Source organism: Hevea brasiliensis, unplaced genomic scaffold, assembly GCF_030052815.1.
Source record: "Hevea brasiliensis isolate MT/VB/25A 57/8 unplaced genomic scaffold, ASM3005281v1 Scaf180, whole genome shotgun sequence".
NCBI lineage: Eukaryota > Viridiplantae > Streptophyta > Magnoliopsida > Malpighiales > Euphorbiaceae > Hevea > Hevea brasiliensis.
The window spans coordinates 1-140,367 of record NW_026614674.1 but is presented as its reverse complement, the minus strand read 5'-3'; the positions used below and the strand labels follow the sequence as shown (position 1 = coordinate 140,367).

Genomic DNA, 140,367 nt, shown 5'->3' with positions numbered 1-140,367 from the left:
GTAAACAACTATCCCTAGCCCAATCATAAAGCCCATAACTATAGTCCAAGTTCAAGAAATCAAACGGACAGAATCTTGCCATAAATTGGACTAACGGAGAGTATTAACTCACTCGCCCTGTAAACACAAAAATAACTCAACTTGGAGAGCTCAGCTCACCCTTACAATCCTTAAAATAATAAATAATCAAATGGGAGCTTGGCTCCCTCATCCAAAGTGAATACTCATCTCATTCATTCCAACATATCTATATAATAGGTTTACAATATCAAAACAAATAGATTATTACAATCCCAACAAGATTAGAACACTACTAGCACATGCGGAGTTCTATATTATAAATCAAGGAAATAAAATACAATAAGCTGTTATTGTGCAAACCTACGAGAAAGGAAGCAGGTTATTCACAAAAAGAGTTCACCTGTCACCTGAGGAAAAATGGTTAAACAGGAGTAAGTATTCGATTTATAGAGTAAGTTATTGATTTTAAATATAATTTCTATAACTATTTAGAATTAATGTATTATCTGGATATGAAATGCAGCATAGTCACAAGTATCAAACAATTCAAGTAATATTAACACAAAAGATAATTTGGAGCACGTGCACACCCTTGTGTCTCAATAACGTATATACATATGGGAACTGATCCCCTATACAGCTATCTTAATTCCAATACCTGCCAGTGAGATTAACTCGAGTTAGACTTTCTCTTAATAATTTAAGTGCAGGGATCAGCGAGATCAACTCAAAGCCATACTCACCCTGACTTGTCTACATATAAGGATCGAGTCCCAGCGAGTTAAGCTCCAACCGCGACTACCCGTTCTACCCATATCCATGAACACACCACATGCATGCCTACACATGCACACAGCTCCAAATTATCTTAAGGTGACATTCACAATAATTTCATCAAATAAAATGCAGTACAAGACGTGCCTAGTAGTTAACTACATACATATATTTATAAGTGAATGCATGAGCATGCCTTGAATATATAATAATATTGAAATTATAAATAAAATCAATATTTACTTACAATATATCAGATATCACTGCGACGACTAGGAGGAAGAAGAATGTTGATTCTGATCATCTAAACAATTATATTAATGAATTTATTAGTGTTAACACAAAATAAGAGTTTAAAAAGTCAAAGACGTCCTAATTTATACTGAAAATCCGGCAGAATTTCTTCTATACCTAGGACCTACCTAACCTGCAAAGCCATTCAAACAATACTTATAAAACTAAAGGCCTTAAGCCTACTTTCCAACAATATCACATAACCCCTCCCGAGCCTATCAATCTAGACAATTCTCAAGTAACTACACAACTTAATTATAAGGCTTAAAACTAACATTTTTCAAAAATCATGCAAACCAACTTCAAAAATTCTATAAACTTGCCCCGCAGTTCTTAACGATGCTATTAAACTATTGTAAAAGGAATTATAATTTTCTGGCTGCTTATGAATATTTTATGAATTTTTATCCTAAGCCCAGCATTAGGTAAATAAGGCAATTTAGAGTTCAGAGATACCTACGCCAATTCTGACACCGGGAATGGGTTTCGGAATATCTGAAAATGGTGGAAAGTACTGCAATATTGACCTACTTCGAAAGTGGGTCCGGCTGACTCATTATGCCTTACGAAAAATGTTGTACCGGTTGCTAGTGGCATTTCTGCAAAACGAGAATACTTACGCGAAGTCTACAATACCAAGAGTTAGAATATAATTTTTATTTAATTAAATAGACTTGTTAAAGACCCAAAAAAATACTGCAAAGCTTGTGGGATCCACTAGAATTTTGATGTTAGAAAAATTTGAAATTTATGTCATTACGAAGTTCTAGCCCAGTGGAGTGTGCTGGTAATCTCGAAATTTCTATGGGGTTCACGGTTTGGGAGAAATTTAGCCCAAAAATCGAAATAGGTTAAAACTTTTCTGGTTTAGTTCGCACAAACTGCTTGATAAAAATTGGCATTCTAAGTGTCTATGAAAAGCTCTCGAAGAGTATAACACGAAGGGAATTGGATCTGGTCCGATCGGTGGCCAAATTGGCCGGTATCAGGCTGGGAAGATGAAGTATCGTATGGCTTGAAGGGAGGACTTTGGGGCTGTTTTTCAGCCAACTGGAGGGATGGCCAGTGCCAGGGAAGATGGTCGGGGGAGCATCGGCGTGTGGGAAGCAAGTGGAGGTGGCCGGCTGGTGGTGGGGAAAGGAGGAGAGAGAGGAAAAAGGGAGAGAAAGAGAGGAGGGTGACACACACAAGAGGGGAAAAGGGAAAGAAAAAAGGGACTTGTCTGATTCGACCAATTCGATTAAATCCAGTTCGATTTAAAGTACCCGAGAATTAATTTTTACTATGCTCTGAGACCCAAAATGAGACCCAAAAATTTCAAAAAAAATTATAGAAAACTCAGAAAAATTTGTGGAGTTTAAATATATTTTTAAATTTGTCACGTAGTCTTTATATTAATTTTTAAAAAATTGATAAAATTAATTACCTTGAAAAATGAAAATCCAATTTTGAAAACCCAAAAAATTTAAATTAATTACCATAATATTTAATATATTAAAATATTACAATTTTATATATAAAATAATTATTTAAAAATTTGGGATTTTTACATTGTAGACCCAAATAGTATATGCTAGGGTTTGCTAAATGGGTTGGGCCTATTGTAATGGTTTTATGTTGTAGGATAGATTTAACTTATTATTCTTGGCCTTAGGCCTTATTGTTCTAGCTCTAAAACTTCTTTTGTATTTGGGCTTTAGTCCCTCCTTATTTAATGAATCGCTATCTTTTAGTAATATAAATAAAAAATAAAAATAATAATAATACATTTTTATGTTTATTATCTTTTGAATTTTTTTAAACTTTTGATTTGGAATTAAAAAAATCGAATATAAAAATTTTACATTTATTAACTTTCTATTAAAAAAAAAAGAAAGAAAACTCTCAAACAATTTAAAATTAATTTCACACATTCCATTCATGTACCCTTCCATTATTTTCATCAACTTTCCTTTCTATCCTTTTAAAACTTTCATGGAATGCCTGAATTCCTATATATGCGGAGGCTTTTTTCATGGTTATCATGCAAATATCACTTCCAATTACTAAAATTTTTCTCCTTTAGGAGTAATGCCACTAAAATCTCCAAGCAAGGCTACTAATCCTTTTGGAGAAGAGACAGGGCCTGATGCAGGTTATTTCAATTGTGCCTAACCCAATTCCAAGAACAAAATTGCAATAATCTACCAATACTTGGCAAATTAACTTGTCCCTTGCGCCTCTTTTTCCGTCTCATTATCATGAGGCAAGCTCTTTGTATGAATAGCTTACTAAATGCAGACCATATTCAGCTCAGTAAGCTACACAAGGAAAAGATCACGACCTTCTAAAATGGCCATTTCAAGCAGAATTGCTCTAATCTTTGTTGCTACATTGGTATTCCATTTCTGCCATTGGAGGCAAGAAAGCTGTCAGTGATGGAGAAGGATTTAAATGTCTTTCCCGGTGAAAGTGAAGACCTTTCTATGACTACAGATCTAGTCTTGGAGTCAGTTGCAAGTAATGGAATTGGCCATGTTCCTGCTTTACAGTCATCAATATTTCTTTCCTCAATAGGGGTAAAAAAGTGCTTATCAACTTTGACTCTGGATGACAAAAAATATTGAAAGCCATTTGACCGCCCTGAATAAAATGCTATAAAATTATCCAGAATTAATAAAATTTTTAACTAAGTAATTGAAGAAATGCCCATAGGGTGGAAATTATCACTAGAACTCATCCTTTTATTTGCAAATATTTGTCAATATCAAAAGGAAAAAAAAGGTGCAAAAATATTGTCCCATAACTTCACATAGCATCTCTACCAAAACTTTGGCTGAGTAATAAAAATGGAGTAGGTTCCATTCAGGGTGCCAAATTGTTCCAAACAGCTAGTAAGGCATCACAAATGTTTTTCATGTTCATGATTTTGGGCATCTTACAGATTTTTCCTCCTATTTTTGTTTGGCTCACATTTTAGTTTAACCCCGATAAAGACTTGATGCTGTGTACTCCCTTTATCTCCTTAATTAATCTCTCTCAAAGAATGCCATGTCTTTACTGCAGGAAAAATATAAAGCTTTTCATACTGGATTGCCAGTAACTGTTGCTGAAACACTTCTTCGTACAGATCCTCAGACTGAATTACCTTTATGGCTAGTACATATGTTCAAGGTAATTTCTGTAGTAATAAATGGGATATCTAAATGTTTTTAACTTTCTATCATTAAGCTGCTTTTAGTTTCATTATAAATTTTATATATATTGAGGGAACGACAAATATATCAACTGATATTTTCCAAATATAGAATTGAATATCTAGCTCTTCAAATTCTGTTCAATTTAATCCTCCTGTTAAAATAATATTTTCTATTTCAGCATCTTCGTTTTTCGTTGGAATTTCTTTGTAGGTTCTGTGTCTTTAAATAAACAACCTTTTAATCTCGCTTTAGATGAAATAAAGAAATAATGGGGATTAAAATATTATTTCATTTGAAAGTGAGGGATTAAAAAGCCAGATATTAATGAAAGGACTAAAGTTTAGTGGATTTGAAAAGTCATGAACCATATTATTCATTTTGGTAAAAGGTAGGCCCAAGTGTATATTTTTCCAAATGTGTACACTTTGTATATACAATCTATTAAGAGCTTACATAGGGCTATGTTCCTGAAATATTTAAATGTAACACCCCTATTTGTGTAGCCTGGTATATTTTTACTGTTCCAGTGATCGGTGTCAGTCCGGACAATTAAGGAGATTATAATCACATCTAAGACACCTAGATAAGCCCTGAATATAAATAATTAATAATTACGAGATAGTTAAGTATAAATAAGAAAAATAGAACACGTTAAATGAGCCAAGAGTCACAGCGATGGGTGACCTTCCCGAGAAGTGACTGCGAGGTCCTTAGGACTATTGCGACGCCAGAAAATGTGACGCCGCTGTTCTTAGGACTATTGCGAACACAGTGAAAAAGAGAAAATCACAAAAAAGAATTGTTAAGCAGGTCAAATAATTAGGTCAGAGATTCGGAAGAAATATGGAATAACTTGCAAACCGGATTGAACCAGCGAAGGCAATTTGATCAATTCACCCCTAGAGCTGACTTCTGACCTAACTGTCTAATAAAATCGGAGAAATGAAAATTTCGGGATCCGAAATTAAATTAAAAAACTAATAAAAAAAATGAAAATAGAAAAAGAGAAAAGAAAAGTTATTACATCACCATGATGAGCTCATATGTGACATCATAAATAATTTGAATTTTTCTACATAAATTGACCAAGTCAAAAGCATATGAAAGACATAAAATACATTAAAATTAAAATAGAAAAAACACTCATTCTTCTCCAAATTTTCGGCAGCCACCACTCCCATAACCCACCATTTGCTCAACCTCCATTAACAAGCTTTTAAAGCTTGAGTCACTTGATTTTATCCCATAAATTACAACCCTAAACCCTAAAAAGCTTCCAATCTACACTAGACAAGGTGATTAAGCAAGAAAGAAAGAAGAAAAGAGGAGAAGAAGTGAAGAATTGGAATTCAAGTGGAGGTATATAATTTAACTTGAAAATTTTAGCTTATTTGTTGTGTTTATGGCTTAATTAACCAAGAAAGTTACTTAAAATGAAAAGAAAACAATTATTGGGGGAGGAATTGGGATTTCGGCCAGCCTAAGTGAGGTTAGGAATTGAGTGATTTTGATGAAATTGAATGGCTAATTGAGGTAAATTAGTTGTAGGGACAATATATGTACACTTTAATTTCATTGAATTACATAAATGAGTAATTAGGGTTCTTGGCATCTTGGAAAATTGGAAAAAATTTGTGGAATTGGTCAATTGATGCCATTGACCTTACTTGAGTTAAGAAATGGTCAATTGTGACCATTTGTGGTGTGTGTGAATTGCTAGAACCAAGTTACAATTCGAATTGGTTAGTGATTAGATTATGGCAGCTTGATCTAAGTCCCTTTCAGGGACCAAAACTGAAAATTTATCAACCTAATTGGTGTGAGGGAATGAAACTAGACACATAATGGATCATTTTTCATTTAGGAAGTATGCCCAGAAAATAACCATAGCCTAGTGAACAATTAGGTCAAACTCAGGTGTAGTGCATTGCCACTGTACTAAAATGACCAACTGTTCATTTGGCCATAACTGGAGCTATATAGATCCAAATGGCCTAATTTTTATGGCATTGGAAAGGTATGACATAGCACTACAACTTTCATGAAGAACACCAACTCAAATTCTGCCCATAACCCAGTCATTTTGTCACCTAAATTTAGTGATTCAAAACTGCCAGAACCAAATTAGGTGCCCAGAAATTCTAGGTTAGACCAATCCGGCCAGTTATGCTCAAATAGCCATAACTTGGGCTAAAAAACTCCAGATATAGTGATTCAAAAAGGAAATTAAAGTTAAGACAATAAGAAATAAGTTTTATGAAGACCACTTTGTCAAATTCTAACAGTAATATGACCAATGGAACAGTGCAAAACAGGACACTAAATCTGAAATTTTGAAATTTCACCTAAGAGACTTAAAATTTGAGGAAACAACCAAAGCCAACAAATTAGGTAACCAAAATGTGGTATGTGGGTGAAATTGAAATTCCCATACCTATTAAGCATGAGAAAGTCAACAATTTGACTTGAATAGTATCGTGAATAGTAACCCTAAAAGGCAAAATTTTAATAACATTAATTTAAGCATATTAGGACTCAAAATAAGTAATTGTGAAATTTTTTAGTAGATTTATTATAAATTATGATACTGAAACACTATAAAATTGTGTGTTCTAGTTGAAAAGAATACCGAAAAAGAATCTGAGACATCGAGTCAAGGCCTAGAGGTGACTCACACAAGGTTTGTGCACAACATAAAATTTGTCTTTAAATTTCTTTTGCAATTGTATAAAATGAATTGTGATTTATTTTCATTGCAACTTTGTGATTGAAATGAACAAATTGTGTTGACCTAAATTATTGTAAAATTTAATTGTATGTGTTTGATTTGGCAATAAATGTTTAGTAAATTACTAAGATAGTTTTAAAACCACAGTGTTATGACCATATATTTGAATGCCTCACTAGCATGACTAGTGGGAGGAATTAGTTTTGAATTTTGATTCCCTCTCTGGTTGAAGTGTTGAGGTGTGTGCCAGTAGAGGAAGAAAATGAATGGGTACCCATAGATTGAGCTAGCTAGCCTTAAGATTCCTCATAAGCCTTTGGCTATTGAGATGAACATTGTACTGATGGCAATATATAACTGTGTGTTTTTATGAAATTGTTTTGAGACTTTCGAAATGATACTGTTTTGACTAAAATTATAAATTGTCTTTTGTATCTACTTTTCATTTTCACCACCATATTTGAATAAATGTGATTTGAATTATGCATAAAATATTATTTTAGTATGTTGTACACCACTGAGTCATAGTACTCAGCGATGGCTGTTTATTGTTGTCACAGATAGAGAGACTAGTAGAGCAGCAGAGTGAGCTGCTGAGGATCTCGGAGCTACATCCTTGAGATTTTATCGGGTATAATTTTATACCCTGATTGTAATATTTATTTTGGTGTATATAACTGTATGTACATGTATAAACTGGTCTTGAGCAGTTGTATAGATTTTGTAATAATATTATTTTGGATTTTCTGATGTAATTTTTGGGTTGATGAATGTAAATGAATTTTTCTTTAATGCAATGTATATGAATTTAATTATTACTAATTTTGGAAATAATTGAATTGACATTTTGAGTTGTGAAATATTGATTTGAATTATGGAGTTGGGAGAATTGTGTTGAGTTGAATTTGGTGGTTGATTTTGGTTGAAATGATATATTTGGAAGTGTTTTCTACATGTAAAATTTTTTGTTTTTCTCAAATACAGCCGGCACTTTGCCGAAATTTTTTCAAAATTTGCAGAAAAATAAAAATTGACAAAAATTTTAACTAATCTTAAAATTTTAAGTAAATGTTTTTAATACCTACTATAAAAGCTCACCACTTTCAAAAAGTAAGAAAATTGTTTTAAAATCTCCTGTAGTGTATTTAATGGGTTATCGGTAGACAAAGTCGGTAATTCATTAGGTATACTACGGGATCATGTTATACCTTACAAAGGGGTAAGGTGTGACATTCAATGTCAAACTTGCTATCAGTATGATTGTATTTCTCTGCATTTATAGGCTTGATTACAGAATTTTCACTGTTTAAGCCTGAATTTTGTGATTTTATTTGAGTTGTTTTTAGAAAAGATTTTGATAATTTCTTAAATGATATTAATATATTTTTTTCTTGGGGAATGTTATGAAACTTTTTTTTTTCAGTTAATAGAATTAAGTTAAGGTGTCATTCAAGGTCCTTGTTGATCTTGATCAATAGTTCATCAAAAAGTGAATAATAGTCCTAATGACTTGTTGCCAAAAAGTGGCCTAAAAGATACTTTTTCCTGAATGGAGTTTCATGTGTTGAAGTAGAGAATTTCATTCTCACTTGTACTCTCATTGTGAAGTGGCTGAGGATGTTTGGAATTGTCATCTGATATACAAGGAGAGTTGACATGTCTTAATATGGAAAGGTTTTGGTGGGAGAAAAGCCCCCACCACCACCCCGCGCAGGGCGGGTGCGCGGGGTGGTGGTGGGTGGTTCATATTGTGTTTGTTTTGGCACTATCCATCTTTTTACCCTATATTTCCTCTGTAAACTAGCCAATATTTTCTTTCTTAGAAAATGTAAAGCAGCTAACGTCTTAATTCTTTGAAAACACATATTAATCCACCCTGCTGGCTATGTACATCACCAATCTTCTGCAGAGACCATCGGAGCTGATACTTCGAAAAAGGCCATTTGCAGCATGGTTCCCATACTCGACAATAGAGCGTCTTTGGTGCCAACTTGATGAATTGATCAATTTGGGCCACATGTTGGATCAATGTGATAAGCTTAAAGAGCTATTGCATGGAGCTTTGCTAAACCATCTGAAGCTTGTATGTAATATTTTGGTTAAAACAAGTCCTTGAGGTTTTCCCATAATACATATTAAATTATGCATGTAATAGTAATTTTCTTTCATTAACGTAACAATTGGCTTTTTGCAAAATTTTATTGTTCAGTTTGCAATTTGTAAATATTTTTTAAAATATCTATAACTATCCAGATCATATTTGGCTAATATTAATTGCTAAAATAGAGATATCAATGTTGTCATTGCAATAAAAATTACACAGAATGGTAATTTTTTAAAAATATTTTCTTGATTTGTAAGGGCGGGCAAACCTCAAGGACTAAAATATAGTTTACCCTATTATTTCTCTATTAGCAGCTTTCCATTTTTTTTAACCAAACTGTCCACCTCTTCTATGCATTGTTCTCACCTAAAGGTGGACTACAATGATGCAATTTTTTTCTGCTGCCTGTTAAGAAATGTTGTGGAAACCATAAAAATTAATGGTTGTCATGTGTTTTTCTCAGCTAAAGGTGGACTCGGATGATGCATTATCTTCTGTTGCCTGTTGAAAAAATGTTGTGGCAACCTTCAAAATCAACAATGAAGCTGGTGAAACTAGGGATTAATCTGGATACTTAACAGCTGATGATTCACTTTTGTTAAGTGTATAGCTTAGCATCGGTTTGCTTTCGTTACATGGCAATTTTTACGGGAGTAAAGCTGCAATTCCGATGTTAAATATCCATACATATACATATAGCTGAGCGCCGATCATTGAAAAAAGAGTAAAAATGGAGGGACACTCACTGATCAAAGGAAAGAAGAAATATTTTTACCCATGTTCTGTAAAGTTGTGGCAAACGTCTGCCAATTGTGCGGGCCTGAAAATGACAAGCAGAAACATTTTTGCTTGCTACTGGCTCGAGTATAATAGAGGGAGAGTTGGTAGGGATAAGTGTACGGAGTATAGACCATTCAAGCAGTGTACTTGATCTCTTAAAATGTTGAACCCTAGGTTATCTCTTATCCCCGCCACTTGTATGTTACATTGTGAAATCTATGTTTTTGTATGCTTTACTGAATCTATATAGTTATTAATTTTAATTATTTGGGTTTAATGTAACTGGATCTTGATTCCCATTTACTGGGGAATTATGCACAAATGCTTTCCTCCATTTTGCTTTTATTACTTGGTGATATTTTTGACGAGGCTTTCTATTTAGATAAAATCTGAGATCCAAAGTATTGGTCTTTAATTGTTTTTCTTTCTGCTTAAATAAATTCTCTAACTGCAGATAGGAACTAGGTGATCTGTGAAGTGATTTTGTTAAAACCAGGTTACTATCCTCCATAGCTTTTGACCGCAGGCCAAATCCTATTGACCAATATTGTTAGTTGATAAGTTAGAAGGCGGCTTTGTCTGTTTTGGATTGTTACTATGTGCATATCAGCAATCAGACTAAACAAGAAAATCTCAGTTGTACTGAAACAAGACAATCATACAACAACAAAATGTCCTACTTTCTTAGATTACATATCAACCCATGTCTTAATTAATTATTTAATCCTAATCCCATATGTTTATTGGGTTCAACTTTGACAAAATAGAAACCCCAAATAAAAAATAAATAAAGAAAACTCTTTAAACAAATATGTTTGCCGGCTGAATTTATTTATTCCTCCTTTATTAGATACTAGAAGAAAATAGAAAATCAAAGAGCCTGATTTTGGATCTTAGAATTGAGTCTTTGAATACAATTTCAATGTGTCACAAATTAATGGGATTACCATTAAAACAAATTTTTTGAAGGAAGAAAATCACAATTTATACAGAAAACACCAAGTTGGTTATTTTTGCAGATGAACAAGATGGCAGAAATGATATGAGAGCTGGTTTGGTTTCCTTGAAAAGTCCAGTGATGTTAAGGATTTTAGAACACCAATACAAGCAAACTTTTGCCTAAAACTCTTATCACATAATCACATCTTAAGCCGAGAAACATAGCTAGCCTGTAAGTGAAAGACTTGCTCTCTGGGGGCAGAAGCCCTGCAATGAAGCCAAGTCCCACATTAGTATTGAATGGTTTGTGCTTTGTTTCCACTTCCATGCTTCTGTTTTGTTCAAGATAATTATTTAGCAGCAAAAATTTTCTATGCATAACAAACAAAAATATGTTTAGTTTGATCCTCTTGTTAGCATAATTACAGCAATTAACATGATTATAGGATATTTGTGTAGCATAATTACAATAATTGGCATGATTATAAGAGATTTGTATAGCATAATTACAGCAATTATTATTCTTATCTAAATTAGCTCATATTCTCATGTATAAATAGATGTAATATCTCTATAAATAAGACACAGATAAATATACAATCCTTTCCTTCATTACTTGTATTCTTTCTTCTAATATGGTATCAGAGCCGTAAAGCTTTTATTTCTAGTTTATGGGGTCTCTCTTCTCTCTCTACAACCTGTTCTGGTTCATTCTTTCATTCCTGTTATTATACTAATTTTTTTTTCTCTCATCTTGTTATCAATGGATAAATCTGATATTTCAAAACCCATTGCAACAGTTCTGACTGGTTCCGACTATAATATTTGGGTTCAAGGAATGAAAAGTTTTTTAATAGGTCGCAAGCTTTGGCGTATTGTTACCGAAGACATCACTACGCCGACAAGAGAGAACGATGAAACTGATACAAAATTTGTTGACCGTCTTGAGGATTGGGATAGTAAAAATCACCAGATCATCACCTGGTTTCGCAATACCTTTGTAACACCCTCACTGTAGCAATTCCGCACATTCTACTGTTCCGGTGATCGGTGTCGGTCTGAACAGCTAGAACGCCTAGAAAAATATTTAGACTAGAGTGAGGAGTCATAAATAACTCAAATAAGTATAATAAAAATTAAGAAAAAAATTTTAGAAATAAAATACAACCAAGTTAAATGAGCCGGTGCTCTCGCAATGAGTGACTGTATGGGGAAGTATCGATAAAGACAGTTACCGACCCCAGACCCGGGAGAAAATTCATGAAATAATTATTGGGGCTCCAAAGAAGAGTCATTGAGGTTTCCATGGCATTATAATGCCAAGAAAAGACTTTTGAAAATTTTTCAATCGGTACAGACAATTTTAGTCTGTTAAGCCAAACAGAGGGCATTTTGGTCATTTCATCTTCAGAGATGATTTTTGGCCAACTTGTCCAGTTAAGTAAATAATTATTATGATCTAAAATATGAATAAATATTGCTAAAAATTGAATTAAAAATGAGTAGAAAAGAAAAATGAAGAAAATTGAAATTTTAACATCACATGATGTCATTTAAAAAGCTCCACCCAATCACTATTTGACAAGCAAATTAAAAGGGATAAAAATAACATAAAAATGAGATAAAAATGAAACAATTCCAGCAGCCTTCTTCTTCCTAGTCCCGCACCAAAGAAAAAAAAGAAAGAGAGAAGAGAGAAACCTCCATTGGAGCACACTTCAAGCTTGTGTTCTACCCCCAAAACCACCTCAAAACCCTAGCTTTCCTTCACAAAAACTTCTCCTCACACTTAGAGCAAGACTTGGATAGTAAAAAGGAAGAGAAAAATTGGAGTTTTCAAGCCTTGGGAATTGGCTAAGTCAAGGTTAGTGCTACTTCTTCCATAAATCCATGAGTTTACCTTGTGTAGATTATGAATTGAGTGTTAGTTTTGGAAGAAAGAAAATAAATTATGCAAGTATGAAAAACCTTCAATTTTGGCAGCCTAGGGTACTTTAGATTTTCAATGATTCAAGTGAATTATAGTTGTGAATTGATGCAATTGAACATGAAATTGATGATTAGAACATTTGATAGCATGATGTTTGAGTAAATTGGAATTTTGGAGTTAGGGTTTGAAGCAAACCTAGGGTTTGCTTATATGTTGGTGAATGGAAGTTCCAATGGTCAATTAGTGACCATTTGGCTGTGTATGATGAGAAAATGAAGTGAATTATGGCTTTGGAATTGAGGTTAGGCATATTGCCCTTGGTGACCTGCAGGACAGGGTGTGAGTCTAGCAGGTTTGGGCAGCTATAAATGGAGTTGTATAAGTTCAATTGGTGCAAGGCCAATTGGACATGAAACTAGACACGTAATGGCACAAATTTGGTAAAGAAACCTGCCCAAAAAACCAAATCAAGTTGACCTAAAAATTGTCCTAATCCGGGTGACCAACATGCTGTCCTTGGAAAATGACCAAATGAACAGTATTTGTTCAAATGGTCATAACTCAGTGTAGAAAAGTTCAATTGATCTGAAATTTTACCATCAGAAAGCTGAGACATAGCCCTAAAACTTTCATGAAGAATACAAATCCAAATTCTGACCATAACCAAGTCAAATTGCCAACCAAACTTAGGTCACCAAATCTGACAGAACCAAATTGCCCAGAAATTCTGGGTATAGGTTAATCTGGCCAATTATGGTAAAATGACTATAACTTGAGCTACAAAACTCCAAATTGAGTGATTCAAAAAAATAAATATAACTAGACACAATAAGGAATAACTTTTATGAAGATAATTTTGTCAAATTCCTATTGTACAATTAACCAATGGAATAGTAAACTTAGTGCTTGAAATCTAAAAATTGTGAATAACTAACACTAAGCTTTGAAATGGTATTGGCAACTAATACCAACAACTTTAGAATGCAAAATGTGGTATCTTGGTGAACTTAGGTTCAATAAATTTATTATGTATCAAAAAGTCAATAATTTGAGTGAATAGTAATATAAATAGTAATACAAAGACACAAAGTGTAAGAACTAAATTGGTAGAAGAAATTAAGGTATGAAATTTGGAATCCATGAAATATTCATGGATTACATGGAATAGAAATAGTAATTTACCTAAATGACTTAATAAACATTTAAGTTATGTGAATATATAATTAAGATTTGTATTCCCATTACTAGTAGATCTAATAAAACATGAGTGATACCACTTGAATATGAAATGAAATTAACCTAAATGGATTGTTGAGACTCATACTCCTAACACCAATAGAGTTCATAATATATTAGCAATACAACTTGAAGTATGGAATGTACTTTACATGAATAGATTGGTATAAATGAGTATGTGAATTATAAGAATTGAATGTGAGATGAATATGATGAGCATGAATTATTTTTTTATTGTAAAATATTATTGAAAATTTCAAGCAGGTCAATAGTGAAATACGTCAACTGATAATAAAATAGGGGAAACTCCGCTGGTTTCTCTATAGAAAAATAATTGATATTAAAATATAATGAGATCAAATTATTAAAGGAATAAAGTAAGATAAGATAGGGTGCTCCGGCACCGAATATAGCACTCCTTGCTCGGCTACACTATAATCGGGTAAGGGGTGTTACATTTATTGGTATTAGAGCGTGGTTTAGGCGTTTCTAGACCTAGATAAACTGCAGATCATGCATTGCATTCATAAGAGTCGAGGTGACACTATTGCAGATCTGTATTTCCCATTTATTTTAGGTTAAGGTATGGAATAAGAGAGTAAAGAGACAATGAGATAGCGAATGGAGATGAGAAGGAGACTGTATTTAAGATGAAAAATGATGAGTACAGAACTGTTTGAGGATAGGATTGAGACTAAGGAGAAAGTGAAGTATGATAACACGGAAAGGTGTAGAAGTAAGAAGGTAGCAGTTCATCGATTGCTTATGTCAGGTAAATTTTGAGGACGAAATTTTTGTTAGAGGGGAAAAATTGTAACACCCTCACTGTAGCAATTCCGCACATTCTATTGTTCCTGTGACCGGTATCAGTCTGGACAGCTAGAACGCCTGAAAAAATATTTAGACTAGAGTGATGAGTCATAAATAACTCAAATAAGTGTGAGAAAAATTAAGAAAAAATTTTAGAAATAAAATACAACCAAGTTAAATGAGCCGGTGTCCTAGCGATGGGTGACCGTACGGGGAAGTATCGGTAAAGACAGTTACGGTCCCCAGACCTGGGGAAAAATTCATGAAATAATTATTGGGGCTCCAGAGAAGAGTCATTGAGGTTTCTATGGCATTATAATGCCAAGAAAAGGCTTTGGAAAATTTTTCAATCGGTACAGACAATTTTAGTCTGTTAAGCCAAACGGAGGGCATTTTGGTCATTTCGTCTTCAGAGATGATTTTTGGCCAACTTGTCCAGTTAAGTAAATAATTATTATGATCTAAAATATGAATAAATATTGCTAAAAATTGAATTGAAAATGAGTAGAAAAGAAAAGAAAAGAAAAGAAAAATGAAGAAAATTGAAATTTTGACATCACATGATGTCATTTAAAAAGCTCCACCTAATCACTATTTGACAAGCAAATTAAAAGAGATAAAAATAACATAAAAATGAGATAAAAATGAAACAATTCCAGTAGCCTTCTTCTTCCTAGTCTCGCACTAAAGAAAAAAAAGAAAGAGAGAAGAGAGAAATCTCCATTGGAGCACACTTCAAGCTTGTGTTCTACCCCTAAAACTACCTCAAAACCTTAGCTTCCCTTCACAAAAACTTCTCCTCACACCTAGAGCAAGACTTGGACAGCAAAAAGGAAGAGAAAAATTGGAGTTTTCAACCATTGGGAATTGGCTAAGTCAAGGTTAGTGCTACTTCTTCCATAAATCCATGAGTTTACCTTATGTAGATTATGAATTGAGTGTTAGTTTTGGAAGAAAGAAAATAAATTATGTAAGTATGAAAAACCTTCAATTTTGGCAGCCTAGGGTACTTTAGACTTTCAATGATTCAAGTGAATTATAGTTGTGAATTGATGCAATTGAACATGAAATTGATGATTAGAACATTTGATAGCATGATGTTTGAGTAAACTGGAATTTTGGAGTTAGGGTTTGAAGCAAACCTAGGGTTTGCTTATGTGTTAGTGAATGGAAGTTCCAATGGTCAATTAGTGACTATTTGGCTGTGTATGATGAGGCAATGAAGTGAATTATGGCTTTGGAATTGAGGTTAGGCATGCTACCCTTGGTGACCTATAGGACTGGGTGTGAGTCTAGCATGTTTGGGCAGCTATAAATGGAGTTGTATAGGTTCAGTTGGTGCAAGGCCAATTGGATATGAAACTAGACACATAATAGCATAAATTTGGTGAAGAAACCCTGCCCAGAAAACCAAACTAAGTTGACCTAAAAATTACCCTAATTCGGATAACTAACATGCTGTCCCTGGAAAATGACCAAATGAATAGTATTTGTTCAAATGATCATAACTCAATGTAGAAAAGTTCAATTGATCTAAAATTTTACCAGTAAAAAGCTGAGACATAGCCCTAAAACTTTCATGAAGAACACAAATCCAAATTCTGACCATAACCTAGTCAAATTACCAATCAAACTTAGATCACCAAATCTGGCAGAACCAAATTTCCCAAAAATTTTGGGTATAGGTCAATCCGGCCAGTTATGGTAAAATGATCATAACTTGAGCTACAAAACTCTAAATGGAGTGATTTAAAAAAATAAATATAACTAGACACAATAAGAAACAACTTTTATGAAGACAATTTTATCAAATTCCTACTGTACAATTAACCAATGGAATAGTAAACTTAATGCTTGAAATCTGAAAATTGTGAATAACTAACATTAAGCTTTGAAATAATATTGGCAACCAATACCTTCAACTTTAGAATGCAAAATATGGTATCTTGGTGAACTTAGGTTCAATAAATTTATTATGTATCAAAAACTCAACAATTTGAGTGAATAGTAATATAAATAGTAATACAAAGACACAAAGTGTAAGAACTAAATTGGTAGAAGAAATTAAGGTATAAAATTTGGAATCCATGAAATGTTCATGGATTACTTGGAATAGAAATAGTAATTTACCTAAATGACTTAATAAATATTTAAGTTATGTGAATATATAATTAAGATTTGTATTTCCATTACTAATAGGTCTAATAAAACATGAGTGATACCACTTGAATATGAAATGAAATTAACCTAAATGGATTGTTGAGACTTATACTCCCAACACCAATAGAGTTCATAATATATTAGTAATACAACTTGAAGTATGGAATGTACTTTACATGAATAGATTGTTGAATGAATAAATGTGATAAAAGTGTCATTTGGGATTTAGGTTTCCATCAAGAGAGAAAGGAAGGATGTTTTGAATGTGAATTGTGATCAACATGAATGATGTAAGGAATGTATGAATATTATGATGAATGTATAAATTATGGAATTTGTCATGAAATGATGAAGTCATAAAACACAATATATTAATATTTAATGATATTATGTGCTCTTGTATTGCCTAGACATGTGTGTCAGATTGGATAGATTGGCATGCCAATAGGGTATTGTTTAGCAGTACTGCGAAAGGCTTTATTCCTGTATTCATGGCTTTATGCCCGTATTCATGGCTTTATGCCCGCATTCATGGCTTTATGCCAGCACTCATGGCTTAATGCCCGATTATGTATTATCATGGCTTTTTAGCCATACTGACTGCATATGTGGTTGACGTTCTGCGTCCCATGGTATGACGGCTCGAGGCACCGCGGTGTCCAGTGCTAACGACCCACTATCCAGTTTAGTCAGTCTGTCGTAGGTTACTTGGGCAGTCTAATTTATTAAAATAAGTTATGAATATTAGCAATTAAAAATGCTAGAAATTAAATAAATGAGAAGAAGTTCTAAAATAAATTAAATTAACTTCAAAAATTTGTTCCTTAGAATGATTTGAAGTAAATTAAACTAGTTTTAAAAATTTTAAATATTACGAAATGATTGTAAATAACTTAGAAAGTATCAAGGAAGTGATAAAAAGACTAATAGAAGAATTATAACTTAAATAACATTACAAATGTGACTTTCATAAGAATATAAGTATAAGCATAAATTTTAAATTTATTTGTACATTATATAAATGATTATTGTAAACTTATGAAAGAAGTGATTTTAGAGAGCAACATAAATAACGAAATATATATTGTATGAAAAATTTCATATGAACTCAGTAAAATTCTTGAGTATAGAAAATATGCTCAAATTATTTTTATTTGTATATATTATTTCTTGTTATATTATTGCATCACTAAGCAGCAATGCTTAGCGCGATGGATTTGTTTCCTAGCGCAGGTACTGAAGTTAAAGCCCAGCGAATACTAAACAGAGATTTTAGAGTCTGATCTGCAGAGTGTACAAGGTTGTCACCTCCTCAGCAATGCATGTAGATAGGTCCCATATAGATCATATTATGTATTTTGTACATTATAATTAGTTATTATTTGTAATGTAAACTATGAATTGTATGTTGAAATATAGATTATGAAACTGTAATTAATTTGTAGATCATGTAAATTATGAAATTATGTAATTATTTTGTAAATTATGTAAATTAAGGAAATTTGAAAATTTTGCTTATGTAATTTAATAATGTTTACATATGAATTGAATATGAATAGATTGGCACAAATGAGTATGTGAATTATAAGAATTGAATGTGAGATGAATATGATGAGCATGAATGATATTTTTATTATAAAATATTATTGAAAATTTCAAGCAGGTGAATAGTGAAATACGTCAATATATAATAAAATAGGGTAAACTCCGTTAGTTTCTCCGTAGAAAAATAATTGATATTAAAATATAACGAGATCAAATTATTAAAGGAATAAAATAAGATAAGATAGGGTGCTCCGGCACCAAATGTAGCACTCCTTGCTCGACTACACTGTAGTCGGGTGAGGGGTGTTACAACCTTTGTCTCGTCCATCCACATCCAATTTGCTAATTATGACTCTGCAAAAGAAATCTGGGATTTTTTGGCTAATCGATATCAAACCACTGGACTTGCCCACTATTATCAGTTGTGGACTACTCTTCATAATCTAGAACAAGAAGCAGGTCAATCTGTGAATGATTTTCTTGCCCAGGTCCAACCCATTTGGAATCAAATATCTCAGGCCAAAATCAGTGAAGATCATCTTCATCTCATTCAAGTTCTAATGGCTCTTCGATCAGAATATGAGGCCGTTCGAGCATCCCTACTACATCGAAATCCACTCCCATCATTGGATACTGCTATTCAAGAGATTATTTTTGAAGAGACTCATCTCAGTTTGGATAAAACTCCTCAATTTGAAACTGCTCTTGCAACTACTCGATCCTCCCATCAGAAATCTAGCAATCAACTCTGTAAGAATTGTAATTAAATTGGTCATGCTTTTGCATATTGTCCTACTATAGAATGCAGATATTGTCATTGTTATGGTCATATTCTTGAACATTGTCCCACATGCCCTTCAAGACCAAAAGGAGGGCATTCTAAATTCAAGAATGTCTCAAAACCTGGATCTTCCTTTATCACTGCTATTGCTGCTACTGAGGGTTCTACTGCCAACCTGGATCTTCCTTTGTCACTGCTATTGCTGCTACTGAGGGTTCTACTGCCATCACCATGGGTGGTCTTGAGGCACTATTCAAACAGGTTATCTCTTTTAATTCTCTTGCTGCCATGTCTGCCACTCCGGGTAATTTTTATTGGCTTTTTGACTCTGCATGTTGTAATCATATGACCACTAATCTTAAATTCTTGTCTTCTGCAAAACCTGTATCTTCCTTACCACCAATCCATACTGCAAATGGTACTAAAATGAACATCACACATACTGGTCATGTGTCTACCTCAAATCTTCATTTCCCTGACACCTATTATATCCCTAATTTGGCACTCAATCTTATTTCTGTTGGTCAGTTGTATGAAAAATGACTAAATGTTATTTTTTCTCCCTATGGTGTCTAGGTATAGGATCCACAAACGAGATAGATTCTTGGGGAGGGTCGCAGAGTGGGTCGATTATTTGAGCTTGCATCTTTACATCTTCCTCAGAGATTTGTGTCTGCAGCTACAATCCCTAATTCCTCCATTCACCAATGGCATCTTCGTCTTGGTCATGCTTCTGCCAGTAAAATTCAACCTTTAATTTCTCGTAGATTAGTAGGATCTACTAAGTTTGAGTCATTTAATTGTTTAAATTGTCAGCTTGCAAAACAACCTGCATTATCTTTTTCTCATAATAATACTACTACTTTAGACACTCCTTTGGTTTAATTTATTCTGACATTTGGGGTCTTTCTCCTATTTCTTCAATAAATGGTTTTCGTTATTTTGTGATATTTATTGATGATTATTCTCGGTTTACTTGGATATATTTTTTGAAACATCGATCTGAGTTATCACAAATTTACATCATATTTGCAAAAATGATTAAAACACAGTTCTCTTATGACATTAAAATTCTCCGAACAGACAATGTCATGGAATATCGGGATTCTTCTTTACTTCAGTTTCTTAGTCAACAAGGCACCGTTGTTCAACGTTCTTGTCCTCACACCTCTCAATAGAATGGGTGAGCTGAACGCAAGCATCGCCTTATTCTTGATTCTGTACGTACTCTTCTTCTTTCTGCCTCATGTCCAAAAAAATTTTGGGGAGAAGTAGCTCTTCATGCTGTTTATATTATTAACCGTCTTCCTACCTTGGTTCTTTATAATTTATCTCCTTTTGAAAAGTTGTTTGGACAACCTCCTGACTATTCCATCCTTAAACCTTTTGGATGTGTTTCTTTTGTTCTTTTACAACCTCATGAACATACCAAATTAGAACCCCATGCTCGTCTATGTTTTTTTTCTTGGTTATGGCATTGAACACAAAGGGTATTGTTGTTGGGATCCTGTTTCTAATAATTTACGTATCTCTTGTCATGTTACCTTTTGGGACAATACTATGTTCTCTTCTCTTTCTAAATTTCATCACTCTGTTAATACTGACTCTCTATTTTTCACTGACTCCTCCAAAGAGCTGTTTCCAAGTCCTGATCTAGGTGATTCTGATGTGCTCAATATTAGCCCAACTACACCTGCCCCTGTTGAATCTGCACCAGTTGTTGATCCAGTACCTGTGCCTGCATCTCCTCCTAGCACTACTCTTCGTTGTTCTACCCGTGTAAGAGAAACTCCTCATTATCTTTCTGATTTTCACTGTTACTCTACTATTGCAACCCTTCATGAGCCTCGTTCTTATCGTGAGGCAAGTACTGACCCTCTTTGGCAGCAAGCTATGACTGACAAACTTCAGGCTTTAGGGAAAACTCATACTTGGGATTTAGTTGATCTTCCACCAAACAAGACCCCTATTGGTTGCAAATGGATTTACAAAATCAAGACCCGTTCTGATGGAACTATTGAACTTTACAAAGCTCGCTTAGTAGCCAAAGGGTACACTCAAGAGTATGGTATCGACTATGAAGAAACTTTTGCTCCAGTGGCCCGATTAACATCTATTTGCAGTCTCTTAGCTATTACTGCAGTTCATAAATGGAAACTTTTCCAGATGGGTGTCATTAATGCTTTTCTTCATGGTGATTTAACAGAAGAGGTTTATATGCATCCTCCTCCTGGTTATCATTCTCCTCATAAGGTTTGCAAACTTCAGCGAGCCTTATATGGATTAAAACAAGCTCCCAGGGCCTAGTTTGCCAAATTTAGTTTCACTCTTGCTCAACTTGGTTTTCTCTCTAGTCCACATGATTCTGCATTATTCACTCATAGAACTGATAGTGGTATTATTCTTCTGTTGCTTTATGTTGATGATATGATAATAATAGGAGATGATTCATCTAGTATTTCAGAGTTACAACATTATCTCAATCAGCATTTTGAAATGAAAGACCTGGGTTCTCTCAACTATTTTTTGGGTTTTGAAGTTTCTCAAAATTCTGATGGCTATTATCTATCTCAAGCCAAGTATGCATCCGACTTACTTTCTCGAGCAGGCATCACTGATAGCAAAACAGTATCAACCCCATTGGAGCTTAATTGTAAACTTACACCTCTTGATGGCACTCCTCTTGATGATCCTACTTTATATCGACAGCTTGTCGGGAGTCTTGTTTATCTCACAGTTACTCGACCTGATATTTCATATGCTGTTCATCTGGTCAGCCAGTTTATGTCTGCTCCTCGCTCAACTCATTTCTCTGCAGTACTTCGAATCCTTCGTTATATCAAAGGCACTCTTTTTCATGGTTTGCACTTTTCCGCTACCTCCTCCCTAGTATTATCTGGCTACTCTGATGCTGATTGGGCTGGTGATCTGACAGATCGTCGCTCTACAACTGGTTATTGTTTCTTCTTGGGTAATTCTCTTATCTCTTGGCATATCAAAAAGCAAACTGTTGATGCACGTTCTAGCACAGTATCTGAATATCGTGCTCTTGCTGATGCTACATCTGAATTACTTTGGTTACGGTGGTTATTAACTGATTTGGGTGTCACTCATTCTTCTGCCACAATGCTTCATTCCGATAATAGAAGTGTCATACAGATTTCTCATAATGATGTATTTCATGAGCGTACCAAACACATCGAAATTGATTGCCATTTTGTACGTCATCATGTTGCTCATGGCACTATATGTTTGATTCCTGTCTCCTCTGTCAGCCAAACCGCTGATATACTCACCAAAACGCATCCTCTCGCTCGCTTTCAGGATCTCTTAAGCAAACTCAAGTTAGCACCTGTGCTACTACCTTGAGTTTGAGGGGGGTGTTAGCATAATTACAGCAATTAGCATGATTATAGGAGATTTGTGTAGCATAATTACAGCAATTAGCATGATTATAAGAGATTTATGTAGCATAATTACAGCAATTATTATTCTTGTCTAAAATAACTCATATTCTCATGAATAAATAGATGTAATATCTCTGTAAATAAGACACAGATAAATACACAATCATTTCCTTCATTACTTGTATTCTTTCTTCTAACACCTCTATGCCTTGTCGACTTGCATTTGTCTTGTTTAGCAAAAATTCGTCATTTTAATATAATTTTTTTTTTTAAGGTAGAGATCGAGAGTCCAACACTATATGAAAATCATATAATACTGAATCAAATGTACAAGAATTTACTTTCAAAATAAATAAAAAAAAATAAAACCTTAGAAATCAATTAAAATATTCACTGAAAATATTCTATTTAAAATAAATAAAAAATTTTTCCTTTAAATATGCTTTAATATAAATATTATTAACAACAAGAGATGATGTGAAACAAAATTAAATTTAAAATTAGAAGAATATTTGAAATTATAGAAAGAATTTATAATCAATATATTACATCATCAACTTTACAATTTTTTATAAAATTCTTTATTTTTGAGTCAACAGAAATATAAAATTCTTACTGGCAACATGGCCTTCTATAAACTCTATATAAATCCACCAATTAATTAACTAGTGGTATACAATACAAGACCTCATTACCTCTCAAGCCTCAACAATACCCAAAGTAGCTAATGGCAAACATAAGAAGTTTTTTGGTTGTGCTCTTCCTCTTTGTTTTGATCTTCCAAGCTCCATCATCTTCAGAAGCCAGCCACAGAAAGTTCATGGGCAACGACATCAAGAGATCATTGAAGAGTTCTTTGGTCACTAGTGTCCCTCCTAACCCTACACTACCTTCTTCTCTTGGTGATTACAAAAGCCACAATATCAATGAAAAGCATCTGCACTCTCATCAACTTGTCAAATTGGATCGCATTTTAGAGTCTGTACCAAGTCCTGGAGCTGGCCACTACATTTTTGTCTTAATTTTTCCTTAGTTGCAAAATGACTCCTCCTATTGGATTCATTAATTTAGCGGGCGTTTAGGTATACATTAAAATATATATAAGACACTTTGTTTACATTTACGAATTTTCATTAATCCTTAATATTTATTTATATACACCTTACAGCAGTACCCCCAATGATATCTATGTTTAGTGTGCCTCTTAATTATTATTATTATTATTATTATTATTGTTGTTGTTGTTGTTTTAAATAAGGTCTCTGTTCTTTTATATTCACGAGGTAAACTAAACAATACATCTACATGAATACAATACACCATTAATTAATTATGTACACTATTAAATAAGTAACTTTTAACATATATACTATTAAACTTACAGGTAATGAGCACAAATGTCATTGAATGAGACTGAAGTTATTCCAAATTATTACTTATGCCATTGAATGAGGAAATTAAAGCCTACATATGTTCAAAAAGAACTATGTAATTATTAATTAACCCTAGGAATAATGGGTTTCAATTGTTAAATAGAGCAAACTTCCTGACTTAATAAATTACAATATAATGATTATTTGCTAATCCTACCATGCCTAAACGATCTCTATGTAGATTGCCTATATTTTTAAAAATAAAAACCATTTTCTTGAGTCTAATTTGAAAAATTTATTTACTCCAAATTTTATTGGTGAATATTCAAATTTCAGATCAGACCATAATATTCATATTTAGTTTCTTTGTGAATCTTTATGATAAAATATTTTTAATTGAATAAAAAAATAGATTTAGTATAATGCATAAAAAATAATCTCAATATAGGGAATTCAATTGACTAGCAAGGCGGCCTTGTGCATGTGGCGTCATGAGGCAATGTTAAACAGCTACTCCACTTCACATCACTCATTGTATTAGCTTTATAAACAGTAATGCCACTCTACACTTATTTTGATTTCATCCATGAATTCAATTAATTGAATTTATGCAATCCAATTAAAGCGACTATTAATTTATTTTAATTTAAAATGTCTAATTGATAAGTACATAATTTATTAATTTTACTCCCATCATATTTAGTGTTTTTAGTGTGTTTTTTTGTTTAATTCAGTTGGTTAATTATATTTATCATTTAGGCATATATTTAGATAGTTGTTGGAATAATTGTGTTAAATGGAGAAATTTTCAGCATTTGACATTTGCTGTATTTTTCAGGTGTTTCTAAAGTTATGGGTCTCCAAATTGAGTGTTGTTTAATCCATTGAAAAGCTAAGATAGACCACTACAAATGATAAAGATGGACCATAGCCCAAATCAGTCTCCAAGGTTAACAAAATGAGCTATGGATCTATTGCAAAAACCCAAACTTGATGTGTCACGACCAGTTTCAGTATTTATTTTGTATATGGAGTTCCAGAGGTCGAAATGAAGCAAGCCTAAGCCCAATTGAACCTTAAGAGCCACCTCTACAACTTCTATGAAGGGCTGAAAGCAAGATAAGGTCATTTTAATTGTAAAAAACGGCAATGAAATCGTCACTATGGGCTGGACCATCTGTCTAAATTAGTCCAGGTTTTTGGACCATAACTTGGGTTGTAGACCTTAGATTTGGGCAAATGAGTACCCGTTAGAAAGCTAAGAAATAGGGCTACAACTTTCCTGAAGAGGGCAGAGACAGATTCGGAGAGGGCAGGGACAGATTCGGAAAGGAAGTCACTGAAAATCAGTCTTGATTTCAGAGACGTGAATGCAGGCTGAAAATCTGTCTTTTGAATTTTAAAACTTTTCCTAGTTTGGTTCCTATCTTTGGGATTAGGTTTTTTATTATAAATATGTCTTTGGATAGCAACTAAAACAACCATTCAGCAGCCTCTCGACCTCAAGAACACCTTCATTCTCTATTCTCTTTTTTTAGATTTCTTCTTTATTTTTCCTTTATTTTTCTGTAAGCCATGAACATGAGTGGCTAAGTTTTTAATTCAGTTCAAGGGATTCAAGTTCTTATGTGTGATTTGTGAGATCAGGTTCTTAATTTAATTTATGTCTTTTTGAATATCTATTGTTTTCTGATTTAATTGTTTTTTATCTATTGAATAATTTGCTAAAAAGGCCTATTAGTTAATTATTTGCTTTGATCAATTACTAGTTCATCTTCATAATCCGTAATTGTTGTGTAAGATTGAATATGAGTAGCAATTAGATTTTATTAATTATGATCCCAGTTTTCCCTAATAACCTAAGGAAATAATAGGGTGAATTAAATAATTTATGCTTTATAAATTGTTGTTCAGCTTAACTACTTCCTATTTTTAAAGCAGTTATTAATTTGATGAGGATTGCTTAATATCAACTCAGTTAATAATTAGAGTCAATAAGAGTGCTGGGATCGAATTGATGAGTATAGGGAAGTTAGGGGTTTACCTCGCTGTTTGGTAAATCTACGTTAAGTATTCAATAAGAGATGATTGTATTTCTTTTGTCTATGATCGAATCAATGCATTGGAATAAAAATTACCTTGTACTGAAGTTTGTTTAATTTGAGAGTTGCTTATTTAATTTTATATCTTAATTTCTGATTTCTTCTTTGGACTGCGAATTATCCCCCCCCCCAACCTTTGTTTCTTTCTTTTTTAATTACATAAGTGCACGAAATTTTAGTAATTTAGTCTCTAGGGTTCAACCTGGATTTACCACTTGCTGCAGAAAATATTTTATAACTGGTAATTTCAATTAATTTAAATTTTGGTGGATTCGACAACCATCACTAATAAATTTAAAATTTGATTTATTAATTATATTTGTATTTATTCAATCTATAATTATCTCATTTAAATTTAAATTGATCTGATAAAATAATCTTTTAATTTAAATATTAAAATAATAAAAAAATTATCTATTATTTTGACTTGAAAGTATCCTACGATGTCCAAATTACTCAAAATTAGAAATAATCTGAACCTACTTAACGCAACCCATTTGCCACCCACAGTTGGGAGAGAAACTAAGAAGAGTGAGGCGCCAGCCGCCCGCTAGTCCTTTAAATGCATGAACATGTACCAGATTCCTGCACGGAGATCTTCCACAGCTTCAGGAAGTAGGACTTCACGTAATTGGCTAGCACCTTAATTGGTTCATATATACCTAACCCAAATTCTAAAGCACATGACAAAAGTAGCTCTTAGTACTCTTGCCCAACTTCTTCACTCTCTCTGATCTCTTTCCAATCTCCTCATATATATATGTGTGTGTGTGTGTGTGTGTATGGAAGCACAATAACTCATCTGTCTCAGGATTAATTCTATATTTTCTTGATATATCACTCAGGATTCTGGATGGCTCGTCTAAGCGCAGTGGCACTTGTTCTTCTCCTTCTTCTTGTGTGTTTATGCAACGGTTTGGAGGCGAGAAAGCTCTCATGCATGGAGGAGAAGGAGAGCTTGATTTTGAACGTACTTACTGCGCCACCTTCCTCTCCTAGTGGTGGAGGTAATTATGAAGCGAGCTGCAATAAGAAGAAGAAGATGTTTGCCATGCATCTTGCTAGGGTTGAGAGATTTCCGGCGGAGTCGTCGCATCCAAGCCCTGGAGAGGGACATCTTGAACATGATGAAAAATTTTAGTTTTAGATGTTCTCATTCCTATATTGTCCTACACTTTGAAGGCATTGGAATACTTGCATGTATCCAATCTCATGTATACATTATGCTTCATTTATGTCCTGTCCAATATGCACGCGTCTATGGAATAATAAGTGTCTAAATTAGTTGCTTCATGAATGATAATGTATTGCTTTCTTTCATCATTAGAATTTGTTTCATCATTAGAATAAAGACATTGTATAAATAAAAATCATTATATATTGGAGGCAATTTAAATAATTGAATGAGATAAATTTAGATAAAAATCATGATTTTTAAAAGTAAATAGGGGGTAGTTAATCCACTGTTCCCATGTTGGATCCCCCATTCATATAGAGAAATTGGAATAAATATTCACACTTGAATAAGATAAGTTAAAAGATTTTCAGAAAAAATTTTGATTTAGGCACACTTCTCAATCTAATTTTTCCCCATGGAAACGAATGACAGTTTTTACGTAAGATTTCTAAGGTAGTGGAGTGGGTTCGAATTTGTTGCTGCCACAAAGTCAATTAAGAAGTTGGTCAAGTAAGTTTCAAGATTCATAAAACTAAGTACAAGAACAATTAATCTGAATGGGTTAGTTCAGTTCACGAAATGAATTTGCTCCTGACTAGTTCATTGACGAAGATTCAAATCTTGAAGCTGAGTAGAGAATGATATTGATATAGCTCCTCAAAATATATATAATTAATCCAATAACTCGGGTTTTTAGATAGCCCATGAGTTTAATGATATTTAATAGTTCAACAATGAAATTTTGTTCAATTGGTTCAACCACTGTAAGATCCACTCAATAAAAGGAAAGAATCTTGATTAAAGATAAGAAATCTTGGTAGGATTAACAAATATAGCAATGCCTATAATTATACACTTTAAATAGAAATATAATCCTATAATTATGTTAGCTAGTAATATTTGTATAATTATATAGTTGACTTATCATAATCAATCATTGTTTATATACTATATAAAGAGATCAGATTATCTATGGAGGTTTGTTCTTTCTCTCTAATCAATCTAATACAATATTCTCTACTACTAGCTCTAACTTGAGTGTCGGAGGGTCTTCACCAAGTACATACCTAATGGACCTCTGAACCATTTATTTTCTGTTTTGCAACTCCATACCACAAGAAATTTCTATGGACTACAATAGTAGTGCCATATGTGGAAAACGACGCAAGAAGCTGTGTCTCTCCCTTATATTTTTTATATCCTAAACTCAAAATAGGAGAATGAATCAAGTGAGATGATGGCTTGTGGTTTGCAACAACCCAGCAAAAAATTTTTTTATCATATTCAAGAAATTTTTAAATTTACTTAGGTACGATCTAAAAAATTTATTTACAATTATATGAATTTTGTTTTAAATTTGCCAAAGGACTATATATCCTATTAAATGATCAATCAATGACATTCTTTTTGTAGTAAGTACAAATACTTTATTATTACGTCACTCTTTTTTCTTTGTATTACTACCTATATATAACCCATATTCTTTGGGCAATGATTTTATATTTTATTTTACAAAGATTTCATATAAGGAAAAAAAAATACATTTTCAATTGCTCTAGAGTATTTTTAATAGTTTTATAATTGATGGGAGATCATTGTGAAGTTACAGAACTTTTAAATTATTTGAACTTATAAAAAATCTTATTTGATAATTTTTGTTTATTTCACAAAATTATCAATTTTTCTATGGTAAGGAAATAGTCTCAATTTATGCTAATAGCTATAAAACAGCCACATTTAATAATTAGTTGCTTGAACTACTGGTGATGTAAGCCTTAGTCCATTTAATAAAAGAGCCACATTCAAAATCAGCCAATGAATATAATGGGTTACTTGAGTAGTTGCTTGAACTACTGGTGATGTGACCCTTAGTCCATTGTTATGACCTACCTTGTCTAGTACTTATACGGTGTGTGTATATATATATATATATATATATATATATATATATTCCTACCTAGCTTGGAAAAGCGTTATTGTTCAACAGTAATGCCACTAAGAATTCCCAAGCAAAGCCACCAATCCTTCTGGAGAGCCTAGTCTCAAGAACTGTGAAACATAATGCAGCAGGCGCCAGCTGCCAGGAGGACAATGTATATATATATATATATATATATATATATATATATATATATATATATATATATATTCCTACCTAGCTTGGAAAAGCGTTATTGTTCGACAGTAATGCCACTAAGAATTCCCAAGCAAAGCCACCAATCCTTCTGGAGAGCCTAGTCTCAAGAACTGTGAAACATAATGCAGCAGGCGCCAGCTGCCAGGAGGACAATGGCTGGTGAACAGCTTCTTTCATATCTGCCTAAACCAAATTACGCAAATCACTTGCTACAAGCTACAAATATGTTTGCTCTAGAATAATTCACAGTTTCAAAATGTACTCTGGCCAATTAACTTGTCCCTTACGCATCTCTTTCCCTCTCTTTATGATCAGGCAAGCTCCATATATATATATACGCATCTCTTTCCCTCTCTTTATGATCAGGCAAGCTCCATATATATATATGGGCTGCTAGCTACCAGACCACAATCAGCCAGATAAGTTACATACAATCCAAAGCTCACTAGCTTCCCAAGCTTAAAGATTATTTTTCTTTCTTTCAGGATTTTAAATGGCCCGTTTAAGCATCTCTGTGAATATTACTTCTTGCATAACCGCGCCATTTAATTTATCCTTGGATGCAATAGGAAGATCTTAGAAATGAAGAAAGATTTAAGCATCCTTTCTAGTGAGAGAAGATTAATAATAATATCTTATATGAAGTTCACAACTCTCGTACATATATGATCATGTCCAAGATAAAAGTGACCATTATTTATCAATTGACTAATAGTGAAACAGTTAGAAGTCTGTTTCACAATATAGAATTTCTTGAATTTAAACTCTAGCACTCCTCAATTATTCAATGAATTTCAAATATATGAAAAGAAAAAATGAGTGTCTTTAGAATCCTAGAATCAACCCCCTAGTGCAGGAAAAGAATTCTTGGGTGAATTGACCTTCTATTGGAACTTGTAATATGAGTACGAGACAAAATTCGACATCGGTTGAGCAATTATTTGGTGTAATTATACTTTAAATTAATTATATACCCAATAAGATTGATATATCAGTTAAATATTTCTTTAATTATCTTTTACATTTAGTTATTTAATAATCACTTAATAAAAAAAAATTTATCTAAATTCAATCAATCATGAATTCAAGATAACATATAAAACCTATGTATTTAATAAATATATCTTATTTTTTAAAAAAATTAAAAAAAAAATTATGATAGGTTGAGAGTGCAACTATAAAGGAGAAAAAGAAAAAGAATAAAAAGATTTAGAATGAATGAAAAATCGCCAGGGGCTCAAGTTGCACACGTGAAGGGTACAATCAATTTGACGGTCAATATGAAAACCTTATCACGTAAAACAGGTCGTCCTTCTACTTTCATCTTGGGGCACCATCATTTGATCAAAACCTTCATCTTGAGGTTCAGAATCCAGTTCACGCAGAATTGAATTGATTGACATTCTTCAACTCAAAATAAAAAATGACATTCTGCTTAATTTTTTTTTTCACCAACATTCATTGGCATGCGAAACAAAAGTCACAATTTAAACCATTTTAATATCAGTAAACATTATTTATCTTGCATAGAGTGATAATAAGGCCATAAACAGAAACAAAAATCTCACATATAGAATAACCATACCACTTTTGCAGAACTTCTTGCTAATTTAAATGCCTTCTAAATCATAAAATTCCAATGTTTCAAGCTCAGAAATTGAACTTGTTTGACAAAACAAAATATTGTATGTTAACGTCATGAAATTAGGCAAAACAATTTGCTATCAGCATCATTTTGATTTCTTTCCTTGTTTCCTCTCGATCACTTCATCAATTACATTATACCCTTGCCCATGTAAACTTCAGGAGGTTTGCAACTACGAACCGAAGCAGCAAACTGGTGCACCCTTTGCTTGTCAATTCCAGTGCAACAAACTACATTGTTCTTGAAGCAGAAAACATTAACAGCGGGAGGAACTGTGAGTTCAACCTCGTGACCGTATCCCAATTTGAGAAATAAGAGGCGTCCTTCAGCCCGCCACCACAATAGGGAATTCAATTGACTAGCAAGGCAGCCTTGTGCATGTGGCGTCATGAGCCAATGTTAAACAGCTACTCCACTTCACATCACTCTTTGTACTAGCTTTATAAACAGTACTGCCACTCTACACTTGTTTTGATTTCATCCGTGAATTCAATTAATTGAATTTATGCAATCCAATTAAAGCGACAATTAATTTATTTTAATTTAAAATGTCTAATAAATTTAAAAATTGATTAATTAATTATATTTGTATTTATTCAATCTATAATTATCTCATTTAAATTGATCTGATCAAATAATATTTTCATTTAAATATTAAAATAATAAAAGAAATTATCTATTATTTTGACTTGAAAGTATCCTACGATGTCCAAATTACTCAAAATTAGAAATAATCTGAGCCTACTTAACCCAACCCATTTGCCACCCACAGTTGGGAGAGAAACTAAGAAGAGTGGGGCGCCCGCTAGTCCTTTAAATGCATGAACATGTATCAGATTCCTGCATGGAGATCTTCCACAGCTTCAGGAAGTAGGACTTCACGCAATTGGCTTGCACCTTAATTAGTTCATATATACCTAACCCAAATTCTAAAAGCACATGACAAAAGTAGCTCATAGTACACTTGCCCAACTTCTTCACTCTCTCTGATCTCTTTCCAATCTCCTCACATATATATATGTGTGTGTGCATATGGAAGCACAATAACACATCTGTCTCAGGATTAATTCTATATTTTCTTGATATATCTCTCAGGATTCTGGATGGCTCGTCTGGCACTTGTTCTTTTCCTTCTTCTTGTGTGTTTATGCAACGGTTTGGAGGCCAGAAAGCTCTCATGCATAGAGGAGAAGGAGAGCTTGATTTTGAACGTACTTAATGCACCACCTTCCTCTCCTAGTGGTGGAGGTAATTATGAAGTGAGCTGCAATAAGAAGAAGATGTTTGCCATGCAACTTGCTAGGAGTGAGAGATTTCCGGCGGAGTCGTCGCATCCAAGCCCTGGAGAGGGACATCCTGAACATGATGAAAAATTTTAGTTTTAGATGGCATTAGCATGCATATTTTGTTCTCATTCCTATATTGTCCTATACTTTGAAGGCATTGGAATAATTGCATGTATCCAATCTCATGTATACATTATGTCCTGTCCAATAGGCAAGCGTCTATGGAATAATAAGTGACTAAATTAGTTGCTTCATGGCTAATAATGCATGGCTTTCTTTATCATTAGAACCTTTTTCCTTGAAAATTAACCAGGTTTTCTTCTTCTATATATATATATATATATATATATATATATATATGTGTGTGTGTGTGTGTGTGTGTGTGTGTGTGTGTCATTTAGAAAAAGGATCTAAATAAAAATAATTATAGAAAAAGGATATAAATAAAAATAATTATATATTGGAGGCAATTTAAATAATTGAATGAAATAAATTTAGATAAAAGTCATGATTTTTAAAAGTAAATTGGGGGTAGTTAATCCACTGTTCCCATGTTGGATCCCCCCATTTATAGAGAGAAATCGGAATAAATATTCATACTTGAATAAGAAAAGTTAAAAGATTTTCAGCAAAAAATTTGATTTAGGCACACTTCTCAATCTAACTTTCCCCATGGAAAGGAATGACAGTTTTATGTAACATTTTAAAGGTAGTGGAGTGGGTTCAAATTTGTTGCTGCCGCAAATTAGTGATGGAAATGTGATTTGTTATATCGGTTAATAAGTTAGTGATTTTGTCAATTAAGAAGTTGGTCAAGTAAGTTTCAAGATTCATAAAACTAAATACAAGAATAATTAATCTGAAGGGGTTAGTTTAGTTCATAAAATAAATTTGCTCCTGACCAGTTCATTGATGAAGATTTAAATCTGAGGCTGAGTAAAGAATGATACGGTTTCTTCATTTATTAATTTTGGCATGAATAGTTGGGAAGGTTAATTAACTATGTACAATATGCAGAAGTTAAGTTAACATGGCATATAATTTTATCACAATTGCAAAAGAAATAATACAATAATATTATAAAAAAAATTAGAAAAAAGGAAGAAGAAAAAGAAAGAGATAGGTAGAAGATTATTATTGGGTCTTCCTCTTATTCTTTTTTCCATTATAATGCCTTAGAAGCAACGTTTTCAAAATCAGCCAATGAATGAGGAAAAGCCATAACTGTATAATAGGTTATTTGAGTAGTTGCTTGAACTACTGGTGATGTAACCCTTAGTCCATTGTTATGACCTACCTTGTCTAGTACTTATACGGTGTATATATATATATATATATATATATATATATATATATATATATATATATATTCCTACCTAGCTTGGAAAAGCGTTATTGTTCAACAGTAATGCCACTAAGAATTCCCAAGCAAAGCCACCAATCCTTCTGGAGAGCCTAGTCTCAAGAACTCTGAAACATAATGCAGCAGGCACTAGCTGCCAGGAGGACAATGGCTGGTGAGCAGCTTCTTTCATATCTGCCTAAACCAAATTCTGCAAATCACTTGCTCCAAATATGTTTGCTCTAGAATAATTCAGAGTTTCAAAATGTACTCTGGCCAATTAACTTGTCCCTTACGGATCTCTTTCCCTCTATGATCACGCAAGCTCTATACATACATATGGGCTGCTAGCTACCAGACCACGACCTGGCTAATTATTAAATATGTTAGAGCACTAAAAAATAGTATTCTCTCTCATAAAAAAATTGATCATCAAAAATAAATCTCACATGATTGTGAAAAATGGTGCATATAAATCAAGTACACCTAATAATTTCTCGACACAACTGTGAGAAATGGTGTCAAAGTACACATGAGTTTTTTTTGCCAATAATAAAACACACGTACAGGTACAAAGCACACGTTAGTTAAATATTTCTTTAATTGTCTTCTACATTAGTTATTTAATAACCACTTTATAAAAAAAATAAAAAGTGATAGTTCGAGAGTGTGACTATAAGGGAAAAAAAGAAAATGAATAAAAAGATTTAGAATGAACGAAAAATTGACAGGGGTTCAAGTTGCATACGTGAAGGGTACAATCAATTTAATGGTCAATATGAAAACCTTGTCACGCAAAGCAGGTCATCCTTCTATTTTCATCTTGGGGCACCAACATTTGATCAAAACCTTCACCTTGAGGTTCAGAAAGAAGTTCATGCAGAATTGAATTGATGGACATTCTTCAACTCAAAATAAAAAATGACATTCTACTTAATTTTTTTTTTCACAAACATTCATTGGCAGGCGAAACAAAGGTCACAATTTAAACCATTTTTATAGCTGTAAACATTATTTATCTTGCATATAGTGATAATAAGACCATGAACAGAAACAAAAATCTCACATATAGAATAACCATACCACTTTTGCAGAACTTCTTGCTAATTTAAATGCCTTCTAAATCATAAAATTCCAATGTTTCAAGCTCAGAAATTGAACTTGTTTGACAAAAAAAAAAACATTGTTAACGTCATGAAATTAGGCAAAACCATTTGCTATCAGTATCATGCAGAATTGCTCCCCATCATTTGATTTCTTTCCTTGTTTCCTCTTGATCACTTCATCAATGTACATTATACCCTTGCCCTTGTAAACTTCAGGAAGTTTGCAACTACGAACAGAAGCAGCAAACTGGTGCACGCTTTGCTTGTCAATTCCAGTGCAACAAACTACATTGTTCTTGAAGCAGAAAACACGAACAGCGGGAGGAACTGTGAGTTCAACCTCATGACTGTATCCCAATTAGAGAAATAAGAGGCGTCCTTCTGCTTCAGCTCTTGCTTTGTATCCAACACCCACTATCTTAAGAAACCGAAAAAATTTGGATTCCATTATGGTAACAGCAAATTGATCACCTTAGCTCTCCTGAAATATAACAAGCGGTATGTGTTCGTAGCAGTATTGACATGCAAATAAAACCTTGATGAATGGGGAAACTACCCTCGGAAACAGCTAATCTTCTTTCTATTGGAAAGTTTCCATTTTTATTGTACATTTTAAGTTGGGATTGCCACTAGCCACATAAGATTAAACAAATAAACTATAACTTTTATAGAGAAGTCAACAATCGTTATCTCATTCCATCACTATCACTTCCATCACTACCACCAATACCGGTCCCCTACCCACAAAATCTCATCCAAATTTGCTTATACTAAAATTAACATATACACATGTAGCAAAACTTCAATCAGCAAATGAAACCGAAATTGGAATACAAGTATATTGCAAAAAGCCTAACTTCATTAACTTTAATAATCTAATTAGACCAAAATTCAAGATACAGTGCAAGCTAGAAATTATCATAATAACAGATACAATAAAGCTTCAAATCCCCTTTTTTATTAATTTTTCAACCCAGCATTGTTTTTACAATCTTCCATTAGCCTCCGTTTAGGAGGAGGTAGAGTAAAGTAAGGTTTTATAAAATGAAGGTTTTTAAAGTAAGATTTTTTATGGTTTTCAAAGATTCATAATTTTTTAGTGTTTGGGAAAAAATTAAGGTTTTTACAAGTATTTGAAGGTTTTAAAGAGAAAACCTCTTTGACCAACCAATTTGATGAGTTGGAAAATGAAGGTTTTTGAAAATTTTTAAAAATCTCCAAAAGCCATACTTTAAAAAGTCTTCTATCATTCCAAACAAAAGTTTAAGGTTTTTAAACCTTGAAAAACCTTTAATTACTATAAAAAAACTCCTTCCCAAACAAAGGGTTAATTTCAACCCAAAAAAAAATTCTTCCTTGTTTAGAATGAAGTGACAAAAAAAAAAGCTAAAATTTGAAGAAATACTTCAAGTTTCAGGAACTTCGATTTTCCGATTTCGCTTGAAGCAATTTCTTGTAAAACCGATGCTAGGGGAAGTCAATGGTATTCTGTTGAAGCGTGGAATGGCATTCGCATGTTAGATCGTCGTTGGAGGCAACCGGACTGCGTTACTAGACAGTAATTTTACAGCACGTTTCTCTCCGCCAAAGGTGGTTCCCTGTTTGGTATTAAATTTCAGAATTTGAAACTGTTTTTTTGAATAAAAGTATTATTAGATATTGTTATGAAAAACAGTTTAGAAAAAATTATTTTAGTATTTTTATTATTAAAATTGATCAACTTTAATTTTTAATTATTTTTTAACACTCTCTAACTAATATATTTAAAAAAAATAATTTTCTAAATAACAATTTCAACAACAATTGTCAAATGTCAAATAGGTCCAAAAGCTATGGAAATCTGTGACTAAAATTGACCGGAATCCATTTGGTCAAATAGGTTTGTAAAATGGGTGGGGCTAGTTCTCGGGCTCTAATTTTAACAACCGATAAAATTTTGACTCTTGGGCTCGGCGGGCTCTCTTTTGTTCTCTTTTTTTTTTTCTAATTTTGATTTCTATTTTGTTTCTTTTTTTTCCTTTTTTCTTCAGCATTTTTCTTTTATGAAAAAAAATATCAACTATTGAAATTAAAATAAATCCTTGAAATCAAAACTTTAATATATGGTTCAGAAAATCTAAATCTTTGTGTTTTTTTTTTTTAATTTTGTTCAATCATTTTAATTTTAGACATATTATCTTGATTTTTAAATTTAATTGCAATTGTATTCAATTGGTCAAAATTTAAAAATTTGAATAATTTATTATGAATTTAAATAAGACATGATTTGATTGTAATATAACGGGGAATTACAAGTTACGGATAATTTTATATTCAAATTAGTGATGAAAATGTTATCTTTCGTATGTTTTTCAATTTTATTCAAAATTTTTTTATTTGAATAATTTATCCATTATTATAAAATTACTTAATTTTACTTATGATCAAAATTGAAAATTATAAAAAATATACTATATTTTATTAAAATATCATTTTAAACAATTTTTTTTTCTTCTTTCTCGCTCCGAACCCCTGATCCTCACCCTCACACCACAATTACCACCACAATCATTTCTCTGTGTGAATGTGAACCTGAAGATGGCTTTGCAGAGCCAAACCTTAAAGAGAACCTACAAGCCAAACCCAAGTTTTTTCACTACCAAATCTTGAATGAGTTATTTAATAAGTTTTAAGATCCATAAAAAAAAAATACGAGAAAGCCCTAACTATAAGAAGGTAAAGATTCAATTAGTTGATTAAACATTTAGTGAAGCCATGTAAGCCTTAGTCAAATATGGACTAATTCCACTTTTAGGAAAATAATTTGGCCCAAACTTATGCATTGCATGGAGTAGTTCGTGAGAGTTGAATGGTGAAATATGACTCTCTCTCCTCTAAGTTTTTAGAAAGAGAAAATTCTCTCATTATGGGTATGGTTTTTCTGATTGAAAGGAGTTTCTACTTTTGTCTCCATGGTTCTCCCTTCCCCTTTTTGGGTGAGAGAGGGGCTTCCTTTCCGAGTTGGTCGTGAGTTTTACCTTACCTACTGTCGGTTGGATGCATAAAGTTTTTGGACCTTTTATTTGTTGATTGTTGCATGGAGAGTAGTGCTGAGAAAGTTAGCCTTCAATGTGAGGATGAAGCTACTTTCCTACAATGGTTTTTTGCATAGCATGAGAGTGAGATTTCTGTCTATGGGTCGAATATGGGGGTAAAACATGAACGGAACACCAAAATCAAGGTTATTATCACTCCATATCCTTCACCAATGTGGTTTGCCAATCTTGTTTAACCACCTCTCTAGTCTACTTTGTGGGTTTCATGGCGTAGCTCTCCTATTGTGTGGTTGTTTTTCAAATGTTTGCATTGCGACTTCCTTCAATTGGTTTGAGAATGGCTCCCTCGATGTTGCATGCCTCTAATCTAGGTATTTTGGGACTTGAAAAAAATGGACGACACTACTTGTTTTGGTTATTGTGTTGGTGCTAGGCTGTCACGACCCAAATTCTAGGTCGAACCGATACTAGGACTTAAGTCAGCATAAGGCTCCCAAAGTCCATAGTAAGCTTAACTATCCCTAGCCCAACTATAAGGCCCATAACTGTAATCCAAATTTAAGAAATCAAACGAACAGAGTCTGGCCAAAAATTGGACTACCCAACGGAGAGTATTAACTCACTCAATCTGTAAACACAAAAATAACTCAACTTGGGGAGCTCAGCTCACCCTCGCAATCCTTAAAATAATAAACAATCAAATAAGAGCTTGGCTTCCTTATCCAAAGTGAAAACTCATCTCATACATTTCAACATATCCATATAATAGATTTACAATATCAAAAAAAAAAAAGATTATTACAATCCCAACAAGATTAGAACACTACTAGCACATGCAGAGTTCTAGATTATAAATCAAGGAAATAAAATACAATAAGCTATTGTTGTGTAAACCTGCGATAAATGAAACAAGTTATTCACAAAAAGAGTTCACCTATCACCTGAGGAAAAATGGTTAAACAGGAGTGAGCGTTCGACTCATAGAGTAAGATATTTATTTTAAATACAATTTTTAGTATTACCTGGATATGAAATGCAACATAGTCACATAGTATCAAACAATTCAAGCAATATTTGCACAAAAGATAATTTGAAGCACGCGCACACCCATGTGTCTCAACAACGTATATACATATGAGAGCCGATTACTTATACAGCTCTCTTAATTCCAATACTTGCCAGTGAGATCAACTCGAGCCGAACTTTCTCTTAATAATCCAAGTGCGAGGGTCAGTGAGATTAACTCAAAGCCATACTTACCCTGACTTATCTACATATAAGGATCCAATCCCAACGAGTTAAGCTCCAGCCGCGACTACCCGTCCTACCCATATCCATAAACACACCACACGTATGCCGACACATACACACAGCTCCAAATTATCTTAAGGCGACATTCATAATAGTTTCATTAAATAAAAATGTAATACAAGGTGTGCCTAGTGTTTAACTACATACATATATTTATAAGTGAATGCATGAGCATGCCTTGAATATATAATAATATTGAAATTATAAATAAAATCAATATATACTCACAATATATCAGATATCACTACGACGGCTGGGAGGAAGAAGAAAGTTGATTCTGACCACCTAAATAATTATATTAATGAATTTATTAGTATTAACACAAAATAAGAGTTTAAAGAGTCAAAGACGTCCTAATTTATGCCGAAAATCTGACAGAGTTTCTCTTGTACCTAGGACCTACCCAACTTGCAAAGCCATTCAAACAATACTTCTAAAACCAAAGGCCTCAGGCCTTCATTCCAACAATATCACATAACCTCTTCCGAGCCCACCAATCTAGACAATTCTCAAGTAACTACATAATTTAACTATAAGGCTTAAAACTAATATTTTTCAAAAATTATGCAAACCAACTTCAAAATTTCTATAAACATGCCCCGCAGTCCTTAACGATGCTATTAAACTATTGTAAAAGGAATTATACTTTTCTAACTACCTACGAATATCTTATGAATTTTTATTCTAAGCCTGGCATTAGGTAAATAGGGCAATTTAGAATTCGGAGTTACCTACGCCAATTTTGACACCGAGAATAAGTTTGGGGTATCTAAAAATGGTGAGAAGCACTTGATGCATACATTTTGCATAATCATTTAGGTTTAATTTCATAGCTATTTTATTTGATTATTAGTCACTTTTAGCTAATTTCATTAGTTATTTAGTTAGTTTTCCATAATTGTCAATTTTGGATTAATTTGTAATTTTTACTTTGTTTTGTAGGAAAAATGGTGTTTTTGAAGGACTGAAGAGAATTTTGCCATTGAGGAGTGTCTTCTACAGCCAAAGATGTCAAAAACAAGTTTTCAAGCTGAAATATGCATTGACCAAATTGTGCATAACTTACCGCATAAGCTATGCAGATCTGCATAAGGAGAAAGATCATCGTTCCCGAACCAAATTAAATGTGCATAAGGAGACAAAGATAGCTTATGCACATTCTCGCCTCCCTTATGCACCTTCACGGAATTGTGCATAACCTATGCACCAAGTCATGCGCTTCGCATAAGTGACTCGTAACCAGTAAAATCGCATAAGGGATCGCATAACTTATGCAGTCCACTTATGCAGTCCCATAAAGAGTTCATTAATGAGCTGGCAGAAGATTCCCTCAATCAATTCCTCCTAGAACATACTATTTTAGGGCTCCATGTCAGAAAAATGCTATAAATAGTCCCATTTTCTCATTTTAGAAGGGGGAGACAAGGAGCAGAAAAAGAAAGGAGAAGAGAGGCAGAATTTGAGGAGTCACTTTCACCTTCCACACCATTCTCAACCAAGATTTGCAGATTTCTTTCTTCCCTTACATTTTTCTACATTTCTAGTGTTTAATTTCTTACTTCTTAGCTTAGATTAAAGCTTTATTTCCATTTAAACTCATCATATCTTGTAAGCATTATGGATAGTGAGTAGTTTACTTTTGATTCTGGAGTAAGGGTTGTAATATTTGAGATATTTTGTGGATTTTGATTGGGTAATCCATATTTTGTGGTCCTAATGAGTTTTATTCATTTCTTGTATGCTTAATGACATGCTTAGTGTAGGATCCCATTAAGTGATGTTCTTAATCCATGGTTGAAGCACCGAAAGGAGAAGATCTTGTGATAGATAATCAAGAAATTGGACTTAATTAACTTAGACCTAGAAATAGGCTAAGGATTAAGAGGATTCACAGATTAATTAAAGAACTTAAAGGGTCTTAATTAATTCTAACTCCACGAAAGTAGGATTAGTTTGATTAAGGCACTCTTTGTCTCACTCGAAAGGGAATTCAAAGGATTTAAGAATTAATCTCCTTAAAACCCATAAGTTTCATAGGATTGGACAACCAATTTAAAATCCCAAAATAGCTCGAATATGAAATCCCGAACTCCGGAATCACCTTTTTTACCATTGTTAATTTCTAATCGAATTTAATCATTTGTCATTTTGAATATTGCCATATTTGAACTTGCTTATTTTAATTTGATGCAATTTTAGTTTAATTAATACATTGTTGAATAGAATGTTAATTTTGCACATTTAGATTGCATACTCCATTACCCATTAATTCATTATTTTAATTTCATAGATACTTCGATTTAGTCAACTTTTATATCGAAAATTCAATCATTAACACAACTCCTCGTGGGATCGATATTTTTCTATACTACTTGTACGACCCGTGCACTTGCGGTAGGGACGCATCAAGTTTTTGGCGCCGTTGCCGGGGAGTTGTTTGTTTAAGATTGAATTCTTGATTATTTTAGTTTTATTTTCTTTGTTATCTTTTCATTTTGTGTTTGTTTGTTCTTTTTCAGGTACTTTTAATCTTTTATGAGAAGAGCTAAAAGCACAAGTGACACATCCTTATTGTTCAATCCTGAAATTGAGAAATTTTGTAAGGCCAACAAGAAAGAAACCAGAAAAAGAAAAGAAGCCTTGAGAGAAACTGAATTAGAAGCAGACATGGCTGATGAGAGGATTAGAATTGGTGTTGGTAATGCTGGAAATGATCGAAACAACGAAAATGCAGCCCAAGGTGAAGAAATTGTTAATGCTAATCTGCCTAGGGGAAGTATGATGGATCATGCTTTTCCACGTTTTGATGACTTGAGAGAGAGCATAGCAAGACCAAGGATTGATGCAAATAGCTACAAGATGGATTTTGGAGTTCTTTAAATGATTCAAAATTCTCAATTTGGAGGACATCCTTCTGAAAATCCACACACACATCTGAAGAAGTTTGCTATGATCTGTGACATGCAAAAACAACCTGGAGTGTCTGATGATGCAGCAAGATTGAAGCTATTCCCATTCTCTTTGAAAGATAGAGCATTGGATTGGCTTGATTCTTTACCTCACAACTCCATTACAAATTGGGAGCAGCTCACTGATGCATTTCTTGCACAATATTTTCCACCTGGAAAAACTCAAGAGTTGAGGAATCAAAGGACAGCTTTCAGACCAAGAGAAGATGAAACTCTATATGAGTCATGGATGAGATGGAAGGAATTAGAGAGATTATGCCCACATCATGCCATTCCAAAATGGATGATAAATCAGAATTTCTACACAAATGTCACTCCTGCAATCAGAGGAATTATTGATGCTCAAACAGGAGGAGAATTTATTATAAAGCATGAAGATGAAGCTTATGAGCTATTGGAGAAAATTGCAAAGAATACTCATCTTTGAAGTAGTCCAAGAGGACCAGCTCCAACTCAAAAGAGGCAAGCTGCTGGAATGTATGATCTTGATCCATTCAACATGATTAATGCAAAGTTTGATGCACTTACAAATGTCCTTGCTAAGAAGATGGAAGATCTGAGTATGTTGGTTAGTTCAACATCATCAGCTGGAAGTTCACAACAAGTGGCTTATGCAGAGGAAACTACCAGCTGTGGAGTAGAATATGGAGAACAAGCAGCATATGTTGGTAATTATGGAAACAAACAAATGGGGAATTCTTATTCTCAAACTTACAATCCAAATTGGAGGAATCATCCCAACTTTTCATGGGGAAATCAGCAAAATCAAGTTCAAAATCAGAATTTTCAACCACATCAGCAACAAGGAGTTCCATATCAGCAAAATAGGCAACCACTGCCTAATTTTCAGCAGAAAAATATGAACCCTCCACCAAAACAGCAAGAACGAAATTCCACCACTGAAGCTTTATTGCAACAGATACTTGCTAACCAAAATAAGCATGATGAGGAGATGAGAGAGGTGAAAGCAAGGCTGGAACAGATGCAAACACACAACAGAATGCTGGAAAACCAGATTGCACAACAAGCATCCTCCTCAAGTGCTAAGTCTTTTGGAAAGCTTCCAAGTCAACCAGAAAATCCAAGAGAGCAGTGTCAAGCTATTACTTTAAGAAGTGGAAAAGTTATAAATGATGAGAAGAGTGAAAACAGTGAGAAGAGAGAAAATGAGAAAAATACTGATGAGAGTGAAAAACAAGAGAGTGCAGAAAATTGTAAAGAGAAAATTGAAGAGAAGGAAGAGAAATATATACCTCCTGAACCCTACAAGCCACAGCTTCCCTTTCCACAAAGATTTCACAAAGCCAAGCTTGATAGGCAATTTGGGAAGTTCTTAGAGGTTTTGAAGAAACTTTACATAAATGTGCCTTTTGTTGATGCTCTTTCACAAATGCCCTCTTATGCAAAATTCTTGAAAGAAATTCTCTCAAACAAGAGGAAACTTGAAGATGATGAAACTGTAGCTTTGACAGAAGAATGTAGTGCTATCCTCCAAAGGAAACTTCCTCCAAAGCTCAAGGATCCAGGGAGTTTTTCAATTCCATGCCACATTGGAGAGTCTTGTTCTACAAAAGCTTTATGTGATTTAGGGGCTAGTGTTAGCCTTATGCCCCTTTCCATTTATGAGAAGCTCAACATGGGAGATCTTAAACCAACCCACATTTCTCTTCAGTTAGCTGACAGGTCAATTAAGTATCCTGAAGGGATTTTGGAAAATGTGCCTCTGAAGGTTGGGAAATTCTACATACCTGTTGACTTTGTCATCTTGGACATGGAGGAAGATTTTAATATCCCAATCATCTTGGGAAGGCCTTTCCTGGCTACAGCAGGAGCATTGATTGATGTTAAGGGAGAAAAATTGACTCTTAGGGTTGGTGAAGAGCAATTGGTTTTCAATATTAATAACACTATGAAAAAGCATCATTCTGAAGCTGATACTTGCTTGAGAGTTGATATCATTGATGAGCTGGTTGAAGAACACTTCAGAAAGAAATATCCAGAAGATCCACTTGAAAATTGTTTGGTTCATGGAGGAGGCATAGACTATGACAACCCTCTTGTAGCTGCATATGCTCAACACTTAGAGGGAAGTCCACCATTCACTTCTGCTCCAGTTTTTCAACTCACACAAAAGGAAAAAGTTGAATTTAAGCAACCATCATTCAAGGAAGAAGATGCACCTAAGGTAGAACTTAAGCAACTTCCTTCTCAGCTCAGGTATGAATTTCTTGGCACTAATAACACTTATCCAGTAATTGTAAATGCAAATTTGAGTACCTTAGAGGCTGATAAGTTGTTACGAGTGTTGAGACAATTTAGGAAAGTCTTAGGATACACCATAGATGACATTAAGGGAATAAGCCCACACTTTTGCATGCATAGAATCATTTTGGAAGAAAATTGTAACCCATCTATTGAACATCAGAGGAGGTTGAACCCAAATATGAAAGAAGTTGTCAAAAAGGAAATTTTGAAGTTGCTTGATGCAGGGATCATATATCCTATCTCAGACAGTACTTGGGTGAGCCCAGTACATGTTGTTCCAAAAAAGGGTGGAATGACAGTTGTCAAAAATGAAAATAATGAATTAATTCCCACTAGAACGGTGACTAGTTGGCGAATGTGCATAGATTACAGAAAATTAAATGTTGCCACTAGAAAAGATCATTTTCCACTTCCCTTCATTGATCAGATGTTGGAAAGACTAGCTAGGCATTCTTACTTTTGCTATTTAGATGGATATTCAGGTTTTTTTCAAATCCCTATCCATCCAAATGATCAAGAGAAAACCACTTTTACTTGTCCATATGGAACCTTTGCTTATAGAAGGATGCCATTTGGGTTATGTAATGCACCAGCCACTTTTCAAAGGTGCATGATGGCAATCTTCTCAGATTTCATTGAAGACATAATGGAGGTTTTTATGGACGATTTCTCTGTTTATGGATCTTCATTTGATATATGCTTGGCTAACCTTTCTAAAATTTTGCAGCGATGTGCAGATACTGACCTTGTGTTAAACTGGGAAAAGTGTCATTTCATGGTTCAGGAAGGGATAATGCTTGGACATTTGGTGTCTAACAGAGGAATAGAGGTTGATAAAGCCAAGGTTGAAGTGATAGAGAAGATGGCTCCTCCTACCAATGTCAAAGGAATTCGAAGTTTCCTAGGACACGCCGGGTTCTACAGACGCTTTATCAAGGATTTTTCTAAAATAGCTAAACCTTTGTCTAATTTGTTAAGTAATGATACACCATTTATATTTGACCAAGAGTGTTTGGATGCCTTTTGCAGGTTGAAGCAAGCTCTTATCACTGCACCAATCATACAACCACCTGATTGGAGCCTACCTTTTGAAATTATGTGTGATGCTAGCAACTATGCAATTGGGGCTGTTCTTGGTCAAAGAAAGGACAAAAGGCTTATGCTATTTATTATGCTAGTAGAACACCTGGATGAGGCTCAAACAAATTATGCAACAACCGAAAGGAATTTTTAGCAATTGTCTTTGCATTGGAAAAGTTCAGACCTTACATTATTGACTCAAAGGTGGTTATATTTTCAGATCATGCAGCCATCAGGTATTTGCTCCGTAAAAAGGAGGCCAAACCTAGGCTCATTAGGTGGATTCTGATGCTACAAGAGTTTGATTTGGAGATTAGAGATAAGAAAGGAGCTGAAAATGTAGTTGCTGATAATCTTAGTAGGTTGAAATTGGATGGTGAAGAATTGGATGAAATCCCTATTGATGAGTTTTTCTTGGATGAACAACTTTTCTCTCTTGTTGCTAAACTACCTTGGTATGCAGACTTTGTGAATTATCTATCTTGTGGAGTTTTACCTCTAGGAATGACATGGCAACAAAAGAAAAAGTTTTTGCATGAAGTAAAATTTTATAGATGGGATGATCCTTTACTCTTTAGGAGATGTTGTGATGGTCTAATTAGAAGATGTATTCCTGAAGAGGAGGTTCAGAGTATTTTGCATCATTGCCATGCTTCTGATTATGGAGGTCATTTTGGCATCTCTAAGACAGCTAGTAAAATTTTGCAAGCTGGTTTCTTTTGGCCAAATCTTTTTAAGGATGTGAGGAAATTTGTGTTGAATTGTGATAACTGTCAAAGGAGTGACAATTTGTCAAAAAGAGATCAAATGCCCCTAAATAATATTCTTGAAGTGGAATTATTTGATGTTTGGGGAATAGATTTTATGGGGCCATTCCCTCCTTCATATGGTAATAGATACATCTTAGTTGGGGTTGACTATGTGTCAAAGTGGGTGGAAGCTATTGCAACTCCAACTAATGATGCTAGAGTGGTAGTGAAATTTTTGAAGAAATTTGTCTTGAGCAGATTTGGAGCTCCTAGGGCTATAATTAGTGATGGGGGTTCCCATTTTTGTAATAAGCAATTTGAGAGCTTAATGAGGAAGTATGGTGTAGTGCACAAGATAGCTACCCCATACCATCCTCAAACTTCAGACAAGTTGAAATTTCTAACAGAGAGCTCAAGCATATTTTGGAGAAAACAAAGGAACAATTCTCGGAAAGATTGGTCTATCAAACTAGATGATGCTTTATGGGCATATAGGACTGCCTACAAAACCCCTATAGGAACTACTCCCTTTAGGTTGGTGTATGGTAAGTCTTGTCATTTACCTGTGGAGCTAGAACATAGAGCATATTGGGCCATTCAGACCTTGAATTTTGATCTTAAGCAAGCTGGTGAAAAAAGGTTGTTACAACTTAATGAGCTTGAGGAATTGAGGATGGATGCTTATGAAAGTGCCCGTATTTACAAAGAAAGAACTAAAGTTTGGCATGATAAGCATCTGAGAAAAAAAGAATTCAAAGAAGGTGATTTAGTTTTGTTGTTCAACTCAAGATTGAAATTGTTCCCTGGAAAACTCAAGTCAAGGTGGACTGGTCCATATAGAATTTCTAAGGTTTTCCCTTATGGAGCAATTGAAATTTGGAGTGAAAAATCTGGGAATTTTAAGGTCAATGGGCATAGATTGAAACATTACATAACTGGAGACCCAATAATATGAGCAAGCTGTTACAAGCTCTCCAATCCCTCACCTCTTTTCAGTGAAATTCATGAAAAGTCCAGCTAAGGACTATAAAATAGCCCTCTTGGGAGGCATCCCAAGTCCTTTTATTTTGCTTTTGCTAATTTACTTTCATTTTCATTGATTTTGTTTTATCTTAAATCTCCCCAAATGCAATTTTTGACATTATTAAATCTTGTCCCTTGTAGATGTAATTCAATGACGAAAGGCTGGTGAACTGTTGGGGAAGTAATTCTTAACTTGAAAAATTTTGTCCTTCAAAAGAACTGATAAGTTTTTGCTGCATAATCTGTGCAGGAGCTGCAATCTAGTTCATGCAGAGGAAAAATGAAATCTACAGCAAAAAGGGTGTCTGCAGCAAATGGCTTGTGTTTTGGTGAGGTTGGGTGTGTAACTTTTTAATACTTGTGCTTATAATGTTAATATGGTGGTAAGTGAGTCATTTTTGCAGTTTTGAGCTTCTTTTGGTTATAGGATACAAGGTAGAAATGCTGCATTTTCTTGGCAAAACTTGGAAAGTTCATTTCTCATTTGTGGTTAGATGCAACTTCATGCAAATTTTATGGAGTTTTATGTGCTAAATGTTGATTTGCAGAATTTGTCTTAAAATGGCATAGTTCTCAAAGGTCTTTTATGTATGATCCATTTTTACATGCTTGTGTGATGCCTTTTTGATATACTTTGTATATATTGATGTGTTTTTGGTGAAACTTCTCATGGTTTATGCTTCATGGAATTATATTTCCTCATTCTAGGGTATTTTTCACACTTGCAATCCATGTTCTATTGCATTCTTGATCTTGCTAACTTGTGCATAAGCAACTGCATAGCTTATGCAATCCTGCATAACCACAATTCTTGCCATTTTCCACCTTTATTGCAAGTGCATAAGGAGAGTGCATAGCTTATGCACTTCTGCATAACCTCATTTTGTCAAATTTCATATCTGTCAAAACTTGCATAAGGTGAGTGCATGACTTATGCACATTTGCACAACTTCAAATTCTGCATTTTCTCTCTCTGCCGAAGTCTGCATAAGCAGAGTGCATAACCTATGCACTTCTGCATAACCAAAAACTCTGAATTTCCAATTCTGCCGAGGGGTGCATAAGCAGAGTGCATAACCTATGCACTTCTGCATGACCAGAAACCCAGAAAAATCAAACTTGCCGAGGGGTGCATAAGGAAGGTGCATAAGTTATGCACTTCCGCATAACCAAGAACTCCAAAAATTCAAACTTGCCGAGGGGTGCATAAGCAGAGTGCATAACCTATGCACTTCTGCATGACCAGAAACCCAGAAAAACCAAAGTTGCCGAGACCTGCATAAGCAGAGTGCATAACTTATGCACAACTGCATGACCTCATTCTCTGAAACTCAAAACCCACCGAAGAGTGCATAAGCAGAGTGCATGACTTATGCACATCTGCATGACCACCAACCCAAAATTCCAAAAATTGCCGAACAGTGCATGAGCAGAGTGCATAACCTATGCACTTCTGCATGACCCGATTTTCTGAACAACCACTTCTGCCGAGAGATGCATAAGGGGAGTGCATAACTTATGCACTCCCGCATGACTTCGCTCCTCAAAATTTCAAGGGTCACCGAAACTTGCATAAGGAAGCTGCATGACCTATGCACAACTGCATGACCACCAACCCAAGATTTCAATACCTGCCGAAACATGCATAAGGACAGTGCATGACTTATGCACTTGTGCATAAGCCATTTCTCTGAAGTTTAAATCATTCTGAAACATGTATAAAAGAGTGCACAGGTTATGCATAAATCATTTTCCCCTTATGCAGTCTCTTACAAACCCGATTCAAATTCATTTTCGGCAAACAAAAATCCCCACCTCCACTTCCCGCCTCTTCACCCCACGACCGTCCTTCAACCTCCATTCCTTCCGGCATTCTCACCGTCTCTATCCCGTCTTCTCCACTAGCACTTTCATCACGTAAACCCTAAATTTCCCCCTACATTTTCATTTCCTCCTTATCTCTTCCATCTTCTCCATCGGCAATGGAGTCCCCTCCCCATTCCCGTCCACCTTCTCTTCTCGAAATCTCTCCATTATCATCGATACCCCCTAATCCCAATTCTCCTCCACAAGCGACACCCCCACCACCTCCCCCAACCACATACAAACGCAAAATCCGGTCCAAATCTGTGCGACCCATGTCCTCTGCTCCTCCTCTGTCCAAACGCAAAGACCCACCCACCCCATTGTCGGAACCGCCTCCCAAAAAGCCAAAAGCTCCAGCCTCTACACCCTCTTCCAGCAAAAAGACAATTTCGACAACCTCATTTATATCAAAGCTACCCTGGCCTCTCCCTAATACGATTCAAAAAGCAGCTTTTAAGCGCCTTAAGGATAGGAAGGTACAACCCACTAGGTATATATCTGCTGATGCTTTACAATCTCTTGGTTTATTTGACAATGTAGTTGCATATCTTGATGGCATGGGTTGGACTGAATTTGTGCATAAGCAAGAGATAGTTTATCCAATTCTAGTTTTGGAGTTTATTTCTTCATTCTCTGCTACCCTCAACTTGCATGATGTAGACCATAAACCAATTATGAAATTTAGATGCTTGGGGCAAAATAGAGAACTGTCATTGGACCAATTTCATAGCATTTTTGGTTTTGCTATTGATGGGTTATTTAGAGTACCACATACTGGAGTAGAGGTAGCCAACAAGGGCATTTGGAATGCTGCCCAATTTTGGAGAATCATAACAAACCAACCTCAAACTTTCTCTGCTGGAAGATCAAAAACATCCCAAATACTTGACCCTGCACTTAGGTTTATTCATAGGCTGATGGCTAGCACCATATTGGGCAAAGGGACTAGTTCTCCGTGGGAAAATCAACTATTTATGTTATGGTGTGCATTTCACAAAGTTAAGGTATCTCTGGTTATTTCTTTTGTGAACATGTGCTGCATATTGCCACCAAATCCATAGGTGACATTGTTTTGGGTGGGCTCATCACTGTCATAGCCAAGCATTTTGGTTTTAATCCTGCAGAGCACTCAATACCAGCACTTGAGGACACTTCATATTTTGATATCGCACACTTAACCAAAACAGTGGTTCAATTTGTCATGTTTTGATACATCGCCCACCCCGCAGTAAACCGAGCCTATTGCACAACCGTAAACCCAACCTTTCACATCAGTCCCACAAAGACCCTACTACACCTACCCCACCCTCATCCCGCCAGACATTCCAGCTACCTCTGCCAATTTCATACCTCCCATACTGAACCTTCCTCATCCACAAGACCTCCTACATTCAACACTAAAGCCTTATTCACCTATCTTGAAAGGCAAAGTGATGATATATTCTTTGTGGATAGGAAGCTTGACATCGGTCTTGATACACTCAAGGATCGCCATGATCAACTATTTGACCTTGTCATGGAAACCAGTGGACAAACAGAAAGAATCAAGGAGATGGTGAAGCAACTCATGATCTTTTGGGCATGCCACCCCACCTCCATCACCTCCTCCAAAGACTATCTTTTCGACAAATTTCTACAGCAGCCACTCACTTAGCAACATCCTTGGACAAGGGCAAGACAATAGAACTAGATTAGTGTTTGTTTTACTTGTGTTCCTAATTGTTGGACTTTTACATTGTTAATTTGTTCAAACATTTATAGTTTGTTTTGTATTATGTTTGTTAGTTCTGAATTAGTTTGTTTTAAATTGCTTTTTCTTGAAGTTTTATCGGATAGCTATTACATTAGTCTTCTTTGATTTTTATTGCACTTATTGCCCTTTTGTACATATTTGCCCATACTCTGTCTATATTTCAATACTTTTACTGCTGGTTGTACATTTCCCCTTGCCAATTCCCATGCAGCAGCTTTTGTATACACTGCACAGCTATGAATTTCCTCATGCAGAACTTTTGCATAGCCTGTGCAACTCTTTCTGCTACTTCAGAATCGCAGGTTGTATTCCCCTTATGCCACTGTCCTGCATAGCCTATGCAACATATATTGCCTCTTATGCAGCACCGCATGGCTTATGCACCTTACCTATGCACATGTTCTGGACAGCTCTTAACTCTGCACAACCTGTGCAGCTTCTTATGCATCCCTTTATCTTGAATTCTCATACCAGGTAACTCTTTCTTTTTGCTCTTAATTTTTACAATTCCTGGTCAATATTATTTGCTTTGAGTTTTGGTTATCTGCTGCTTGAGACATTGAGGACAATGTCAAATTTTGAGTTTGGGGGTGCACATTTTGATTTTTAGCTTCATTTTTCACATTTTGAGTATAGGAACATCTCATCCCATTTCATTTACATATATTGTAAATATTTTACATACATTTCCACACATACATATACATAACACATTTACACACACATTATACATCACTTAGAAATTGTACACATTGCATACAAATAGACTCCCTCCATTTAGTTAATGCATTACTCATTTTAGGAATGATGCATCATGCATTAAAATCTTTTGCCAAATCCCTTGAGTATTAAAAATGTGCCTATGAGAGTGATTTGACTTACCTTTAGTTGGGTTTGTGGATTGAAAGTTTCCTAAAAGGTGCAAAGTTTTAAAGTGTTATCCCTTGCCTATATCTTCTTAGCCAAAAAGCCACCCAACTAGTCATTTGGAGATGGAAGTGTTTAGAGGGAGTTATTGAATATAAGGTAGTCAAATGATGTCTCACCAATCCTAGAACAAATTTTCTAAACCTTTCAAGGCGAAATACCAGCTTATACTTGAAAAGAGAAATTATTAGGCATTCTTTGATTTAAACCCTCTCATTTTAAACCTTTGGCCTTTTTCCTAATTAAAATTGACCTTTGAAAACCCCTTTGAGCATTTTTATCCCTAATTTTTCTTGAAATCCTTATTACTACCTAGCTAATGAACCAAACACTCCAACCCTTTTCATGAGAATAATATTGAATGTTAGGTACACTTTCTAAAAAAATAATAAAAAAAATATACAATAAAAGGGAGAAGAAATGCTTGTCATCTTGTAAAAAGTGCTAGTATATGTGCTTTTCACTATTGCCATTCAAAATGAAAGAAATCCACCCAAAGTATTAAAAGAAATGAGTTTGGGGGTGGCAAATTCTAGGGACAAGCATCAAAAGAAAATGCAAAATACAAGTCTAAAGTATCAAAATGTCCCTCCATTTTATGTGTCTTGTAAAATATGCTAGCACTTGACAATCCTCATTGTGTATTTCTTTCTCCTATATTAAAAAAAAAAAGAGAAAAAGATTTAATAAAGTGTACCTTATGTTGTCAAAATTGAAAATATTCTCATGCTTTGAACCCTTTTTACCCATTTTTCTTCTTAGCCTCATTTTAAACCCCATGGCCTCATTACATCCCTAAAAAGACCTTTGATCTCTTGATAGTACTTGCTACATTAGTGGAGATAGGAGTAGGGAATTTGCCTATGGGATTGGAAAACTATTCATCTATTCATTCAATTCTATCATTCCATGTTGAGATACTTTGGTTATCAATTGTCCTAGAATTCTTTTTGAGCATGACTATCTCTTTTGATTTGTTGGTTTGGGGATTTTGAATGATAATTGACTTGATGGCTAAGCGGTGAAAGCTTGGATAAGCATTAGATTCTTTGCATTTTGAAGGATGGGTATATGGATTGCTGGTATGGCTGAAGGTGTGTTAAGTTACTTTAATAGGTGATTTTCATAGTTCTTTGGATAAGGCACCCCTAAAAATTTTTTGCATTTCATTTTAAAGTTTGCTTAAGGACAAGCAAAAGCTTGAGTTTGGGGGTATTTGATGCATACATTTTGCATAATCATTTAGGTTTAATTTCATAGCTATTTTATTTGATTATTAGTCACTTTTAGCTAATTTCATTAGTTATTTAGTTAGTTTTCCATAATTGTCAATTTTGGATTAATTTGTAATTTTTACTTTGTTTTGTAGGAAAAATGGTGTTTTTGAAGGACTGAAGAGAATTTTGCCATTGAGGAGTGTCTTCTAGCCAAAGATGTCAAAACAAGTTTTCAAGCTGAAATATGCATTGACCAAATTGTGCATAACTTGTCGCATAAGCTATGCAGATCTGCATAAGGAGAAAGATCATCGTTCTGAGAACCAATTAAATGTGCATAAGGAGACAAAGATAGCTTATGCACATTCTCGCCTCCCTTATGCACCTTCACGGAATTGTGCATAACCTATGCACCAAGTCATGCGCCGCATAAGTGACTCAGAAATCGCGCATAAGGACTGCATAACTTATGCGATCCACTTATGCAAATCCCATAAAGAGTTCATTAATGAGTCGTGTAAGATTCCTCAATCAATTCCTCCTAGAACATACTATTTTAGCGATCCATTTCATAAAAATGCTACAAATAGTCCCATTTTCTCATTTTAGAAGGGGGAGACAAGGAGCAGAAAAGGAAAGGAGAAGAGAGGCAGAATTTGAGGAGTCACTTTCACCTTCCACACCATTCTCAACCAAGATTTGCAGATTTCTTTCTTCCCTTACATTTTTCTACATTTCTAGTGTTTAATTTCTTACTTCTTAGCTTAGATTAAAGCTTTATTTCCATTTAAACTCATCATATCTTGTAAGCATTATGGATAGTGAGTAGTTTACTTTTGATTCTGGAGTAAGGGTTGTAATATTTGAGATATTTTGTGGATTTTGATTGGGTAATCCATATTTTGTGGTCCTAATGAGTTTTATTCATTTCTTGTATGCTTAATGACATGCTTAGTGTAGGATCCCATTAAGTGATGTTCTTAATCCATGGTTGAAGCACCGAAAGGAGAAGATCTTGTGATAGATAATCAAGAAATTGGACTTAATTAACTTAGACCTAGAAATAGGCTAAGAATTAAGAGGATTCATGATTAATTAAAGAACTTAAAGGGTCTTAATTAATTCTAACTCCACGAAAGTAGGATTAGTTTGATTAAGGCACTCTTTGTCTCACTCGAAAGGGAATTCAAAGGATTTAAGAATTAATCTCCTTAAAACCCATAAGTTTCATAGGATTGGACAACCAATTTAAAATCCCAAAATAGCTCGAATATGAAATCCCGAACTCCGGAATCACCTTTTTTACCATTGTTAATTTCTAATCGAATTTAATCATTTGTCATTTTGAATATTGCCATATTTGAACTTGCTTATTTTAATTTGATGCAATTTTAGTTTAATTAATACATTGTTGAATAGAATGTTAATTTTGCACATTTAGATTGCATACTCCATTACCCATTAATTCATTATTTTAATTTCATAGATACTTCGATTTAGTCAACTTTTATATCGAAAATTCAATCATTAACACAACTCCTCGTGGGATCGATATATTTCTATACTACTTGTACGACCCGTGCACTTGCGGTAGGGACGCATCAGCACTGTAATATTAACCCACTTCGAAAGTGGGCTCAGCAGCTCGACTGTCTGCCCTGAAAATGTTGTACTGGTCACTTATGGAATTTCCATAAAATGAGAATACCTACGTGAAATCTACAATACCAAAAGTTAGAATATAATTTTTATTTAATTAAACAGACTCGTTAAAGACTCGAAAAAACACTGCAAAACTCGTGGGATCCACCAGAATTTTGATGTTAGAAAAATTTGAAATTTATGTCGTTGCGAAGCTCTCACTGAGTGGAGCGTGTTGGTGATCTCAGAATTTTCGTGGGGTTCATGATTTAGGAGAAATCTAGCCCAAAAGTCGAAATTAGCAAAAACTTTTCGGGTTTGATTCGCACAAACTGCCCAATGAAAATTGGCGTTCTAAGTGTCTATGAAAAGCTCTCAAAGAGTAGAACACAAAAGGGACTGGATCTGGTCCAATTGGTGGCCAGATCGACTGGTATCAGGCCGAAAAGATGAAGTGTAGCGTGGCTTGAAGGAAGGACTTTGGGGCAGTTTTTCAGCTAGCTAGAGGGACAACTAGAGGCAGGGAAGGTGGCAGGGGGAGCGTCGACGTGTGGGGAGCAAGGGGAGGTGGCTGGTCGACAGTGGGGAAAGGAGGAGAGAGAGGGAAAAGGGAGAGAAGGAGAGGAGGGTGACTCTCACAGGAGGGGAAAAGGGAAAGAAAAAAGGAACCGATCTGATTCGACCAATTTGATTCAGTCCAGTTCGATTTAAGGTACTCAAAATTTAATTTTTACTCTGTTCTGCTACTCAAAACGAGGCCCGAAAATTTCAAAAAAAATTACAGAAAACTCAAAAAAATTTGTGGAGTCTAAATATATTTTTAAATTTATCACATGATCTTTAAATTAATTTTTAAAAAATTGATAAATTAATTGCCTCAAAAAATGAAAATCCAATTTTGAAAACCCAAAAAATTTAAATTAATTACTATAATATTTAATACATTAAAATATTACAATTTTACATATAAAATAATTATTTAAAAATTCAGGGGCGTTACATTGTAGGCCCAAATAGTATGTGTTAGGGTTTGCTAAATGGGTTGGACCTATTGTAATGGTTTTATGCTATAGGATAGATTTAACTTATTGTTCTTGGCCCTAGGCCTTATTGTTCTAACTCTAAAACTTTTTTGTATTTGAGCTTTAATCCCTCTTGTCCAATGAATCACTATCTTTTAGCAATATAAATAAATAAATAAATAATAATAATAATAATACATTTTTATATTTATTATTTTTTGAATTTTTTTAAACTTTTGATTTGGAATTAAAAAAATCGAATATAAAAATTTTACATTTATTAACTTTCTATTAAAAAAAAAAAAAAGAAAAACCCTCAAACAATTTACAATTAATTTCACACATTGCATTCATGTACCCTTCCATTATTTCATCAACTTTCCTTTCTATCCTTTTAAAACTTTTATGGAATGCCTGAATTCCTATATATGGGGAGGCTTTTTTCATGGTTATCATGCAAATATCACTTCCAATTACTAAAACTTTTCTCCTTTACGAGTAATGCCACTAAAATCTCCAAGCAAGGCTACTAATCCTTTAGGAGAAGAGACAGGGCCTGGTGCAGGTTATTTCAATTGTGACTAACCCAATTCCAAGAACATAATTGCAATAATCTACCAATTCTTGGAAAATTAACTTGTCCCTTGCGCCTCTTTTTCCGTCTCCTTATCATGAGGCAAGCTCTGTGTACAAATAGCTTACCAAATGCAGACCATATTCAGCTCAGTAAGCTATACAAGGAAAAGCTCACCACCTTCTAAAATGGCCATTTCAAGCAGAATTGCTCTAATCTTTGCTGCTACATTGGTATTCCATTTCTGCCATTGGAGGCAATAAAGCTGTCAGTGATGGAGAAGGATTTAAATGTCTTTCCTGGTGAAAGTGAAGACCTTTCTATGACTGCAGATCTAGTCTTGCAGTCAGTTGCAAGTACTGGAATTGGCCATGTTCCTGCTTTACAGTCATCGGTATTTCTTTCCTCAATTGGGGTAAAAAAGTGCTTATCAACTTTGACTCTGGATGACAAAAAATATTGAAAGCCATTTGAACGCCCTGAATAAAATGCTATAAAATTATCCAGAATTAATAAAATTTATAACTAATTAATTGAAGAAATACCCATAGGGTGGAAATTATCAGCAGAACTCATACTTTTATTTGCAAATATTTGTCAATATCAAAAGGAAAAAAAAGGTGCAAAAATATTGTCCCATAACTTCACATAGCATCTCTACAGAAACTTTGGTTGAGTAATAAAAATGGAGTAGGTTCCATTCAGTGTACCAAATTGTTCCAAACAGCTAGTAAGGCATCACAAATGTTTTTCATGTTCATGATTTTGGGCATCTTACAGATTTTTTCCTCCTATTTTTGTTTGGTTCACATTTTAGTTTAACCCCGAAAAACACTTGATGCTGTGTACTCCCTTTATCTCCTTAATTAATCTCTCTCAAAGAATACCATGTCAGGAAAAATATAAAGCTTTTCATACTGGATTGCCAGTAACTGTTGCTGAAACACTTCGTCGTACAGATCCTCAGACCGAATTACCTTTATGGCTAGTACTTATGTTCACGGTAATTTCTGTAGTAATAAACGGGATATCTAAATGTTTTTAACTTTCTATCATTAAGCTGCTTTTAGTTTCATTATAAATTTTATATATATTGAGGGAACTACAAATATATCAACTGATATTTTGCAAATATAGAATTGAATATCTAGCTTTTCAAATTCTGTTCAATTTAATCATTCTGTTAAAATAATATTTTCTATTTTAGCATCTTCGTTTTTCATTGGAATATCTTTTTAGGTTCTGTGTCTTTAAATAAACAACCTTTTAATCTCGCTTTAGATGAAATAAAGAAATAATGTTTAGTGGATTTGAAAGTGAGGGATATTAATGAAAGGACTAGAGTTTAGTGGATTTGAAAAGTCATGAACCATATTATTCATTTTGGTAAAAGGAAGGCCCAAGTCTATATTTTTCCAAATGTGCACACTCTGTATATACAATCTGTTAAAAGCTTACGTAGGGCTATGTTCCTGAAATATTTCAATGTCAAACTTGCCATCAGTATGATTGTATTTCTCTGCATTTATAGGCTTGATTACAGGATTTTCACTGTTTAAGCCTGACTTTTGTGATTTTATCTGAGTTGTTTTTAGAAAAGATTTTGATAATTTCTTAAATGATATTAATATATTTTCTTCTTGGGGAATATTATGAAACTTTTTTTTTCAGTTAATAGAATTAAGTTAAGGAGTCATTCAGGGTCCCTGTTGATCTTGATCAGTAGTTCATCAAAAAGTGAATAACAGTCCTAATGACTTGTTGCCAAAAAGTGGCCTAAAAGATACTTTTTCCTGAATGGAGTTTCATGTGTTGAAGTAGAGAATTTTATTCTCACTTTTCCTCTGATTGTGAAGTGGCTTAGGATGTTTGGAGTTGTCATTTGATATACAAGGAGAGTTGACATGTCCTAATATGGAAAGGTTTTGGTGGGAGAAAACCCCACACCACCACCCCGCGCGGGGCTGGGCGTGGGGTGCTAGGCGCGGGGTGGTGGTTGGGGGTGTTTTTTTTGGCACTATCCACCTTTTTACCCTATATTCCCTCTGTAAACTAACCAATATTTTCTTTCCTAGAAAATGTAAAGCAGCTAACGTCTTAATTCTTTGAAAACACCTATTAATCCACCCTGCTGGCTATTTACATCACCAATCTTCTGCAGAGACCATCGGAGCTGATACTTCGGAAAAGGCCATTTGCAGCATGGTTCCCATACTGACAATAGGGCGTCTTTGGTGCCAACTTGATGAATTGATCAATTTGGGTCACACGGTGGATCAATGAGATGAGCTTAAAAAGCCATTGCATTTGCATGGAGCTTTGCTAAACCATCTGAAGCTTGCAAGTAATATTTTGGTTAAAACAAGTCCTTGAGGTTTTCCCATAATACATATTAAATTATGCATGTAATAGTAATTTTTTTGTATTAATGTAACAATTGGCTTTTTGTAAAACTTTATTGTTCAGTTTGCAATTTGTAAATATTTTTTAAAACATCTACAACTATCCAGATCATATTTGGCTAATATTAATTGCCAAACTAGAGATATCAATGTTGTCATTGCAATAAAAATTACACAGAATGGTAATTTTTGAAAAATATTTTCTTGATTTGTAAGGGCGGGCAAACCTCAAGGACTGAAATATAGTTTACCCTATTATTTCTCTATTAGCAGCTTTCCATTTTTTTTAACCAAACCGTCCACCTCTTCTATGCATTGTTCTCAGCTAAAGGTGGACTTCAATGATGCAATTTTTTTCTGCTGCCTGTTAAGAAATGTTGTGGAAACCATAAAAATTAATGGTTTTCATGTGTTTTTCTCAGCTAAAGGTGGACTCGGATGATGCATTATCTTCTGCTGCCTGTTGAAAAAATGTTGTGGCAACCTTCAAAATCAACAATGAAGCTGGTGAAACTAGGGATTAATCTGGATACTTAACAGCTGATGATTCACTTTTTTAAAGTGTATAGCTTAGCATCGGTTTGCTTTCGTTATATGGCAATTTTTACAGGAGTAAAGCTGCAATTCCAAAGTTAAATATCCATACATATACATATAGCTGAGCGCCTATCATTGAAGAAAGAGTAAAAATGGAGGGACACTCACTGATCAAAGGAAAGAAGAAATTTTTTTGCCTATGTTCTGTAATGTTGTGGCAAACGTCTGCCAACTGTGCGGCCCTGAAATTGACAAGCAGAAACATTTTTGCTTGCTACTGGCTCGAGTATAATAGAGGGAGAGTTGGTAGGGATAAGTGTACCGAGTATAGACCATTCAAGCAGTGTACCTGATGTCTCAAAATGTTGAACCCTAGGTTATCTCTTATCCCCTCCACTTGTATGTTACATTGTGAAATCTATGTTTTTGTATGCTTTACTGAATATATGTAGTTATTAATTTGAATTTTTTGGGTTTAATGTAACTGGATCTTGATTCCAATTTACTGGGGAATTATGCACAAATGGTTTCCTTCATTTTGCTTTTATTGCTTGGTGATATTTTTGACGAGGTTTTCTATTTAGATAAAATCTGAGATCCAAAGTATTGGTCTTTAATTGTTTTTCTTTCTGCTTAAATAAATTCTAACTGCAGATAGGAACTAGGTGATCTGTGGAGTGATTTTGTTAAAACCAGGTTGCTATCCTCCATCCCTTTTGCCCGCAGGCCAAATCCTATTGACAAAAACAAGAACAATATTGTTAGTTGATAAGTTAGAAGGCTTTGTCTGTTCTTGATTGTTGCCATGTGCATATCAGCAATCAGACTAAACAAGAAAATCTCAGTAGCACTGAAACAAGACAATCATGCAACAACAAAATGTCCTACTTTCTTAGATTAGATATCAACCCATGTCTTAATTAATTATTTATTCCTAATAAAATAAATAAAGAAAACTCTTTAAACAAATATGTTTATGTTTGCCGGCTGAATTATTTATTCCTCCTTTATTAGATACTAGAAGAAAATAGCACATCAAAGAGCATGATTTTGGATCTTAGATTTGAGTCTTTGAATACAATTTCAATGTGTTACAAATTAATGGGATTAAGATTAAAACAAATTTTTTGAAGGAAGAAAATCACAATTTATACAGAAAACACCAAATTGGTTATTTTTGATGAACAAGATGGCATAAATGATATGAAAGCTGGTTTGGTTTCCTTGAAAAGTCCAGTGATGCTAAGGATTTTAGAACACCAATACAAGCAAACTTTTGCCTTCAACTATTAACACATAATCACATCTGAAGCCGACTTACATAGCTATCCTGTAAATGAAAGACTTGCTCGCTGGCGAGCAGAAGCCCTGCAATGAAGCCAAGTCCCACATTAGTATTGAATGGTTTGTGCGTTGTTTCAGCTTCCAGGCTTCTGTTTGGATCAAGAGATTCATTTAATAGATAAAATTTTCTATGCATAATAAACAAAAATATATTTAGTTTGATCATCTATGTTTTGTCGACTTGCTCTTGTTTAGCAAAAATTCATCATTTTAATATAAATTTTCTTTTTATAAGGTAGAAATCGAAAGTCCAGCGCTATATGAAAATTACATAATACTGAATCAAATGTACAAAAATTTGCTTTCAAAATAAATAAATAAATAAAACCTTAGAAATCAATTAAAATATTTCCTGAAAATATTTTATTTAAAATAAATAAAAAATTTTTTCCTTTAAATATGCTTTAATATAAATATTATTAATAACAAGAGATAATATGAAACAAAAATTAAATTTAAAATTAGAAGAATATTTGAAATTATAGAAAGATTTTATAATTCCTATTTAAAATAAATAAAAAATTTTTCCTTTAAATATGCTTTAATATAAATATTATTAATAACAAGAGATAATATGAAACAAAAATTGAATTTAAAATTAGAAGAATATTTGAAATTATAGAAAGATTTTATAATTTCTATTTAAAATAAATAAAAAACTTTTTCCTCTAAATATGCTTTAATATAAATATTATTAATAACAAGAGATAATGTGAAACAAAATTTAAATTTAAAATTAGAAGAATATTTGAAATTATAGCAAGAATTTATAATTAATATATTACATCATCAACTTTACAATTTTTATAAAATTCTTTATTTTTGAGTGAACAGAAATATAAAATTCTTGCTGGCTACATGGCCTTCTATAAACTCTATAAATCCACCAATTAATATACAATACAAGACCTCATTACCTCTCAAGCCTCAATAATACCCAAAGCAGCTAATGGCAAACACAAGAAGTTTTTTGGTTGCGCTCTTCCTCTTTGTTTTGATCTTCCAAGCTCCATCATCTTCAGAAGCCAACTACAGGAAGTTCACGGGCAAGGACATCAAGATATCATTGAAGACTTCTTTGGTCACTAGGGTCCTTCCTAACCCTACACTACCTTCTCCTCTTGGTGATTACAAAAGCCACAATATCAATGAAAAACATCTTCACTCTCATCAACTTGTCAAATTGGATCGCATTTTAGAGTCTGTACCAAGTCCTGGAGCTGGCCACTAAATTTTTGTCTTAATTTTTCCTTAATTGCAAAATGATTCCTCCTATTGGATTCATTAATTTAGTGGGTGTTTAGGTATACATTACAATATATACATAGTACACTTTGTTTACATTTACAAATTTTTATTAATCCTTAATATTTATTTATATAGACCTCATGGCAGTACCCCAAATGATATCTTTGTTTAATGTGCCTCTTTAATTATTATTATTATTATTATTATTATTATTATTATTATTATTATTGTTTTAAATAAGGTTTCTGTTCTTTTATATTCAAAGGGCTAAACTAAACAATACAATTATAAGGTTTCTGTTCTTTTATATTCAAAGGGCTAAACTAAACAATACAATTATATAATAATAATAATAATAATAATAATAAAAGAAAGGAAAAGGTATTGGCCTATTGGGGAATGCTTCAGAAACCTGTAAAGAAGAAAAGTAGTTAGAAAAGGAATTAAAAAAAATGGAAAAGGGGAGATAGGAAGAGGAATCGAGAATTGGAAGCAGAGGAGAGGTAATTGCAGCAGCTGCCCAACCCTTCAATTTCTAGCCAAATCCCATCCTTACCAATATCTTTTCATCTCTAACAGCAGCCCCATGATAGAAGAAACCAGTCACCATTTTCCCCTCTTCGCAGAATGCAAGAGAAGGAGCGAGAGGAGCTACAACTGCTCTCCAAAATCTAGCAATTTCTTGTGAAAATTTCACTCATTCTTAGTGATTTTGGTCTATTTAAGGCTGCAACAACCATTCCTAAACTCCCTTGTTGCTTCAATTAGAGTTGATTTCATCCATTCCAACCAAACAGCAAAATAGAAACAAGAAATAGAAGAGCTGTTGTCACTGTCGCTCTTGGATTTTGGCATTTTCAATGCCGTTAGAGCCAACCAGCAACATCCCTAGCCTCCTTCAACTGTTATTGAGTCCTCCCGTTACCCCAATCAAAGCTAGCAGTTGAATAAAAGGGTAATTGATTGAGATTTCCTTCCTTGATTAAGTTTTTAGTCCAACCAAGACCAATAATCAAACCCACTTCATTTCCTAGTCCCAATAAGTTCTAACTTGAAATTGGTTAAGTTGAAATTGTGTAAGCTAAGCATGAAAGAAGGTAAAAGGAGAGGGAAAATATTGGTACATGAGTGACATAGGGTGGTAGTAAGAAGGCAGCATGTGATGGCCATACCAAATTCTTCTGGTCTTCTGTGTTCGGTATTCTTCGGCTGCAATTGGAATTGGGAAATCCTGCTCCAGATATAGGTTAAAGGGACATCTTTGTTGACTAGATCATTCCTTCTAATTTATCTTTATCTTTATCTCCATTAGCATGTGAGTGTATAAATATTTAAGACTGATAATTTTTACTCAATGTTTATTTATATATATTATTTTTTTATATAAAAATAAAAATAAATAATGATAATTATGTGTTTATTTATTAAATAAAATAAGATTTAAACGTACAGTTGAATAAATGGCTAAATACATTCAATATGTGCATCGAATAGATAATACCTTGATGACAAGTAATATAATTTCAGTTTAGTTATATTTATATTGTCTTTGAGACAGTACTTGATGTACACATAGCTTTTGGGACGTATATCAGGTGATCGCCTTTTGAGGGTAGTTCTACGTATGTGTATGACCAATATTTTTACTGCTCTTGGGTCAGTAGCGTCATCATAGAGCCCAATATGCTTGCATTGCTCTTAGACTGTCAGAATTTATTTATACACTTGAGATACCAGCATTAATCTACAGAAAACATATTGTGAGTGTACGAGGATATTATAGATTTTATGTTTTTTCAGAAACTTTAATTTAGCAATATTTTTACAGTAAAAATTTTTATTTTAGCTCAGTATATAATTTAGATTAAATGATATTTATTCAGTTGACTTATTCAAGCACAGTGAAATTAATACTATTAAGTATTAAAACATTATATGTTCCTCATTTGTTATTTATTTATCCGCTCATTGAGTTTATGCTCGTAATTTTATTTTTAACATTTCATATTCTTTTAGTGATCCCACTTCTAGCAATATATATATATATATATATATATATATATATATATATATATATATATATATATATATATATATATATATTAATCTTGATATTCTTTGTAGTTTGATGGCCATTCTTAGTAAATTTGATAATCTTGATAAACTTGATAGTCACGTTAGATGCATACCGCTCACAACTGTATTTCTAACTAGTTATCTTGGGTTGAATATGTCATGTTTTAAGGGGAAAATTTATTAGTTTCTCACGTTTTATTCATCTCTATAATTTAGGGATGGGTGTTACAATATCTACATGAATATATTACACCATTAATTAATTATGCATACTATTAAATAACTTTTAACATGTGTACTAGTAAACTTACAGGTAATGAGTACAAATGTCATTGAATGAGACTGAAGTTAGTCAAAATTATTGCTTATGCCATTGAATGAGGAAATTAAAGCCTACATATGCTCAAAAAGAATGATGTAATTATTAATTAACCCTAGGAATAATGGGTTCAATTGTTAAATTGAGCAAACTTCCTGACTTAATGAATTGCAATATAATGATTATGTGCTAAGCGTAAATGCTCTATATGTAGATTGCCTATATTTTCAAAAATAAAAACCATTTTCTTTAGTCTAATTTGACAAATTTATTTACTCCAAATTTTATTGATGAATATTCAAATTTCAGATCAGACCACAATATTGATATGTAGTTTCTTTGTGAATCTTTATGATAAAATATTTTTAATTGAATAAAAAAAATAGATTTAGTATAATGCATAAAAAAATAACCTCAATGTAGGGAATTCAATTGACTGGCAAGGCAGCCTTCTGCATTTGGCGTCATGAGGCAATGCTAAACAGCTACTCCACTTCACATCACTCATTGTACTAGTTTTATAAACAGTAATGCCACTCTACACTTATTTTGATTTCATCCATGAATTCAATTAATTGAATTTATGCAATCCAATTAAAGCGACTATTAATTTATTTTAATTTTAAATGTCTAATAAATTTAAAATTGATTTATTAATTATATTTGTATTTATTCAATCTATAATTATCTCATTTAAATTGATCTGATCAAATAATATTTCAATTTAAATGTTAAAATAATAAAAAAATTATCTATTATTTTGACTTGAAAGTATCCTACGATGTCCAAATTACTCAAAAATAGAAATAATCTGAACCTACTTAACCCAACCCATTTGCCACCCACAGTTGGGAGAGAAACTAGGAAGAGTGAGGCACCAGCAGCCCGCTAGTCCTTTAAATGCATGAACATGTGTCAGATTCCTGCATGGAGATCTTCCACAGCTTCAGGAAGTAGGACTTCACGTAATTGGCTAGCACCTTAATTAGTTCATATATACCTAACCCAAATTCTAAAGTACATGACAAAAGTAGCTCATAGTACTCTTGCCCAACTTCTTCACTCTCCCTGATCTCTTTCCAATCTCCTCGCATATATATGTGTGTGTGTGCATATGGAAGCACCAATAAGTCAGCTGTCTCAGGATTAATTCTATATTTTCTTGATATATCTCTCCTGATTCTGGATGGCTCGTCTAAGCGCAGTGGCACTTGTTCTTCTCCTTCTTCTTGTGTGTTTATGCAACGGTTTGGAGGCAAGAAAGCTCTCATGCATGGAGGAGAAGGAGAGCTTGATTTTGAACGTACTTACTGCTCCACCTTCCTCTCCTAGCGGTGGAGGTAATTATGAAGTGAGCTGCAATAAGACGAAGAAGATATTTGCCATGCAACTTGCTAGGAGTGAGAGATATCCGGCGGAGTCGTCGCATCCAAGCCCTGGGGAGGGACATCCAGAACATGATGAAAAATTTTAGTTTTAGATGGCATTAGTATGCATATTTTGTTCTCATTCCTATAATGTCCTACATTTTGAAGGCATTGGAATAATTGCATGTATCCAATCTCATGTATACATCATGCTTCAATTGTGTCCTGTCCAATATGCAAGCGTCTATGGAATAATAAGTGACTAAATTAGTTGCTTCATGAACTTTCTTTCATCATTGGAACTCGTTTCCTTGAAAATTAACCAGGTTTTCTTCTTCTTCTTCTATATATATATATATCATTTAGAATAAAGACATTGTATAAATAAAAATAAAAATATATTGGAGGCAATTTAAATAATTGAATGAGATAAATTTTGATAAAAATCATGATTTTTAAAAGTAAATAGGGGGTAGTTAATCTACTGTTCCCATGTTGGATCCCCCCATTTATATAGAGAAATTGGAATAAATATTCATACTTGAATAAGAAAAGTTAAAAGATTTTCAGCAAAAAATTTGATTTAGGCACACTTCTCAATCTAATTTTCCCCCATGGAAATGAATGACAGTTTTTATGTAACATTTCAAAGATATTGGAGTGGGTTCAAATTTGTTGCTGCCACAAATTACTGATGGAAATGTGATTTGTTATATCGGTTAATAAGTTAATGATATTGTCAATTAAGAAGTTGGTCAAGTAAGTTTCAAGATTCATAAAACTAAGTACAAAAATAATTAAACTGAAGGGGTTAGTTCAATTCATAAAATGAATTTGCTCCTGACCAGTTTCTCTGATGAAGATTCAAATCCTGAGGCTGAGCAAAGAATGATACGGTTTCTTCATTTATTAATTTTGGCATGAATAGTTGGGAAGGTTAATTAACTATGTACAATATGCAGAAGTTAACATGGGATGTAATTTTATCACAATTGCAAAAGAAATAATACAAGAATATTATTAAAAAAAATAGAAAGAAGGAAGAAGAAAAAGAAAGAGATAAGTAGAAGATTATTATTGGGTCTTCCTCTTATTCTTTTTTCCATTATAATGCCTTAGAAGCAACGTTTTCAAAATCAGCCAATGAATGAGGAAAAGCCATAACTATGTAATGGGTTATTTGAGTAGTTGCTTGAACTACTGGTGATGTAACCCTTAGTCCATTGTTATGACCTACCTTGTCTAGTACTTTTACGAGCTAATTGCGCTATATATATATTCCTATCTAGCTTGGAAAAGCGTTATTGTTCAACAGTAATACCACTAAGAATTCCCAAGCAAAGCCACCAATCCTTCTGGAGAGCCTAATCTCAAGAACTCTGAAACATAATGCAGCAGGCACTAGCTGCCAGGAGGACAATGGCTGGTGAACAGCTTCTTTCATATCTGCCTAAACCAAATTCAGCAAATCACTTGCTACAAGCTTCAAATATGTTTGCTCTAGAATAATTCACAGTTTCAAAATGTACTCTGGCTAATTAACTTGTCCCTTACGCATCTCTTTCCCCCTCTTTATGATAAGGCCAGCTCTATACATACATATGGGCTGCTAGCTACCAGACTACAATTAGGGCTAATTACTAGATATACTGAAAGTATTAAAAAATAGTTTCCTCTCTTAAAAAAAATTGGACACTCCTTATAGTATGGAAAATGAATCACACATGATTGTGAAAGACAGTACATATGCATTGGGTACACTTAATAATTTCTTCACATAATTGTGAGAAATGGTATCAAAGCACAAATTAATTTTTTTTGTCAATAAATAAAATACACGCACACACAGATACCGGGTAACAAACACACATCAGTTAAATATTTCTTTAATTGTCTTCTACATTTAGTTATTTAATAACCACTTTATAAAAAAAAGGGTGATAGTTTGAGAGTGTGACTATAAGGGAAAAAAGGAAAATGAAAAAAAAGATTTAGAATGAATGAAAAATTGCCAGGGGCTCAAGTTGCATACTTGAAGGGCACAATCAATTTGATGATCAATATGAAAACCTTGTCACGTAAAACTGGTCATCCTTCTACTTTCATCTTGCGGCACCAACATTTGATCAAAACCTTGAGGTTCAGAAAGAAGTTCATGCAGAATTGAATTGATGGACATTCTTCAACTCAAAATAAAAAATGACATTCTGCTTAATTTTTTTGTTCCCACCAACATTCATTAGCATGCGAGACAAAGGTCACAATTTAAACCATTTTTATATCAGTAAACATTATTTATCTTGCACATAGTGATAATAAGGCCATCAGCAGAAACAAAAATCTCACATATAGAATAATCATACCACTTTTGCAGAACTTCTTGCTAATTTAAATGCCTTCTAAATCATAAAATTACAATGTTTCAAGCTCAGAAATTGAACTTGTTTGACAAAAAAAAAACATTGTATGTTAACGTCATGAAATTAGGCAAAACAATTTGCCATTAATATCATGCAGAATTGCTCCCCATCATTTTGATTTCTTTCCTTGTTTCTTCTTGATCACTTCATCAATGTACATTATACCCTTGCCCTTGTAAACTTCAGGAGGTTTGCAACTACGAACAGAAGCAGCAAACTGGTGCACCCTTTGCTCGTCAATTCCAGTGCAACAAACTACATTGTTCTTGAAGCAGAAAACACGAACAGCGGGAGGAACTGTGAGTTCAACCTCATGACTGTATCCCAATTTGAGAAATAAGAGGCGTCCTTCTGCTTCAGCCCTTGCTTTGTATCCAACACCCACTATCTTAAGAAACCGAAAAAATTTGGATTCCATTATAGTAACAGCAAATTGATCACCTTAACTCTCCTGAAATATAACAAACGGTATGAGTTCGTAGCAGTATTGACATGCAAATAAGACCTTGATGAACGGGGAAATTAACCTCAGAAACAGTTAATCATCTTTCTCTGGGAAAGTTTCCATTTTTATTGTACATTTTAAGTTAGGATTGCCTCTAACTAAATAAGATTAAACAAATAAACTATAACTTGTATAAAGAAGTCAACAATCCTTATCTCATTCCATCACTATCACTTCCATCGCAACAACCAATACCGGTCCCCTACCCGCAAAATCTCATCCAAATTTGCTTATACTAAAATTAACATATACACATGCAGCAAAACTTCAATCATCAAATCAAACCGAAATTGGAAATACAAGTATATTGCAAAAAACCTAACTTCATTAACTTTAATAATCTAATTAGACCAAAACTGAAGATACAGTGCAAGCTAGAAATTATCATAATAACGGATACAATAAAGCATCAAATCCCCTTTTTTATTAATTTTTCAACCCAGCATATTTTTTACAATCTTCCATTAATTTCAACCCAACATTCTCTTTACAATCTTCCATTTCTTTTCAATAGAAGCTGAAAGATAGTCGAAAATTAAAAGTTGAAAATAAAAATGTCTTCGTTGTTTAGAATGCAGTGAAAAAAAAAAAAAAAAAAAAAAGCTAAAATTTGAAGAAGTACCTCAAGTTTCAGGAACTTCAAGTTTCCGATTTCGCTAGAAGCAATTTCTAGTAAAACCGACACTAGGGGAGTCAATAGTATTCTGTTGAAGCGTGGAATGGCCTTCGCATGTAGGATCGTCGTTGGAGGCAACCGGACTGCGTTACTAGACAGTAATTTTCCAACGAGGAGAATGGTTCTCTAGTATCTAAAGCTGTGGAAATGACGGCTGATTGACCCGAATCCATTTGGTCCAATAGGTCTATCTAATGGGTTGGGCTAGGTCTCGGACTCAAACTTTAACAACCTAATAAAACTTGATCCTTGGGCTCAACGGGCTCTCTTTTCTTCTTCTTCTTTTTTCTAATTTTGATTTCTATTTTTTTTTCCTTTTTTCTTCTACATTTTTCTTTTATAAAAAAATATCAACTATTGAAATTAAAATAAATCCTTGAAATCAAAACTTTAATATACAGTTCAGAAAATCAAAACTTTAATTGGTCGAATTTTAAAAATTTGAATAATTTATTATGAATTTAAATAAGTCATAATTTGAGTGTAATATAATAGGAAATTACAAGTTACGGATAATTTTATATTCAAATTAGTGATGAAAATGTTATCTTTTGTATGTTTTTTTATTTGAATAATTTATCCATTATTATAAAATTACTGAATTTTACTTGTGATTAAAATTGAAAATTAAAAATATATATTTTATTTTTATTAAAAAAATAATTTTTAACATTTTTTTTTCTTCTTTCTCGCTCTGAACCCCTGATCTCACCCTCACACCAGAATTACCACCACAATCATTTCTCTTTGTGTGAATGTGAACTTGAAGATGGCTTTGCGGAGCCAAACCTTAAAGAGAACACACAAGCCAAACCCAAGTTTTTTCACTACCAAATCTTGAATGAGTTATTTAATAAGTTTCCATATTCATAAAAAAAAAAAAAAAAAAAAAAAAAAAAAAAAAAAAGAGAGAGAGAGAGAGAGAGCCCTAACTATAAGAAGGGAAAGATTCGATTAGTTGATTAAATATTTAGTTATGTCATGTAAGCGTTAGTCAAATGTGGACTAATTCAACTTTTTGAAAAATAATTTGGCTCAAACTTGTGCATTGCATGCAGTTGTTCGTGAGAGTTGAATGGTGAAATTTGACTCTCTTCCTCTAAGCTTTTAGAAAGAGAAAATTTTCTCATTATGGGTATAATTTTTCTGCTTGAAAGGAGTTTCTACTTTAATCTCCATGGTTCTCCCTGTCACGACCCAACCTATGGGCCGGACCGGCACTAGGACCTGGGCCAGCCTAAAGCCCCCGAGGCCCGTAGTAAGCCTTAACTATTCATTAACCCAACTCTAAGGCCCATTTGGGCCCAATTTCAAGAAACCAACCGGACAGAATCCGGCCATAAAGTGGACCTTTCAACGGGGAGTTTTTGATTCACCCGACCTGTAAACAAAATATATCATCAATTGGGGAGCTCAGCTCACCCTCCACATACTCATATCGGCATAAAAATAAATGGAAGCTCAGCTCCCTCATCCAATCCATCAAACATGCATATAATTTTACAGGTCCACATGACAATTTATATTACAGACCCGAATCATTTAAATATTTCTAACACATGCGGAAATTCTAGGAGTAAATAAAATTACAAAACTATTGATAAACAACCTGCGAAGGAGAAAAGCAGGTTAACCACAATAAAATCCTCCTGTGCTTTGAGAAAAATATTGAACAGAGTGAGCGTTCGACTCGAGAGTAAAATATCAATTTTAACCATAATCTCTATAACTATCTAAAACTAATGCAACTGTGGAATGAAGTGCAACATCAACAATAAATTCATATCATAGCATCGTAAAGGTAATTTGGAGCACTCACACACCTGTAGTATCAATCATAACATATGGGAGCCGATCCCTATACTGACTCTCTTAAATCCAACACGGTGCCGGTGAATTACTCAAGCTCGGACTTCCACTTAATAACCAAATCGAGGGTCCCAGAATTACTCAAGCCGTGACTACCCCTCGAAGGATCGGGTCCCAATTACTCAAGCCGTGACTACCCGTCCTATCCATAGTCCACACCACATCACACATGCGCCAACGCACGCTGCTGCTCCAAATTACCACAACAACATCCATGGCACATCAGATTATGAATGCAACATAAATCGTGCTTAGAGTTTAACTACATAAATATATGCATATAAGTGATGCATGGGCATGCTTGAACATATAATAATATCGAAATTACAATTAAAATTAATATTCTACTCACAGACTTGCGACAATCACCGTGGCGGTGGGAGGAAGAAGGTCATCGGCTCACGACAATTTTATTACAATCATTTAATAAATCGACTCAATACAAACAAAGAAAAGACCAATACGTCCTAAGTCGTAGCGAAAATCCGTGAGAATCTTCCTATACCTAGGACCTACCTAACTCGCAAAACGGCTCAAAACACAATTCTATCTACACAATACATATATACACAACTCAATCTCATCACACAGCCACTCCTTGTCACATCATATCAATAATTCATCAGAATATTTAAATTTTCAATTTAGTCCTTATAATTGATCATTTTTGCATAATCGCTCAAATAAACTCTAAAAATTATAAAACTCGCCCATGGTCCTTAGAAATATTACTAAGCTATTGCAAAAAGAATCGTAATTTTCTAAGCTACCACGAATATTTTATGGATTTTCAATCCTATTTAAGCACTAGAAAATTACGAAAAGAAAGGTTCGGGTTTACCTTTGCCGATTCCGACTTGAGGAAGCGCTCGGGATGCCCGACAATGGTGGGGTAACCAAAACCTCGATCCAATTCGGAGACTTTTCCAGTGGCTGGTCATGCGCCTGAAATTCACAATCCAGGACAACCGCCGAATTTCCGCGAATTGAGGATACCTACACGAAGCCCAATAATAATATATAAAAATCGGGGTGTTACATTCTTCCCCCCTTACAGAAAATTCGTCCTCGAATTTTACACAAGGCAGAATAAAGCACATGATTATACATTGAACAGATAAGGGTACTTGCTACGCATGTCCCGTTCTAACTCCCAGGTGCACTCTTCCACTGACTGACTCCTCCACAAAACCTTAACCATAGGGATCTGTTTTGATCTCAGCTGTCTCACTTGGTAGTCCACTATGGCTACAGGCTGCTCCTCAAATGTCAAGTTCTCTTTTAGCTCTATCACATCCGGCTGCAGTACATGAGAAGGATCGGGAATGTATTTCCTGAGCATGGAGATGTAAAACACGGGATGAACGTGAGAAAGGTTGGGTGGTAGCTCCAACCGGTAGGCAACTGCTCCAGCTCTATCCGTAACCTCAAAAGGTCCGATATACCGATGTGCCAACTTGCCCTTCTTTCCAAATCTCATGACTCCCTTCATTGGAGAAACCTTCAGGAATACATAGTTGCCCACTGCAAACTCCACATCCCTCCGTCTGGGGTCTGCATAACTCTTCTTCATACTGAAAGCTGTTTTGATCGTTCTCGATTAAAGGAACTATCTCTAAAGTGTCTTGCACTAGGTTTACATCATGCACCTTCGCTTCCCCATTTCTGTCCAACACAGAGGAGACCTACACTTTCTTCCATATAGTGCCTCATAGGGCGCCATTCCTATGGTGGAGTGATAACTGTTGTTGTAGGCAAACTCCACCAAAGCTAGCTGATCATCCCATTGACCTCCAAAATCCAAAACACTCATGCGAAGCATGTCTTTCAGTGTTTGGATTGTCCTTTCAATTTGTCCGTCATGCGAGGGTGGAAAGCCGTACTGAAGTTCAACTGTGTGCCAAGTGCCTCCTGCAACTATCTCCAAAACAGAGAAGAGAACTGGGGCCCTCTGTCAGATATTATGGAAGACGGAACTCCATGCAATCTGACTATATCTCGAATTTAGATCAGGACATCTTGTGCTACAGTATGTAGTCTTTACAGGTAAGAAGTGAGCTGATTTGGTCAAGCGGTCTACAATTACCCATATCGAATCATATCCTCGCGTGGTACGAGGCAACCCAGTCACAAAATCCATAGTGATCATTTCCCACTTCCATTCTGGGATAGGGAGCTCTTGCAACTTCCCTGACGGTCTCTAGTGTTCAAACTTCACCTTCTGACAAGTCAAGCACTTGGACACAAAGTCTGCTATGTCTCTCTTCATGCCATTCCACCAATAGCTATCTTTCACATCATGGTACATCTTGGTGGAACCTGGGTGGACACTTTACAGTGTGTAGTGTGCCTCTCGCATGATTTCATTTCTGAGGTTGTCCACATCGGGCACACATATCCTAGAACCTTGCACTAGGGCGCCATCATTGGCAAATCCGAACTCACCACCTTCACCTTGCTGTACTCTTTCTATAATCTTCATCAATTGTTGGTCTCGTCTTTGGGAAACTCTAACTCTGTCCCTCAAGTCTGGCCTCACTGAAAAGTGAGCCAACAATACCCCCTCATCTGAAAGATCTAGGATTAAACCTTGATCCATCAACTCATGTACCTCCTGAATCAACAGTCTCTTCTCTGCTGAAATGTGCGCCAAACTGCCAGAAGATTTTCTGCTTAAAGCATCTGCTACTACATTGGCCTTCCCAGGGTGGTACTGGATGGGGCAATCATAGTCTTCCAGAAGCTCCATCCATCTCCTCTGTCTCAAGTTTAAATCCCTCTGTTGGAAGATGTACTTCAAACTCTTATGGTCGGTGTATATCTCGCACACTTCACCATACAGGTAGTGTCTCCAGATTTTTAGTGCAAAGACTACAGCCGCCATTTCCAAATCATGGGTGGGATAGTTCTGCTCATGCCTCTTCAGCTGCCTTGAAGCATAAGCCACTACTTTTTCATTCCGCATCAAAACACACCCTAGGCCAACTCTAGAGGCATCACAGTACACGGTGTATCCTTCACCGCTCATAGGTAGTGTTAACACAGGGGCAGTGGTTAGACACTCCTTATCCTCATCATTATAACTGACTCTATCGAGCTCTCTTCCTGTCCTTTGCATCTTATCCACTTCCCTTTTTTCCAACTTAACTATCAGAACATTATCATTCCCTATCAGCCTTAGTAGGAAATTGCTTATCCTGGATGAATATGAGCCCCATAAACTATAAGTTCCATCTGAACTAACACTACTGTAGGAAATATGTGTCATGCCTTAATTCCAAACAAGATACTTCACGTGTTCATTCTCCTTAATATAATCACATATCTGCCCATAGCTTTCTAAATTTCAACCTCAAATTACCCATCAAAGAACAATTTCATCTATTGAATCTCAACCATAAATAGTACTTCCTCCACTCATAGTTTAAAACAGTTGCAAGCCTTAGTAGCCAACTCAATTTAACTCTGTCATTACTCTGCTCGTCCTTTCATACTTAATACTAGGTATGCACTTCTGTCATTCTCATATCAGAAATTATGTATGAATTTGTGCCTACTAAACTCACAATAACTAGGTCACCTTTACTCAGTTTCTGTTCCATATATAACCTTCTAGAACCAAAAGCACAAGCTAAACTTGAAAAGAAAGAAAATATCCTCTTATATTCAACTACACCCGATTGTCATATTATAACGTTTCACCTAAGTTTCTTGGTCTTTATCTCCAAATTTCATCATCTCTTAGAACAATTATGCTCTACCTATAAGTTATCATCTGCATAAACCCTTTACCGTACCATTTTCCTTCTTGACATAATATTTTATAATTTATTAACTTTACTTATACTCGACCTATGATTCATATCTATCATCGTTTTTATTGTGCCCTTAACTTTTGTTGATTCCTGAAAGATTTCTCTCACTAATAAATTCTTCCAACACTAATTCCACCCTTATCTAGGGTCATTAATTTGATCCTTGAACTTTCTAGTGATTTATAACCATCCAGACTTGTCACTTTTCGTTCTACCCCTACTATTGTCCTGTCGTTATTGCTTCACTACAAAGTGATTCTGTTGATCACACTAAAAATGTTTGTCTGACATTCATAACGAACCTCTAACTACCTCGAGAACTGATTCTGCAGTAATTTTATTTATTATTATTTTTATTATTATTATTATTTTCCATGTTTACTCAATTCCAAAACTTAAGATTTCGAGCACCCAAACCCGTCATCCAATTCAAAGGATTTACATCCATCGTGATCTGATTATATATGATTCCTATAATGGAACTTGTATCCTCTCCAGGATACCCGAGCCAACTACTCTCTACCACACTCTACAGTCCCATCTGGGACACTATTCCATAAGTCATCATTATCAGTAATAACCTTCGATCCATTCTGAAAAGATAGGACTATATCCTAACTTGCTGCAACAAAGGTACTACATCTACCACCTTGCCAGAACCATGTCAAGTTAATGACTCTTTTATCATATCATAGCTCTATAAATCATCAATTCATAGTTTCGACCTTCTCTAGGTAGTAGAGTTGTACTTTATTCCATACTGATACACACAAGGTATACTATTCTCACTCTATAAGTGTCACCTTTACTTTGCAACTAGTCCGAAACCTCTGGTCTGATGGCAACTCTTGATGAAACTCTAGCTCATGCTGGGGTAACTGAGTCACTGACTCTAGTTATCACCCAACTGTGACCTTTCAATATTCTAACTCTAAACTCTTAGCCAGGAGTTCCCAACTCCTCTGCAAATATAGAACTCTGTTCTGGCATAACTGTACCAAAACAGAAGCCATCTCAAACACCCTCATTATGGAGCACCACGGGGATGCACGCAGCTCTACACAATAATCTCATGTTGATGCATGAATCTGCGGTTACAGAGCGGACATCGAGAATATTGTATAGTTACTACGATTCGTCCTGTCAAACTCGGTCTCCTAATTTCTTATCTCTCTGAATCTTCTATTATCACAAACTTATTACATTGGGTCATCTACGATGTTGCGATGAGTGGTATCCTCATCCTTATCTAGGGCAACTGTACTTTTAAGACTCACTTTTATGTATTCGTGTCTTACACGAAATGGGCACACCATTTAAACCCATACTGACAAAAATATAACATTTCTTGGAGTACGTATCCTCATGATAGACCTCACATGTCTACTAACTCTATTTCACATTTCTATGTACTCCACGAAAATCAAGACGCTAAATGAGGAACTTTTATATTTCCCGAGATATAATGCAGAATCTAGAAACAAAGAATTACAGAAAAGACGAAATGTAATCCTATACTCCGCATGTAACATCCTAACAAGACTCCTTTTACACTCCCAAGTATATTCTTTCCCATGAATCTAGAGCCTAAGCTCTGATACCACATTTGTCACGACCCAACCTATGGGCCGGACCGGCACTAGGACCTGGGCCAGCCTAAAGCCCCCGAGGCCCGTAGTAAGCCTTAACTATTCATTAACCCAACTCTAAGGCCCATTTGGGCCCAATTTCAAGAAACCAACCATGTAATCCGGCCATAAAGTGGACCTTTCAATGGGGAGTTTTGACTCACCCACACTGTAAACAAAATATATCATCAATTGGGAGCTCACTCACCCTCCACATACTCATATCGGCATAAAAATAAATGGAAGCTCGGCTCCTCATCCAATCCATCAAACATGCATATAATTTTACAGTCCACATGACAATTTATATTACAGACCGAATCATTTAAATATTTCTAACACATGCGGAAATTCTAGGAGTAAATAAAATTACACAAATATTGATAAACAACCTGCGAAGGAGAAAAGCAGATTAACCACAATAAAATCCTCCTGTAGCCTGAAAAAATATTGAACAGGAGTGAGCGTTGGACTCAGAGAGTAAAATATCAATTTTAACCATAATCTCTGTAACTATCTAAAACTAATGCACCCTGTGGAATGAAGTGCAACATCAGAATAAATTCATATCATAGCATCGTAAAGGTAATTTGGAGCACTCACACACCTGTAGTATCAATCATAACATATGGGAGCCGATCCCTATACGACTCTCTTAAATCCAACCCGTGCCGCCAATTACTCAAGCTCGGACTTCCACTTAATAACCAAATCGAGGGTCCCAGAATTACTCAAGCCGTGACTACCCCTCGAAGGATCTTGTCCCATCGAATTACTCAAGCCGTGACTAACCCGTCCTATCCATAGTCCACACCACATCACACGCACGCCAACGCACGCACACTGCTCCAAATTACCACAACAACATCCATGGCACATCAACAGTTATGAATGCAACATAAATCGTGCCTAGAGTTTAACTACATAAATATATGCATATAAGTGATGCATGGGCATGCTTGAACATATAATAATATCGAAATTACAATTAAAATTAATATTCTACTCACAGACTTGACGACAATCACTGTGGCGGCTGGGCGGAGGAAGAAGGTCGTCCCGGCTCACCTGACAATTTTATTACAATCATTTAATAAATCTGACTCAATACAAACAAAGAAAAAGACCAATACGTCCTAAGTCGTGCCGAAAATCCGGCAGAATCTTCCCTATACCTAGGACCTACCTAACCTGCAAAAGGGCTCAAAACACACTTCTATATCCACAATCCATATATCCACAACTCAAACACATCACACACCCCTCCGCCCATCAAATCAATCATTCATCACAATATGTAAATTTTCAATTTAGTCCTTATAATTGATCATTTTGCAAAAACTCAAATAAACTCTAAAAATTATAAAACTCGCTTGGTCCTTAGAAATATTACTAAGCTATTGCAAAAAGAATCGTAATTTTCTAAGCTACCACGAATATTTTATGGATTTTCAATCCTATTTAAGCACTAGAAAATTACGAAAAAGAAAGGTTCGGGTTTACCTTTGCCGATTCCGACTTGAACGCTCGGGATGCCTGACAATGGTGGGGTAGCCAAAACCTAGATCCAATTCGGAGACTTTTCCGGTAGCTGGTCTGTCTGGCCGGAAATTCACAGATCCGGACAACTGTCGAATTTCCGCGAATTGAGGATACCTACACGAAGCCCAATAATAATATATAAAAAATCAGGGGTGTTACACTCCCTTACCCCTTTTGGGTGAAAGAGAGGCTTCCTTTCTGTGTTGGTCGTGAGTTGTACCTTATCTACCGTCAGTTGGGTGTATATGATTTTTTTATCTTTTGCTTGTTGATCGTTGTATGGACAGTAGTGCTAAGAAAGTTGGGCTTTAATGTGAGAGGGAAGCTGCTCTCCTACAATGGTTTTTTGCAAAACATAAGAGTGAAATTTCTGTTTATGAATCGAATATAGGGGTAAATTAACGAAACGCCGAAAATTAATATTATTATAACTTTATATCTTTTACTAATGTGGTCTGCCAATAACCACCCCTCTAATCTACTTTGTGGGTTTCATGCATAGCTTTCTTATTGTGTCGTTGTTTTTCAAATGTCTACATTGTTACTTCCTTCAATTGGTATGAGAATGGCTCTCCAGGTGTTACATGCCTCCAATCTAGGTGTTTTGTGACTTGATGAAAATGGGGGGCACTATTGGTTTTAATTGTTGTGTCGGTGCCTGGTTGTAGACCCAAATGTTATGGGTTAGGGTTTGCTAAATGGGTTGGGGCTATTGTGATGGTTTTACATTGTAGGGTAGATTTAATTTATTGTTCTAGGCCCTGGGCCTTATTGTTCCTACTCTTAAACCTTTGTATTTGGACTTTAGTCCATCCTTATCTAATGAATCACTATATTTCAACAGTATAAATAAGAAAAAATAATAATATATTTTTATATTTATTATTTTTTGAATTTTTTAAACTTTTGATTTGGAATTAAAAAAATAGAATATAAAAATTTTACATTTATTAACTTTCTATTTAAAAAAAACTCTCAAACAATTTAAAATTAATTTCGTACATTCCATTCATATACCCTTCCATTATTTTCATCAACTTTCCTTTCTATCCTTTTAAAACTTTCATGGAATGCCTGAATTCCTATATATGGGGAGGTTATCATGCAAATATCACTTCCAATTACTAAAACTTTTCTCCTTTAAGTGTAATGCCACTAAAATCTCTAAGCAAAGCTACTAATCCTTTTGGAGAAGAGACAGGGCCGGGTGCAGGTTATTTCAATTGTGCCTAACCCAATTCCAAGAACATACTTGCAATAATCTACCAATTCTTGGCAAATTAACTTGTCCCTTACGCCTCTTTTCCCTTCACATTATCACAAGGCAAGCTCTATGTATAAATAGCTTACTAAATGCAGACCATATTCACCTCAGTAAGCTATACAAGGAAAAGCTCACCAGCTTCTAATATGGCCATTTCAAGCAGAATTGCTCTAATCTTTGTTGCTACATTGGTATTCCATTTTCTGTCATTGGGGGCAAGAAAGCTGTCAGTGACGGAGAAGGATTTAAATGTCTTTCCTGGTGAAAGTGAAGACCTTTCTATGACTACAGATATACTGTTTCAGTCAGTTGCAAGTACTGGAATTAGCCATGTTCCTGCTTTACAGTCGGTACCTGACTCTGGAAGTGGCCATTATCCGGCTTGGCAACCAGTTACAAGCCCTCTAATTCAGAAGAGTCGTAATCTGCAATCGGTTCCAAGCCATGGAATTGGCAAGTAGACATTTCCGTTGGGGGAAAAAAAATCTAACTATTTGATATCTTACATCTAGTTACAGGCATGTGTGTTGGAATAATGAACTATTAATGTTCAATTAACTATTTGCGTAAGTTCTTTTGAAATTGTATGTTATGAACAATCTCCTACTACGTATACTCAATAATCTTCCCCGTAAAAGCCGGGGTTGTGGTACTATAATCTATACTTTAATTTGTATCTTATGAAATTCTTATCTTCTATTTTGAAATCTGTATACCCTTATTTTGTGATGAGTATGTGTATTGAGATCATGGAAAACCCGATGATGAAAAATTGTATGACTATAAGATATAATTGAGGGCATAGAACTAAATTATTAATTCTGTGGCATGATCATGAAAAAAATAATAATAATATATTTTTTGAGAAATTAATTTAATTTAAATAAAATTTTATTTTGTTTAAATTTAATATGGATAGTTCTTAAATGGACCTAATTAAGTTTAATTGGATCTCATGGGTCTAAGAAAGTCTAGTTAGAAATTTTAAATAGAACTGTTTAATTTATTTTCTGAAAATTAAAAAAAGAAAATATTTTTTTCTCTTTCCCTCTCCCATACAAACTTTTCTCCCACTTGGCTCACTATCTTTTTCACTACCTATTGGTGTTGCCCTCTTTCGCTCTCTTCCTATTTGTTGAAATACCTCACCTATATCCCAGTCTCACCCAAATTCCTCAATTCCAGTTGTTTAAGTTATCTGAACCTTATAACACTAGTACTTCAAGCCCTTTGGCCTCACTCTCTTTCTCACTCCCTACTGGTGCCACTCCATTTCCCTCTCTTCCTATTTGTTGGAACAACTCACTCATATCTCAGTCTCATAAAAATTCTGCAACCCCAATTATTTAAGTTATCTAAACTTTAACACCATAGGACTCCAAATCCTATCACACCTCTCTCCCAAAACTATATAAATACTCTACTGAAGAAGGAAAGAAAAAGAGGGAGGAGAAGACAAAAAAAAAAAAGGAAAAAAAATTAAAGAGAGAAATAGTCAAAATTCTTCTAATTATTCTTTCTTTTTTGCGATATTTCTTGAATGTTAGTTCTTTTATTTTCTTTTCAAGATCTATGCCCTGTAATATTTAATTCTATACTTCTTTGTCTTTTAATTTATCTTGCATGTTCATGTGGATCATGTAATCATGTTTAATTTGAGAAGATACACAACTCTGCACATATTCAGTTTTTTGTCTCTCATATTTTTATTATTTTTCATTAATTTCTGAATCTGTAAAAAATTTTAAAAAATTATATTCATATTCTACACAAAATTCTATTAATTTTAGGCTCAATAATCACTAAAAAAGCTTTAATATTTTATAAGTTATGGCTGTTTGAAGTTAAGGTTCCTATAAAATCCGATTTGTAGGATACCCGACTTGTGAAGCCCATATCTCCCTTGTTTCTTAATATTTTTGTGTAAATCTAGTGTCTAAAATTAAGTTTGGAATCTTGTGAATCTTTTCCAATTAGTTTCGCATTCATATCTGTTATGATTGGTGAGTTATGAATGTTACAAAAAAGTAGTGCGATTCTGTTATCAGAAAAATTTAAGATTTGTGTAGATTATTTGGCTAGGGTTTTGTTTAATCTATAAATTTTATGATGTTGTATGATATTTTTGCTGTCTTCAGTAGTTTTTTCATGATTTTTAGGCTTATCTAACTATTTTTCAAAAATCAAAATTCTTACTACTGTCAATCTGCCAGAATTTGGAAATTATATGTTTATTCATGTTCTTGTATTTTCTTGGGTTCATTGCCATACTATAAGAGAATACCATATTTTAAGGGTAGCTTGCCCCAATAACAACTGCAATTACTAATAGGTAAGTAATCATAAATTCCTAGAATAACCATTGGCATGAAATTGTAATAATAATAGGATTTTTATTTGGTAAATTAAAATTAACTTTGTTTTTAATTTAACTGACTTTTGCATGTAATTAATTTAAATAAATACTTTGTAAATTAAAATTAATCTTATTTGTAAATTAAACTAACCTTAGCATGTAAAATAAATTTAATTTAATACTTGGTAATTGTAAAATAAATTTGCATGTTACAAATCTTTATTAGGTTGTGATTGTTTGGACCTTATGTGATATTAGAATAAATTACATATATACACAATTAATTTAGTTTAATTATCCTTAGGATAACTTGGTGAAAAATTAATTAATTAGGTTAAATAAAAACGTAGAGTTATTTGAAATTAAATTTGTTTGTAAATTAAATTCTTAATAATAAATTAATTTTAGTCATCTAATAAATATCATTTAAATAATTAATAACCCCATAGATAGAAATTACTTGTGCATGAAAATTGTTTGTAAATAACAACCCTTTTGTGAATTATTTGCGTGTGTAGGATTAGAATTGCATTTTTAGGATAAAGTTTAACAAATGAATAATAAACAAGACTCTTAGAAACATTAATAGAGGACTGTCACTCGAATTAACGAGGTTAGATCAGGCGTAAGGGGTGTCTAACACCTTCCCCTTACGTACCCACTATCCAAAACCTAGACATTGGGCTATGATAATGACGATTATGGAAACTCTGCAAGTAGTAAGTTGTCATCTATGACACTCAGAAAAAACACTGAATATGTCCCGGTTATTACCCGGGTGGCGACTCTTGTCTATCTATGCCTTTGTGGTATAAATTCTTAGTACCGTGATTGTGTTATAGGAAGACGATACTTATCAGTGGTTTGATTCTATTAGGATTGTATGAAGTGCATGTCTAGAAAATTCTGTCTAAGGATGTGGTACTTAAGTGAGACTATTGTGACTCCACCATCTTTCCTGGGCATTACCTGGTGCATTTTATATAATTATAGTGGATGATATTTCGCCTCACGCCCCTACCTCTCCCTACAAAATCAGAATTTTCTTTTTATAGTTTTTATTAATTATTATAATTTTCAAATATGTATGGATAATCAATATGCATAATTAAATAGATATTTAAATTTTATTATATAATATATGTTATTTTATAATAATTTTTTATTTATGCCTTAAGTAAATGCTAAAAAAAATAATATCTTTATTTTTCTTTTACTATTTTCAAAATATAATCAGTTGAATAATTGAGAGTAAATCTTGAATTAATTTTAAACAATTAAAAATTAAGATTTTAACTGTTGTTAATTTTTTTATCTTTACCAATAACATTTACCAGGGTGTCATTCATAACTAGGGATGGCAATTTTGGACACGATTCGCAAATACGATATGAACATGACACGAAAATATAGGGTTTGGGTTAAGCTTATTCGTGTTAAGTCGAATTCGTGTCAACCCATTTATGACGACTATAATCATGTCGTGTCACCGTTAACCCGATTTAACATGTTTATGACATGATTTAATATTTGTGTCACGATTTAACCCGTGACCCACTAACCCATTTGATCCACTAAGCTATTTGACTTATTATGACCCATGAACTCACTTATGTAGCATGTTAAATGGGTTAAGTCGTGTCAAACAGTGTTAAATATGTCATTTTGTGTTAAATGAGTAATCGTGTTGAATACACCTAATGCAATGTAATATTAATCGTGTCGTGTCTTGTAATCCGTAAAATAGAAGAGTCGTATTCGTGCTTAAATTTTTAACACAATTTATTAATCATATCGTGTTCATATCGATCTTAATCATATCAAATACGACCCATTAATCCGAATCGCCACCCTATTCATAACTGAGCTGATCACAAGTCGACAATTATTCTCTGAGCTTTTCATGACATTCCTATTATTTCCTCGTATGTTTATCTTTTTTTAATGTTTAACTATTTTCCTTTTTGACAAATTATTTATGTAATATAAATTAATTAAAATCCTAAAATGGGCCCAACACGACACCGCCAGTTATTGTAACGGAGAAAAAATCTGGTCAAACATGTCGTCGCGCTCGCACGAGAAATACATTGTTGTCCATGTACTTGTCTGTGACACGTGTTCTATTCTTATTGGCTTGACTTCGTGTCCCAATCCATATGCCCTAATCGTAAAATGTTCATATGGCTAATGGCTCTGCATTCAAATCCTCCCTGTTTGGACTCTGAACAGATTTTGTTGTCTCCTACAATTTCTCTGCGTTTTCAATTCCCTGCGGTTAGTTTCGTTGAATTCAATCGCTCTTCTTTGGTTGCTGTATTACTGGTATATTTTGTATAATTTAGTCTGATTTTGATGAGTTCGTCTTCTTTTTTAAGAGAGATGTGTATGATATGTATTTTTCATTCGATTTTCTCGGCAGCCAAACATGTTTTTTGAGTTAACTGATGGTGTATTTCTAGATCTGTATATGCGTATATATTAGTTTTAGCTGGAATTCTCGAAATTATGTTAATTTGTGGGTTTGTTTCGGTTGATAGTTTATAGATATAAATGCTACCACTTACCTTGCTGTTGCAATCATTTGCATATTGTATACGGGGAAAATTGGCTCGCTGGCTTTGATTTTTTCCCCCAATTAGATGTTTGCAGTTTGGATTAGGAAATTATGGATCTGGTTTTTTTTTTTTTTTATGTCATGGATGGGCTACTTTGTACTTTCTACTTTAACAATGCACAATCACATAATTGTATGCTTTTATTTATTTGTTTTGTGAATGGGTGATGCAGGTTGAATTTGTTTAGCTAGTGGTTAATAAGATGGGGGGTGGATTTAGGGTTCTTCATCTTGTCAGACCATTTCTCTCATTCCTTCCTGAAGTTCAGAGTGCTGACAGAAAGGTTCCCTTTCGTGAGAAGGTCATATACACGGTGATCTCCCTTTTCATTTTCTTGGTATGTAGTCAACTTCCATTGTATGGCATTCATTCTACCACTGGTGCGGATCCTTTCTATTGGATGCGTGTTATTCTTGCTTCAAACCGTGGGACTGTCATGGAGCTTGGTATCACTCCGATTGTAACATCTGGATTAGTGATGCAACTTCTTGCTGGGTCAAAGATCATTGAAGTGGACAACAATGTACGTGAAGACCGTGCTCTATTGTAAGTTTATTGTGAAGTCAAATTTTAATGGTTTGCTACTTGCTAACCAAGTTTTAGATACTTGAGGTGTTTACTTTCTTTTCCATCCTTTTCTTTCTGCCTAGAAATTGTAATCACTTGCATAGACTTGTTTCTCACTTCTCAAACAAAAAAGGGAACCTAGGGTTGTGGGCTGGGTTAAGAACTTAAGATATTAGTAACTGTCACAGATGTTTATTTATATTCTATCCTTCTTTACCCCATTCCATGTCTTGATTTTTATATGACAGCATCATACATCCAAAGTAATTGCCTGATTTTCATCACAATCATATGAAGTGTAAATGTTGTAAAAGCTATAGGATTTTTTTTTTTTTATAAGAAAAGCTATAGGATGTTTAAAGTCAACTTTCAAACTACATCTGGCAATTGGCATGTTGCTTTTCTATGCAATTTCTGAGATAATTTTATCATTTTATCCTATGGTGCTTGAAGCATCTGATTATAATGCTTTGTACCTTAATTGATGATTTTCATCATGACCAGGAACTAAGGAGTTCTCTCTCTCTCTCTCTCTCTCTCTCTCTGTTGGTTACTGCATATTTCTTATCTAGCATGTGCTCATTATATTTCCTTGATAATTTATTTCTCTTCCCAGAAATGGTGCTCAGAAATTATTGGGCATCCTGATAGCTGTTGGTGAAGCAGTGGCTTACGTTCTCTCGGGAATGTATGGTAGTGTTAGCCAACTTGGAGTAGGAAATGCCATTCTAATCATCATTCAGCTTTGCTTTGCTGGGATTATTGTGATCTGTTTGGATGAGCTTCTCCAGAAAGGATATGGTCTGGGATCTGGAATATCACTTTTCATAGCAACCAATATCTGGTGAGCTCCATTTTCCTGTTTATGGATCCACCAGTGAAATTTACTTCTTTATAAGTGGCCATGAGCTTGTTTTAATTTTTATGGAATTAACACTAGTATTTCTACCTTAGTTTGGATATCTAACAAAATTGTATGTACGATTCAGTGAGAACATTATCTGGAAAGCATTTAGTCCAACCACCATTAATAGTGGGAGAGGCACTGAATTTGAAGGTGCTGTTATTGCTTTATTCCATCTGCTAATTACTCGTACAGATAAGGTCCGTGCCCTTCGTGAAGCATTTTACCGGCAGAATCTTCCAAATGTAACAAATCTACTTGCAACAGTATTGATCTTCTTGATCGTTATATATTTCCAAGGGTTCCGTGTGGTTTTGCCTGTGAGGTCAAAGAATGCTCGTGGGCAGCAGGGTTCATATCCAATCAAGCTGTTCTATACCTCTAACATGCCTATTATTTTGCAATCTGCTCTTGTGTCTAACCTCTACTTTATCTCCCAGGTACTAAGATCGATATGTCATATGAGAAAGTTGAAGTTTGATTTACCATTAATCTAATAATTTGTTTGTTTACAGTTGTTGTATAGGAGATACAGTGACAATTTCCTTGTGAATCTTTTGGGCAAGTGGAAGGAATCTGAATATTCAAATGGTCAGTCAGTCCCTGTTGGTGGCCTTGCATATTACATCACGGCACCATCAAGGTGATTAATATTATCTCTCTCACCCACTCTCCCCCCCCCCCTCCCCCCCCCCCCCAAAAAAAAAAAAAAAAAAAATAATAATAATAATAAAATAAATAAATAACAAAAATAGAAAACAATTGAACGCATGTCAATTTATCCCTCTTTATGTTGGCTTCCCTTTCTTCTCTGCTGATGCTAGCAAAGCTTCTATGTTCTTGTGTGCAGCCTTGCTGATATGGCAGCAAATCCTTTTCATGCACTTTTCTATTTTGTGTTCATGTTGTCAGCATGTGCACTCTTCTCAAAAACATGGATTGAAGTTTCTGGGTCATCTGCTAAAGATGTGGCCAAGCAACTGAAGGTATGTGAAATTAGAACTCTCATATTTTAGAATTATTTTGAACAAATTTCTTATGTCTTGATTGAGAGCTTTTCTCTCAACACAGTAAGACACCCCTTTTAGGATTACCAATGTGTTGCAAATTTTATTTTAGTTTAGGCCTGTTCCACCCTTCCCTTCCTCGCCTTTTACGTTTTACTTTTAACATAGAATATTTATGAGGAGATTGAATATGTTATTATTTCCTTTTTCTGAGAAAAAGAAAATGTTGTCTCTGTGAGACATTGCATTTTTTTGTGAACATATTCATGGAATGGCTTCCTCTGAAATTCTGTAATAGTTTCTAGAGGTAGCATATTTTATAATGACTTCCATTGAGTAGTAGAGGTGAAATATTGTTGTTATGAGGTAAAAAGCATTTGAAAAAAAAAAATATTCAGTTCTATCTGGGAATTGGAGAGAATGTGGATATTCTTGTTTTGGACTCTATAGAATTATAGAACCTCTTTTATTAATATCTTATATTGAATAAAGTTATACCCTAATCAGGTAATATAGTCATTTCCCCCCCAGTGCAAGGATGTAGAGAAGTGGCTATGTTTGTATATCTCTAAGAAGTGAGAACTGTTTGTGCAATAGGATTTTTTGATGCATATTGAGTCCTTTCATAACTTGAGCTTAGGATTTACTAGTTTTAGCATTTGTAGCTGTTTAGGTGAGTTTGTTGCCAATTATCATACTAGGCATAAATGTTGAATTGACTGTAGATCCTGCTCTGAAGTTCTTCAATATCCTGTTTAGTGGTCCTGTTTGGCAATCTGCTGTCCCAGATGCATGGTCTCCAGAAGTGAACCCTAGTTTGTGCAAAAGAACCCCTGTTCCTCAATTTCTGTGGTCAATATGTTTTCAGCTCATGGCCAAAGTGCTATTTAAAACAATTTGCTCATATGCCAATGTGAAAGTTGTGTTATTTTCACATGAATGTTACATTGTTTACTTTTTCAAACTGTGATCAATTGTATGTATTAGGATTCATGAATAAAAACTGCATATTGGTTGTCAGTTGAATGGTATGAATATGATGTTTTTGTTCACATTTCCTGTTACAGGAACAACAAATGGTTATGCCTGGCCATCGGGAGTCTAACTTACAGAAAGAGTTGAACCGCTACATACCCACAGCTGCTGCTTTTGGAGGGGTCTGCATTGGTGCATTGACAGTGTTGGCAGATTTTATGGGTGCAATTGGTTCAGGGACAGGGATTCTTCTGGCAGTCACAATCATTTATCAATACTTTGAAACCTTTGAGAAGGAGAGAGCCAGTGAACTTGGCTTCTTTGGTTTCTAAGATACATGTTGTCTAGGGCAAATGGATGGCAGTGCCTGTTGAGCTCCCCTGCTAATTTGGTGAGCTGAGAGATGCAAGTAGGTGCTTCTGACACCAAAGGTTTAAATTAGATTTTAGCATAGTTCATTAGAAGTTGAAGTACAGATGCACATTGCCCAACGCTTACTGTTAGTTTTTGTACCCTTCTCCCTTTCTCTCTTGCAATACTGTGTTTTTCATGTATTAATAGATATATCTGATTGCTATGCCATTGAGTTCTTGGATCGTTAATTTCTGGAGTTAAAATAACCTTTAAAGATTATTAGATGAGACGGTCTGGGTTGGTATTAACCTGATGATGAAAGCGGCATTCATTTCATTTAGGAAAACAACGGAGAACTGGTGTTTAATTCTTCTGCTTGCATTCTGTGTATGAAATATGTGTGTATTCAATGCTGTGTGGATCAAATGCACCGATCTGGGTGTAAGTAGCAAGGTTTATGTTTTAGTCTCCCCTTCTTCTGGTACAACCAAAGCTTGAACTTGGGCCCACGAGAAGTGATGAGTGACCAACTGGATTTAATTGTATTGTGGCATTGCCTTGGTGAAGCTCGATTGAACGCATTGTAAAATTGTGTGGTTAGAAATAAAGGAGTCAATCTTATTGTCAGACTAGGTAAATGACAAATTGACTTGGCATCTTCCCCTGTCCCATTGTATATATATTTGTCGAAGCCCCATTATAAAGTTGATCTTGTAAGTGTAGAAGGTTTCTGATTCTATACTTAACATTATTGAACGCACGCTTCTCTGAAAATGTGATTATTAGCTGCTAAACTATTAATTAATGTATTAGATTGTTGAAAGAATATTCGTAATGAGTGACCTCGCATCTACTAGGGGAGACAGGCATGTCAACAACCGAGCAAGTTTATTTGAATTCTAGATAGAGAAAGATGTAGTAAATTTCAGAATTTATGATAGTTGATATATAGACATTTAATTTCCAAGCATTTAAAGCATTTAAATTTATGTAATTTGTGGGACGTGTTTAGAAATTGGGAATAGAAAGGTAAAAGTAACATTTAAATCCATTGCGAGCTATGCCCTTTTGTAGAGTTGGACTCAATACCCATAGGATACCCTACATTTGATGGGACACTGGTGCTTTGGTGCACCCAACAGCTGGTAATTTTGCATTTTTGCTCACAATTTCTTCAGCTAAAGTTTGTCTTATCAAATCAACCCCTTCTTTTTTATGGGCAAATGTTGTTTTGTGCTTGAAAACTGACCAGAATGTCCTGAAAAGAAAGGCCTATTAAGCTGTCACCAATTGGGTGGAGAGAGATACCCCTTGATTTGCTTTTGAAATTGTGCATTTGTGCATGTGAAAAGTGGGGGATTATACCAACAGGCAAGCGGCTGTAACTGGGCAAAGTCGGTTCAAAGTTGTAAGCTTTTCATTGCCTTTTGGGCAAATTCTTCCTAGCAATAATACCAACAACATTCAAGCTTCCCGTTACCCAGCAGACCAATAAGCGGCACTTTCTCTAGTCTACAGTGAAGCTTTCATGGTGCATGATGATAAATGTAGAAAGGGAAAAGAGAAGAAAGGCCCACTGTGGCTTTATCCTACAAAATGATTTCTAGGCGTTAGGGCATTCTAGGAATAATATATGGGACCCATTTTCTTTCTAATTATAGAGGGAAAATATCATAAAATTATTTTTTTTTTATTTTGACTTTGATTAATCCAAACTCAAGAATTTATAATTATGGATAGCTAAAATTTATTGATTTTAAAATTATTTATTTTAAAGAAAGGCCCACTGTGGGTTTACCCTTATTTTGTCTTGTATATAGATATTAAACTCAGATCAAATTGATTGATTGAATCAATTAATCAGTTCTCAAATCAGTCTGAATTTATAATTGAACTAGATAAGAAAGTGATTCATCGTGACCTGGTCGACCTGAGGGTTGAATCGGTGTAACCCGGCTGTTTCAATTATTCCATAAAATATATAATTTTTTTAGTATTAGTATGGAGAATTGAACTCAAAATCTCATAAAAAATTTTTAAAATTAAAATCAATCGAAATAAGTTGATAGTTATATACTTTTTTTTTTCAATATGTTTATTTTTTTAATATATACTTAATATTTCATAAATATTAAAAAAATATTATACATTTATATAAATTTTTATGTATTATATTACTTGAATACCTTTATATTAAACTTGAAAATACTATTAAAATTTATTAAATATAACTTAATAAAATATTAAAATTTTTATTTAAATAATTAAAATTTAATTAATTAATCATACTTATTTATTTATATTAATGAGTATTATATTTAATTAATTTTTGAGCCAAGTTTAATAACAGGGGTCTTGTATGATTCCCAAACAAAGGATTAAGACAAGGTAGCTGCGAATCCACCTTTTTTCCATTGAGCAAATGAAGTCAAAAACAGAGTGTGTATAATGCCGAGAAGATCTTCAAACAAAATCAATGCAGTAATCACAGCCCTAAATTAGGGTCAAGCAATCATAATCCACCCCCAACACCCCCCACCATAGACGTATGCCACTTCTGAGTCATGACAAGAAGATCCTGCCCTACCCATTAAAAATCAAGAAAACAACGTAAAACGAATTCCTTAATTGGCTTGTGAGTCATTTTCCTTGGATTTTTTTCTTCACTTTCATTAACTTGCTTTCTAAGATCTTTGACGCAAAACAAGGAAAATCCCATAAAAACAAATGAATAAACCCAACATGGGTGACTTTTCTTTACTAAAATTTAATCAATCAAAATGACATTTTATGGCCTAACTCTATACATTAATGAAAAAATTATTATAATTCAAACTCTATTCAACTTAAATTTTTTAGATTTTTAAATGGGGTTTTAGATTTTTCTTATGTTTTAATATATTTGCATGGTTATTTATTTAGTTTTTATAAAATTAGGAAGCAAATAAGTATTAATTTTCTAGTAATATATATATATTGTCGTTATATATTAATATTTTATGCATAAAAAGGGGCTATTAAAAATAATATTACATCAATTAAATAATTAAAATATTACAAATTTATTAGATAAAATAACATTTCAAAAATAAATAGGCCTAGAAAAATCAAGATGGCAAATTCTTGGGCTCTTAGCTGATGTGAAAGGTTATTGATATACGTGTAGCATTTTCGTTAACCGCAACCACACATCTTTAAGGTGAGTTGGTTTCGTTGATTAATGCATGCTTCAACCGATTATGCAACGTGAAAAGTGGAACACAACTCAAGTGATATAACTATGTGTATTTATTGCAAATACATCACCTCACCTAATTATATAAAATTTATTTTTTATTTTATAAAAATTATTTATTTTATAAAAAAATATCTTCTATATAAAATTATGAGTCTCATGTCTTCTGAATATAAAAAAAATTAAAAATTTATACAAAAAAAAAATATTATTTTTAATATTCTTAGTGTATTATATTAATTAGTTGAGATCATACTATTTTTGTGTTTACATAAATATTTTATAATCTTTTCATTTTTTTAAATGAAAATTTATTAAATATATTTAGTTAAATATTTGTAAACTAATAAAATTCTAGTTAAAATATAAATAATTTTTGTATTATTAAATATTAAACTAATAAATAATTTTTTAAAAAAAGCACTATGATATTGAATTATTTCTCAGATTAAAATTGCTTTAATATATAAATTATTAATTTCGATTTTAAATTTAAATCAGACTTTGACTGGACGTAGTTGTTAGCAATCGGTCAAAATGGGGTAGGTGAGATAAGACTACAAAGAAAAACAAAGGCGTAAAAACTTATTTAAGATTACAAAAAAAATAATATTATAAATTTCATTTTATAAATATTAAAAAAATAACTTTTTAGAGGAATTGTAATTAATATTAAAAAATAATTTTTATATAAAATAGATAATAAATACTAAAGGTTTTAATTGTTAGATAAGTTCAAATTAAACTAGTTATTATAAATGCATTTTTTTTTATAAATAATTTGAAAAATAAAAACAATGCTATGATAGGTTATGGATTAGTTAATATTTATGATTGGGTGAAAATAGTTTTATTTTTTTAATTATGTTTTAAAATTTTTTTTAATTTCTGCATATTTCTCTATCAAATTGCATTAGTTACATGTTTGGATTTACACAGCAAGGGAGAATTCATCTATTGTTTCTAATTTTATCTAATAATTTTTTATTAAATTCATATGAAAATGTTTATAAAATGCTATGAGACATGCTAATAATAGTTTTTTCTATACACTTTCTTTTGAATATTTTCATTATTGATTTAGATTTTATTTTTTGAAGTTCGAAATTTATTTTACAGATTGAATAAATTTTGATATTAACACTTTATTCTTTATTTTTAAAATTAAATTATGTGGAAATTAATAAAACAAAACTATTTGATAAATGAAATTTCTTTTAATGGAAAATTTTAAATTTGCTAAATTTATTAAGACCATATTCAGTAATATTAATTATTTTAGTAGCTATTTAAGTAGCTGTCAACTGATTTGCTAATTGTTAATAGTTGATTATTTATATAGTGATTTAAAATATTTTTATTATTAAATATAAAATTAATTGTATCATTTTATTGATAACTCTATTCAAATAGCACTTTCAACTTCTAAAAGTTAAGGTTATGAATAATAACTTTTTTATGAAGTATCCACTCAACTTTTAAATACTATTATAAACATTATCTATTAAACAATATAAATAAGAGAAGCCTTATTTTAACTATAATTAAAATATTAAATACTATCTTAAAAACAGTTGTTAAATAAAATCTAAGAAACTTAAATTAATATAATCCATTAAATAAAATTTAAATTAATGAATATATTTGAAGTTATATAAATGTAATATATATACCCATAATAAATGAAGTGTATAAAAGAGAGTGTAAGAAAATTTATTAGAATTTTCTAAAATGCTATTAAATTAAATGAAAATAAAAAGAGAGAGATAATAAATTTAGTAATTACAAAAGGAAATTAATTCAATTAAATTAAAAGCTTTTTTTTTTCCAATTTGAGTCCAAAGAAAAATTGTTGCTGTTACGGTGTCGTCTTACCCCAAAAAAAAGGCCAAGATTGTAATTTCCAAGCACATTGAGATTACAACTGTCAACATCATCAGCAATTTTGTGGGCTCCATAAATGTCTGACTGTTTTGCCACGTGCCTGAAAACAGCTAAATATAAATAACACGTACGTTTCCCTTAAAGTGGAAGCGTTCACACACAAGACTCTTTATAAAGCCAAACACGAACCTTTCGTTTTTCCCCATTCACCAACGAACCTACGTAAGGTCTATTGCATGTCAGATCTTTCGTATGAAATCTCAAAAATACTCCTACCATCTTTCCAAACTGGAAGCACTACCATGTCTAAACGGCTAGGTAATTTCTACAAAAATGAAGGGTAAGATCGTAACCAAGAATAAAATACCAAACACAGGCCCAACCCAAATCTTCTTTTAATCCCCAATGGGCGGACAGTTTCCTAGTCTCTGTCCTGTTTGGTCTTTTCATATCACTACTCCACCTTCGAGCTTGGATTTTTTTGATTTTTCTCTCTTGGAGAGTTGGACCTCTAGCGAGAGCTTTTTATTTATTTATTTATTTTTATTTTGTCTCTCTCTCTGAAATGGCAATGGCGATTTGATCTCTGCTTCAAGAAAAGCAGTTTCTTGATTAGAGTAATTTTGGAAAAAATCAGCGAAGAAGTTGTAGAGAAGAGCTGTGTCAGTTTTTTTTTTTGGTCAAACTGAAAGAATTTTTGGTGAAGCTTCATCTCTTTCGTCAGGTAAGTTAGAGCTGTAACTGGTGACTTCTCAACAAACTTTCTTCCTTTTGATGTTTTTTGTTTTTCTTTCTTTTGTTGGCTTTTCTCTGGTTTTTTTTTGGATTTAATATTTTTTTTTTCCTTCTTGGATATGGAGAATGGCTTATATATTCGGTTATGGCTGTACTGTATGTATATACCTAGCTAGCCTCGCTCTCTTCTTCTCCCCCTCTCTATATATCCACATATACCTTATCCTGAAGAAGAGTTTTGAGTGTTATGATCGTCGTTTTGGGCTTCTTCATTGATCGTTTTGGAGTTTCGTTCTGTAAACTCCTGTTTTTTCTTCTAAAAAAAAGTTTGGTAGGCTTTGGAGATTATTTTTCTTAATGTAGTGGTTTTTATTTGTTTGATTGATGATTGATTTGTTGTGGTTTAATTGCAGGGGTTTTGGTCTTCGGCCTTTGTTTGTAGAGGGGTCAATAGCGGGGTCGGCCGTCGGTGTCGGTCTCTGTACCTTGAGATTTACGTTTATATGAAGAGAAATTGACGAAATCTCTCTGCATAATCAAAGGTACGGTAATCGAATGGCTAATAATGCTGGTATTTTATTATAATTATAGCTAGCTATTAGATGGTTAAATCTTAGCTTGAAAACGAAAAAAAGAGTAAAAGACGCACTGTTTCTCGTGGTATATTTGTGTTTTTACTGTGTTAATGCATATCGGCATATAAATTGTTTTACCAAATTACTATTTTTGGCCCGTGTACGTGTGAACTACTGCACCTTACTAGGTAGGCACGTGCCTCACACGTTTTCGCATTGAAATGTGAGCCGTGCCTGCTATTTTTTTATACGACCTGTTTGGAATTAAGTCTCAAATTAAAAAATATTAAAATTAATAAATTAAATTTGACATATTTTAATTATATAAATTTTAAAATTAATTAAATAACTTTTTTAAATAATTTTTTGTCAATAAGACTAGTGATGGAGTGTTAGTACGAGTGGTGTATGTTTCATAAAACAAGAGATTAATATCAAATTTAAAACAAAAAGATTGATTGAGTGTACGGAGGTGGGTGATTGCTTTTATAATTTTTCAGTTAAGGATTTAATTGGAAAACTGTAAAACGATGGAGTTTTACTTGTACAAGATTGATGATTAGATTAATGATTTGGACTTGATCCAAACCCATTTTTGCATTTGTAAAACTATGTAGATTCAGCCTACTAAGTTGGCTATTTGAAATCCATTAGTGTTTAGCTCTTCAATTCCCCTGGAGCCTTCGTTGAAACTAATCTTTTTTTTTCCAAAGTGAGCTTAAATTTCTGGTAGCATGTGATTGTGCTTTGAAGCTATCTTATACAGATGATGATCATTGGATTACAAGCATTCAGAAGTTAAAGTGCTTGTATAAGAAGGTAGGATATAAATGAACTTGGATTTGATGCCATCACCGTTAGCCAATCTTATTTTTTTGTCCATTGCATTGCCAACTTCAAAAATAAATTAATTTTGTCAGTATGTAGACTACTTCCTCTGGAAATCAAGTGCTCAATGGTCGTCCACCATGGTCCCATGGATGATACGTATATGGCAACAAGTAACATGCTCATATCAAGAATTGTTTGTGTTCAACATGAAAAAAAATTGGAATATACTCATTTTATTTTCCTGTTCTTATGAAAATATCAACTTTTACTCTTTTTTTTTTTTTGAAGTGAAGCTGAAAGCACAAAAATATACCAATTTTAGTGTTCAATTTTCATCTTTTTCTACAGAAATTGTGTGGCACAGTTTCTTGATGCTATTATAGCAGAACTTCAAATGAGGGGGGGAAAAATGTTATTCATGCTCATTAGTTCTCTTGCTGTGCGGCTTATCCACTCTCTGGTTTTCTATTTTGTTTGGAAGTTGAATAGGACATTGTGGATGAAGCTGACTTTTGATTTCACATGAAGACATGATTGTGCCATAAATAAAATGTAATATAGAATAATAGCCTTCTTTTGCTATTATAGGAGAGGATTTCAAGATTGGATTAAAAATAATTGATTGCTTGTTTCTCCTTGCTGTTAGTGCTGTTTACTTATAATATTATTGCGAGAAAGTTTCTATCCGGACACTGCTGAATTGTATTGTAGGCATAGTTTGACTCCAGCAGAAAGAACTGGAACAAAAGATGGTAGGCAGAACCAGACGAGTTGTGTACTCCTACGCATACGCTTACTTTCCCTTTGTTTCTTTCTTTATAGAATTTCTGTTCTCATTGCAACCGAGGAATCTACTGTTCTTTTGATAGGCATATGGGAATTTTAAATTCATCTTTTAGGCATATGGGAATTTTAAATTCATCTTTTAAGTGTGCTGTCTTTTAATCCATCTTCCTTTGGCTTCTTCTTCTTTGTAGTTATTTTGTTTCCTCTCTTCTCTCCTCTCCTCTCATCCCTGACCCTTTTGCTTTACCCTTCGTTAAAGTTTTATCTTTTACTCTTTTGAAAAGAAGTAAATCAGAAACTCTTTAAAGGTAAACGAACAAACAGAAGGAAATTCTTTCCTCCATTAATGGTCTCGATATAAGTGTCAAAGTATTTTGCTTTTCTCTTTTCTTCAATGCTCTCATCATCACTGCTATCTTCTTGAATCTTTATTGTCGCAACTTTTTTTCATCTTTTAATTTAAAGTCACTTAAAATCTTCATTAAGTTATGCTTTTATCATCTCCATCATTTGTTGTATCTATCTGCAGATGGATTCTGTGAAACTATCTTCCATGACACCAAAAAAGAGTAGATTGGCACGCACAGTTGCGAAAGTTCTTCATCTTCGAGCTGCAACTGGGATTGCTCCAGTTGATGGTGTGCAAAAAGTCAAGTCCCAGGAAAAGGTCAAGGATGATAAGAAGATAGGCAACAAGAGCACAGTCAGTCTGCGCCAATCCTTCAAAATCAGCAGTGATGAGGAACACCAAAGGAGTTTGGCTATGGAAGCTCTTCTTGCAAAACTGTTTGCCAGCATTTCCTCTGTTAAAGCAGCATATGCTCAGCTACAGTGTGCTCAGTCTCCTTATGACGTTGATGGGATCCAAGCAGCTGATAAATTGGTAGTTTCCGAGTTGAAGAATTTAGCTGAGTTGAAGCAGTGTTATATTAAAAAACAGTTCGATAATTTGTCAGAGACTACTATGCTGTTGGCTGAAGTTCAGGAGCAGAAGTGTGTTTCAAAGACCTATGAAATTATGGGGAAGAAATTGGAGTCTCATTTGAGGCTCAAGGATTCTGAGATCATATATCTTAAAGAAAAATTGGAGGAATCCAATAGACAGAACCAGCTACTTGAGAAGAGATTAAATCAGAGTGGACAGCTGTCTATGCCTGACAATCTTCACCGATCAGGTCTGAGTCCTAGTCATTTCCTAGCAGTTGTTAGGTTTACAGTGAAGTCAATCCGAAGCTTTGTCAAGTTGATGATTGATCAGATGAAAGCTACCGATTGGAATCTTGAAGCTGCAGCCAATTCGATTGTACCGGACGTGGTCTACTGGAGAGCTGATGATAAATGCTTCGCGTTTGAATGCTTTGTTTGCCGGGAAATGTTTGATGGTTTCAATTTGCCAAACTTCTCCCTTCCAAGCGATTCTTTACCAGAGAGAAAGAATAAGCAACGTCACTTTTTCAGGAGATTTACAGAACTAAAATCTGTGAAAGCTAAGGAATATCTTGCAGAGTATCCCAAGTCGACATTCGCAAAATTTTGCCGGGCCAAGTACTTGCAACTTGTTCATCCCCAGATGGAAACATCATTCTTTGGCAATTTGAGCCAAAGAAGCATCGTGAATTCCAGTGAATTCCCTGACACCAACTTCTTCACTTCATTTGCTGAAATGGCAAGGCGGGTGTGGCTACTACATTGCTTGGCCTTTTCCTTCGAGCCAGAGGCCTCAATCTTTCAAGTACGCAGGGGATGCCGTTTTTCTGAAGTTTACATGGAATGTGTATCAGAGGATGCACTGCTTTCGTCCGAAAATGCACTAGAGGTTGACCCACCAGTTGCATTCACTGTAATTCCAGGCTTTAGGATTGGTAAAACTATTATACAGTGCCAGGTCTACCTCTCTCAAATGCAAAGCAGGATAAATCGGTGATCTTTCAATTCATGGATAACAGAGGACGAAGAATAATGAATCAAACCGGAGGCCATAGTCATGATTCTTCACGGGTAAGAGTCAGTTGGGGCTAGTGAGTAGCCTGATAGCTTTGTGTTCCTTGTGGGGATAGCTTTGTGTTCCTTGTGGGGGCTCATTGATGCTTAGTTTCCATCCGACGATTAGGAGATCATCTCACAGCATCAAAGCGGGAACAGCAGGCCATGGTCATGATTTTTCATCTTTTGTTTTTTTAGTAATAGTTAGGTGATGAAGAAGTGTGGCTTGGCTACTTGCCTTGTTTTGTTTTTTAGTGTCCAATTTGAAATGGAAAAGCGCGTAGAATGGACCGTTGTGGTAGGATGACGGGGGGCAACATTTGATTTTATTATTTGAATTATGGAAGACATCAGACATGCTCGCAATTTTGTTAATATTAGGCAAATGACAGAGGGATTTGTTTAGTAAGTTTGCCTCGTTTCCCTATGTTATGTAAATAAAAAAATATATGGTGGGGGACTTTTTTATTATAGGTATGTGTTCGCAGTATCCAACTTGGTGCTCTCCCTGTCATTCTGTCTCTTTCATTTGTTATATAAATTACTTTAATTTTTCTTGTTTTGGAAGTTGAGATATGATATGTTTTAAATTTATGATGAATCATTAGACGTTGTGCCAGTTTGGGTCCCCAAGCAACATGATGGTGATGATGCCTACTTTATTTCAATTTGCTCCGTCACAGACTAACATTTGACCACAAGACTGATGAACACTTTCCGTTTAAGGATCGTGTCACGGAGAAATTTTTTAGGTAGGCTTTAATCTATCAACTTACCTATAAGACTAGTCCTATTAGAAAGACAATTTGTAATCAATCTATCCCTAAATTAACTTTTCAAGCCTCTTAAGCGAGCAAAAGGCCCAACAAAAATTAAAATGGGCACAAAATAAATCGCCATAGAAGATCAACCCTCAATTTCTGGTTGAGAAAGTATCGCAAGCCCAAGGCGCTGAAATATGACTCTGCTCTGCTGTAGAGAAATCTTACACTCTCAAGATTGGGTCGCCCAAAACAGATCCATCACCAGCTTTGATTAATCGAATATCTAATTTTGCCCCATACATTGCCATTCTTATGCATCACCTCCTAATAAATGGAAAAAAAAATCTAGTTGATGAGGGTGGGTGGGGTCTTGCAGAAAGAAATGGATTGTACGAAGTGGACGGTTGTGGTAATATTAATACTAGGGAACAGTTGTGGACAATCCATTCAATAAATTTGTTGTGGTCCTTTCTATTTCTCCAACACAATCTGCCTATTACCTTTATTTCTTGCATTTATTTCTTGGTTAGAACTACATATAAATAGATCATAAAATCAAAATTCGGTTTTTAAAAAAAAAATATTTGATTTTACCATTTCTATTTCTTATATGTTGGGGCTGGGTTGAGAAGGTCCACTTGCTATATTCTGGGCCTTGCGGATCTATCTAATTTATGAAAGCTATGGCCTCTGTGCGAGACTATTGTTTATGTTCCACCTTCTCTTTGCATTTTATTGTTATTGAGAAATATATTAATTTAAAAATAATTAAATTTTATGTTTAATTAAATTGTAAGTTTAAGAACATATAATTTGAAATAATTTCATTTGAGTCACCCTCATGAGAATGCATAGTAATTTCTCATGTATAAATAAACAAGCCTCTTGATTTTTGCCGATCCTTTAAAATTCTACTTTAGTCTTTTGAAAAACGATCCCACTTTTATTGTAAGAAAAAGGAAAAAAAAAAAAAAAAGCAATGTCCAGATCGGACTACCGAGTTAAATTAGAAGCCGGTCCTTACCATGGTCCGATTAGTATTCATATTTCACACGGCCTAGGTTTGAAAATTTTCAAAAAAAATATTAACGTTACGAGCATGAATATCATTATAATTAAATAAGAAATAAATCTTCTTAAAAAAGTGCTTTTAAGAAAAAAATTAATTTTAGTGCATGTGAATTAATTTGAAAATATTTAAACAAAAATTTCGTGCAAATATAACGATTTCAACACTGTGATGGGATTCTGGGTTTCTTCAATTTACTGCAATGGGTAATGATTGAACCGGGGTTGAGTGGGTTAACATGGGAACCTGAGGCCTCCCTCGAGACCGGTTTAATTCCAGATCCGGTTTTAAAAGGAGGTGCATGTAATTGGAGAGAGAGAGAGGGAGAAAAGCTGCTTTGCCCCTTCTCTTGCTGCTTCCAGGCCACTAACTCGCTGTACTAGCAGAACGCACGGCTTCTAACAAACCGGTTCATGCTCTCTTGAAATTCTAACCCTTTATAACTATCAGCTGATCTTTCTCTCTCTTCTTCAGTTTAGCCTGTTTCGGAAGAGCTATGAGAAGATCCCATTTCTGTTTTGCTTCTGTAATAGCACTTTTGGTTGCTTATACTTTTCAATTTCAAGTTCAAGCTGCTCCTGCAGGTCTCTCTCTCTCTCTCTCTCTCTCTCTCTGCTTCTGCTTTTATTTATTCTTTTGATCTGTTTAGTAAATGGTATGCTTATTTACTTTAATACACTCTTTTTTGCTTTAATAGATTGTAATTTGTAGGAGTCTTTTGCATTGTTTACACTGCCACTTGCTGTTTTCTCATGGTGCTAAATTCCCTAGGCCAAACCAACCCATCTCTTTGTTGGCCTCTTGAGTAGTTGTAAAATTATGTTCAAATCTTTGTTATGATCTGGTTGATTAATGGGCATGCCTTTTTTCCACTCTCTCTCACCTATAGTTACATTTTTTGGTTTTTAAATTTTGGGTACTCAGGGCTATTAATTAAGCGCTTGTCTTCTATTCTTAAATGGACTGCTAGATCATCCTCCAAAACACCCCAGTCAGGTAATTTGACTAGTAATACCTGCCATTTTGCCCCCTTTCTATATAAAAAGAAATTTAGTTAGTTAATGATCAATCTCTTTCATATTTTACCATGGAGTTTTTGTTTTTAAGCAGATGGAAATGTTCTTCAATTTGAAGATGGGTACTTAGTGGAGACTATTGTGGAAGGAAATGAAATTGGAGTTGTTCCTTACAAAATCCGTGTCTCTGAGGATGGTGAACTATATGCTGTTGATGAAGTTAATAGCAAAATTGTCAAAATTACTCCACCATTGTCCCAATGTACGTTTGCTTTGCTCATTTCCTTTTCTTTCATTTCTTTCTTTCTTTCTTTCCATTTTTACTGATTTTATGCTGTGTTTGAATGGTAAGAAAATGCTGCAAAACTCTTCAACATAATTGTTATGTGGGATAGGGGGTCATAGTAAGGCGAAATATCATCCACTAGAATTATATAAAATGTACTTGTTCATGTCCAGGAAAGACGGTGGAGTCATAATGGTGGAGTCATAATGGTCTCACTTAAATAACACCTCCTTAGACAGTATTTCCTGGACATGCACTTTATACAATCCTAATAGAATTAAACCACTAGTAAGTACCGTTTTCCCATAACACTACCACGGTACTAAGGATTTATGCCACGAAGGCATAGATAGTTAGGAGTCGCTATCCGGGTAATAACCGTGCTATATTCAGTGTTTCTTTCGAAGGTCATAGATGACAACTTACTCCTTGCAGAGTTTTCACAACCGTCATTACCATAGCCCAATGTTTAGGTTCGGGATAGTGGGTACGTAAGGGAAGGTGTTAGGCACCCCTTACGCTTGGTCTAACCTCGTTAATTCGAGTGTCAGTCCTCTACTAATATTTCTAGAAATCTTGTTTATTATTCCTTTATTAAACTTTATTTTAAAAATGTAATTCTAATCCTACTACACGCAAGTAATACACGCAAGTAATTCACAAAAGGGTTGTTGTTTATAAATAATTTTTATGCATAAGTAATTCCTATCTATGGGGTTGCTAATTATTTAAATGATATTTACCAGATGACTAAAATTAATTTATTATTGAGAATTTAATTTACAAACAAATTCAATTTTAAATAACCTTAAGTTTTTATTTAAAATAATTAATTAATTTTTCACCAAGTTACCCTAAGGATAATTAAACTAAATTAATTATGTACATATGTAATTTATTCTAATATCACATAAGGCCCAAATAATCACAACCTAACAAAGATTTCTAATATGTAAATTTATTTTATAATTACCAAGTATTAAATTAAATTTATTTTACATGCCAATGTTAGTTTAATTTATAAATAAGATTAATTTTAATTTACCAAGTATTTATTTAAATTAATTACATAAAAAAGTTAGTTAAATTCAAAAAAAAGTTAATTTTAATTTATCAAATAAAAATCCTATTATTACTATATTTTCATGTCAATAATTATTTTAAGAATTTAGGATTACTTATTTGTTAGTAATTGCAGTTGCCATTGGGGCAAGTTACCCTAAAAAAATGGCATTTTCTTCATGATATCTCTTTCTTCTAGTATGACAATGATATCTGTTGCTTACTCCCATTTAGTTCCATGTAAGTTCCATGCAAATGCACTCTTTGGTACTTACCTTAGAGCTACTTACAATTTTGTTTGTCGTAAAAAATAAAGAAACTAAAGAAAATAAAGGAAATAAAGAAAATAAGAAAATACTAATAATAATTCACATTGGATTCTAACTCTAGTCTCCTAAAGGGGTTAAAATTCTTAATCAGTTACAACTACCTAATGGTCTCAGTCTTCTAACATGATACAAACACTTCATAACACCTCTTGAATTAAAAGAACACAGAAAAAATGATCAAATATCAATTAAAACCCAAGAAAATACAAGAATATGTATAAACATACAATTTCTTAATTCTGGCAGAATAACAGTAGCAAGAAGTCTGATTTTCGAAAAATAGTTAGACATATCTAAAAATCATGAAAAAATTACAGAAGATAGCCAACACATCATACAAGATCATAAAGTTTATAAACAAACAAAACCCTAGCCAAATAGTCTACACTAATTATAACTTTTTCGAGTGACAGAATCGCACTACTTTTTTGTAAAATTCATAACTCATCAACCACAATAGATATGAATGCGAAACCAATTGGAAAAGATTCATAAGATTCTGAAATTAATTTTAGACACCAGATTTACACTAAAATATTAATAAACAAGGGAGATATGAGATTCAAAATTCGGGTATACTGCAAATCAGTTTTTGCATGAACCCTAATTTCAAATAGCCATAACTTATAAAATACAAAAGATTTTTCAGTAATTCTTGAGCCTAAAATTAATAAAATTTCGTCTAAAATATGAATATAATTTTTTAAAAATTTTTACAGATACATAAGATAATAGAAAGTAATAAAAACTTAGGAGACAGAAAACTGAATATGTGCAGAGTTGTGTATCCCTTCAAATTAAACATGATTACATGATTCACATTAACATGCAAGATAAATTAAAAGACAAAGAACATAAAATTAAATATTACATGGCATAGATCTTGAAAAGAAAATAACAAAAACTAACCTTTAAGAAATCTTGCAAGAATATCTTACTGAATAAAAGAAAAAAAAAAAGAAAGAACTAAAAGAGTTTTTGAATATCTCTCTAAATCTCCTATAGCTCTAAAATATCTCTAAAAAACTCTAAATTTTTTGAATCTTTTCCCTTTTTTTTCCCTTTTCCTTTTTTTTTTTTTTCTTTTTTTTTTCTCCTTTTTTTTCCTTCCTTTTTTTTTAAGGTATTTATAGGGTTTTGGGAGAGAGAGGTGTAATAGGGTTTGGAGTCATCAGGTGATAAGTTTTAGATAACTTAAACAACTGAAGTTGCAGAATTTGAGTGAAACTGGGATATAGGTGTGGTGTTCCAACCAATAGGATGAGAGGGAAAGGGGGGCCGCACCAATAGGGAATGAGGAAGAGGTATGGTGGGGTTTGGAGTCCTAGTGTGATAAGGTTCAGATAGGTTTAGGAATTTGGGTGAGACTGAGATATGGGTGATATGTGCCCCTAACACCATTGGATTTCCTTATTGGCAGAAAGGGACAATTTCTCTTTTTTTTTTTCCCCTTCTTCTCCTTGTACTTCATTAGCCAGTTTACATTCAAGTCTAGCAGCCAGCATGGTGTTCCTTTTTTCTTATGAGAGGAAAACATAAGAATCTTATCAATAAAGTGCCATACTGCATCTACAACTAAATAGATCCCCCTGGATGATAATATGAAATTTGCTTCGAGAGCTATTAATAATACCTGTTATTCATAGCCCCAAAAACATGGAATTCTGGCCATGTTTGGTGCTCTTTTTTGCTTGATGAGGAAAGGGGGGTTCTAAAATTTATTAACTAAATTGAACAATTGGGAATATGGGATTTAATGTTTTATTTATTTTATTTTATTTTATTTTATTTATTTATTTATTTTTTTGGGGGGGTGGGTGGGTGGGTCAGGTCATACATTGTGGTCTTATTTTTTGTTATTGCAGACAGTAGGGCAAGATTGGTGGCTGGTTCATTTCAAGGTTATACAGGGCATGTGGATGGAAAACCAAATGAAGCCCGTTTCAATCATCCCAGAGGTGTAACCATGGATGATAAAGGGAATGTGTATGTCGCTGATACCTTGAATCTTGCCATCAGAAAGATTGGAGATGCTGGTATGCACAGTTTGTCTCAGACGCTAGGTTGTGAACATTTATTTTGCTTAGCAACTTTTTTTTGTTTTTCCCAATTGAACTACAAATCAAAAGTGTATCTACATAAAGACATGCAAACAATTTTTGAGAATCTATATTATCTACTTATGATGCCAGCATGTGCCATCTGTGAGAATGGAGATGCTGGTATGCACAGTTTGTCTCAGACAGTAGTGAACATCTATTTTGTTTGGCAATTGAACTGCAAATCAAAAGTGCATCTCGTTAAACACATGTAAACAATTTTTGAGAATTTATATCTACTTATGATGTCAGCACCATTGGAACTTCTTCAAAGTTAAAATCTTGATTGTATATATAAAATAAAGATGTTGAATATGGAATTCGTTTGCAGGTGTGACAACCATTGCTGGTGGGAAATCAAATATTGCTGGCTACAGGGATGGACCTAGTGAGGATGCAAAGTTCTCAACTGATTTTGATGTGGTATATGTTCACTCCACATGTTCTTTGTTAGTTGTTGATAGAGGAAATGCTGCTCTTCGACAAATCTCACTCAACCAAGAAGATTGTGATTATCAGTCCAGTTCAATTACTGCTACAGGTTTGGTCCCATATAATTTAATTAAATATGATTTTTTGAAGAATTACTTACACCATATTAAGAATTCAGATCCATATGATCTCTTTCATGAACTTAGACCATCTTTATTGCATATAATTTCCATAGAGACTGTGCTCCATTATGGAGGACATGCCTATAAGTGAGATATTGCAGGAAATAGGTATGTTGGCTTTTATTCAGAAGCAATGAAGAGAAGACCTTCATCACATAGGTTTTGAATTCCCTTTGGGATTGTCTATTGCTTACTTAGTACTAAACGGGTCTTTTGGCAGATTTCCTTATGGTTGTTGGGGTCGTCTTGGCTGGATATGTTACATGTATGCTTCAACAAGGATTTGGGCCTTCTTTCTTCTCAAGAATGGTATAATTTTTGCTTTGGAATTTTATCTATAATTTTTATGATCTCTAATAGATATAGAAAGTGAAAAATTTAAATCCTTACCGTCCAATGCCTTTAGTAGCCTATCAAAGTATAATGTATTTTTCTCTCTTCTAATAGCCAAATGTGTAAAGTTGTGATTTAACACTAGGCTACCAGAAAGGTAATATTTTCAAGCAAAGCTTTTAAAAGCTCAAATTAACTTTAAAATCCAAATATGCAGTTTGACGATGGTGTTTTTTTCTTTTGTCCTTTTTTTTTTTTTTATATAAATTACTACCGGCTCTGACACTTTCTTATGCTGGGATGAGATTTGTCATCAATCAGGCTTCAATGCTTTTTTTGTAGTTTTATTACTCTTAGAAGTTGATCTGGGAAGGTTGCATTTATTTTTCTGCCTCAATGAATATATGAATTCTCATTCACTTTAGGCTCCAGGCGGATAGACATGGATTTTAAATGAGAGTATTTGAAGTTGACATTGTCTTAAAATTTTATGCCTTTTCATTTGAAACACAAATTCAAATCCACATTCTTACTTTCCTATCCAAATGCAGTAGATAATCTTTCATGTATTTGTATTAATCTGATGCCTGTATTAATGCAGCAGCAATATTCAGAGGGTGAATTTATGGAGTACCCAAGTATGGAGAAACCGACTCCTATCACAGAGAGCATGAAAGAGGATCCTAAGTGGCCCTCTTTTGGACAGCTTATTATTGATCTTTCGAAGCTCGCACTTGAGGCATTGGCTAGCATGTTCCTCTTCTTAATCCCTTCATGGTTCAGATCGAGTGGATCCAAAGGCCTCACACCATTGAAAGATTCCCTAAGGATGCCTGAGGATGAAGTTGAACCCCCAACAGTGCAGAGGCAGAGTATTCCTGTTCCTTTGTCTGAAACCCGGCAGGTCCATACTCCTGATACTAGTGATAAATATTCAGAAATGAAGCCACCAAAGATCAAGTCATCCAGTTTCAAGGATCCTTCTTTAACAAGCAAGCACCGTTCCTCAAAACGACAAGAATATGCAGAATTCTATGGATCAGGTGAGGTGCCTCCTTCTGGCAGGCCCAAGAGCCACAAAGAGAGAACAAGGCATCGACAACGTGATAAGAGTGGAGAGGTGATTTTTGGAGCAGCCGGGACAGAGCCAACAAAACCTGTTGAAATGAAGCCTGTGAATTATGATAATCCAAAATTTGACCATTACAATATGAGAAGCAAGTATGGATCTGACAATTCCTACCCATTTTGATCAACTGGAACTCGTTTTGGTCTCACATTCAGTTGACATTTAATTAACCTTAAGCAAGGATTTGTCTGTTGGATATAGGGATTGAGGCAGCTCAGGATAATTATTGATCTACCTGCTGCCCCATATGAGGAACATTGAGTCGCTTTTGTTACTTTCCAGAAGGAAACTGATAATAATCTATCATCTTGTTAGGAGCATTGCGGTTAAGAAATTCATCGTGCATGAGGACGAGCTTCTTGTTTGAGACTCGTGTCTTTGTCTTGTTACGGCCAGATAACAAATTTACTAGTAGTAGATTCATGCCAGGCTCATGTCTTCTGTTTGCATAAGCAATCAAGTGTTTTTTTTATGAGATTGGAATGACAAGGTGAATTGTTATAATTACTTATTAAATGGGTAAAGCTTTATTACAAAACCTCTTATCTTTAATTAAAATAATATAAAACTTTTGAATTTTAATTTAAATAATATAAAACTCTTGTGACCTTTAGAGATCCATTTGTAAGTTATTTTTATTAGGGTGATGTTTACTAAATTAAAAAAAAATACGTTTTTTTCATTAATTTAATACTTATTAAGAAAAAAATTAATTAATTAAAAAATAACATTTTATAATTAATTTTTTTTAAAATTTTTTCCCTTATATTGTCTCAACCCTGAAATTATATGGATTAATACTTAACTAATTCAAAACCTACTAGTAATATATATATATATATATATATATATATATATATATATATATATATATATATATATTGATAAATGTTATGTCAATTTAAACGTTCAAAGAATATATAAATTTTATATTATTTAAATTAAAAATTAAAATTTTATATTATAAAATAAAATTTATATATTTTATTATCGTTTGTGTAATTTATTTTTATTAAATATATTATATTATATTATATTACAAATTTTATAATAATAAAATTTAAAATAATTTTCTCAGGACCCTCTTTTTCCCCTTTAACATGATTTATTAATTTTAGTCACCCTTAACATGATTTATTGATTTTACATATGATTGCAGATGATTTTCGATGTAATTACATTAGTAATCATAAACTAATTAAGCATGGTGTTGGATCTCCACACCAACAAATTGAGAAAAAAAAAAAAAAAAAGGAAAATCCATAAACCCTCAATACAAGCAAAAGCGAACGTGACAGCCAACCACCCTTTCCTTTACCTCTCTCCAAAAATTTTCTTATGATTGAGCGATCATCCTTTCTACACAATTCATCCTTTTTTTGTCCTCTACTTAATTTTATAATAATAATAATAATAATTAAATTAATTATTTTTATTATGTCTTCCTATGCAAACTCATCGGATTACGGAGTAGAACTTTTACAGCACACACATACAACTCCCCCGGAACCCAAAAAGGTAATAATAGAACCCGACAATCAATCTATAAATAACCCCTAATAAACCAAAAAAAATAAAAAAAAAATAGAACCCTCTTTGATTCATTTTGACTTCCTTTCAATTTCAATGAAGATTCTTTCTCTCTAGAAATCTCTCTCTCTGTTTCTCTTGATTGAAGTTGCTGCTATTTTTGCTTTTAAAAAAGAGATAAGAGGGAATGGGTTGTGCTGGATCCTCACAGTCTAAAGCAGATGGTGAGCTCACTGTTTCTTTTTATCTCTTTTATTTTCCCGATTTGTTAGTCTATCTGTGTTCCAGAGGTTTAGCTTCTGTTTGGTTTCCGAGAAATTGCAGGAGAAAAAAAAAGCGAAGGAGAATTAATAATGTCTTAGATTTTTTTTTTTTAATGTTGTACTTGTTGTAAAAGCGGATTTGTTTTTTTGGAAATAAAATAAGTTAAAGTGATATTGAACGCCCTTATGCATTGCGGAGATTGTTATTTCTTATGTTCTGATGTGTGATTATTGCAATGTGTTTGCTGATTTTCTTGCTATTTGAAGTTTTGATGAGCTTAATCTAGATATTTTAATTATGAATTTTTCAATTTTAGAGGCTTTCTTGTAGAAGCTGAATTGTGAAATTATGTACTAGGGTTGAATTTAGGATAATTCTTTTTTTTCCTATATTAGGAAATACACTTGGTGTAAAGTTCAACAAAGAACAATTGAAGTTTTTGATGCATGTACTAAGGAAAAATTTGCTGTTTGTTTCCAAGGAAAGGAAAAATGGTTTCACTTCAACAGGTTTTTGAAAACCTAATCTTTTGGCAGCACATTCAATGTCTTGTTTAGTCGATATTAACCAAATCAAAATTCTGATGAACTGCGATTTGGTTTTCCATCATGTATCAAACCTAGTTTCATGCAAGAGATTGAAGATTAAGTAGTACTTTGTTTGACCCATTACAAATGGTAGTTTGTACCCTCCTGCCTCTGTTCCATGCATATATATAACAACACTGGTTATCTTTTTTGTTGAAAATTTGATTGCTCCTACTTGGTCAACTTGATAGTTAGGTAATTCCAATACGAATATAACGTAGTGAGGATTTAAGTAGCATTTCTAATTACAATTTTTGAGTCCCCTTGCTTTGCTGTTCCATTGACTTTTGGAAGATGCTGCATCTATCATGAACTTCATTTGCTTACCATTTTTGTGTAATTGTAGTATAATGGATATCTTTTAGGTTGACCTTTTAAGTTTATATTTCAAGATTTCGCTGTTCGTGCATGCATCTATGTGCTCTTGCATGCGTGGATTTACTTAACCTTTATCCATTCACAATGTTATCCCTTTTCATTTTTTTAAGACTATAATGGATCTCTGTCTCTCTTAGGGGTACGAGACTCAATTAATGGAATTGTATGGATGATGAATGAGAAAAGTAGCAATTAGGACTCCCTCCTTCTCCTTCCCACCACATCCCTTCCCCTCCCCCTCTCTCCTCTTCCCTCTCTGGTGGAATATTTTATCACATTCTAGGTTGTTTTGAAATATATCATAAAATAATCAACCAATAGGCAATAGCACTCAAAATTAAGCAGCAATTTAATGAAAGTCTTCTTTATATCATATTTGTCAAATTAAGATTTGAGTTGAGAATTGAAATCTTCATTTTTGTAAATCGAGAATCGAATCGAATCATAAGATTTGATAAAAATTCTCAAAATTAATTAAAAATGATGTATGTTCTAAAAAATAAGTAAATCAATGTCACAATAACATATTTTAATAAATATAGACTATCATTTAGCTAGTCAGAAGTATACTTTGTAATAGAACAATATATTCATATTATGTTATATAGTTTTATGTTATTATAAATTATGAACTTGTAGACAATGATTATTGTGCATGTGTTGAAACTCTCGTTTAAATTTGATCAAATAATTAAATAATAAAAAGGGATAGCAGGTTAAATTAAAAGGTTGGGATATGTAAACATAAAATGTCATAATTGACAACTATAATTAGAAGAGTAAATTAAAAAAAAAAAAAAGAAAAAGAAAGAAAAGTGAGGGAAAAGAATGGCCGGTGGAAAAAAAAAAAAAGCCTAGGAGAAGGTTTTATGTGCACTTCTCATAATAAAAATAAAGTGAAATCTTAAATTTTGAAACTATATGATCTAACAATCCTCTAGAAAAAGAATCGACCGAATCAGTCTATTCGTTTCTATTCACTTGATCTACTATCGAATCGTAAGATTTAGTCACGATTTAGGTATATTTGTGATTCACCCCATAGATTTGAATCGCTGGGATGGGAAATCAAAATGAATCATACGAATTGAATCGAGAATCGTAAGATTCTAACAATAGTGCTTTATATATACATGTATGTATTGATCAGTGTAATTTATGACAGAACTTGGTAGTCTTAACATAGAACTGAACCTAAAAAGGTAATTGTTGGCTAAGAATCAGGCTAACAAATGGACAATTTGAATTGTTTCAGGGGCTGTGAAGAAGATTCGGAAGCCAAAACCTTGGAAGCATCCTCAGCCTATAACAAAGTCTCAGCTTATACAGTTGCGTGATGAGTTTTGGGATACTGCTCCTCACTATGGTGGAAGAAAAGGTAGGATTCCCATAGACTTTGTTATCAGTTATCACTAATGACATATACTAGAATGCCTTATGGACATCCAGCGCTACGCTTGAGTAGCATATTGTTATAATTGGAGCATAATAATTGTTAATTATATTTTGTGAGTGAGAAGAGGAAGACAGGTGATCCTTTTCTGAGTATGAAAACTTCCCTTGTCTTCTTCTAACTAAAGCGAATTGAAATACAGAAAATTTGGAAATCAAGACTCTCCACAAATAATTATATAAACAAGTGCATGTTTAAAATAGTTGGGAACATTTTAAATGGAGAATCATGGAGAGTTTTGGTATGTTATGTTGCTTTGATTGTGTCACACACCATATTCCTCACCAAACAATACGATTGAACTTAAGAAGTTGATTCGCAAATAGTTTTTTAATGTTTTAATTATGTTGAAAATTCAAATTTGTGTTAGTGTTTGTTTCCGATTTTGTATGTAACCAAAAAGCTATTCACAAGTTTTAAAAATATAAAGTTTCCCTGATAATAGGACTGTTGAGCCTTTATATACAAAGGGTGCATGCCTTCTTAAATATGCAGAGCTTCACGCAGCTATGTTGGTGGTTGACAGTGTAGCTGGTGAATCCAGTGGCAAATTGGGCAGCACTGCTGCTGAAAAGGAAAAAGTTCCACTAGAATTTGCTGATTGGGTCAAAGAAGGAAAAAGGAAGATGAGATAGAGAAGAAAATGGTTTGGTATAATTGAAAGACTAAGGTTTACCACTGGACAATACTGTAAATTTTGTGGATCTGTTAGTCTCTGTTTGTTAGTTTGTTGACGGAGTTTGCATATTTTGTAATTGAAATGCAGTAAAGGCTGATAGTGACTAGTGTTGGGAGTTTGGTATTTGTGTGATTTTTGAGGTTGAACCAATAAAGACACGAGTTATCAGTGTGCTTTGAGTTTTTTAGATTAGGAAAGAAAACCTGAAAAAAAATTTGGAAAGATCTCATGTTGAGACAAAATTAGTAATAATCTGACCGAAATATCAGTAAATAATGGTGGGAGAGAGAAGAACAGAAAAGACATTCAAGAGAGTGAATTTAGGTGATTAGGAGTTTTCTTTTGACTAATAAGAAGCAGCAGACATGAACAGATTTTGAAATTCATTCTTACTTGAGTATTGCTTTTAGATTTTAGGAAGAGATAATGCTTGGTGTGTGCCTTTTTACTTTCTTAAATTATGAACTTTCCATAGGCTACAGTATCATTTGGCTGTGGTGATAATAGCAGAACCACCAGAGTGAAGTCTGAAAAAGTAAAATTCAAGTGTAATTGCACATTGAATTATTTGCATTGGTGCAGGGTATTGAAATGAGAGAGAACAGATCATGCTGATGCCTTGACTTCTAGGATGTAAACTTTGATTTTTGAAAAGATGACCACAATTCCATAACTTGTTCTTGACATTTCAATTTTGGTTCTTCAATTAATAGCCAAAAGCTTCTAAATTCTTTCCATGTAACAATGCATAGACTGAAGATGTGCATTTAATGTTAAGGTTTTGCTTTCTGAGTAATTATTTTGTAGATCATCTATTGCTCCTTTTATTTCCATTTCTGTAGTTATGTTTCTAACCATGCTTAACAATTTTCAATTGCATGTTTGATTATATGTTTTCTCCAGATTTCAATGTCTTAGGATTAGAATGGTGGGAAAACCAGTTTAAGATCATATTTAAAACAAGGGAAGGTAAGGGTGAGAGAAAATTGATGTTCAGTGAAACCCAAGTACCTGTTACCCTTGTACTTATATGCATGAGGAGAGGTCAGAGTGGAATTGTTGTTAAATCTTATATGGGACATAGGCACCACTATTCTTGGATTGAGATTTTTTATTGAAGTCCATAATATATCATTTGAATGTTGGTAACAATGCAAAAATATTGAAAATAGGTGATGTGCAGACTATTGTTCACACTGATATGAAATTGAATTAGAGAATTGACAAGAATAAGATTTCATTAAGTTGCCAATTATAATCAATGGATATAATAGGATATGTTTTATTCTAGCTGTAGGTGCTATAAGTGTTGATAGGGGTTTGATTGGAACTTGGTTCACTTGGATCAAAGGTTTACCCTAATCAGACCTGAATATGCAAGAAGCTGTATATCCAACCCCCACTTGTACGGGGTAGGATGGATTGATAGGAATTGCTCGAGTTAAATGTTGCCATTGCAACATGGCTACCACCCAGCTACCACCTAACTCTTATGTCCATGTTTCATTGTAAATCATTAATTGTTTTACTATCTCATATTTTTATCATTTCAGTGGCTGGTATAATTGCAGTCTTTTTTCATTTCATGATGACTATCATAATGTTTGGAAAAGTATTTTTTTTATTATGGAATTCACAAATATTTTGCATCCTCGTTATGTTTTACCTAGTAATGACTAATGAATTCATTTACAATTACAATTCGACATTTTTAGTTTTATATGGAGCTCATTTCACTTGTCACAAACTTCATCAAATTAATAGAAGTTGTAAATGAATTGGTATTCTTTGTTCTTGTCAATCCTCTCTCTCTTCTGTTCTCTCTCTTGTCCAAATATAAATGATTGAAATTTTAAGTTCTGATAAATGCTATACCAAACCTTATTAATTTGTAATTGAATTTTTAGCAGAATTCTTTTTTTTTTCTTTTCTCTTTTGTTAGAAATAAAATTCATTAATATAGTAAAATTTGTATGGAAATGAAATTATTTGTTCCAATTGGTTCCAAATAACCTATATGTTATGTCACATCATTTAGTCTTGACATGGATTTCATGTGAAGCAAAGTGAAGCAGGCTTGAATTTTACTGTTAATAACAAATTATTTGCTGTCTTAGCATTTCCATGAAAATGTACGTAATATGCTTTGAATTTTTTTATACGCTTAGTTTCACAACATAAATACCAATTTTCCTGTGTGGCAGAGATTTGGGATGCTCTTCGAGCTGCTGCTGAAGCTGACCTAACCCTTGCGCAAGCTATTGTGGACAGTGCTGGTGTAATTGTTCAAAATGCTGATTTGACAATATGCTATGATGAAAGAGGTAGTTAGCCCTTGTTAAATTCTTAGAATTAATTTTTTTTTTTTTTTTTCAATCCTAACCTTCCTGAGAAAACTCTAGGAGTATCTTGGGTAATTACTTTTAGGCTTCATTTGAAATAAATCATTTGCAAGAAAAAAATTCAATTATCATGCTTGATTTCTATTTTTTAAAAATAAAAAATTTTTTAAATAAAAAAGAATTAAATTCTTCTGTTCCAAACAAGATAATTAACTAAAAATAAATTAATTGAATCAAATTCATGTAAAATTCTACTTTCCAAATAAGGGGCCAACCTATGAAATCCACGCAATGCGGATTTACCATCACTTTTGATGCCTTGTGGTAACAGCGTGCTGGATTTTCCTGTATTGAAGTGGTTTATACGATGATATTTTCTGTGCTTTCCATGTTCATGTTGCCTTCAAAATGTGCTTGCAGGTGCGAAATATGAACTGCCCAAGTATGTTTTGAGCGAGCCAACCAACTTAATTCGAGACAATTGATAACAGGGAAACCGATTAGCGGCATTGTGCACAGATTGAATGTAAATCATCATGTATATTATTTCCTATCATACCTTTAATAAAGGAAGGTGGGTCATTTTATGCGTTTGTTGAGACTTTTTTTTTTTTTTTTTATCTGTTCTACTGTAAAACCCTGTTGTCAACTGAACAAGACTACAGCAATTGTTTGGATTTAGTGAAAAAAGATCTTAGTTTTTCCTATCAAAACAGAAGTTAAATTGCTGGACTAAACGATGGTATCAATTAACTTTTTTAACTGTTTAAAAAATTTTATTTTTATTTATTCAATTATTATTTATTTGTCTACCTATTGAAATCTTTCTCTGCTAAAATAAATAATATAACGTTAATTAAGAAAAAAAAATATTTTATTTTTTTTTTTGAATTGATTTTATTTTATAAAAAGTAATAAGCAAGTAAAAAAAAAAAGAAAAGATTAATGAGGAAGAATGGGAATGGAAGTCTCAGAAAATGAAAGATAAAAATCACCACCAAGTCATATCCAACAGAAGTTAAATTGCTGCACTAAAATGCTTACAGCCAATGCATTATCAAAGAGTATCAAATGATAATAATAATAATAATAATAATAAAGAGCAAAATTAGAAAAGCAGTCATTCCCACAATCACTGATTTTTTTTTTTTTTTTGTCAAAGTTAGAAATACACATAATAAATATTTAGGGACAAGAATTAAATGCATAAGTGATGATGCTAATGTAAGTACATTAATTTAATCCGCCATGTAGCTTGCATGGTGCCAGCGCATTTTATTTTATTTTTCAAATTTATTGAGGAATTTTTGTCTAAGACTGTACGGGTGCATGCGCCGCATTACTCTCATCCCATCCCATCCCATCCCTCAGAAAGGGCAGGCCTAAGTAATTGATTGCCCACGAAACAAGATGCTTTCACGTGCCTGAAGGAATTATTTCTGCTCCATTATCTCGCTATGCGACAAGTTAAAGGTGACTCGTGAATGTCAAGTGAGAGATACTTTTGAGGGATTTTTCCATACGGTTAATTTCTTGATAGGGTAAATTACGATTACTCCCTTCATCCTATTTCAATAAGCTTTCATTGAAGTTATTATTACTCAAATATATGGCTTCCGAGTATCGAAGAATTCAAATGGTTGATTGATAGATCAGGGTTCGATGTATACAGTTTTGGGGTTATGTTGCTAGAGATCCATGTGTTGCAAGTGAAGTGTTGTATTTGGATTGGGAGATCAAGAGGAGGCACTTAATGGATTAGGTTTATGACTGTTTGTACAACGAGAAGTTAGATAAGTTGGTAGAAAATGATGATGCAGCAAGACGAGACAAAATTAGATGGTGATGACGACTTTGAATAAAATCTAAATCGTATCGCCCTGTGTGCTTGTTTTGTCTAGTCAATAATAAACTGCAGTGCATCAGCGATGCACGGTATAGAATTTGGATGAGACATTTCAGTGAAAGCCAGTACGACTGCATGAGCTCAACATTACACCACTATTTTTTTTATGCTAGAAATTAAACTCATTTTGCCAGTTTACGTGATTTGAAATTTCATAGTGAAGGCCTAACTAGCGAACTCTTCTGCAAAGCCCGACTTATTGCAGATTCCTTACATTCCTTCTCATTCTGATTTCTTGGGTTGGGAGCAATAAATTAAACATTCAAGAGACTTAAATATTTTTATTAAGTTTTAAAAATATATAATTTATTTTTATTTCAATATATATATATATATAATTTGTTTTGAATAAATTAATTATTAAATATACATAAAAATTAACAACCTTCAGTAGATCCATACAGCATTCATTCAAGTAGGACTTACCAACATTGGAATGAATAGAGAGTATAAGAATTTGTTTGATTTCTTAATTTTGCAATAGAAATAAAAAGAAATTAAAGAGAAAAAGAAAAGATGAATATTTTTTATTATACTATTTGATGACCTTGTGAGATAAAGTGAATAGAAAATTTATTTTTACTACCATATCCTCATCATGAAGTAACCTTTTAATATTTGACTAATTGGAGAGATTTTCTTTAGGTTTAGAGAAAAACTAGAACTTTTATTTTCATTGTTTTTCCTTCTTTTCGTTTTTCTAATTGCTGCCAAAACAAAAGAAAATAATATTTCTTTTTCTTTCCCTCAGAAGAAAGTATAACTGCGAAGATAATTGAAGTTATAAACAAGCTAAACGACCAACGAACCAAATTGCCCTACCCTTCCAAGCCCAGAACCCAAAATCAAAGAGCGAGGAAAAGAAACTCAAAATGGAAGCAAAGAATCATATGATACATTTTCCATTTTCAAGTCACGCCTTAAAAGTTCAAACCTTCTTGAAGAATGAAAGAAGATTGCCTTGTTTAGGGTCCTTGCTTCCTCCTTTCTTGTTCCCTGCTTTGCCTCCTGGTTTAGATGGAGCTGCATTTCCTACTGCAGTCTTCTTGGCTGCAGCTGCCCTGCATTTATAACACAATGTCAACAGAACAGTCCCTGGACACTAACCAAAAATTTACCACCAAACTAATAAGTATTGATTGAACATATGAATCTAGCAAACGCCAACGTAATTATAATACCTTGCCCAAGATCAGCAAATTTACCTAATTGCATCAGCTTTAATTCACCATTACGATGGTAAATTTTGATAACAGAACAGAACATAAGAATATCCATAAATCTATACTTTGGTGCTTAAACTACCTGCTTGCTTCTGATTTATATGTTTTCAATAATATAATTAGTTCTGAGCACTGACACAGGTATTGTATTAAACTACAAAAAAATAATTGGACAAATTACTAAAAGCTCCCTGATATGAAGCAACTTGCTATAAAATAGTGAATTTTGCTCTTAAAAAATTTTATGCATTAGCTCAAGTCATGACCATAATACACAGCAGTTTCTTTCACTCAGGGCTATCAAAATTGCAAATGATACCTTCAAAGTGTTGTGCAAGTTTAGGACTTTGATCCAAAATATGGATAAGCATTAGAATTCTGAGAAACAATGAATTGAAGAAAAAAAAAAATCTTGGAAATTTATCCCAGAAAAGAAGCTTTTTCAAGCAATCTCTTTCATTATGCAGGATTATATAAGTCATCATCAGAACATCAACTTATATCAAAATCAAAAGGTTCTCTCCATTTCTTAAAACTTTATCCCTCAAATTGCACTGAGCATTCTAAAATCATCATCTATGAAATTGATTATTACTAAATCTGAGAACCATGCAGTAAGCTATTTTCTATATCGTTGCTTTTAATTTACTCCATGCAAAAAAAAGAGGGGTTCATTCCCTGCCTAAATCAGGTTTGAGTTTGGAGTTTTGTACTTTTGCCCCCTTAAAAAGCTGGGTGGTCTTCAAATTTATGTCTATATGTGGCCTGGCCCACACACTTAAGAGAATATAATATGAGCCTGGCTTGGAGCATGTCTAAGCAGGAGCATAGTTTTTTATACTTTTCGCAACATTTCTCACCTGTTGTTAACAGTATTTGTAACTGCATTAGTTTCAGCTTTCTTCATCGCACTATTGTCAGCGTTCCTTGTTTCTATCTCCTCTCCCTCCCAGAGTACCTCAGTTACTGCAGCAAAGAGAAGAGAACTATTATTGTAAAATGGAAGGGCAACAAGAAATTAGGATCTTCAGAACATATTGCAATGACAAACAGGATGTCTCAACTAGGCACTTCAGTTTGATTTCTCTGGATGCAACAGTTAGATGAAAGTTCCTCTGGATGTGTAAATTTGTAGCATCAACTAATCATTTATTCTGGAAGAATAGCAGAATAATACATCCCTCTCATACTAGCAGAATTTAATGATTTAGAGTACTAATACAGATGACCAAAACGTTATAATGAGATTAAAAGAAAAAAGAAGGAACAAAAACAAATGCCAGCAAAATCTAAGAATCCAATGAATGTGAAACAACATTTCACCCAGAAAAGAGAGAGTCTGAGCCAAGTAGTATATTACATTAAGGACTTTCTAGAAACTGATAAAAGCGATAAAGCATGGGTGTACCTTCTCTACCACGCTCATCAATTCGGGTCATCAATACTTTTCTCCTTTTGGGTGAATTTGAAGCAGCATTAGTAACTATATCTGCTTTAACACCATCTCCATTAATACGGTTCTGGATATTCTCTTTATAGGTGTCTTTAGAGTTCATACTCTTACAGGCAACTGAAAAATTTTCCTTCAGAACTTGATTAGACACTCCGTCAGTTGATTTTTCTTCCTTTACCTTCAATTTTTCTTCATTTTGGTCATTGACAATGGGTTTCTCAGGATGTGTCTTACTGATTGCCCCCTTTGGATGATCAGGTGACGCTAGGCTGACTGCATCTTCAGACTCATCATCCGAATAATCAAGGACTACCCTCCTTTTTCTACCACCTTCACCATTTGAGGCTCTCTTAACATGTTGAGCCTCATCATCACTGCTCCGATCCTCCATTGCTTTAAGAGCACAAATTTGAGATTCTGCACTGGCTAATAACATAAATAAAACAACCAGAAAACTAGAACAAACCGATCAATTAAATAAATTCTAGATTATAGAATAGAAATTTGACTTGTACAATGCATATAAGAAAATGATGCATCATGGTTATGAAAAGAAAATTTCAAATTCACACTGTAACAAGATGGAACCAACCAGTAGGATTTGAAATGAGACTGTTATTGCCTGCAGGTGCTGAAGTGAGTTTTGACTTTGCTGATGCACGACCCCAACAATTTGCCAATGAACCTCCATTTCCAATGGAACTTTTATCACTCTGGCCTTTCTTTTCATTAGTAGGCAAAGGAGGGACTTTTTCTCCATCTAGAAGAGGCATAGCCTGATTATGAACTCCTATCCCATGAATTTCAGGTTTTACATCTTTCACCAAATTGGTAGACTGATGGCCAACCTTTGGACCTGATTGATCAACTTTAATTTGCTGAGGAGGTGGAACTATAATGTTTTTATATGCAGAATTACTATTGGACGGCCCCAGGATTCCCACACTTTTGGTCTGTGGGCCTGCATTTTTCACAGGAGTTTCATCAACATTGCGCTTAACAAAGGGATTAAGAATCCCACAGAACCTGATGAAAGAAAAAGCATTAACTGAGCATAATCATATGCTACAAATGCAACTTTTTATAACTGCATGACTGCATAACCAGAACATAAGTTCATAACAAGTGACTATGCACAATCATTTGGGCACCCAAATCAAAATGGCTTTGGAAGTGGCATCACTTTTACCTGAAAATAAAAATAAATGTTTTGCGTGAATATTTAATTATGCAAAAGTAAAGGTCACAGTACATCACCCTTCCTCAAAGTGCACAATTTTCACAGGCAAAAAAAAAAGGCCTTGTTCTGCAAGCCAACATTAAGAAAATATCAATAACCATTTGCTTCCTTGAAAGTTAACTTTCAAGTTGGGCAAGTGTTCCTTTGTCTTTTCCCTGCTCCACCCTTTTCCCCTTTTCTCCAAAGTGCATGACTTTAATAACAAACACAACAAAAAAAACCTGACATGGAGTGGAATAACCTTGTTGCTACCTAGAGAAGAAAAAGGGAACTCATAATTTGGACTACATCTTGAGAACAATTAACAGCAATTCTCTCTCCCTCTCTAAAAAAAACTCACACAAACACACACAGCATGCAGAGTGCCTGTAAGTAAGATAATCACAAGGACCAACTTCATGGTCCAAAAGAAGATGGAACAACCAATCTGGAAGCAAGCATTAAAGGACAAAAGGCATTTGACACCTTATCCTTGTGAAACACAAGTTGCCATAATCAATCAATTTGTTTTTTCTCCTGCAAGAGCTAAGGGTCTGTTCACTTGTGGAAAACTAAGGCAGTTTTTGGAAAAATTTTCTAAGAAAACGGGAAATCCATGTCCACATATGCCAGTTTTTCAAATGAAGAACTAAAAAAATAGTTTTACAGTTTTCTAAAATTTAACTAAGATTTGGAGAAAAACTTTAAGTTGTTTTCCTTTATAACAAAAATTCTATTTCCCAACAATTTTCCACATAGAAAGCAATAGCTTTTTTATAACTAAAACTAAAAAAAAAAAAAAAAAACCTGTTTTGCTCTACCCTTTTCCCCTTTCCTCCAAAGTGCATGACTTTAATAACACACACAACAAAAAAAACCTGATATGGAGTGGAATAACCTTGTTGCTACCTAGAGAAGAACAAGGGAACTCATAATTTGGACTACACCTTGAGAACAATTAACAGCAATTCTCTCTCCCTCTCTAAAAAAAACTCACACAAACACACACAGCATGCAGAGTGCCTGTAAATAAGATAATCACAAGGACCAACTTCATGGTCCAAAAGAAGATGGAACAACCAATCTGGAAGCAAGCATTAAAGGACAAAAGGCATTTGACACCTTATCCTTGTGAAACACAAGTTGCCATAATCGATCAATTTGTTTTTTCTCCTGCAAGAGCTAAGGGTCTGTTCACTTGTGCAAAACAGTTTTTGGAAAAATTTTCTAAGAAAACAGGAAAAAAGAGTTTCATATCCACATATGCCAGTTTTTCAAATGAAGAACTAAAAAAATAGTTTTCTAGTTTTCTAAAATTTAACTAAGATTTGGAGAACAACTTTAAGTTGTTTTCCTTTATAACAAAAATTCTATTTCCCAACAATTTTCCACATAGAAAGCAATAGCTTTTTTATAACTAAAACTAAACAATAACTCTTTATATCTAAAATTGAATAAGTATTTAGAAAAATATTTATTTACAATGATAGAAAAAAAATTAATTATATTATTATAACATAAATGAATAAAACATTAAAAATTTTAGACATAAAATAAGTTTTTACATATATTTTACAATAATTTATTTTTTCATTATGAAAGATATAAATAACTTTTTTTTGAATTAAAAATCGATTTTCTGTTATATGCAGGGGAGCATGTTTTCCATGTTATTCTTTGTTTTCCATAGAAAATAAAAACTAAAAACTAAAAAGTAAAATTTTCTTAGAAAATGGAAAATATAAAACAGGCCTAAATATTTCTAATAAGGGTAAATTACAATTTAGTCTCTTAGGTTTGGTAAAACCTACAATCAAGTCCTTACTCCTTATATTTTAAAAACTAAGCAATTTAGTCCTTGAGATTTAGCAAAACTTACAATTTCGTCCTTTCGTTCAATTTTCCGTCCAATTGACAATTAATTATAGCAAAAATGACCAAAATGCCCTTAACTCTATATATTTTCTAACTGAAATGATTAAGTCCCTAAGGTTTTTTATTATAAACAAAATAGTCTCTTGCTTTAAGCTTTATAAACAAAATAGTCTCTCGATTTAAACTATTATATTTACAATATAAAATCACAAGAGCTAAATCATTTAAGTTAGAAAATATATATAGTTAAAGGCATTTTAGCCATTTTTTCTATAATTAATAGTAAATTGAATGAAAATTGGATGGAAAGAATAGATTGTTTGGTTTTGAAAATACAAGGATTAAGTTGTAGGTTTTGCCGAACCTCAAGGACTAAATTGTAGTTTACCATTCTAGGAATTATCTTGGCAAAGGAAGCTCAGTTTCCGAAAGTTTTGATGATTATAAATTCATGCTCTCATTTGATCAACATTTATAAATTAAAGAAGGCAGCTAAACATAGTCATCACAACAACGGAAGAATGGCTACAAATTTCAACTGAGAATAATTATATTCATCAATTATATAGCCTTTACAAGTGAAGAGTCTCTCAAGTCAAATGCCAATAGCAAACAACTCTACTTTAGTGCTTGGAAGACATTGCAGAATTAAGTTGCATCATACCTGTTATCTCTCAAGCAATTATCAACAGTGGAGGGCTGCTTGAAGAGCTCTTCTGCTTGTACAAATTCATCATTCCAAAGTGCAGCTGGATCCCTCGGGATTGCAGCTTGCACACTATAGATATGAAGCGAGCAATTGCCATCAAATTCTTGTTTAGCTTCTGCCAAAAATTCATAAGAGTTTGACATGGACTCCTTTATTCTTGTGCTGGTTACAAAATAAATATGCATTCAAAAGTACAAAAAACAACCAGTTACCACAACAAGATAATTAAGAATTTACCCAAAACTCAGCTTGATGTGCATGCATGCAATAAATTGGGATTCTATCAGCTACACCAGTAATGCAACGGCATCAATACAAATCAAACAATTATTACATTTGACACACTTTTATGGTTCCTCATTTAGAATTTGGCAGCAAGCTTTTAATATGATTTCAGTGTAGCCTAATTGAGAAAATAGGAAGTCATGAGTCCAAAGCTATAAAAGGGCAGGGGTTGACCTATGAAATGAGCATAAAAGCAATAGGAAATACCCTAATTGCTTAGGTGAGAGCAAGAAGAAGAAGAAGAGATTCAGTATGACAAAATGTCAGTTCAAATGACTTCATCATCATGCCATGCATGCTCCACAACTTAATAGATTTATATGTGAAAAGCAGCAAAAAAAAAAAAAAAAAACCATCAATTGAAGAAACAAGAAGAGAATCAATGACAAATTATTGGCTCATATGACTTCATCATGATGCTATACATGCTCCAAACCTTTATAGATTTATGCATGAAAAGCAACAAAGGGAGGGGGGAAAACTCAGTCACAGAAAAATCATGCAATCTTTAGGATATTGATGGTTATCAATCATAATCAACATAACAGTGCCTTGAGCAATTTTAGAATTCTCTTTCTCTCTCTCTCTCTCCAACAATATTGAATCATTATAATCCTATGATATTCTAAAAGAAGATCAGACCTTCAAGTTTGGGCCCCGAAACAAGCCTTATATGGTAACTGGGAGGATTGTTCTTCAACCAGCCAGACAGAGTATATACTACTTCCAGACCACTTCTGTGTTTCTCCACAAACTCTTGAAGCAATCTATTGACACAAGATGGAGGAAAATGGAAAGAAAGAAAAGAGGAGCTAAAAAGAGGAGCTACCAGCATATTCATGAGAGGAGAAAAAATATACCTCTTTGCCGATTTGATGACACTAAAAATTGCGACTCAACCACTTGTATGAAACCTGAAAAGTAATGAAATAGATACAAAGTTTACTAGAAATATTTATTAAATTTTAATAGAAGTTCTAGCTTGCAAAATCATTCCACACGGAAGTAAGTCCAATGAAACTTGCCAGTTGCCAATGTTTAAATAAAGGATAAGTGAAATGACATATGTGACTATCAAATTGCTTAAAAATTGAGCTCCATAATTAACAATACATATTGAAGCTTCATTGGTGCTCAAAGCTTATCCGACCATGTTTTGAACTCAACTAAAAAACAGTTAGCTTGTGTCTACATCAGAATGATTTATGGGAATTAGGAAGTATCTATCAAAAAATCTTGCTATGCAACAGCCATAATAACAGAAAATTCTAGCACAAGAAAAGTTTTTCCTTTTCTAAAATATTTGCATCTCTCACCAATGTTAATCACAGTATTAAATCAAATTGCAAAAAGGGATAATCATTTTACATCAAAACTTTAGAAACTCAAATTCACTGAGACTTAAAACCAAAACTGGCCATAATCGACCATATAGATATGTTTCCTCCATTCCACTCAGTTTAAAGCTACATCCTCAGAAAAATCTAAAGCTGCAAAATTCTCTCCCAATTTTCCCCACATCATTATATGTCTGCCCACTTTCTTATCTCCTATAACATCAATGTGCTCAACCTTTTGTACTGTTGCATTTCTGGTCTATGAGACCCCTGTAAAAATTATCTCCCTTCTCCCAACTTTCGCTCAACAGATTCCACTTCCACCTTTCCATGAATCCATAAATACATGTAATTTTTTGAATGAGTAAATGCACAAAAAAAAAAATAATAATAAAATTCAAATATTTGCAACAAAAAAAAGAAGAAGAAATGCAGCAATATGAAAACTGTTGCATCACGTAAATGTGTTTAGCACTTTACAGTTCATAATTAGAGATCAATGAGTTGCTGTAGAAACAACAAAATCTATGCATACAATGTCTATCAAGCTACCCAAAGCATATAACAGAAATTATTTAAACACAAAGGTAAGACTTCATCCTCAATCTCCTTTTATCTCACCCATTCAATGGCAATGGGTCTATTGGTTAATTTAACAATTCTATATTTCAGTTTGCACCTTCATTGACTCCATCAAAAATTTGTATCATAGGCTCATTAGTGGAAGAGTCTATTTAAGAATCTACAAAAAGGCAAGCAGCACTCTTTATTTCTACAAGATGTGAAGCAATTGTACAGAGAAACACTTAGGAGAAACTCTCACCACTGCAGTACAATTCTACATAGCAGAGGTGTAACCGAACTTTCAATTGGCTAATTCAGTTAGTACTATCATTAAAAGTCTAACTTCTTCACAGAAAAAAATGCACTCAATTATGGAAGTTGCAAAATAAAAAGTACAATTAATTTACAGTATTGCACATAAGGAATTCCTATCCAAAATTCGGGTTCCTTCAGAAATCAACCTTTCTTCTCTCTATTCGCTTCTAATAAAAATAAGTGAAACTAAAAGAGTAAACAAATATCAAAAAAAAAAAAAAAAACTTAGTTTCCTAGCACTCTGGAAACTATTCAACAATTTAGCAGGAAATTAATTTGACAAATACAATAAATTTACCGAAAATTGCCACCATAAACATCGATAAATCCACTTAAAGTAAGAGATTAATAGAAAGCAAATTAACAGAGTCAAAACTATGGATCAGGCGAAAATTACACTAAATTTTGTAGAGAGAGGGTAAAGCAAGAGAAGAGAATCAGAAGTTACCACTTGAAGTTTATCAGAGACGAGAGCTTCGATCTCTTCGAGTATGCCTAGGGTTTCCATTTGGGCCATAATTTTTCTCTATTAATCTCTTATTTTGTTTGTGGGATCAAAGGAAAGAGTGTAGTTGAGCAGGAATATAAGGATATGAAGATTTTATGGTTTTGTTCTCCCAACTCTAAGGACTAAGGATACCATTTTCCCGCCATTCTCTCTTTCTCTGCTCTCTCTTGGATCAGCTGTATCGAATTTTGTCGCGACTCTAGCTCTCCGTGGAAAGACCATTTAGAGTCACGTCCGTTTCACGTGAATGTCGGAGTTATCCTTTTATTTTTTTTAATCATATATATATATAATGTATCATTTAACTAAATTTACGTGGTCTCTACTCAAAACAAAAATAATTATCTGGTTCATTTTTAAATCAATCAAAATTTAATTTCACCAAAATAAAATTTTTACTAATTTATTTTAAAATAATTATTTTTAGTATTTATTATTATTTATAAATGTATATTTTCATTTTTAAAATTAATCATATCGTATATTGAAAATTTACATTGTAAAATTAAAAATATGTGCATTTTTAAAAATTAAAAAGTTTTGAAAGAATATTTTTATTAATAAATTACAAAATACATATCCATATACTTATTTATCAATACAATTAATTTTTTTTTTCAATTTTCTTTTATCACTTCTATTTTAAGAAATAAATAAATAAATAGGAATTATATAACAAATCAAATATGTGGCTACTGGTTAATCTCGGCACATTTATATAAAAAAAATAATTAATTAATATATCAAATTATGGTTAAAATTTTATAAAAATTTAGTAATAGTATCATTTATCAAAATATAACAAATTTTAAGTGATTGTTTTAATAAAAATTAAAATTTAACAATACTATTAAAAATCAAAATAACAATAAATGAATTAACCCAGAAATAATGTCAAGCCTATTTTTATCGCCATACAAATCTTAGGCAAATTATTTCATACTCACAAAAAATTTAATTGTTCCTCAAATTCAGAAAGGTGAGGGCCGCTCCTTTATGTGTAACATCTACCAGAAGCACACAATAATTTACCACAAGTCTTAAATGCCTAAATATATTCATATAACACAAGTACACAAGCAACATATTTCATTGAGCCATTGTTTCATTATCAACAATCTTATAATTTACATTTCAATTTTGAAGTCATGAAATTTACAATGCTTGCCTGCACTTGCATAAAATCTGCAGTTTATGGTTCAGTGAATATATATATATATATACTTCATCATATCCCTTCCTGCGGTTAGATGGAAAAAATCAGTCGGTGAATTCAAGTACTAAGTCTCAACCGAGATAACATTACGATTGAAGGATTCAAGGTATTGTGCTTACCCAGCCTTCCCAAAATATGTGGGACTGTAATTGTAAATCAGATTGTCAAGCACTTTGCCAGCAGGCCTTCCTGTTCAAAGACTTCCTGGCCTCACTGCAACACATACACAGGATTAGAATAAGTTCTTGTTTTCTCTGATACAACATGATATGATTTGAGCTCAGCTAACTATTTGCTGAAATTTAAAATGTTAAAATAGAAGTCTTTTTTTTGTTTTCCAAAATTGAAGCTTGTACTTTCTTTGCCCTATATTTTGGAACAAGGACCTTCTCTGACTTCATTTCTGAATGCATGGTCGTATGCACTGTAGCTAATCATGCCGGTAACATTAACATGTGTGATTCACAGACAGTGTCTGTTTAAGAAGAAAGGTTAAAGAAACTCACAATTGCCTCATCACCTGTTTCCCTAAACAAAATATTAAAAAAGAAGCAGCATATATTAATTACTAACTTCTCAGCAATAATCAAGTTCTCACCTAACAAAAAAGTTTGCAATATGTTGAGTCACTTGAATGGCATCCTCTGACTTTGGAATCATAGATAAGACCCATTCAAAAGCATTTTTCTGCAATATTTTCAAAAGAGCAGGTAGTTACCAGAAAACACTAAGGAAATAGGGGTGAAGAGAAAAAAAGCTCAAATGCACAAACCACTAATTTAGATCAACCTTTTAACATGTCTGAAATTCAACAGAGCCATAAAAAAGGCACGTATGCAAATCTACTTGTTCTAATTTTTCAACTTGTCCAAAACAATAGAAACAATTAGAAGAAACGCACAACAAAAGATACACTACCCATGCCATATATAATGGAATATACTCTGCAGCTTTGAGCGGTTTAGAGTGCAGTTGTGAATTTTCACAAGTTCAATTTTGGTGTAGTGCAGATTTCATTTCAGAAGGCTTTCTTCTACAATACACATTCAGTCATCTCTCATTATAAGGATCCTTATGATATGAATGGTGAAAAAGAACTTTTTTTTTCTTTTTTTTTGGGGGGAAGGAGGGGGGTGGGGGGTGGGGGGGTTGGTGTGTGTGGGGGAGAGGAGAGGAGGGGGTTGGAGGGGTTCCTTCACATGCACAGATTCTTGATTCCCTAGGTTCTGTCAAAACTTCCTCGATATCATATTTATTATTTTTTATTCTAGGGTCCAGTACAATACACAACAACACTAAAGTACCTCAGTTCATCTATCTCTCACACACGTACACACTCATGCATCAACCCATGTTCTGCGTTTATTAAAAGGATACCAATGCCCTAAAAATCCATTTGAATAGGCGTGCATTTGAAATGAGCACTCCAGAGGTAATATCTGATCTTCTGTGTGTATGTGTGTGTGTCTTCTGCCATAGGCATACATACATGGACATACAATATGTGCTTGCATATGGATTTATGGCCGAGTTTGTTGTTTTGCATATGAAAAGATATATAAGTATGAACTTAATAGGAAGAGATAGGCCCTGATTTCAAAAATCTGCTCACACCACACCAAAGGACCCAATCCCCAAATCTTGAAACATAAATGTTAAGGTATACCCTACTTGTAACCTTTACCTTAATTATCCAAATACTTGAGTAAATGTTTCTTACTTCATCCAATCGGGTTATTGTAATAAATAAATATGTATCATAATGAATGGGGTAAAATACGAGGAAAAAGATCAGAAGAATCAAATTGTCGGTACAAGTATATGCATTGAAGAGCCTCGCCCATTTAATGGGTTAAGTGGAGGCTATACCTCTGGATGCCATTGGATAACAGTCACAGGATAGTTGTGTGCTTGTACAGTGGAGACATAAACCTGACGTGAATGTTAGCAGAGGAATTAGAATTCTTCTAGTGGGCACATGACATTATATATATATATATATATATATATATATATATATATATATATATATATATATATATATATATATATATATATATATATATTAAATCCGGTACTTTGTTATCTGCATCCACACTAGTAGTCAATATCTTGAAGACACTAGACAGAGCCTGGTTCTCTAAAAGCCGTTCTGGTGAGATCCCATACTGTTGCATTGAAAAGTCAGACAAGATAAACAAGGAATTAAGGTCTTCCAATATATTGGTCAGGCAATTTGATTAAAAAAAAAAAAGACGAAAGTAATAATAATGCAAGAATAATAAGCCAACTAAAAAAGTACAATTAAGAAAAGCCCAATAATAGTGAAAAAATAGATTAACACCTCAACAATAAACAGCAAATCCAAATAGAGTTATGTAAATATTGATGGGTTAATTTCACTTGTTACTTAACTTGTCACTAATCCCATTAAAATTATGAAATATAAATGGGCCACTTAAAATCAACAAACTTTGCTTCCTTTAACAATAAAAACATTGAGACAAAATCTAGAACAAATTCAATAAGAAAATTTGACATAATTTTACATTTTCTTATTTATAAATATAATTTATTTTTGAAAGTTTCAGTCATTTGGTGAAGTTAAGCATGCTCGTTCAAAGGAAAGAATTGCATTAAGTTCATTCAGGTTCCAATTCCATTCTTGATTTTTCTTCATACAATGTTGACTGGGACATCACAAAAATATAATTACTAGTAGATTGTTTGTATGTATGTTTTTGAGTTATTAATGTCTTTATTATTATCATTGGAAAATCTTTATATATATATATAAATATACATCATTAAAAGAGATGGTACTATTACAGTATGAATTTCTTAATCTTCTAAATTATAAATAGAGACGCTGCTCAATCGCTATTGCTTCAGAGTTAGTGTAGTCACACCGAAATCTTCAAGGATTTTTCCAAGCACTTAATGATAATTTGGCCAAATATAAAATAAATTTCGTAATTGCTCAATACCCATAAGAAAATAAACAAGGATGCAAATTACGAAAAAATAAATTATTTACTTTATAAAAATAAATAATTTTCTTGTCGAAATAAATTAAATGAAATAAGATTTTTTTTTTTTTTTAGAATAACCAAGTCAGAGACTTAATTAGTTTTAGATTTTATCATTTCCATGCAATGAGTGTATGATCATTATTTTTCAAAATTAACAAATATATTATGCTTTTTATGGATTTCATAAACACAACTAATGAAAATCTGAGCATGATGAATTAGGCCCAACTCGGCCTATCCAATAAAAGGTCCAATTTAGACTACAATGATAGCCTTGCAAGTTCCAAACTTTCTTTTACCAAGTGCGATAAAGGTTCAAATTCTCCAACTTTCTGCTAACTCATACTTGAAGGCTTTTCTTCTTCTTCTTCTTCTTATTCTTCTTTTTCCGTATTTTATGATTTTTCTTAATTTCCTACCATGGCCTCAACACAACGTGGACCAAATGTCATAGGAGGTTATACTGCTGTTAACAAACATTATTCTTGTCATCTTCTGTTTGTAAATTTTTAAGACCTCTTTATAACCGATTAAATTTTAATATTTACATTTTAAGATTAGACTTTAGAATATAATTTTTTTTTTACGTGTGGAATGAGTCATTTCAATAACTAGGTACAAATTAGAATTTTCCAAGTCAACGAAAATTATGAAGTGAGTGCATATCCATCACAAAATAAGATTAAAGAAGCAATTTGATAGGATAAATTACTTGAGGAAAAAGTTGAATATGACAACAAAGAAAAGCAAATCCACTAGCGAGCAATCATGAAAGAATTAAGGTCCCATTCAGTAAAATATACTTTCCCATTTAATTTCTTGGAGATGTGTACGCATGGATGAGGCTGCCATTATAAGCACTGCCTTTTAGCTCATCCTTTGGAACTCACAAGCTAATAAGCTCGTTATAGACTTTTGAGTTGCAGAGATTAGCGAGCATCTGAGTAAGAAAATTCTCTCCTTTTTTCTTGAGATGGCTCTAGTGGGTAGCTTTATGCCTAATAAGGTCTTGCTCCCAATGCCCAACTCCAGGCTCAGCTTCTATGAGCGTAAAACTATGTTCATGTAGGTGAACTTTTACTCATATATAGTTCTAATTAAATTAAATTCAGGGTTTTTTTTTTCCTTGGAAAATTTTGTTCTTTATGCGGCCTTTTGAATTTTTTGAATAATCAAATTGGTGAGCATGCATGTTTTTTAATTATTTTATTTTTTGTTCATAAGTTAATTATTTTTTTAATTAATAATTTAATGTAATTTAATTACATAAATATAAAATTATTTCCTTTTTCTATATCAGAAGATGTGGTACACGAAAGCAGGGAAAGCCCTGCGATGGGAAGCCTCCACAGATCAACACAGGACCGAAAGCGAAAGCCATGGATCCGAGTCGGAGAGAAGAGGATGTTACTCTTTCTAGCTTCAATAATAGTGAAAAAGAAAGCAAGAAAAGCAAGGGAAAAATAGACAATGGCATGGAAACCGACGAGGCCTCCAAATGAGGTTCACTCTCAGGGGCATGCATGCATGCATGCTTAAGTACTACTGTATCAAATAATCTTATAAGGAGTCGATGATCTTATTTTAGCTACCTATCTGTCCTCAACTCTCAATAAGGACTATTAGTGTTTGTTAGTACTGTGTCTGTTTGCTTATGTTGCTAGCTAGAGAAAGACAAAGGTGTTTCTGAAATAATAATCTGTTGGTTTGGATTTGGTGATGAGTAGTTGTTGTGGTTGATATATACTGTTGGCCATGGGTCGATTTTGATCCAATTTCAAGTTAAAGCTGATGGTTATGATTTGAGAAAGAGAGAGACCCAATCACAAGATGACCATTACCGACCACTTGAATTGAAATTAAAGAGGTTGATTTGATGAATTTACTTGGTCTTAGTTTAACTAACAATTTAATAGCGTAGCTCTCGAAGCTACGGAAAGCAAACTTGCTGCACGAGAACGATCAAAACCCAGCTCTAGAGAAACTCCTCCACAAATCAATACTGCAGCTCTCAAAGCTAACGAAGAGCAAATTTGCTGCACGAGAACGATCAAAACCCAGCTCCGGAGAAACTCCTCCATAAATTAATAGTTTAGCTCTCATGTCTATGAAAATAATATTTGTTGCACTGGAATACTCAAAATCCAGCCCTGGAAAAACCTTTTACAAATCGGTTTTTCTAATGGATGCAAAATTGCACCCATTAAGGTGTAGTTAATGAACCCACTAATATAGGCAACCACGATTTTGACAATATATAATTAATGCTAACTTTATCGTAACCACATTTAATCCCATTACAAACACCAATTTAACTCAACCTCCCTAGTCTGTACACTCACCTTTATTAGATTTTTTTTTTAATTTACATTTCCTCATAAACATCCAGTGTAAAGCGTATTAGAGACTTTTTTTTTTCTTTTTATCAGTCTGCTATTTATCTCAACCCTTAAAATGTTTGCCAGTCCATTCAATATGATATCTTATCAATTCTTAAAATATAAAGATTAATTATTTTTTTAATGAATTTTACTCAATTTAAAAATCAAGTTATAAAATCCAAATTAAAAATATAAGTAGTGACTTACTTTATTATTAATTTTAATCTAAGTCATTTAATTTTAATACTAGAGTCCAATTTATCACATAGTTTTTCAGATGACTTATTTTACTGAAATTAAACTAAAATTATGAAAAATTAAATAACTAAGTTTAGATTTGCCCATGAAATACCATAGCTAGAGAAAGCAACTAAAAATACTTTTACTCAAAAGTAGTATATTGTATAGAAATATAAAAAAAAAAAAAGAAAAAGAAAAATTATAGCATAACATATATAAAAAAATTGGGTATTGTATTGTATGACAAATCAATTCTCAGTTAACCCATAAAATAAAAAAGTATAGAATAACAACACCTGACCAAGGGAGCCCACCTCCACCAGGTCCCTAATTAGCAATATAAATGGGCATAAAAATTAATAATCTTTTTAAACCTTTCAAATCTCGCAGTCAGAACCAAAACAGTAAAATCGCAAATAAAACTAACTCAAAGTTTGCAAGTTAACTACTTAAAAAAATGCCAACAAAATATGACATCCATGATCTAGAAACAAATGAAAATAATAAAACCTAAAAATCTAAAATTTTATAGAGAAAATTGGGCTAATTATTCCTTTTTCAGCTGCAACTTTTTTCCGCTTGTCCCAATATGCATCAGTGTTGATGTCTTTGTTTTCCTTATGTGGGCACTTGGTGATAGTATGGCCTCCAACTTTGCAAAATCCACAACTCTTCACTCTTTTTACTGAATCTTTTTGTGACGCCGCTTACCCGTCTACTATATAGCCAAGCAAGAAGTGCCACATTCGGTGCTGGAGCACCCTATCTTGTTTTATCATATCTATTGTAAACTTTTAATATCATTTAAAAGTAGTAATCCATGTGTAGAAATTTTTTTTTTTGTAACTTATTTCTGTGGAGACCCGGACAGAGTCTCTCCTATTTTGTTAGCATCTGACGGGTTTCACTAATCACCTGTTAACATATTCATAGTCATCTCACACATTTCTATATCATCTTCTCTTTTATCATATCATTCACAACTCTTTATGAAATCTCAAAATGAAGTATCATCTATTGCATTCATATGAAAATTCATAGATAATAAATTACAAGTTTTCATTTCAATCTCAAGTTTAATTACAAGTCTAAAATGAAATACATCATAAACTAGTAATTACATCATGGCTAAACATAATGAACTAAAATACTAGTATATACATGGGTCCTACCAAAATACAACTGTAGAGGTGATTAGTAAACACTAGCAGATCTGATCGGTCTCTGTGTGAGCACTACTACTGCTACTGCTGCTGCTGCTGAGACTGATCTCTAGTACCTACGCGATGGAAAACCAACGCATTAAGCATAACGCTGAGTGGTGCATATTTTATAATAACAATAATTTAATAATTGAAATAATAATTGCAATTTATAATTTCTGAGTCTTTTACATTTTTAGTGCACTTTGGAAACAATAAAAATTATTGGGATCTTTTCTGTTTACTTATTGTGTATTCAGTATAAATTAATCATTATTAATGCCCAAGAAAACCTATAACAAGTTATAAAAGCTAGATGCACGGGAGTATACGGGTTAGATAGCCATATGTCTACCCTGTTTACATCTGTTAGGCATGAGGCCAGCTGTCGGACATGAGACCCACTGTCAGGCTTGTAAAGCCAGAAATAAAGTAGGCACAATAGCCAGTAAGTAGGCATATAGCCCGTAGAACAATTATATCGTATATGATGTGGCCCAACCGCAAGTGCACGGTCGCATAAGTAATACAAGAAAGATATCGTTCCCACGAGGAGTTGTGTTAATGATTGAATTTTTGATATAAAAAGTTGACTAAATTGAACTATTTTCGAAATTAAAGCAATAAATTGATGGGTATTTGAGTATGAAATCTATATGTGCAAAATTAGCAATCTATTCAACTATGTAATGATTTAATTAAAATTTGCATCAAATTGAAATAAGCAAGTTCAAATATGGCAAGATTTAAGTTGGCAAGAAATTAAATTCAATTGAAAATTAACAATGATAAAAAGGCGATTCCGGAGTTCGGGATTTCATATTCAAGCTATTTTGGGATTTTTAAATTGGTTATCCAATCTTGTGGAACTTATGGGTTTTAAGGAAATTAATTCTTAAATCATTTGAATACCCTTTCGAGTGAGACAAAGCGTGCCTTAATCAGTCTAATCCTACTTTCATGGAGTTAGAGTTAATTAAGACCCATTAGGTTCTTTAATTAATCTGTGAATCCTCTTAATCCTTAGCCTATTTCTAGATCTGCTAATTAAGTCCAATTCCTTGATTATCTATCACAAGGCCTTCTCCTTTTGGTGCCTCAACCATGGATTAAGAACATCATTTAATGGGATCCTACACTAAGCATGTCATTACACACAAGAAATGAATAAAACTCATTAAGACCACAAAATATGGATTACCCAATCAAAATCCACAAAATATCTCAAATATTACAACCCTTACTCCGTAATCAAGAGTAAACTACTCACTATCCATAATGTTTACAAGAAATCTGAGTTTATATGAAAATAAGCTTTAATCTAAGCTAAGAAACAAGAAATTAAACACTAGAAATGTAGGAAAAATGTAAGGAAAGAAAGAAATCTGCAAATCTTGGTTGAAAATGGTGTGGAAGGTGAAATGACTCTTCACCGCCGCCTCTCCTCTTCCTTTCCTTTTCTCGCCCTTGTCTCCTCTTCTAAAATGGGAAATGGGACTATTTATAGCATTTTCCGACATGGAGCCCTAAAATGGTGTGTTCTAGGAGGAATTTTCTCGAGGGAATCTTCTCACTCATTAATGAAACCTTTATGGGATAAGTGGATCGCATGTTATCAACCTTATGCGCTTCGTTCACTTATGCGAAATGCATGACTTAGTGCATAGGTTATGCACAATTCCGTGAGAGTGCATATGGGAGGCGTGGAATGTGCATAAGCTATGCACTCATGCACATTTCGGCAGTATTGGAATGCTGATTTTTCTCCTTATGCAGATCTGCATAGCTTATGCCAAGTTATGCACAATTTGGTCAATGCATATTTCACTTGAAAACTTGTTTTTGACATCTTGACTGTAGAAGTCACTCCTCAATGGCAAAATTTCTCTTCAATCCTTCAAAACACCATTTTTCCTACAAAACAAAGTAAAAATTACAAATTAATCTAAAATTGACAATTATGAAAACTAACTAAATATCTAATGAAATTAGCTAAAAATAACTAATAATAAAATAAAATGGCTATGAAATTAGACCTAAATGACTATGCAAAATGTATGCATCAACATATATTGTCGGTCATGATTTTCTCTGAGGCAATACTGCTATCTATAGTCCCTAATTGGTATATCAATTTATCCAAACTAAATAAATAAATCTAAGTATACTATAGGCAATTAAACATTTTTAATTATTTTAGTACTATTCATCACATTACTATTTTTTTGTACTGCTCGCTGGTACAATTAATTTCATATTAATAGGACATTAGTCATAATTTACATATTTATATTATTTTTAATATTTAATTAGCCTTATGAGTATTTTAATTATCATGTATAGCATTTTTCTCATGAACCTTTCTTTAGGTTCATTTTGATGTATTATCTTTATCTAGGAATTTGGCTAGGTTAGGATGTCTATTTAATCACACTTTCTTCATAACAATTGCTCCTCCATGTTTAAACTTGAATTTCAGTCTTTGAAACACTCAATTCAGGGTTATAGAACTTAAGTTATAGTCAAAATACCATAACTGGTCCCTTTGCTCTAAGTTGTCTTGCACTGACAATTCTCGATCAATAAACTGACCAGTCATTTGATCATTTTATGGTCATTTTTAAACTTAGGTTCCTTCACAAGATATGTTCTTCTGTGTCTTAGGGACTCTTAGATACAATTTCATGATTTTTCAAGCTTGGTATAGTGAGTTATGGTCAATGTATTGACATGGACTCTTAATCCTATAAAGGCAATAGTCAAACTGTGGTAGTATTTTTACCCCTTTTAGGTCTTTACACATAGAATTTAGCAAAGGTGTCTAAACCAATGTTGTAGCCCTAAGTATTATGTTTCCAGATCATATTGGCACATCTCAAATGGAATTTCCTAGTAGGAGTTATAGCCAAATGAACACATGGATATCAAATGGCATTCTGGGTTCAACTTAACATTTTTCAGATTTCAATTTCTAACTTTGGCTAATATTTTCCTTAGATGAAATGGGTTTGAGCTTGGTCAAAACATAAAATTGTTGAGATATGTCTTATAAAACTTTTGGCACTGGTTTCACTCAATTTGTAACTTTAGAGACCAAGTTATGGCATATTTGCCAAAACCGGTCAAGCATATGAAAGGAACAATGTTTTGGTCAATTTCTGGTTGATGCTTTAGTGACCCACCTTGTGCTAATAATTTGACTTAGTTAAAGGCAAAACTAGGTCAAGTGGTCTTCATAAAAAGTGTATCCCTATGTTTAAGCTTTCCATTGATATAAATTTTAGGTCATTTGGACTAATATAGAGAGAATTATGACCAAATGAACACGTACTATTCATTTAGTCATTTTCTAGGTTTCAATGTTTGGTCATCCGGATTTGGGTAGAGAATTGATCATGATTTTGACAAAATTTGGGCATGGTGTCTACATGAAAATGGGCTATTTTGAGTCTAATTTCACCTCTAATTAGCCTCATACCAATTGAGTCACACATTTTCAGTTATGGTTTAATAAAGGGACTGACTCCAAAGTCCCAACCTACGTAAAATCAAATACTCCCAATATCTTAATTCCTCCAACTTCCTTACTTACATTTGCATGTAATACACTTCTATAAGCAACAATCTCAACTCAATAGGTCAATTTCAAGCATTTACACAAACCCTAATTTTCAAAATTTCAAATTTTCACAAACATTACATAATTAAACTCCCAAATATTTCAACTCATTACACATTCTCATGGAACCATTTTTCATCACTTAAAAGCAACAAACTTTAAGCTCCATGGCTGCCAAAAATTCAAGGGTTCTTTCCTCAAGATTTTCTGTTTATTTCATGCACATTTTCACTTGATTTAGCTTGATATTCATGCTTAAAGTAGAGATTAAAAGTTTAAAGCACTAACCTTTGTGGTGACCCAACTTCAAGCTTCCTAAACTTCAACTTTTCTCTTCTTTATGGGTATCTATAGCTTCCTTAGGATGTGGAGAGTATTTTTAATGAAGGGGACTATGGGTTTTGGTGTGTGGAAGCTTGGAAAATCAAGCTTGAAAGCTTTACAAAAATGGTGGAGAGGGGGCACAAGGGTGGACGGCACAAGGAGAAAGAGAAGAAGAAGAAGAAGAAGAAGTGAGTTAGTGGGGTTTTGTCCTCTTGTGCTATATATATTTATATATTTATGTGTACTTAATTTGTTTTAATTTTCATAAACATTTTTCTTTTCTTTTCTTTTCTTCTTCTTTATCTTCTCATTTCCCTAATTCAAATTCATAATTTTTAATTTGTGTCAATTATTTTATTTTCTAAATTTTTATTTTGACATTTAGGTCAAAATTCACCTTTGGGGGTGAAATGACCAAAATGCCCTTCATAATGCATATCGGGTCACTTTTATTATTTTTGTACAAATTAATGAATTCTCTAAATTTTATTTTATTTTTCTCTAAATTTTTCCTATATTTTCTTAACATTTATTCCATCAGTTTATGCCTCCTCACTATAGTTTAAGTGTAGTTTCAGGCATTTTGACTGTTCGAACAGACATTAGTCGTCGGAACAATAAAATGTACGGACTACCTATGGTATGGGCGTTACACTTTTCCTCTTTTCATCCGCTTATGCAAGGAACGTCCTTTAGTCTTTGAGTTAGGAGGACAATGAACATAATCAATATTTTCAGCACATGAATTGCCATTTATTGTAAGACTAACATTTGATTTCACTTGTTGAAGGGACAAGAGAATATTGCTAGTAACTTGTGATGATAAATCACTACGCCAGCGCATTAGAAAGTAGACATCAGGAATTTGAAAACAGTCTTTATGAAGGAACACACTCAAAATATGGCGACAAAGTATGCCCCAAAACTCAAAATGCTGGCAGCTACAGGTTGCTTGCCTACCATTCCAGAATACCTCGTGCTTTTCGCTTCTTATTGTATCAAAGTATTGCACCACAAACTGAGATACATTTATCTGAAGCACTGTATATCGTGTCGCCATTGCAAATTCATCTTGAAACTTTTTGAAAGCATATGGTGTCAAGATGTCGTAAGCTTGTTCTCCAATGGTGATTTAGATCTCAAAAGACCTCTCAGACTTTTGTAACATGGCATTTTATAGTTGTATATACTCAATATCTTCTATAGGTAGCTCAACTTGCAAAGCCAATCATATAATTTTTTAACCAATTATATGATATTGTATGATGGATAAACCACCGATCTTTTCTTTAGTTTTCTGCAAGATAAAACAATAAGCATGATTATATTATCAACATAAACAATAATTGAACCCTTGGATCACACTTTAATAATATAAATTGACTTGTAGTTATTAAACCACTACTTTTCATTTACTTAAACAAAAATTTTAAAAAATAAACTTATAAACAATAAAAATAGTATGTTATATGAGCAATAAATTTTTACCTGCTTCATAAATTTAACAAAACATGAGAGAGAAGCTACAAATCTCTTCATAAAGGCATTAATGCTCGATCTTCCTCTGTAGCTATTCCTCCAAAAATTAATGAAGAAGATATCCGGCACCCAAAAATGTCTTATAAGATGTAAACCACAAATATGCTTATTTATGCTCTGTTATAAAGAGCTTTGTAATTACAAGTGGCCATTGATGCTCAAATTCTTTAAAAGTGTCTAATTTGTATATTTTGTAAAAAATCGTGACGCCATTTTGAGTAATCGATGACAAAGAACTCAAGTAAACCTGGACATTTAATTTAGAAGTGATGTGCCATATACAAAAGCATGCTTTGTAGTTGATATTTCACTTGTTTATAGCTTTAGTCATCCAAGTGGATCTTGGAATTCACAAAATTGTTAAAGGAGCCTTTTTCATCAATGATACAAAGGTCTAAGCAAATAAGATTGTATTAATAACTAATCATAAGTATATAAAAGAGTCAACGTTAGTAGTAAGCATGTAAACATTTTTTTACCTTCTATTAGATATGAAAATGTCAGTCCATTTTGAATTAGTGTAATAACTAAATAATATGGCTCATCCATTGATTGTCCATACCAAAAAAACATACCAACATGGCATTCCTATAGTGAGTTTACCTTTACATGTTGTATCAAAATATAACCAAGCATTCCAAAATTTCTTATACCAATCAAAAAACAATGCAAATGCTGCATCAAAATAAAGTGCTCCAACCTTCCTCTTCAATCAACTTTGAAGGCACATCTGGAAGCTGGATTTATCTTTAATAGCTTTGGTAAAAATTGCAATAGATCACATGGCGTCATTCTTCTTTCTTTCTACATACACTATTGATTGTGATTATACATATCCTTTGCAAGAAAGGGAAGACACACATTGGATAACAGATTGTAATACCTCTCCTGTTCATCACATGACTGCTCATCAAAGACCCCTCTCAGACAAGAATATACTTCATCCTCTTTATATAGTACATCATCAAAGAATAACCCTTCTGAGACAACACTATGATCAGAAAATTTTAAAATTACCATCCACACCACCTTCAGAAAACAAATGGATTTTTTCAACATAATTTTGCATATGAACTTTGTATCCGCACTTCAATGTGCGCTCTATTTCTTCTGATCTTTGTTAAATCAACTATTTTTCAGGGTTTCCCACACAACTACAAAACAAATCACACTTTTTTTTTCTCAATATTTGTAGCAGAATATGTTTTTCATATGAAAATCTATGCTTTATAAAAATAAAGCTCTTCCTCTACTTCTAAAAAAGACGACTGGCAATGGTTTGAAATATGATTCTCATAATAAGTCTGATCATTACTATCATTTTACCATATACTCAATTCAGAACTAACAATCAAACTTTTCTGAAAAAAAAAATC

The 140,367-nt window shown here is 33.5% G+C and overlaps 7 protein-coding genes and 1 pseudogene across 15 annotated transcripts; 4 read left to right on the top strand and 4 right to left on the bottom strand.

Annotated features, from left to right (window-relative positions):
• Window positions 1-34,950: 34,950 nt before the first annotated feature.
• Window positions 34,951-35,385, bottom strand: LOC110670388 (60S ribosomal protein L6, mitochondrial-like; annotated as a pseudogene).
• A 32,452-nt stretch (window positions 35,386-67,837) lies between these two features.
• On the bottom strand, window positions 67,838-69,285 carry LOC110670308 (60S ribosomal protein L6, mitochondrial-like). Its single transcript, XM_058141673.1, has 2 exons — window positions 69,129-69,285; window positions 67,838-68,452 (listed from the first exon to the last, which is right to left on the bottom strand). The coding sequence occupies exon 2, from the start codon at window positions 68,417-68,419 to the stop codon at window positions 68,111-68,113; it is 309 nt and encodes a 102-aa protein (XP_057997656.1). The 5' UTR covers window positions 68,420-68,452; window positions 69,129-69,285; the 3' UTR covers window positions 67,838-68,110.
• A 14,494-nt stretch (window positions 69,286-83,779) lies between these two features.
• Window positions 83,780-88,365, top strand: LOC110670291 (uncharacterized). 2 transcript variants are annotated; one of them, XM_021832272.2, is made up of 7 exons: window positions 83,780-83,933; window positions 84,447-84,820; window positions 85,458-85,685; window positions 85,831-86,185; window positions 86,261-86,388; window positions 86,596-86,731; window positions 87,820-88,365. In XM_021832272.2, the coding sequence occupies exons 2-7, from the start codon at window positions 84,477-84,479 to the stop codon at window positions 88,057-88,059; spliced, it is 1,431 nt and encodes a 476-aa protein (XP_021687964.2). In that variant the 5' UTR covers window positions 83,780-83,933; window positions 84,447-84,476; the 3' UTR covers window positions 88,060-88,365. The 2 variants fall into 2 exon arrangements, with proteins under 2 accessions (XP_021687964.2, XP_021687965.2); XM_021832273.2 differs by having other exon boundaries at window positions 83,849-83,981.
• Window positions 88,366-93,516: 5,151 nt separating this feature from the next.
• On the top strand, window positions 93,517-98,175 carry LOC110636566 (protein GRAVITROPIC IN THE LIGHT 1-like). 4 transcript variants are annotated; one of them, XM_058141662.1, is made up of 4 exons: window positions 93,517-93,924; window positions 94,349-94,477; window positions 96,053-96,093; window positions 96,657-98,175. In XM_058141662.1, exons 3-4 carry the CDS (start codon window positions 96,091-96,093, stop codon window positions 98,049-98,051), a joined length of 1,398 nt encoding a protein of 465 aa, XP_057997645.1. In that variant the 5' UTR covers window positions 93,517-93,924; window positions 94,349-94,477; window positions 96,053-96,090; the 3' UTR covers window positions 98,052-98,175. The 4 variants fall into 4 exon arrangements, with proteins under 4 accessions (XP_057997645.1, XP_057997646.1, XP_057997647.1 ...); XM_058141663.1 differs by having other exon boundaries at window positions 95,690-96,093; XM_058141664.1 differs by lacking the exon at window positions 96,053-96,093.
• A 2,070-nt stretch (window positions 98,176-100,245) lies between these two features.
• Window positions 100,246-107,286, top strand: LOC110636572 (uncharacterized). Of its 2 annotated transcripts, none has more exons than XM_058141670.1 (7): window positions 100,246-100,527; window positions 100,868-100,939; window positions 101,054-101,221; window positions 104,502-104,672; window positions 105,067-105,276; window positions 105,570-105,658; window positions 106,287-107,286. In XM_058141670.1, exons 1-7 carry the CDS (start codon window positions 100,440-100,442, stop codon window positions 106,932-106,934), a joined length of 1,446 nt encoding a protein of 481 aa, XP_057997653.1. In that variant the 5' UTR covers window positions 100,246-100,439; the 3' UTR covers window positions 106,935-107,286. The 2 variants fall into 2 exon arrangements, with proteins under 2 accessions (XP_057997653.1, XP_057997652.1); XM_058141669.1 differs by having other exon boundaries at window positions 106,284-107,286.
• A 1,067-nt stretch (window positions 107,287-108,353) lies between these two features.
• Window positions 108,354-114,781, top strand: LOC110670295 (uncharacterized). 2 transcript variants are annotated; one of them, XM_058141672.1, is made up of 4 exons: window positions 108,354-108,565; window positions 110,826-110,948; window positions 111,531-111,693; window positions 113,907-114,026. In XM_058141672.1, exons 1-3 carry the CDS (start codon window positions 108,529-108,531, stop codon window positions 111,656-111,658), a joined length of 288 nt encoding a protein of 95 aa, XP_057997655.1. In that variant the 5' UTR covers window positions 108,354-108,528; the 3' UTR covers window positions 111,659-111,693; window positions 113,907-114,026. The 2 variants fall into 2 exon arrangements, with proteins under 2 accessions (XP_057997655.1, XP_021687977.2); XM_021832285.2 differs by lacking the exon at window positions 111,531-111,693 and adding an exon at window positions 114,465-114,781 and having other exon boundaries at window positions 108,365-108,565.
• A 1,877-nt stretch (window positions 114,782-116,658) lies between these two features.
• LOC131176600 (uncharacterized) lies at window positions 116,659-125,635 on the bottom strand. 3 transcript variants are annotated; one of them, XM_058141668.1, is made up of 8 exons: window positions 125,379-125,635; window positions 123,597-123,628; window positions 123,357-123,526; window positions 122,385-122,544; window positions 119,219-119,652; window positions 118,582-119,052; window positions 118,034-118,139; window positions 116,659-117,011 (listed from the first exon to the last, which is right to left on the bottom strand). In XM_058141668.1, exons 1-8 carry the CDS (start codon window positions 125,445-125,447, stop codon window positions 116,879-116,881), a joined length of 1,575 nt encoding a protein of 524 aa, XP_057997651.1. In that variant the 5' UTR covers window positions 125,448-125,635; the 3' UTR covers window positions 116,659-116,878. The 3 variants fall into 3 exon arrangements, with proteins under 3 accessions (XP_057997651.1, XP_057997649.1, XP_057997650.1); XM_058141666.1 differs by lacking the exons at window positions 123,597-123,628; window positions 125,379-125,635 and having other exon boundaries at window positions 118,582-119,043; window positions 123,357-123,564; XM_058141667.1 differs by lacking the exons at window positions 123,597-123,628; window positions 125,379-125,635 and having other exon boundaries at window positions 122,385-122,591; window positions 123,357-123,497.
• A 12,466-nt stretch (window positions 125,636-138,101) lies between these two features.
• On the bottom strand, window positions 138,102-138,512 carry LOC131176601 (putative protein FAR1-RELATED SEQUENCE 10). The gene has a single exon (XM_058141674.1). The coding sequence runs from the start codon at window positions 138,510-138,512 to the stop codon at window positions 138,102-138,104; it is 411 nt and encodes a 136-aa protein (XP_057997657.1).
• Window positions 138,513-140,367: the final 1,855 nt, after the last annotated feature.

Coding starts and splice junctions, on each gene's coding strand:
- LOC110670308 (XM_058141673.1), bottom strand. CDS start 68,419: ATGGAATCCAAATTTTTTCGGTTTCTTAAGATAGTGGGTGTTGGATAC.
- LOC110670291 (XM_021832272.2), top strand. CDS start 84,477: ATGGGGGGTGGATTTAGGGTTCTTCATCTTGTCAGACCATTTCTCTCA. Junction 85,686..85,830: donor TTCATAGCAACCAATATCTG/GTGAGCTCCATT, acceptor TGTACGATTCAG/TGAGAACATTATCTGGAAAG. Junction 86,389..86,595: donor TACATCACGGCACCATCAAG/GTGATTAATATT, acceptor TCTTGTGTGCAG/CCTTGCTGATATGGCAGCAA.
- LOC110636572 (XM_058141669.1), top strand. CDS start 100,440: ATGAGAAGATCCCATTTCTGTTTTGCTTCTGTAATAGCACTTTTGGTT. Junction 101,222..104,501: donor TACTCCACCATTGTCCCAAT/GTACGTTTGCTT, acceptor TTGTTATTGCAG/ACAGTAGGGCAAGATTGGTG. Junction 105,277..105,569: donor CAGTTCAATTACTGCTACAG/GTTTGGTCCCAT, acceptor GTCTTTTGGCAG/ATTTCCTTATGGTTGTTGGG.
- LOC110670295 (XM_021832285.2), top strand. CDS start 108,529: ATGGGTTGTGCTGGATCCTCACAGTCTAAAGCAGATG. Junction 108,566..110,825: donor CTCACAGTCTAAAGCAGATG/GTGAGCTCACTG, acceptor GAATTGTTTCAG/GGGCTGTGAAGAAGATTCGG. Junction 114,027..114,464: donor AATATGCTATGATGAAAGAG/GTAGTTAGCCCT, acceptor ATGTGCTTGCAG/GTGCGAAATATGAACTGCCC.
- LOC131176600 (XM_058141668.1), bottom strand. CDS start 125,447: ATGGCCCAAATGGAAACCCTAGGCATACTCGAAGAGATCGAAGCTCTC. Junction 119,653..122,384: donor AATTGCTTGAGAGATAACAG/GTATGATGCAAC, acceptor TTCTTTCATCAG/GTTCTGTGGGATTCTTAATC. Junction 117,012..118,033: donor ACAAATACTGTTAACAACAG/GTGAGAAATGTT, acceptor TTATAAATGCAG/GGCAGCTGCAGCCAAGAAGA.
- LOC131176601 (XM_058141674.1), bottom strand. CDS start 138,512: ATGGCGACACGATATACAGTGCTTCAGATAAATGTATCTCAGTTTGTG.